The sequence below is a fragment of the Podarcis gaigeae genome, assembly GCF_964106915.1.
Source record: "Podarcis gaigeae genome assembly, chromosome: 15".
NCBI lineage: Eukaryota > Metazoa > Chordata > Lepidosauria > Squamata > Lacertidae > Podarcis > Podarcis gaigeae.
This window is the reverse complement of record NC_139692.1, coordinates 20664610-20807329: the sequence shown is the minus strand read 5'-3', so window position 1 is coordinate 20807329 and position 142720 is coordinate 20664610. Positions and strand designations below refer to the sequence as shown.

At 44.4% G+C, this 142720-nt stretch overlaps 5 protein-coding genes and 1 long non-coding RNA gene across 9 annotated transcripts in view; 5 read left to right on the top strand and 1 right to left on the bottom strand.

The window, feature by feature from the left end:
- The window catches only part of LOC310832328 (uncharacterized protein), a 22056-nt gene extending 1484 nt beyond the window's left edge, over nucleotides 1–20572 (top strand). For 2 of the 4 annotated variants that reach the window (XM_083714023.1, XM_083714020.1), the window contains 10 exons: nucleotides 2950–3203; nucleotides 5934–6055; nucleotides 7824–7869; nucleotides 8482–8519; nucleotides 8615–9261; nucleotides 12317–12422; nucleotides 13415–13561; nucleotides 14529–14589; nucleotides 15165–15331; nucleotides 18376–20572. In XM_083714023.1, the coding sequence (XP_083570149.1) occupies nucleotides 2950–3203; nucleotides 5934–6055; nucleotides 7824–7869; nucleotides 8482–8519; nucleotides 8615–9261; nucleotides 12317–12422; nucleotides 13415–13561; nucleotides 14529–14589; nucleotides 15165–15331; nucleotides 18376–18498 (1711 nt within the window). In that variant the 3' untranslated portion in view covers nucleotides 18499–20572. Of the gene's footprint in view, nucleotides 1–1983; nucleotides 2041–2627; nucleotides 2838–2949; nucleotides 3204–5933; nucleotides 6056–7823; nucleotides 7870–8481; nucleotides 8520–8614; nucleotides 9262–12316; nucleotides 12423–13414; nucleotides 13562–14528; nucleotides 14590–15164; nucleotides 15332–16976; nucleotides 17079–18375 lie in introns of those variants that run through there. The other 2 variants (XM_083714022.1, XM_083714021.1) reach the window with 2 other exon arrangements.
- Nucleotides 20573–33351: 12779 nt separating this feature from the next.
- On the top strand, nucleotides 33352–45108 carry LOC310833002 (uncharacterized protein; the record flags this gene model as incomplete). The annotated part of the gene is made up of 8 exons (XM_083715362.1): nucleotides 33352–33402; nucleotides 35702–35741; nucleotides 35816–36036; nucleotides 37531–37698; nucleotides 38994–39176; nucleotides 41010–41130; nucleotides 44367–44480; nucleotides 44667–45108. The coding sequence occupies 8 exons, from the start codon at nucleotides 33352–33354 to the stop codon at nucleotides 44837–44839; spliced, it is 1071 nt and encodes a 356-aa protein (XP_083571488.1). The 3' UTR covers nucleotides 44840–45108.
- Nucleotides 45109–48920: 3812 nt separating this feature from the next.
- LOC310832294 (uncharacterized protein) lies at nucleotides 48921–102628 on the top strand. Its single transcript, XM_083713922.1, has 34 exons — nucleotides 48921–49618; nucleotides 49933–50125; nucleotides 51642–51769; nucleotides 54170–54307; nucleotides 56200–56420; nucleotides 56780–56937; nucleotides 57490–57717; nucleotides 59270–59605; nucleotides 64976–65374; nucleotides 67260–67430; nucleotides 69161–69318; nucleotides 69434–69574; nucleotides 70501–70639; nucleotides 70996–71186; nucleotides 72605–72730; nucleotides 75021–75222; nucleotides 79279–79441; nucleotides 81071–81185; nucleotides 82258–82527; nucleotides 83268–83408; nucleotides 84137–84385; nucleotides 88476–88679; nucleotides 89226–89393; nucleotides 90066–90215; nucleotides 90351–90530; nucleotides 91343–91556; nucleotides 93253–93336; nucleotides 93530–93652; nucleotides 94241–94395; nucleotides 95386–95472; nucleotides 96718–96864; nucleotides 98729–98914; nucleotides 99789–99910; nucleotides 101979–102628. The coding sequence occupies exons 1-34, from the start codon at nucleotides 49442–49444 to the stop codon at nucleotides 102220–102222; spliced, it is 6108 nt and encodes a 2035-aa protein (XP_083570048.1). The 5' UTR covers nucleotides 48921–49441; the 3' UTR covers nucleotides 102223–102628.
- Nucleotides 102629–105228: 2600 nt separating this feature from the next.
- On the bottom strand, nucleotides 105229–119910 carry BTG4 (BTG anti-proliferation factor 4). The gene is made up of 5 exons (XM_083714157.1): nucleotides 119866–119910; nucleotides 111572–111775; nucleotides 109600–109737; nucleotides 109272–109473; nucleotides 105229–106269 (listed from the first exon to the last, which is right to left on the bottom strand). The coding sequence occupies exons 2-5, from the start codon at nucleotides 111742–111744 to the stop codon at nucleotides 106084–106086; spliced, it is 699 nt and encodes a 232-aa protein (XP_083570283.1). The 5' UTR covers nucleotides 111745–111775; nucleotides 119866–119910; the 3' UTR covers nucleotides 105229–106083.
- A 2358-nt stretch (nucleotides 119911–122268) lies between these two features.
- Nucleotides 122269–127037, top strand: LOC310832427. Its single transcript, XR_014558292.1, has 2 exons — nucleotides 122269–122554; nucleotides 124533–127037. It is a non-coding gene; the product is annotated as an uncharacterized lncRNA (long non-coding RNA).
- A 2233-nt stretch (nucleotides 127038–129270) lies between these two features.
- HOATZ (HOATZ cilia and flagella associated protein) lies at nucleotides 129271–141762 on the top strand. Its single transcript, XM_083714166.1, has 5 exons — nucleotides 129271–129644; nucleotides 131738–131811; nucleotides 136746–136805; nucleotides 136987–137036; nucleotides 141424–141762. Exons 1-5 carry the CDS (start codon nucleotides 129347–129349, stop codon nucleotides 141488–141490), a joined length of 549 nt encoding a protein of 182 aa, XP_083570292.1. The 5' UTR covers nucleotides 129271–129346; the 3' UTR covers nucleotides 141491–141762.
- Nucleotides 141763–142720: the final 958 nt, after the last annotated feature.

The following is a 142720-nucleotide window of genomic DNA, read 5'->3' as shown; positions in this document are numbered from 1 at the left end:
AACAATAAATTCTACTATTTACTAACTCTTAATTAGTGCTTTTGCAGCTTGATTGTATTCTGTAACATGTGGGGTCAGTGTAACCTTTTTGCTCCCAGCCTATAATTCCCTTTTACAACTTTGAGAATTTTGGCTCCTGTTATAAATCAGGGGGGCCCTTGTCCAGGAGGATAAATATCTGCCAAAGTCCTTAGCCAGCTGGTCTTCTGCCTGGCATAAAATCATTTGCAAATATATCTTTAAGCTCATTTTTAAATACAGGCCTTGATCAGATGCCTCAAAAGAACAAGGATTTATTATCACACCAGGATGAGGGAGGTTGCAGGAAGGAGGGAGAGAAGACCAAGACCTTATATGGTAATATAGGAACTTTTTATAAGTTTCGATTTCCCAGAAATCAGGTGACTTACAAGAGATCAGGTGGTATTCTATTTTGCAAATCTATCTATCTATATATATATTAAGAATAATTTTTTATTAACCGACCAATCACATCAAATCAAACCAAATTACATAAATTCCAAATTACACAGCTGAATTTTAAATTTTTGTTGGGGGTACCCATATTTCAAGTTCCGAAGGGGATCCAATCAACTTCTTGCTTCTTACTGCGGTTTTAATGTCCACAAATCTAACCTTATGATGTTCACAGTACTATCCAGTCCTTTCTTATTGTTTTTCCACATCTCTTGTTGTTATTTTCATACATTTTTCCTTTCTCTTTGTGACCTCGGATAATCTCCACAAGCTGGTTAGAACAGTTTGTAATCCTGCGTGGATGTTATTTTTTTATCCAGTAGCCATATCCAGACGTTCTCCATATAACATCACTTCCATACATCAAAACAGTCTCAGCGTCATTAATCTTCACCAATCTGCCTCCTTTCTCAAAACCTCTGAGGAGATTCACTAGGAATGCAGTCTGAAAACAAGTCCATTCTTCCTCCCGGCTATAAATCCTTTGGCAAGATGGTGACTCCGAATTAATTGCTGCGCCATTCCCAAAAGCTCTTATTGTTTCTCGATCTCCATAAAGCATACTTTTGGTTAAAGTTTATCTCCACACAGACCTTAATCATCCTGCTTGGGTCAGTTCAACCGACGATTCTAATGAGGAGGGGTTCTTGTAAATCACATAGAAGGAAAGTAAAAAAGGTCCCCCCCCCCCATTCAGTCCCGTTGTCAACATACCCAGCCTTTGGTGTATCTTCATCATAAAATATTCCTGTTTCTCCAATCCGTCGTCTTCTTTCGCAGAGGTCACTTAAATTAGCAGACTTCACTCCCCTTCTTCACTTGAAATATGTGCATTTGCTTCTTTTGTAATTAATTATTCCAAATTGCTGCAACTAGTGTGCGATCAGAGACAACGTCCAGGAGAGCCGAGGTCCACACGGGGGCATTCTGCCTAGGGCCCTCACCCCCTTCTTTCGAATTAGGGGGTGATTTATGGGCACAGCAGGCAAGGGCAGTGTTCCCCATTTCCTTGGGGCAACAAGGGAGGCTGCCTACTCCCATAACAGCCTCTTAATTACCCCGTGTGGATCGGAGAGATGGTATTGTCGGCCATCTTCCAATGCACCCCCTAGTGGCCCCCCTATTTTGCAAATCTATATAAAGGGATGCACCCTGACTACTGTGTACAGGTTGCGTACTGATCGCCCTGTGCCTTTGTTCTGCATATGCACTTCAAATAAAAATCCTGTTAATAACCTGCAAGAGCGTTTTGCCGCTTTGTGTGAATCTGTGCTTCAGGGACCCAAATAGTAGATATGTGTGGTCCTTCATCCCGATACAATGGGGGGAAAGTGTTCTGGGGTTCAGCCTGCACACTTGTTCCCTGCTGCTGGCCCTCAGCTGTGTCCTAAGTGCAAATGCAATACTGGCCTTTTTTTAAAAAAATAAAAAATCCAATGAATGTGGGGGAGGGGGCACATTAAAAGGGGGAAAGATTCAGGACCACATTGGGATGGAGAAGACCTTCACCTCCCATCATCCCTGCCCACTGACTGGCACAGGACCACTGGGTTACTACCACTGGTGCGGGCAATGACCAGTTGCCTGGTAGTTTAAGGCACCTTCCTATATTCACACAACTGGAATTGTAGGCAGAATGTTTTATTAAACAGAGGACAGGTTTGAGGCCTAGTTCCTTCCCTTGAGGCAGTAGTGACTGAATAGTTACCATGGTAACCATAGGGGACTCCTGATAGCTGTGAATCTCTCTGTGCTTTTGAATGGGAAGGTTGTTCCCCTCTAGTGGGAACAAGGTGTGTGGAGGGGAAGCAGTCAGAGCACGTAGTTTTTGAGGACCTTGAGCAAACCGTGAGGTGTGAGCAGTACCTTAGACTGCAAGGTTTCAGTCTGGGGTGAACGAGTTGTATAACAGAGTGCAAGATGTTTGCTTCCCCTTGCAATCTGCTAACAGGATCATTCTGTGCAGCTGTTTAATATTAGCTACCTGCCGCTGCCAATTATGTTTTTTGCATTGTTTTTCTGCCTTTCACCACCTACATTATCTGTCAGTCAGCTGCTTCTACAGCTTAATTGGGAAACAGGGTGTGGTTTCTTACTGACAACTGACGTCTATCCAGAGTTACCTGGGTATAAATTTTCTTTTTCTTTTTCTTTTTTTAAAAGTAGGCAGGGAACCAGCTTTGAAACACCCAGAAACGGCTTCCAGAACCTGACAGGTTACAACCCAGATTGATTTTATCCTGTAAACATTTTCCCTCTTGCTTTCATGAGCAAATAAAGTCAGAGGATGCTGCCTCCACCAGCTTCTACTATAGGGGAACAGACAACCTAAGCTTGGTCGCCTCCCAGAATTCCTCTCAGTAAGTGGGAGTCTAGTTTGCACAGTGATGGCGCTGACATGTGGAATCATGCACCCTTGGCAATGAGTAGGAAAGTGAGCCTCATCGAGGGAATGTAATCTTGTTTCTGCAGGATGGAAGCACTGGTGAAAGTATTTCAATCGGATACCCAGCCATTGACAGCCAGCCCAGATATCTGTGCCAAGGAAGGTTATAGCTATGCAGAGGGCCACGGGTCTCCTATGCCAGGGGAAACAGCCAGTCCCAAAAGCTATTTTCAACAGAGCCCGTCTTTACCAGCCTCTGGATTAACTGAACTCAGCAGTGTGGAATCCACTACCTGGAATACATCTCCAGCTAAGGTTCAGGAGCTGCCTGCCAGGAGAGGTAAGATGAAACCTTTCTGTGCATAATTGAATACTGTCATGCAACATGATTTGCGGTCATTTCATCAGGCAAGAAAACAGACTGATTTCTGACCTGCTTCTTGCGATATATGTTAGTGTGCAAGAGAAATTCCCTGAGGATAGTGACCTGAGTTCAGTCATACCTCTGGTTACAGACCCTTCAGGTTGCATTTTTTTTGGGGGGGTTACGGACCCACTTAAACCCAGAAGTACTGAAACGGGTTACTTCCAGGTTTTGGCGGTCGCGCATGCATAGAAATGCTAAATTGTGCTTTGCGCATGCGTAGACACACTGCTGTGGGTTGCAAACACTGTGGGTTGCGAGCGTGCATCCCACATGGATCACATTCACAACCTGAGCGTCCACTGTATATAGGAAGTGTCCCTGGTATATAAGGGAAGGGCCGTGGCTTAGGGGTAGGGCACCTGGTGTGCATGCAAAAGGTCCCTGGCGCAATCCCTGGCAAATCCAGGGAGGGCTTGGAGAGATTCTGTGCCAGAAATCCTTGAGAGCCACTGCAAGTCTGTGCAAACAGTACTGAGCTAGGCAGACCGATGGTTTTATGGAGTGTAAGGCAGCTTCCTATATAAATGTGTTGCAATCTCTGTTGGCCAGCACTGTGAAGGGGATTTCCTGCAGTGTTTTTGGAAGAACACAGAAGTGAACTGTGTACACCTGCATTCTGCATTAGACAGATGGGGCGAGCAAATTGACTGCGGCTTTGTTTTGCATTCTGCCCCATGTTAATGGTGTCCACATGCGTCACGAACGACAGGAAAGAGGCTCAAAGTGGATTTTGATTGTGAAAGCACCATTATCCTAATATGTTATGTAAGCCCAGTGTTCAAAGCACTTCAGATGCGCTGTATCAGTATTATTTCCAACCCTCTGGAAAGGTTTGGTCAGCCTTGGTAGCCCATATTTCCAGCAGAGGACATGAGAGTGGGAATGAGTAGCTTGCTTACAGACACCTAGGATGTTTCTACATTTTCAAACTTATATCTGTTTTATACCACTTTAACCATTGTGGATTCTCTCAAAGAATTCTGAGAACTGTAGTTTGACATGAGGGACTGAGAATGCTCTGTTAGATATTCCTAGCTCTCTGCAGCTAAAATTCCTAGCACTCTAATATGAGGATATAGAAGTTAAATCAGTTTAATTCTGTGGTGTGCATATGTCTTGTAGAGAGCTAGATAGCAGAGGTGAAGTGTGAAAGAACTCCCAGCCCAGGCTCCTGACCAATATGCTACCCCTCTTCATAAAACATTTTCACTTCAGATGTCACTGGATGACTTTTGGTGTCACTTCCAAATTTACTGATTTGCTGAGCCTTTCAAGGCTATAACAAGAATTGAATCCCATACAGACAAGTGCAGCTAATAACTGTGAAATGAGGACCCAAACATCCAAAGAAACCCTTAATATTGCAATTGAGACATCTTGAGAGGAAAGTTGCACCTGAACCTCATGCATCTTTGCTGAGAGAAACCTCAGAACCTCCACTCCAGGTCAACAGAGCTTGGTCCCAGATCCTAGGATAGGAATGAGGGAGAGAGATTCCATTTAGTTCACATTTCAAGGCTGACTTACCTAATTTACACTTTCCTAAGCAATACCTACACTGAAGCACAGGCATTCTTCAAAATCTTCACTTTCCCAATTTTTGCAGTGCGTTTCTCCAGCCAGGTAATATGTACGGAAATGGATATTCTAGGGTACTGGGGGCATAAAAATGCATCAGTTGGTGAGGATAAAATTCAGGAATGTGTTCTATTAGGAAACATTGATTTGCAAAAATGTGTATTTGGGGCAAGATTATGGCATAAATGTGTATTAAGAGATATGCACCTGAAAATAGTGATGAATTTTCATTAAAACTTTTTTTAAAATGCAAACTGATGTGAAAATGTGGAGAACTGAACTTAAGATTGGGAGAAAATGAGAAACCAACATTGACAGATTTGCCCATCCCCAAACTGGGATTGCAATGTGCTCTGTTTTCCAGGCAGGCTCTGGGCCCAAACATTGTTCTCCATGACCAGTTCCTAGAAGTGTTGATGGTAGTGATAGGAAGACTTGATTAATAAGATGCTTATCATTATTCATGGGAGGGCTTTTGAGTGCCAAGCATTTTGAAATTGGCAGGACTTCAAGGAATTTCCTGTTGTCAGTGAATATGCAAAGGTTGGCGGAATCCACTATGGTAGCAAAAGTATTTCAATCACCCACTCAGGTGAAAGAAATAAAAGCATATTGCAGGGCCAGTATGCTGAAATACACGGCTCCTAAACAAAACTTTCCTCCGAACATGCACACAAGAGTAGAAATGATTGCATTACCTGCCAAAGGGCATAGCTGGGCAACTCTGAGGTTTTCTCTATACTGAAAAACCTGAATTGCTTTCATGCCCCTTTTACCATCCAAAGCATCCTAGGAATTGTACTTTAGCAAGGAGGAAAAGAACTCTGCTAAAGATTCCCAGCTTCACAGAACATCAGGTGCCATTGTTTATGTTCTGGGTTGTTGCTGTGTTTTTTTTAAAAAAACCATTTTTAATTATTTAAATTTTGATTATTATTATTTTTTAAAAAAATATTGGTTTATCCAGTGGTGTTTATATACTGCTTTGGGAACACCAGCTGAGAAGCATGGAGCAGGCCCTCTGTAAATGCATGTCACCACCTTTTGATTTATTTATTTTTCCAGGTTCAGCATTGACTGTGGGTGTCCCTCAGAAGCAGTATGTGGGCGTGAGGGTAAAAATGCCGGTGTGTGAACTGCTGAGAAAAATCCGTCTCTCCAAAGGGACAGAGTCCAGTGACGTCAGGGTAAGATACTCGCCCCATTTCCTGAGCACGAGGATAATGAAGATCGGGCTGTTCCCACTGTGAGATGCCCCTTGCACCTTCCCTTGTTTTGCTAAGCTATGTGGCCAACCCAAATTATTATGATTCCCAAGATGGAGATTCACACTTCCTTCCATTAATTAACTCCATGTTCTTCCTGCCCCATTTCCTTTCATCATTGTCATTTATTTATTAAAAACAGCGGATACCTTTAAAATAAAACTAAAACAATCCTGTGCAGGTGGAGACCATTTTAGGTATGTGCAGTTGATGTATGACTACCGACGCGTGGGTCCTTTTGGGCCTGGAAGAGGCAGGTGTAGGGGCAGAACAGGCTTATGTGTGCTCTGCCAACGCACGTGGGGGCCAGGAATGGAACCCCCCATACAAATCGGTGCTGCCTGTACAAAATAGACACTCGTGGCAAAGACCCATTTATTTAGCCACTTAGAACAAAGAAAACGTTTTCAGTTGTTTCTGGAAAGTGCAGATAGTGGGGTCCCTCTTGCCATTCCATAGAACAGGGGTAAAGGTAAAGGGACCCCTGACCATTAGGTTCAGTCACGGATGACTCTGGGGTTGCGGCGCTCATGGCCGAGGGAGCCAGTGTACAGCTTCTGGGTCATGTGGCCAGCATGACTAAGCCACTTCTGGCAAACCAGAGCAGCGCACAGAAACGCCGTTTACCTTCCCGCTGGAGCGGTACCTATTTATCTACTTGCACTTTGATGTTCTTTTGAAGTGCTAGGTTGGCAGGAGCAGATGTTTGCAACTTGCAGGAGATGTTTTCCCACAGGCTACAGCAATCTTCTGGGTGTACACGTGCTAAGGCAGCATTTCCTTTATATGGCTTCCTCTGCTGTCACGTTATATATAAGCCCTTTGTCAAGCACTACATTGTCAAGAGTGCTTAATAAAGAGCATTAGTAGCTGCAGACACAGCGCAAAGGGGAGATCTCCTGCACAAGCATCATTGGAGGAAAGGCCTACAGCGCCTGCTCATTTCAGTGGTGTCTGCACAAGAGAATTTCCCGTTGGGTTCTGTTGCATCTCTAGGTCATTCCTGTCTGTCTCCCACTCTTCCATACTTGCAAATAATCAACCACATTCTCCACTAAAAGTGCCCCAAATGCTATACAGTAATAATTTTTCCTAAAAGGTGACTAATTCCTACCCTTTTATTCCTATTTCTTCCTGATGGTATCACCTCTGATAGGATTCCATGCCAGTAATATTTCCCTTACGCTCTTGCTCATTTTGCTAAATTATTGCTTGCTGCTGTTTTTGTAGTATTAACTTCAAATTAATTTATACACCACTTAATGTCAAAACTCATTTACCAATTATGACCCTGTCTGAAAACACCCTAGTTCACTTTTCTAGTACTGCTGGTATGGTGGTCAGGGAATCAAACTTTGTGTTCGGTATTGATATTTATCCTTCCACTAAGAGTCACACACTAAAAGTGTGAGTTTCTGGGCTACTTCTCTCGAACATAAAAGTTGGCTACAACTGAAGCTCGATTTGTAGAAGGGATCACCTTGAGATCACAGGGGTTCCCCTGCTTGTGACACTGCCATTTTTTTCAGCTTTTGCCCCAGCCAATGAGACATCCCAGGCTGTCTACAACTGTGCTGGCCGGGACTGATGGGAGTTATAGTCCAAAGCTTCTGGAGGGCACTAGGTTGAGTCTGATCTATTTAATTAAGGTTGATAATTTCCCACATACATTTTTTTTTTCTTTCCATAGGAAACACCTGCAAAAGCAAATACCAAAAGGTCTTCAGGAAGAGCAGGTAAAAAAAGGAAAAAAACTTGTGTGTGTATGTATGGGGCAACCCTACATGCAAAAACCCTTGCTTTAATTACAGATAGGTAGCCGTGTTGGTCTGCCATAGTCAAAACAAAAAATTCCTTCCAGTAGCACCTTAAAGACCAACTAAGTCAGTTCTTGGTATGAGCTTTCGTGTGCATGCACACTTCTTCAGATACACTGAAACAGAAGTCACCAGACCCTTCTATATAGTGAGAAGGTGGGGAGGGGTATTACTCGGAAGGGTGGTGGGAATGGGTGATTGGCAGATAGCTGTGATGAGCCTGTTGACGACTCTTAATGACTGCAATAGGTCTTACAGGAAAAAGCAAGGGGTGAGAAGGTAAAAAATGGCTTTGTCATGTATAATGAGATAAGAATCCAAGGTCTTTGTTCAGACCAGGTCTCTCCATGGTTTTAAGTTTGGTAATAAGTTGCAATTCAGCAGCTTCTCTTTCCAGTCTATTTCTGAAATTCCTTTGTAATAGAACAGCTACAAGATCCCAAAGTACAAGATCCCAAAGTAGCTGTTGCTTTAATTGTTTCGGTAAGTGAATACCTATAGATATTTATATATTTCTTTTTTCCTGTACAGGGAAAAAAAGAGCTCGCTCAGAAAGGCATGACAAGCAAGTATGTGGGACACTTTTGCTCTTCTGTAGCCAGCATTTCCCAAGCAAATCAGACCGGAGACCTCACACATTCATTTCTTTCTCTTCTTTTTAAAGAACTGCTGTCAGGCTCAGACAGCCTTAAAAAGCACGGAGGACTTGGACATCCTAGTCGAAGTACTTCAGGAAGACCTGAACAAGAGCCACTCCAGGCTAGAGCCTCAGTTGCCTATGCAGTTCCCACATGGTGCGACGCAGGGATTTCAGCCTCCCTGGTGGGAAACCAATGGCAACTCACAACCAGATGGCAACTGGCTGGGAAGCAGCTGGGAGCCTGTCGGATTTCAGCCGTTGTCTGCTTCAGGCGCATTGCCTCACCCACGTGCTGAGATTTCCTATGGATTTGATTGCAGAAAGACGCACCAACGTCTGGATCTTATCGACACGTTCCAGAATACCTGCGTGGAAGAAAGATGCTGGCTGGGGAATGGGTCTGTTGAACATCCTGGGGAGAGTTCCCAAGGCTTTGCCAAGGAGATTAGGCCTCACTGCCACGACCCCCTGGGGCAGGCTTTGCCAGAGACTTGGGAAGAGGACACTGCTGCCTTGCATGGCAGGGGATGTCTGAAGGCAAGTGCGTGGTCTTCCATGGGGCAGGAGGCTCCTGCCATTTCTTTCTTCCAATTCCAGCTCTGCTGCGAGGAGAGTCGGCTCAGGGGCATCTCGGTGGACAAATTGCTCATGCCGGATAGAAATGGAAACAGGTTGGTCAGTGGTTTGGTTTTGTACCTGACAATACTTTATTTTATTTTATTTCCCCCCAAAAAAATATTGGTTTTCACAGTATTATAAACAAACAAACACATAAGACAAACATAAATCATAGTCTTATTGAAAATTACACTTATTAACTTTGTTAAGTGACTTCCCCGCTCCCCCTTGGTTGAATTTCATTGCATATCCTTTTAATGGTTTCCAAATCATAATTCTTATAAAATTTAACTTAAACATTAACATCCTTAAATCTTAATTTTATGAAATTAAACATATTAATTCATCACTTAACATAAATAAAATCCTAAACCAATTAAATATCTGCAAGCTATTTTCAGTTAATTTAACTTAACATATTTAACTAAATAATCATTAAATTTACCGGTAATCCACTCTTCCTGATACTCCTCTTCCTTCTGGTGACAATACTTTAAAAAGTTAAAACATCTTTTAACAAAACCCTTTGTAACTTGGGTGATGGAATGATTTTACGCCCCATGATTCTTGCTACCTTTCCCCCGTGGCCTTTGTTTCATTTCATTGCGGTTCACAGATGTATCCTGAGAGCTGCTGTGAGTCTATGTTTACTTTCTGACCAGTGTCCATTGCAATGTTCAGAGTAACATATGCAAAACAAAAGTGAGGAGGGGGCAGTTCCCTGCCCCAACAAACTTGAAGCCAAATACCAATAACTAGGGAGGAAGGGAAGAATTTGGTAATGAATTTTAGTAAATGCTGTGGCTTAAAAACTCAAGTTTTAAACCATCCAAGGAAGGGATCCTGGATCTGGAGGACAATGGCTTTCTTATGTAAATATCATACTAAAGGTAAAGGTAAAGGGACCCCTGACCATTAAGTCCAGTTGTGGCCGACTCTGGGGTTGCGGCGCTCATCTCGCTTTAGTGGCTGAGGGAGCCAGCGTACAGCTTCTGGGTCATGTGGCCAGCATGACTAAGCCGCTTCTGGCGAACCAGAGCAGCGCACGGAAATGCCGTTTACCTTCCCACTGGAGCGGTACCTATTTATCTATTTTTTATTTGATGTGCTTTCAAACTGCTAGGTTGGCAGGAGCTGGGACGAGCAACGGGAGCTCACCCCGTTGCAGGGATTCAAACTGCCGACCTTCTGACCGACAAGTCCTAGGCTCTGTGGTTTAACCCACAGTGCCACCCATGTCCCAGGTATATCATAGGAAACTTCTAAGTCCATAGGTCCATCTGGCTCAGCGTTGTCTACACTGTTTGGCAGTGACTCTCTATTATTATCCCCATATTATAGATGTGTCGGGGATTAAGCCTTCCGCTTATCCTCACAGCCACTAGCTTTACTATTCCTCTCATTGCCAACTTACCAATATCTCATTATCATTGTTCTTAGAGTGGCAGAAACCGATGGTGCTTCTCTGTCATCGATTTTCTTTCCTTCCTTATTTTCAAACATGATGGCCATAAATCTGAATGGGGAGGTTATCCTGCAGCGTCAGGTCACTGATAAGGGAACAGGGAGGAGACTTCCAGAGAACTCAGAGGGCCTATTCACTGGAACCGGAACAAAACAAAGCAACGTTTTATGAGCCATTTCAGTAGAATTGTGTATGTTTCTATTTCAAATATTTGCTTCTAAATCTTAGATCTAAAATAAAGGAAAATCCCTTTCCCCTTTCAGAGCTGAGTCAAAGCGAGGCCGTGCCCTTTATTTTGAAACTGAATAACTTTGAACCAACATACCATAGAATCTATGATTCTATGTATCACAGAATCATAGAATTGTAGAGTTGGAAGGGACCCTGAGAGTCATCTAGCCCAACCCCCTGCAATGCAGGAATCTCAACTAAAGCATCCATGACAGATGACCAAACCAACCTCTGTCTTAAAAACCTCCAAGGAAGAAAGTATTGGGGCTTGGATAGATATCTGGGGATGGGGTGGGGTTTTTCCCCCCATTTTGGTTACATGTTTTGCTAGTCTTAAATCCAGTTCCCCACAACTTTAATCTCCATGCGGAGGAAGGAGTTTTCTCATCTGCAATCCTTGAGAGATGTTGCCAGTCAGTGTAGACAGTATTGAACTAGATTGACCAGTGGGCTGACTCGGCATAAAGCAGCTTCTTATGTTACTATTTGTTAAATTTGCAAATAGTAGGGGTGGGGATCGTATCTGGGGAAGAGCCATAGCTTAGTGGAAGAACATCTGCTTTGCATGTAGAAGGTTCTAGGTTCAATCTCCAGCATCTCAGTGGGAGGCAACTTCCTTTGAGCCTGTGAAAATATCCTTTTGACATTTGCCCAGCAGCAGAAGCTCTCATTTGATTTCAAGCCTCTCCGCCCTTGCTGTTTCTCTCTGTTTTGCAAAACCACATACTCCCCAACATTTATCTGATGAAAATAGGGCATCTTATTCAACAACAACAACAACAACTTTATTATTTATGCCCCACTTATATGACAGTGTTGCCTCAGCCACTTTCGGCAGCTTCCAACATACAGTGGTACCTCAGGTTAAGTACTTAATTCGTTCCGGAGGTCCGTTCTTAACCTGAAACTGTTCTGAACCTGAAGCACCACTTTAGCTAATGGGGCCTCCTGCTGCTGCCGCACCGCCGGAGCACGATTTCTGTTCTTATCCTGAAGCAAAGTTCTTAACCTGAGGTACTATTTCTGGGTTAGCGGAGTCTGTAACCTGAAGCGTATGTAACCTGAAGCGTATGTAACCCGAGGTACCACTGTATATAAAAACATAATAAAACATTAAACATTAAAAAAAATTCCTATACAGCCTCCTTCGGATGTCTTCCAAAGGTTGGATAGTTACTTGTCTCCTTGGCTCTGGGGTTGCATAACTCCATATCCTCCAACATTTCTTTGATGAAAATAGGGATGCCCTAAGGAAAAGAGGGACATTCCAGGATCAAATCAGAAACCCTGACAGCTTCTGTATATCCAGGACTGTCCTTGGAAAATAGGGACACTTGGAGGGCTAAAAGCCACCTGTGGCATTTCTGAAACCAAACCAAAACTCCTCTTGTTTTCTCTCTCCTTCTGCCCAGGCTTCTTCACAATGCTGTTTCTCAGGGGAAAAGGGCGCTGGCATATGCGCTGGCAAGGAGGTTTGCACATCTCAACAGACTTGATGGGAAGAACGCAGCAAAACAGGTACGAGCTGCTTTTTAGCAGAAGGCTGTTTGCAGGGCAGCTGTCGGTAATTTTATAGAAATGGACCACATGAAATAGAGCAAAAAGGGGGGGATTAGTGAAAAGTTGCAAGCTTCATTTTTAAAAAATGCAGAAACCATTTGTCCACTAATCCCCAAAAGGTCAACAGAATAAGAATGTTTTCGCTTGTCTGTGAATGATAAGTGTCTTAAGGTGCAAGGGGAGGGAGCCCATAAGGGGAAATGGAATGGCGGATCTTACTTTATTCTAGGTCATGCTTCCAAACGCTAATTCACGTTAACTGAAAGCCAGCTTTTGAAACTGCTCTTGCACTTGTTCCTCTACTAGTGGTAGGAAACCTCATACAGCCTCAAGCAGAGAGGAGGAATCTGTGGCTGTCAAAATATGCTAGGACTTCATCTCCAGTCAGCCCCAGTCAGCGTGGCCAGTGATCAGGAGATGGGATGGGAATTGTAGTCTAGCAGTGAAATATACTCAGTCGAGAGTGGATTTCATGCTCTTTATTCAGCTCATAGTGGGAGGAGGAATGAAAGCTCCCCCAAAGTATCTGCTTTATATACATTATTTACACAATGGGCTGCAGGTGATTGGCTAATTCTGGAATTCTCCTGTAAGCTAATCAGGTTGTGGATTCACTTCCATCTGGAGCTGGATTGGGTGGCTCCTGCAGACCAATCATACTGCTGCATTGTTCTAGGACCAATTAGACTGCTGCATTCTAAATCCTATTGTTCTAGGACCAATCAGACTGCTGCATTTTGGATCCTATTCAACTCAGTACATAACAAGCAGCATCCTAGAAGAGCAGGGGGGCACATGTTCTCTTCAATTTGAATGGATGTAAAGATTATTGCTTGCTAAATTGCAGCAGTTGCGATATTAACAACACAGTGACAAGGTGCCACTCTCATTTGTGGATAGCTCAAAATTTCTATCTCTCCTTCCCCATCTTTTTTGTTAATCCTTCAAAGACTGCGTTGCACATAGCAGCTCAAAAGAACCACCATCTTATTGCCAGCGACCTGCTGTCTCTGGGGGCTGATGTAAACGCGAGGGACAGCTCAGAGAAGACTCCCTTGCACCTCTGTGCTGAGAAGGGTTATCTGAGAGTCTTGGAAGTAAGTAGAGTTTGAAAGTGGGGCCTGGCTGGGTTAAAGGGTAAAGGGACCCCTGACCATTAGGTCCAGTCACGGCCGACTCTGGGGTTGCGCCGCTCATCTCGCTTTATTGGCCGAGGGAGCTGGTGTACAGCTTCCGGGTCATGTGGCCAGCATTATTAAGCCACTTGTGGCGAACCAGAGCAGCACACGGAAACCCCGTTTACCTTTCTGCCGGAGTGGTGCCTATTTATCTACTTGCACTTTGACGTGCTTTCGAACTTCTAGGTTGGCAGGAGCAGGGACTGAGCAACGGGAGCTCACCCCGTCACGGGGATTCGAACCACCGACCTTCTGATCAGCAAGGCTCTGTGGTTTAACCCGCAGCACCACCCGCATCCCCCTGGCTGGGTTATATGTCTATTAATTTGAGGTAGGGATGGGGGAGAAATTTAATCCAGGTCATCTTTAAACCCAAACCTACCTAAACTGTACTTGAAACAATATGCAGACTAAAGCATAGCCATGCTTCAAAATTACCACCACTCTGAATTTTGCAATGAAGTTCTCCAGCCAAGGACTGTGTACAAAATTGTTTGTGTGTGTGTGTGTGTGTGTGTGTGTGTGTGAAAGTAAAGTGTGCATAAATGCATATATTAATAAAAATATTGTTGGAAATGTATGGTATCTGGGGAAACTGCTTGCAGAAATATACATGTATATATGTCAAAACTGTATACAAAAATGTGTTTATTATGAGAGCTTTGCACTAAATACTGGTGAATTTGTACATTTTTTTATTATTATAAAAAATCGCAACTTTCTGCAGAAATGCAACCTAAATTTAAGATTAGAAAAATGAGAAATGGAGAGAAACCAACACTTGAGAGATGTGCCCATGCCTATCCTTTTGCAGCTGTTTGGCCCACTCTTACTGCAGCCTGACGTCAGGATATTTAAAGTAGCCTCGTCTCTTTTTCCATGGCAGGTCTTGAAATGCTGTCAGGAAGTTGGCATCCACGTTGATGTAGACGCAACTGACAATCAGGGTATGTGGAGAAGTTTGGAGAGGATAGGGAACTCTCTTCCTGCCTCTTAGGATACAATCTGTCAATCAAGGCATGCACCTAATACAGCGGTTCTCAACCTGTGGGTCCCCAGATGTTGTTGGACCACAACTCCCATCATCCTTCAGCTCTGGCCTTGCTAGCTAGGGGTGATGGGAGTTGTAGTTCAACAACATCTGGGGACCCACAGGTTGAGAAAGGCTGATAGAAATCAACCACATATCTTGCTTTTCCTTAATTAACTGCAGACATGGGGGAGCCCAATGTTTACATGGGAAGGCAGTGTGTGTGATGGGGGGGATATCTATTCCCTCCCTCCCAATGATATTCCCTCCCTCAGTCTCCCAGTAGCACACAGGGAAAGAGATGGGATCTCTGTTCCAACCACAGTGAGAAAGTGACGATACGAGCCTCCACTCTGTTGTTTTCCGCACTGTGAATTGGGTTTGCACATGCCTGTAATTATCGAATAAAGAGCAAAACACATGCTACATGCTAAGCACACGTCTGGTTTGGCCTGCAGTGTCTAATGCTCCTTTCTGCTCCTCTCTAAACAGGCTTAACGCCAATACAGTGCGCTGGTTTGGCTCACTGCACTCTCGCGATGGACTCGGACAGCCGCCATCTCTCGGCTGAGACCTGGAAGCTTCTGAACCTCCGTAAGGATCAGATCCTGAGTGGCATCAAGTGCTTGACACAAATGGGAGCCAACCCATGGGAGCAAGTAAGTGCTTTGGTCTCAAACGGAAATGTAGCTTGATTTTATGAAGGGTTTTGGAGTGGGTGTAGGGTCTTTTTCTTTCCAGGTCTTTCCCCTTCTGCTCACTCGTATCCTTTCTCCTATCAGAAAAGAGAGTTTTGCCAACTGTCAGAGGCTTTCCACACTTTTTTTTAAAAAAAGGATTTGTGGTACAGTCGTACCTTGGTTTTCGAACAGCTTAGTTCTCGAACGTTTTGGCTCCCGAATGCCGCAAACCCAGCCAATCAGAAGCTGCACTTTGGTTTCCAAACATTTTGGAAGTCGAACGGACTTCTGGAACGGATTCCGTTCGATTCCAAGGTATGATTGTACTACAAAAGAGAGTGCCAACTGGCATAAATTTGGTGTTGGTAAATCATGTGCATAGATACAAATTTGGAAATAGTGGATGGTAGCTAACTACCGTATTTTTCACCCCATATGGCGCACCGGCCCATAGGACGCACCTAGTTTTTTTGGGGGGGAAACCAAAGAAAAATTTTTGATTCCCCCCCCAGACGTGGGCTTCGGGATCAGCAAAAGGGACCTTCAGGGACAGCCTCTCTAGCCTCCGTGGGGCAGTGCACTCCGCTGCCCTGCAGAGGCTTTGCACAGCCATCCCCAAGCTAGAAGAGGGAGACGGAGCGCTCCGTCTCCCTCTTCTGCCTTCAGGGACAGCCTCCCTAGCCTCCGTGGGGCAGCGGCTTGCCCCGCTGTCCCCCGAGCTTGTGGGGCTGGCAGTGGGGCAGCTTGCTTCTCCTCACTGCCAGCCTCCAAACCAGGTCGGGGAATAGCGGGAGTGCGAAGCGCCTCCCCGCTGTCCCCCGAGCTTGTGGGGCTGCCCGATATCTGCCCAAAGCCCGGGGTGCGCTCCAGAGCGCGCCCCGAGCTTCAAGCTGCAGGCTGCTGCCCGCAAGCCTTGCGAGCCCGGCAGGCACTCCCGCAGGCTCCCAAGGCTTGCAGATAGCTTTCTGAAGCCTGGAGAGCGAGAGGGGTCGGCACGCACTGACGCCTCTCGCTCTTCAGGCTTCAGCGAAAGCCTGCATTCGCCCCATAGGACGCACACACATTTCCCCTTCATTTTTGGTGGGGAAAAAGTGCATCCTATAGGGCAAAAAATACGGTAACTTCTACTCAGATCAAACCCATTAAAATTAGTGGACCTATTTTGTTTTTATTATTATTCCTTTCATTTCTATATTGCTTTATATTTTTAAGAAATCTGAAAGCAGTTTACAACACATTAAAGCATCAAATGAACCCCTCTGGAATAAAACACTGCTGAAGGAAGTCAAACATAAAATATACATTCAAAATCAAGTACAGAACGAACATTTAACACAGCAAAGTTGACAAAGCAAATTATATTAAATCTTTCAAAAGAAAGCATTACTAGAGGAAGTCAGATGTAAAATGCGCATTTAAACCAGCTATTCTCCTAAAATAGGATACACTGCGACTCTGCTAGGAACCCATGTATTAAATTGCTCTTAGTTCCGGAGATAGTCTTCTTGATACACGTATGTTATTTCGTTGACATGTTTTGCTGGGATCTCTTCTAAGCATAATGTCTACGCAAAAGCTGTATCCAAAGCAGGGGACTATGACTATCCTCTTATTCTTTTCCCAGGGAACAAACTCATCAAGTCGAGTTTCAAATTATTTTGCAAAAGTCCAGCAAAATAGTGAACTGATGTGTTTTTTCCAAACTCACAGGCCCCAAAGGCAGCAGGTAATTCTATTGGGTTGGTGAAAAGGGTGGCAGGTAGACTGCAAGAGGATTGGTTGCTTTGCGAGTTTTTGTGTGTGTGGTCCTTAAGTATTATGGATGACAGGCAGAAAGGAAAGAGAATGAAGCTTTCAGTCATAAAACCAGCCAGATGGGTGGGGCATAAATAATCAGTTGTTGTTGCTACTTGAGAGTAGGAATGTGGGAGAAACTCAGTTCCAGTTTGCATCATTTAAAGGAAAACGTAATTCTTTATTACAGTGGACGCTCGGGTTGCGAACGTGATCTGTGCGGGAGGCACGTTTGCAACCCGCAGCACCATGTCTGTGCATGCGCGGGTTGCGCTTCTGCGCTTCTGTGCATGTGCAAAGTGTGATTTAGTGCTTCTGCGCATGCTCCCGTTCCGGTACTTCCGGGTTTCGGCACGTCCGTAACCCAAAAAAACACAACCTGAAGCGTCTGTAACCCGAGGTATGACTGTATTATTACTATTACTACTACTACTACAATGGTACCTCGGGTTACAGACGCTTCAGGTTACGTATGCTTCAGGTTACAGACTCCACTAACTCAGAAATAGTACCTCAGGTTAAGAACTTTGCTTCAGGGTGAGAACAGAAATCGTGCCCTGGCAGCGCAGCGGCAGCAGCGGGAGGCCCCATTAGCTAAAGTGGTACCTCAGGTAAAGAACAGTTTCATTGTTAAGAACAGACCTCCGGAACGAATTAAGTTCTTAACCCAAGGTACCGCTGTATCTAAATTCCCATGCTTGGTTGCAACAGTTTAAAAAACAACTTTAGACAGAGCTTAAAAACTTACAGTTACAAAAAAAAAATGCAAAAATTTGTATCCTTTAATTAAATGAAACATACACACATTGCCTCACTGTTATTTTTTTCTAAGCCCAGATCACACTAATGAAGTTGCAAAATAACTCTAGGGATTGAGGGCAGGAGAGAAGGTGAATACATGGCGTCACAAAGCACCAGGCAATCTGTATTTGGCACAGCCAGCTACTGTTGCAAACCTTGGCAGTAGGCTGTAGGGGACACTGAAGTCCCACCTTTGCCCCTGAGAGTCTTCTTCAACAGCCCCTGGGGCTTTGGGGGTTTCATTAGTCAGTACCCGCCCCCTGCCTCGTATATCATTGCAACCTTCAAAAGTAGAAATGCCCTTTGTTTTTGTTTTGTTTTTAAATTAAAGCTGAGATCCTTAGGAAATGCAGATTCTTCCGTCAATACAGCTTTGCTAAGATTCATGTTAGGAAATGAGACTGATTTGATACTTTTGCTTTGTCCAGGATTACAGCTTGTTCTCTGGACCCGATGAAATCGCCCTTCTGTATTTGCAAGGAGAAGATGTGGAGCCACCAATGGTTTCTTTTCCAAGTTTCCTCAACCATTCCCATGAGAGTGCAATGTAAACAGCACACCAGGAAGCAATGGGCTTCCTAGAACACTGGCTGCTGATACATCAGATGTGTTTCAGGCTTTGTATACTTGATGATCTGAAGCCCGCGGAATGCCTCGATGGACTTCAAGAAATCTGGAGTGCCATTTCTGCCAGGCTGTTGGCGGAAGAACAGCTTGAAAATAGACAGTAAAAGTCTTTGAACCTGTGAAGGCTTGGGCTTTGCTGGATTCATGTCCTCAGAAAAATTGTAGTGGAAGAGCACTGAAGATTATAGATGGCAAAGGCTATTTCCCCAAGCCATATGTATCAAGATAGAGAAGCTCTGAGGTCTTCTCCCCTGCCTTAAATAACCTTGCTCTCAAAATATCAAGTGTAGGAGACAATGCTCCTTAATGGATGGTGGTCCATGGAGCAGGCACAGATTATTGCCATGCAAAAATTCAAACTGGTCCCCTACAGAGGGAGGGCTTCTGTATCTCATTGGCAGAGCACCTGCGTTTTATCTCTGGCGTGAACTGGGGAAAACAAAGCCACCCTTGATCTGAGGATGTATTTTCAGCAAAGCCACAATGCTTTGCTTATCAATGCAATCAAAGTTTATGGAGGTTGTTTTGAGTATGTATAAGAAATGCACAGACGAATCTGGAACCGGACAAATGGAGCTGGGCATTTCACCAAGGCTGAGTGAAAACTGCTCCCCCATAATTCTGCACACTGAATTTTTGGTGAAAGCTCTCGATACAGTATTATGTAAACAAACAAACATGCATACAAACTCTTGTACCATCTCCAAGATGAAGACATTTAATACGGCACAAGCTTTTGTAGACTGCAGTTCAATTCAACAGGTGCAATTTCCTTTGCACCATGAATCTTTCCTTCCTTCCTTCCTTCCTTCCTTCCTTCCTTCCTTCCTTCCTCTCTCTTTAATCAGTGAAATCTAAAATCTACCTAGCATCTGCCACAATCCAGTCCAAAGTTCATTGTGCTGAAATCCTTTGAGGTTGGAGCTGAATTGCAGCCATTGTTCTGACATCCTATATTTATGGATCTTTTTGATTGGACCCAGCACAGGGATGGGAAACCTCCAGCCTATGGGCCAATCTTGGTCTGCCTGTCAATCAGCTGGTATCACTTTTTCCTGCTGTGTGTGAGAGAAGAGAGAGGGAGGGAGGGAGAGAGAAGTTTCAAGAAGACTCCTGTTGGGCAATAATTTTTTAAGAGAGCTCATTTCCCATGTAGTGGAAACAGCTTTCTTTTGTTTTCTGCAAGTCAAACAGGTTTTTTGGGGGGCAAGGGAATACAAACACCTGCCAGATCTGTTTAATGATAGCCAAAAGTTAGCTGGAAGATACTGTGTACAGTGATTCCACTTTGAGATTTCCCCTTCTCTCCCTCTCTGCACACCAAGACCTGCACTGTACCTCTTTGTTCAACAACTTGCTCATAGCTCTACGTCCGGTTCCAAATGTTGCCCTTTCTTTTAGTAAGCTTTGGTTCTTAAGTTAGTGGTTTCTGTGAAACTTCATTAGTTGCTACACATGGAGCAATACGATACTAATAATGTTTTGTAATTAAAAAAAAAAAAAGCAAATTGAATATATCCCGCAATTGGTAAACATGGAGTATTCCCACTGATTTCAATGGGAAATGTATTTTTTCAAACAAAAGATTGTGTATAATAAGATGAACCTCATAAATGATAAATATTTGTAAATGCACTTCGATTATAGTGCTGAGAAAGTTTGGGGTTTTTTCCATGTAGTTTATTTTTCTTTGAACTGTTTTGTTGACTGAAATTGAAGATTGCTGCTGTTTTAATGACTCCAGATGATTTTTGACTTAAAAGTACACGCTCTACCATAAAATGTACAACCTACTATAAGAGAAAACATGCAAATCAATCCACTAAGTTTATGGAAAGATGGGCATTTTTTGGTAATTTCTGGAATAATAAGCTTAATGTACTACCCTGTGCTGTCTTTAATTTGCTGCAATGTTAATAGTTACTTTTTATGTCAGTAGTTGGAATTTTGGTTGTCAATGCTTTAATGATCTAATAAAGGATATATCTATTTTTAAAAGGTCACATTCTTCCAAATGCAGTGAAATAATCATCTTGCGCATATGGCTGTGTAGTTCCTCCAGAATCAGCAACTAAAAATGGTCCATCAGGATTCCAAGACTGCAGTCCTTTGTATACAAAATACAAAGCTCCTGGATTTGGAAGGATTTGATAACAGATTTGGATGGCACGCGTACCTCTGGAAAGAAAAGAAAAAGGGCTATAAATCATTTGAAAATCATATCTTCCGGAGATCGTTATTGGAAGTTTGGGACAGATATAAAAATATATTAGAAATGGGGGTCCCACATTGGTTATCCCCATCAGAGGTTATAGGTGTCGAAAAAATTAATATGAGAAGTGATTGGATTACCTATGGAGATTTGGTGGTGAAGGAAGGGGGGAAGTGGAGATTAAAACCATACGAACGAGTAAAAGAACATGTTTATGATTGGTTGCATTACTATCAAATAAGTGAAATGTTTAAAAAGAATGTGAAAGAAAAAGGGTACAAAGAAAAAGACTCAAAATTTCAAACAGAAATTGTTAATAATGATTGTAAGATAATTTCCAAAATGTATAAAATTCTGTTGGAATGGCATACAATGGATGAGGAAGTAAAAGTGGTTATGATTCAATGGGCCAAAGATTTAGGATATAACATAGAAATGGATGATTGGCAAAAAATATGGAATGAAAACCTGAAATTTACAGCATGTATTACATTGAAAGAAAATGTTATGAAGATGGTATATAGGTGGTATATGACACCAGTAAAATTAGCAAAAATGTATTTTTGTAACAAATGTTGGAGATGTAAGGAGAAAGAAGGTACATTCATGCATATGTGGTGGGATTGTAAGAAAGTAAGGGGATTCTGGGAGATGATATATAATGAACTAAAGAAAATGCTAAAATATAGCTTTGTTAAGAAACCAGAAACCTTTCTGCTGGGAATAACAAGAATGGACATAAATAGGAGAGACTGTAAACTCTTTCAGTATGCAATCACCGCAGCAAGAACATTGTTGGCCCAAAAATGGAAACAAGAAGAAGTACCGACTTTGGAAGAATGGAGGACAAAATTAACAGACTATGCAGAACTGGATAAACTAACTGGGAAAATCAGATTCCAAAAGGATCACAGGTTTTTTGAGGACTGGGGAAAATTTACGGAGTATTTGAAAACTGTATGTGAGGAGTGTACAACGCTAGTGTGCTTTAAAGAAGCTTTGTGAAAATACAAGGAATATTGTTAGAAAACAAATAAGGATAGAAATATAGTATTTAATGGCAATATAAAAATTAAGGAATGTGAAGATAGGATTTGAACTACGAATGATTGTCAGAGAAGTTGAGGGAGGTCTAATAAGCTAAAATAGGTGATGTGTAAATTGATATAATTGGAGTTTTTTATGGAAAAATTTAATAAAAATTTATTTTTTTAAAAAAAAAGACTGCAGTCCTAGGGTGCACTTGTACATAAAACTGTACATAAAACTGCTAGTACATTTGCAAAGCTAAGCATTGGATGGGGGACCACATGTTGAGATTCCTGCGTTGCAGGGGGTTGGACTAAATGATCCTCGGGATCCCTTCCAACTCTTCAATTTTATGATTCTATGTGTGCACAGTGAGGTTGTATTAGTGATTTTGAATTTGTAGGCTGGCTGTGGATGATATGTATAAAAGTCAAAAATCATCTTGGCAATGAATTCACAAAAGAAACTTGTAGAAAATAGGCCTAGTGATACACAGTGAGAAACATTTTTTTGCTCTAGTGGATTATGAAAGTTAGACTTTGAATCATTGTGTGTGTGTGTTTGTGTGCATTATTTAATCATTGTGAAATCTATAACAAACAGACTTTTTTCTGAGAATATCTGGGAGCTTAATCCATTTCCTCCATCCCTCACCTTCAATAAATATTTATAATTTCCAGCACTTGGCAGGCCTGTTGTTTAACTGCAAAGAATGTGAAAGATGGCTGTTAGGCATTGCCAAATGGCTCTACTCACAACTCACTGGTGTGTGTGTGTGTGTGTGTGTGTGTGTGTAACATCACTTCTGTAAAGTCAGGTTTACAGCCTAGATGAAAAATCAGCTGTTATGGGTGCCGTTAGGTTGGTTCTGCACTGGACCTCTTTAGCACAGCAAAGGCATTTCCTTTCCTGCTAGATGTGGAATTAACTAGAAGAGGAAGTGTGGTGGAGTGGTTAGAGTGTTGGACTAGGAACTGGGCAGTCCCGGGTTCAAATTTGGATCAATCCTTGCCTCTTAGCCTAAGCTACGTCACAGTGTTGTCGTGAGGATAACATGGGGAGAAGACTTGTGTTTCCATGCCACTTGGAGCTGCTTGAAGGCAAGGCGGGATATAAACGCAACAATAATCTTAACTAAGAATACTGTTCCTCATAGACAAGTTCTTATTATAATACCTAGTCAAAAGTAAGTTCCTTTCAATAACGGTGCCTTATAATGCTAATCGAAAGCCACCTGTTTGCAAGTTGTGCTGTTGTGGTTTGTTTGCTTTTTAGCTTCCTGAGTCTGTACAGCTAAGGGATCAATTGCTCCTTATTTAATTTCGCTTTACTAATTTTTTTTCATCTCTCTCTCTCTCTCTCTCTCTCTCTCTCTCTTTCTTTCGCTCTGTCTCCCTTTCCTTTCCATTGGAGGTAAATAGTGTAATTTTGCTATCATGAAAAAAAGGGATAACAGAATGAAACAAGCATTATTACTTTTTTAAAAAGAACCCCATAATTTTATTAATCTAGATTTCCAAGATAGCCTACAAAAGAGATCCATAAAACAAATATAAAAACAGATCAGAAACATCAGAAAAAAGTGTGCATACACATGAAAGCTCATACAAATAACAAACTTACTTGGTCTCTAAGGAGCTACTGGAAGGGGAAATTTTTTTTTATCAGAAACAAAAGCAGTTATCGTAGCAACAGTAAAAATACAAAAAGCAGTAGATATAAAATCAGTTAAAATCCTGGGCAACCCCCCCCGAAAATGTCTAAATTTGTGGGTCTCCGGGCAGCCCAATCAGGTGGTGGCATATAAATAATAATAATAATTATTATTATTAAGAAAGTCTACAGAGTGGCAGGGATATTTAGAGAATTACCGGTACCTCTAGTGCTAGGGTTAACAAACAGATAGGTTCCTTTTTTAAAAAAAGAAAAGAAAAGCTAACATTTTCAATGAATATATTCCCCCCCCCACAGACACCTCTGTGATGATGATATTAAAATATCTTGTTCTTCAATAAAAGAGAAAAGGGGATACCAGATTGTATCAAAGGTATCTTTTTTTTAGATGCCCTTGATTAGTCACCGATGGTATGTGAGACATTCTCCAGATATTGTTAACCCAAGCCTCTTTTGGTATATTAGATGTTTCCTTCCATCGTTGGGCAATAACTACCGGTAGTCTAGCTGCTGTGAACAGGAAGGATGGAGTTTGGGGCCAAATCTTGTGATAATAAAGCAAGTGCTGAATTAGGAGGGATATATTGTAAAACAAGCAATTTGACAACTCACTTGCAAGAGACAAAAGCTCAATAAATAAGGAGCAATTCAGGGGCAATTCACATATTTTTAGTACCATTTTGAGGCTTGCCTCTGTTATGTGTTTTCCCAGAGGAGGGATCAGGCTGGTTTTGTGTCAACAGGATGTTGGACTAGCTGGGCCACTGGGCTGATCTAGCAGCCAGGCTCCTCTTCTTATTGAATACAAGAAACAGAACACAACACAAAGAAAGGCCTATCTTCCTGTTGATTAGAATCTGGGCACAAAAACATCAGCCAGGATTGATGGGAGAGGCAGTTTCAAATTACACTTGAAAGGCTGTGGCTCAAACACCTTGCTGGGATTAGCATTGCTTCTCCCAAGAACAAAAGAAGATGTCATGGGACTGGGGGAGACTGGCCTATGTGGGAAGTAATCTCAGGAGTACAGACTCACCTTTATACTGGGAGCAGTTTCACTGAAAATAATGAGAGGGCACGTTCACAAGAAAGCCACAAGGACCATAGGCTAAGGTTACCAGATTTTTTTTCAAAGAATCGGGGGACTTTTTTTTTTTTTTGAATACTGAAAAAGAGAAACCTGCTGGTTTGTGGCCTTCCAGCAATAGATGTGTGTGTGCTTTTAAAAACTTTTTATTGATATTTTGCAAAACTGGGTAATTATGGGAACATTAAGAAACACACCAAGACAGAACGCCTTTCCGCTGGAGTGGTACCTATTTATCTACTTGCACTTTGACTTGCTTTCGAACTGCTAGGTTGGCAGGAGCAGGGACCGAGCAACGGGAGCTCACCCCGTTGCGGGGATTCGAACCACCAACCTTCTGATCGGCAAGTCCTTAGGCTCTGTGGTTTAACCCACAGCGCCACCCGCATCCTAGTTGAGTACTAGACAGTGGCATAACTGAAGTATTAAATTGGGGATGTGCTGTTTCAGATACATCAGATTTGACTTGACCCTTAGCCCTGCGTAGATCATGAGTTAACCTTTCCATAAGATTTTGCCCCCCCCCCAATATCTAAATTGTGCTTTATTTTATGTACATTCCTTTTTAAAACCCTTTTGAGAATTTAAGAAGATAGGAAGAGGCATGAAAAAATTATTACAATTCTGTGAGTATATCACACACATACACAAAACGTGTCCCAGCAATACAAAGTGCAAACAGTAGTAGCTCGGATTGCCTTGATAACCTCAAATGACTGAATACCACATTCATTAGTTTCCATGCTTGGTAAGCTTCTTTTGCAATAGAGTGCCCAATTTTAGTACAGTGGTACCTCTGGTTAACTACTTAATTCATTCCGGAGGTCTGTTCTTAACCTGAAACTGTTCTTTAGCTAATGGGGCCTCCCACTGCCACCGCGCCACCGGAGCTCAATTTCTGTTCTCATCCTGAAGCAAAGTTCTTAACCTGAAGCACTATTTCTGGGTTAGTGGAGTCTATAACCTGAAGTGTATGTAACCTGAAGTGTATGTAACCTGAGGTACCACTGTATTTTTAAGGACACTGCTGCCCATACAGGTTTAGCACATTTCCTTTCTCTGTTCCTGCTCAGTATGGTAGGCTTGGTTTTATGTGTGATGTTTCATCTACAGAGATTCCTGAGCTCTTCTTTTATATGATAGGACTGGCTCTACATCTCCATTTCTCCTAGACAAAAATGGACAGCGATGGTAGGGTTGACATATGAATTGAATTTCTTTTCTTTTTTAATACACTCTTTTTTCGTCACATTGTTGCCTACGAGGTCCATTCATTTCTGAACACAGGATTATAGTGGAATTTTCTGGGTGGCGTTCAAGTTGTAAAACTCAGGTGCAAAACGGTGAGGGAAACCAAGCATAGAAGGATCTTTGACTTCATTAAAAACAAAACTGCTAGAGACAGGGTGCTTTGAATTTATATGTAAGATTCATCCTGCGTTTTGCACACAAAAATATCTGCCCTACTGTGTATTTAGCCAGAACTTCTCTGTTACAATTGCTGCCTGTGACAATGGAGAAGAACCTGTGGCCCTCTATATATTGGGCTCCAACTTACAGCTGGGGTGGTCAGGAACTATAGGAGCTGTAATCCAACATCAGGTTCTTGACTACTGGCTTATAACATACTAGATAACTGTTGCAGAGCTGAACTTCTTCACACCTCTGTCCTTTGATTTCCATAAGATCTAAGTGCCAAACATCCCCATGCCAATTGGTACATGAGCAGTCAGATTACATTTTCCAGCCTCCTGCTAAGGTGGACCAAGTGTTTGTGTGCCAGGTAAGGCACCAGGTGATAGACTAACCTTTGCATTAGGATGACTCACCTGTAAAGGCACTCATGACTCTGATGTAAGTTCAGATAAAGGGATTTCTCTGGAACCCAGCAATTCCTAGTAAAGTGGCTTAAGGCATGTTGCATTCTGAGCTCTTGGACAACACCCACACAGGTAGAAGGTTCATGAGGCATAGTCAGTGCCCACTGTTTAACGGCATGCTTCTTTTCCCCCCATTTCATGAGCATGCAATGTTTACTGACCTGAAAGAGAAGGAGAAGAATTCCTAGTCTCTTCTTTGGCAGGCATATTTTTGCAAAAAAAACACACACACCAAAACACTTCTTGTCAGGGAAAGCCTACAGAATCAGTGATGCAGCAGACACTTTGCATTGTAACAACAACTCTAGGCAACACACAATGTGAATAGGTGTTACACGCATCTGAATCATTTACAACCCCTTCTGGAATTTGGCAATATGCCCAAGATGATGGGTTTCTGACATGTTTAAACCAGGATGCAAGCCTCAGTACCAGAGCTGCATTACCCAAAGTCTTTGCTCATTCTTTGTGTGTGTGTGTGTGTGTGTGTGTGTGTGTGTGTCACTCAGCACAAAACAGCTTTCAAGCACACACACAGTTATCTTTAAAAAAGTATTATTGGTTTTTCACAATTTTATACATTTTAACTTTAACCATTTCAAACATTGAAATAAAAGGTTCTTTTGTACCTTTGGACCTCCGTCCCTCCTCCCATGGGTTCCATAATTAAGATAAAGTTTTCTGCATCTTTGACCATTGTCCATCTGTTGTACGTCCATAGTTACTATAGTTAATCCCATATTACAAGTGTCATTACATCCCTGCCAATGATTTTAACCTTTTACAGTGGTCTTTTAAATAAATTAGAAATTTATTCCAGTCTTGCAGGTGGCGCTGTGGGTTAAAGCCTCAGCGCCTAGGACTTGCCGATCGAAAGGTCGGCGGTTCGAATCCCTGCGGCGGGGTGCGCTCCCGCTGCTCGGTCCCAGCGCCTGCCAACCTCGCAGTTCGAAAGCACCTCCAGGTGCAAGTAGATAAATAGGGACCGCTTACCAGCGGGAAGGTAAACGGCGTTTCCGTGTGTGGCTCTGGCTCGCCAGAGCAGCAATGTCACGCTGGCCACGTGACCTGGAAGTGTCTCCGGACAGCGCTGGCCCCTGGCCTCTTAAGTGAGATGGGCGCACAACCCCAGAGTCTGTCAAGACTGGCCCGTACGGGCAGGGGTACCTTTACCTTTACCTTTTTAAAATACTTGATCTTCCTGTTTTCAGATCTTTCCCGTCAGTTTCGCCATCTCTGCATACTCCATCAGTTTCGTCTGCCATTTTTCTTTTCTTGGCTCAAGCACGCACACAGTTATCAGAACAATTCCTAAAAATCTTCAAACAGTTCCCAACACCACAAACATGCAAAATACAGAAATCAACAGCATTCCAAAAAGCAATGATGAAACATTCAAGAAGAATCTGTACAGTAAATCAGTAAACAGTCCCCAAAAGCACAAACCTCTATTCCACACCTTGAGGGTGGTTTCCTGCATGACTCTTTGTTTAACAAAGTTCTCAGTCCAAGTTGGTTAAAAGCTGCTTTGGGGCTCAAATCACACACACACAAAAATTGCTTACAAAAATGTGCATATTGGGAGAAATTTGCACTACTTTTTTTAAAAAAAACAACAACAATCACAAACTGATGTGGAAATATGAAGAACTGAACTTAAGATTGCGGAAATGAGGAAAAATAGAAAAATAGAAATTGACATATTAACTCATCACTACTGCACACCAAACTGAGTGGGAAGAGGGTCGGTTTGGATACCTGTTTCTCAGCCTGCAGAATCCACAGTTCATCTCCCACAGCCAATGTTTTTAAAAGGGAGCTAGATTTAAAGCAATTTTGCACTATGGCATGTGAGGCAGGGAGTCCAAAACCTACTGGAAGTTTTAAAAAGTAAAGGGACCCCTGACCATTAGGTCCAGTTGTGGCCGACTCTGAGGTTGCGGCGCTCATCTCGCTTTACTGGCCGAGGGAGCCGGCGTACAGCTTCCGGGTCATGTGGCCAGCATGCCTAAGCCACTTCTGGCGAACCAGAGCAGCGCATAGAAACGCTGTTTGCCTTTCCGCTGGAGTGGTACCTATTTATCTACTTGCACTTTGACGTGCTTTCAAACTGCTAGGTTGGCAGGAGCAGGGACCGAGCAACGAGAGCTCACCCCGTCACGGGGATTCGAACCGCCGACCTTCTGATCGGCAAGTCCTAGGCTCTGTGGTTTAACCCACAGCGCCACTCGCGTCCCTACATCAGTCTTTAATTGAGAAGCATGAGGACTAGAATTGTGTTTCATTTTTAGGGGAAGAATTGTAGAGTACAGTGGCCGAGCACAGCCCTTGCATGCAGAAAGTCCCAGTTTTAAACCTTGGCATTTCCCAGTAGGGCTGGGAGACACCTCTGACTGAAATCCTGCAGATTCGCTACCAGTCAGAGCAGATACTACTGAGCTGGATGGACCGTTGTACTGACTCGGTATAACAGCGCAGTCTACCACGATAAGCTTTGATTTGATAGTGTTTGGGATCAATCTAAAATCATGCAAATTCAAGAGAATCTGTTTTCATTCCACTGGATCTAACTTTTATCTACACCCCGAAATGGCAAAGAGTGCGTATGTGAGCGTGTTTTCACTTTCTCGCTTTTTGCCTGTCTCAGGGTCATGGTGGAGGTGCTCCAGGAGAGGATGGCGAGAAGCAGCCAGAAAGGGTGAGAAGGAGCCAGTGTGGTGTAGTGGTTAAGAGCGGTGGACTCGTAATCTGGGGAACCGGGTTCGCGTCTCCACTCCTCCACATGCAGCTGCTGGATGACCTTGGGCCAGTCACACTTCTCTGAAGTCTCTCAGCCTCACTCACTTCACAGAGTGTTTGTTGTGGGGGAGGAAGGAAAAGGAGAATGTTAGCCGTTTTGAGACTCCTTAGGGTAGTGATAAAGCGGGATATCAAATCCAAACTCTTCTTCTTTTCTTCTTCCTCTCAAAATTCCAAATATGGGCCCCCAAAAGCTTGGCAACTCCCAGCATTCCCGCTTCCCAGTTAGACCACAAACAGAGTATGAAGATAACTAGGGTTGCCATATTTCAAAAAATGAAAGTCCAGACAGAAAAAAATTGTTGAGCTGTCGTCACCAAAAACAACACTGCTGACATGTGTTGCCATATGTCCGGATTTTCCAAGACTTTTTTTATGTGTGATTTCTGCCCAGTATTCCAGTTGCATGGCAACCCTAAAGCTAAGAGCCCTATGCTACCACTGCCCCCCCCCAACACTGCCTCTGAACATGGAATGCCAGTTATGTGCTGTTGTTAATACCCAGTGATGGATCCCTGTGCATTTATCAATTCCCCTTTCAAAGCCATCTGAACTACTGGTCACCACCAGCAGAGAGGGCATGTACACTGCTTATTTGCCCTCCTGGGGCTGAGTTTCTGCTGCATGCTGGCATGGAGAAGAGAAGCAGAGAGATTGGCATGGTGGAAGCATGCTGGTAAAAGCACTGGATCGGCTCCAGTGGAACATTTTCTCCCTGCCTCCTGTCCATACGCCACACCTGAATGCAGCAGCAACTCAGCTGGAGGGAGGTCAGGTCAGGTGCAGACTTGTGGCGCCATCCGGCACTCATCCTCACTGTGTGTGACAGCCGATTCCTCATGCACTGCCTAGAGATCTATTTTTGCCTGCTGTGGTCTGCAGTGCGCTGCCTATCTAATTAAACTCCTTGGCAATTATATTCCCTGCAGGTGTTTGTTTTGCATACTGTGATCTGTTGACAAATGGCATTTGGCCATAAAGATAAGATATAATTGTTATAAAATGGATTTGACTGTTAGTAGCAGACAGTGGTAACTAACCTAATATACCAAGGCCCTTTTCTTCAGAACTACCACACCCGCTGTAGATCAATGATTCATTCAACAGACTGAGGGACAAGCATTACAGTGGTACCTCAGGTTACATACGCTTCAGGTTACAGACTCCACTAACCCAGAAATAGTACCTTGGGTTAAGAACTTTGCTTCAGGACGAGAACAGAAATCGTGCAGTGGCGGCGTGGTGGCAGCGGGAGGCCCCATTAGCTAAAATGGTGCTTCAGGTTAAGAACAGTTTCAGGTTAAGAACGGACCTCCGGAATGAATTAAGTTCTTAACCCGAGGTACCACTGTACTGTGAAGTCCCCCCCCCCAAAAAAAACCGGGTGTTTTGAGAAGCTTTTCTCCTCCTCCTCCTCTTTTTTTTTTTTTTGAAATCAAATTTCTAGTCCTTTGGTTACAAAGAGAAGCTTGGGACACTGGGCAATTTCTTTGAATGGCTCAATGCACATTCATAGCGCAGAGGTTCATACTGCGAATTAGGTGTTGCAGCAATGAACCAAAGGCAATGCAAAGGTTTGAATTAGTGGGGAGAGAAAAACTCCTTCTCAGATGTTCCCATAGTCAGGGACAAGTTGCTCAGGTTTTCCCCTGACAGAGACACTGAGCTTTCAACAGAGGCAGGAATGAGGAGGGGGGAAATCAACTGGTGAACCTTTGCTCCTTGCTACTAAACCATGCCAGAATTTTTGTTACTTGCAGTATTTTGTATTGGGTCCTTATTCTATAAAGTTAGGAGGAAGGCTTGCTTGCTGACTTTATCTGTTGCGCAGCTGCTAAAGGTCTAGCAATGGGAGTGGGGCAAAACAAAGAGCCCATAGACGTAGGGGTGGGACTAATCCAGCACATGCTCACACCTGCCTTTGACCTGCTTTCTTCGTAATTGCTTTTCCAAAGAAATGTTGCTGTTATCCAGGCAATCTATATAGAGGAGTGGCTCATAAAGAAGTTTATTGTCCCTAAAATCCCACTGTGTTGTTGAAGGTTCCTCCCACCTGCTTCTTCCAGAGAAATGGCTCTTGGCTATTTTTAGACATTGTGGCTTTAAGGTGTTGGCAAGGACTTTGCTTTTCAGGGCTGAGGCCGAGGTGAAGCAAAACTGTCCTGGCAACCATAGAAGTAAACAGCATGATAAGAATGTGCACTTCTCTACCTCTGATTTCTGTGATGTTTCATAGAGTGAGTAATCTGTAGCCTCCCTCTCTCTTTCTATGCACACTGAATGCAATCCAAAAAGTGATATTTAGGCACACCTAAACAGGAAGTTTAAGGGATGCGGGTTTAAGTTTAAGGGACACAAGTGGCGCTGTGGGTTAAACCACAGAGCCTAGGACTTGCCGATCAGAAGGTTAGCGGTTCGAATCCCCGCGACGGGGTGAGCTCTCGTTGCTCGGTCTCTGCTCCTGCCAACCTATGCAACCCCAGAATCGGCCACGCCTGGACCTAATGGTCAAGGGTCCCTTTACCTTTTTAATGCAGCTATGAGAAATTGCCTTATACCAAGTCAGACCGTGGCTGAATGTAGCTGAGTATTTTCCATGCTTCCTGGCAGCAGCTTTTCATGATTTAGGACAGGGGATGTCCCCAACTCTACCCAGACATGCCAACCTGCGTGCGAAATAGAGGCTCCATCACTGAGCTACATCTCTTCCCATGCACATCTTAGCTACACAGTTGGAATAGGTAAAGGTAAAGGGATCCCTGACCATTAGGTCCAGTCACGGACGACTCTGGGGTTCTGGCACTCATCTCGCTTTATTGGCCGAGAGAGCTGGAGTACAGCTTTTGGGTCATGTGGACAGCATGACTAAGCCGCTTCTGGCAAACAAGAGCAGTGCACCTTCCCACCGGAGTGGTGCCTATTTATCTACTTGCACTTTGACATGCTTTCGAACTGCTAGGTTGGCAGGAGCAGAGACTGAGCAACGGGAGCTCACCCCATTGCGGGGATCCGAACCACCGACCTTCCGATCGGCAAGCCCTAGGCTCTCTGGTTTAGACTACAGCGCCACCCATGACAGTTGGAATAGAAAGCATTAAAAACAAAAGGCAAGCATATGATCCCAGGATGCTATGCTTATGTATATTCAAACACTTGTAGGAATTTAATTAGGAAGACTCAGCCTTAAACTGTAGCCCCGGCTCAGAAACTGTGACCTTTTTGCACCGCACAAGAAGCATTGCTGCCACCTATTGGGAGTAGAGTGCAGTTTCCAAATTGAATTGACAATGCAGCAAGGGTGAATTCCCTTACCACCACAGAGCTGAGCTTTCCTGCTTTTACAGTGGGCTAATGAATCAGTTTCCCAGCCAGGCAATGTTCAGTTGTAGCTGCACATAAGGGAGAATTCCAGTTTGCAACACTTCTCCTAGCATAGCATAGGTCCAGTGACTCAGCAGCTCTTCAGCAGCAAATACAATGTTTTAAGTGCCTTATACAAATGTGGCACTAGATGGCAATGGTGAGCTTATGGCAAATTCAATATATTTTTCAAAACGTTTTTTAAAAAAGCGTCTTCACAGCGTTTTTTAATATATGTCTAGATTCCACCCAGGAATCAGAACAGGAAAGCATGGGAGCTTAAGAGACAATGTTATAGACAGTTCTCATCCTACTCAGAGTAGACCCATTGGAGCCTAAGTTACTCTGCACTGGAAACCTGCATATGTGAATTTCACAAACTGATTGGAAGTCAATTAGTGAGATCGCTACACCTGTCCTTTCCCAATCTGACGCTCTCCAGAAATTTTGGACTTCAATTGGGTTTTGAAACATAGCTGCCTGGAGCTAATGGCCAGGTCTGTGAAAGCTGTTCTAGTGCATCTCAGCTGTGTCATCTGATCCTGAGGGATCAATTTCCACCTTGTTTAATTTACACACTCTTACTATACTGAAATATTTAAAAGTGGAAGCCCATCAATGCTGAAACAACTGAAGGTTTTGAATCCACGAAATATGCTTGACCTTATCTTTATTTTGTTTGCTTTCATTTCTTGCCACACTGGAAATTTGCAACTACAAGGAGAAGATTGTGAGAATGAGTTTAATTGCACAAGAAGACAAAGAAACCCTTCGACATGCCCAGCAGGTATAAAGTAGCCGAATAATGATTTGTCTGTTTGCTTTTTAAGCTGCACTTGTTTGTTGTGTTTGCTAGATTTTTCTTCAGCGATGCCCAACATGGTGATAACAGAATGAAAGATGTAAGGAGGGGGCTGCAGCCCAAGATAGGAAAAGCGGTAGTAAGGGAACACCTAGCTCCTTTAAATGAATTCAAATCTCCAGGGCCTGATGAGCTGCATCCAAGGGTAATAAAGGAACTTGCAGGTGTAATTCAGAGCCTTTGTCTATTATCTTTGAGAATTATGGGAGAACAGGTGAGGTCCCTACAGACTGGAGGAAGGCAAATGTTGTCCCCATCTTCAAAAAGGAGAGAAAGAAAAACCCAGGTAACTACCAACCAGTGAGCTTATCGATACTAGGGAAGGTTCTAGAACAGATAATTCAACAATTGATCTGTGAGCGTTTAGAAAAGAATGCTGTGATTACTAAGACCCAACATGGGTTTCTCAAAAATAAGTCATGCCAGACCAATCTGATTCCTCTTCTTGATAGAATTACTGCGTCTTGATTTCAGTAAGGCTTTTGACAAAGTCCCCCACTATATTCTTGAAAGGAAGCTGGTAAAATGTGGGTTGAACGAGGTAACTGTTAGGTGGATTTGTAGCTGGTTGACTGACTGAACCTAAAAAAGTACTCATTAATGGTTCCTCGTCATGCTGGGGAAAAGTGACAAGTGGGGTGCCACAGGGTTCTGTCCTGGGCCCGTTGTTGTTCAATGTCTTTATAAATGACTTGGATGAAGGAACTGAGGGGGTACTCATCAAATTTGCAGATAACACCAAACTGGGAGGGGTAGCTAATACCACAGAAGAAAGAATCAGAATTCAAAATGACCTTAACAGATTGGAGAACTGGGGGCAAGCTAACAAAATGAATTTCAGTAGGGACAAACGAAAGATTCTGCACTTAGGCAGGAACAACCAGATGAACAAATATAGGATGGGGGAAACCTGGCTTACTAGCAGTACATGTGAAAAGGATCTAGGGGTCTTGGTGGACCACAAGCTTAACATGAATCAACAGTGTGATGCAGCAGCAAAAAAAAGCTAATGCTATTCTAGGCCGCATCAACAGAAGTATAGTGTCCAGATCAAGGGGGTAATAGTACCACTCTATTATGCCTTGGTCAGACCACACCTGGAATACTGTGCCCAATTCTGGGTGCCACAATTTAAGATGGATGTTGACAAGCTGGAACGTGTGCTGAGGAGGGCAACCAAGATGATCAAAGGTGTGGAAACTAAGCCTTATGAGGAGCGCTTGAAGGACCTGGTATGTTTAGCCTGGAAAAGAGGAGATTGAGAGGAGATAGGATAGGTAAAGGGACCCCTGACCATTAGGTCCAGTCGTGACCGACACTGGTGTTGCAGCGCTCATCTTGTTTTACTGGCCGAGGGAGCCGGTGTACAGCTTCCAGGTCATGTGACCAGCATGACTAAGCCGCTTCTGGCGAACCAGAGCAGCACATGGAAACGCTGTTTACCTTTCCGCCAGAGCGGTACCTATTTATCTACTTGCACTTTGACATGCTTTCGAACTGCTAGGTTGGCAGGAGCAGGGACCGAGCAACGAGAGCTCACCCCATTGCAGGGATTTGAACCGCCGACCTTCTGATCGGCAAGTCCTAGACTCTGTGGTTTAACCCACAGCACCACCCACATCCCATGGAGGTAGGATAGTCATCTTCAAATATCTTAAGAGCTGTCACATGGAGGAGGGAGTATGCTTGTTTTCTCCTGCTCTGGAGGGTAGGACTCGAACCAACGGCTTCAAGCTGCAAGAAAGGAGATTCCGACTAAACATTCGGAAAAACCTTCTAGCAGTAAGAGCTGTTCAGCAGTGCAATAGTCTCTCACAAGAGGTGGGGGACTTTCCTTCCTTGGAGGTTTTTAAATAGAGGTTGGGTGGCCATCTGTCAGAGATGCTTTAGCTGAGATTCCTGCATTGCAGGGGGATGGACTTCCAGCTCTAAGATTCTATAACTCTGTGAAATATTTGAATGATTGCTTGACTGAACTGCATAATTTGAAAACCAATAAAACAAAAAACCTCACTATGCCTTTAACATCCTAGTAACAACACAGATTTCTCATTACCCATGTAGGTTAAGAGCCAAACTGTGATAGCAGAAAATTGTTGATAAATTACATATTGCATTTATGGCGTGAGGAGTTGAAGGGTCTTTGTTTTGCTGCTGAGTGATTGATGTGCTGTTAACCTTATAAAGCAAGGGTGATATCCAATGCATCACAGGCAACTGAAAGTGTCCAACTGCAATCCTCATCCAGAGTCCATCCTTTGAAGGTAACTGCTCCATAACATTACCTGTCAACATCCCTGTATTCATCCCGATTTCATGTCATGCATTTTGCTTTCAGGTTTTTTCTGCCTGGGTAGCGATTCAACGCCTTTCCCGTGCCCAGAAGGCACCTTTCGCTCAACAGGAAGGTCTCCCTCCCATTCGTGTGTGGCCTGCCCTGTGAACTTCTTCAATGCTAAGCTGGGCCAAGCAGCTTGCTTCCCATGTGGTTCGGAGGCTGTGCAGCCCAAGGAAGGTCAAAGAACTTGTGTCTGTCTTCGGGAAGGCCGAGTGTTCCAGGTAACTGCAGGCTGAATAGGTGGGTCAGCTGGAAGCACCCCCATCCTCTATGCATTTGTCCAATCACCTTCCAAAGTCAGGTAAAAGAGTAGCCATGACTGCATCTAAAGGTAAAGGGGCCCCTGACCATTAGGTCCTGTCGTGGCCGACTCTGGGGTTGCGGCACTCATCTCGCTTTATTGGCCGAGGGATCCGGAGTACAGGTCATGTGGCCAGCATGACTAGGCCACTTCTGGCGAACCAGAGCAGCGCACGGAAATGCTGTTTATCTTCCCGCCGGAGTGGTACCTATTTATCTACTTGCACTTTGACGTGCTTTTGAACTGCTAGGTTGGCAGGAGCAGGGACTGAGCAATGGGAGCTCACCCGTTGCGGGGATTTGAACCGCCGACCTTCTGATCAGCAAGTCCTAGGCTCTGTGGTTTAACCCACAGCGCCACCCGCGTCCCCTATATGACTGCATCTAGTGGCATTAAATTTCATAAACCATTTAAAAGGATGTCCTGCCTTTTGCCCATCCTTGAACCTCCCACCAAATGCTTCCTGGTGGAAAAAGTTCCTTTTCAAGCCAGAATGCTGCTCCATAGATCATAGAATCATAGAGCTGGAACGGAACACAAGGATCATCTAGTCCAACCCCCTGCAATGCAGGAATCTTTCACCCAATCTGAGGCTTGAACCCACGGCCCTGAGATAGGGAGTGGATCTACACACAGGGGTGGGGGGATGCTATAAATAAATCAGAAATTAGATTGTTATAACAAAAGGGGGGAAATCTATGGAAAATCATGTATCAAAATTTCTTGCTCTTTGATGCCATCTGGTGTTGCATGTTTATAGTGCATTCAAATCGTTGCTTATCTGCCTATGTAGCTGAGTCCTAAAAGTCTTATGCTCTACCAACTGTGCTCCATCTAACTCACTATTGTCTACACTGACAGCAGCTCTATGGGGTTTCAGGCAGAGGATATTCCTAGCCCTCCCTGGAGGTGCTGGGGATTGAACCTGGGACACCTTCTACATGCAAAACAGATGCCCTGCCCCTGAGCTATAGTCCTTCTCTTAAGCTATAGGAACATAGGAAGCTTCTTTATACCAACTCAGAGCATTGGTCCATCCAGCTCAATATTGATGATGCTGACTAGCAGGCAATTCCCAGCACTTCCCGGAGATGCCATAGATTGCACTTTCCTCTAAAATAAAATGCCGCAAACCTTGTAGCCTTTCCCCAAAGGGAAAGATGCCCTGTGGTTTGGGTCATTTTGGTTACCTTTTTTTAATTCTAGAGGAACACCCCTTCCTTCCTTCCTTCCTTCCTTCCTTCCTTCCTTCCTTCCTTCCTTCCTCTCTCTCTCTCTCTCTCTCTCTCTCTCTCTCTCTCTTTGTCTCTCTCTCTTTCTTTCTTATTAAGAATAAATCAAGAAAAGTGGTGTGAATCACTGAGCTAACAAAAACAAATAAATGCAAAACACAGGCATCGTATTCTCATTGCAGCCTAGTGATGCCCAATGCCCATGTGCCCCTGGGTATAAAAGCCCTATAGAAGACCGGAGATGGGACTGTGTCAGACAGGTGTATGACATCTGCAGGGATGGTGCTGTCCGGAACGAAGAGGGGCAATGCTTAACTCAGGAAGGATGGCGCCACTACTGCTCAGACAAGGTACTGCAAGTTATGTCTTAACACAAGTCAGCCAGTTCCCACTGAATGGCTGTGAGTAATGCTTGGGTGTGTGTGTTTTTTTTTAAAAAAAGTCTAAATTCTCTTGCTTCATTTTGGGTAACTGATCTTTCCAGCTTTGGCCATTTCCAGTCAGTTCCCCTTCACCTGAAGTTTCTTAAGCAACCGTGCCCTCAGTTTCGGTAGATTTCCCAAGCGCCAAGCTTGCCAACTGCCAAAGGACATAGCCATTGCTCATGGTAAATTCTGCTGGTGCTGCAGCTTCTCAGTCACAACAATATTACAAAACCTGAAGCGCCAAACAGTTCGGATCTAAGGTCTGGCAAGGCTTTAGATTTGAGCTAGGTCGCTGCTCAGGTTTTTCAGGATTTCCTTAGCTCCTAATTAGCACCTTTGACAGCAAGCGGAGCTGGACCGGAATGAACAAAAGAGGAGAGTGTTTCAACTTCCCACCTAAAGATGAATTCAAAGCCGAAGCAGCTACTCCCACACTCATTGTCCTCTGCTCTGAGCACATCTGTCAAGCAGCAGCTCATTTTTCAGAATCCTGATTTGTGGGTGACATTTTCGCTCATGTTTGCGGTGATGTTTACAGTCATTTTTCAGAGGACTGACCAGCAGATCATCGTTCCAAGTCCTAACCTGTGGGTCATGTTTTCAGTCCTTTTTAGGTTTCCTGACCCACAGCTCACATTTTCAGTCCTTTTTTGGAGTCATGGGTCACCTTTTTGGCCAGTTTCCAAAGTCCTGCCAACCATATGCCCATTACTGAAACTCTACAAGTAGGACTTCAACACAACAGCCATCTCCCAGCTTGTGATTCTGAGCAGCACATACAGTGGTACCTCTGGTTACGTAATTAATTCGTTCCGGAAGTCCGTTCTTAACCTGAAACTGTTCTTAACCTGAAGCACCACTTTAGCTAATAGGGCCTCCTGCTGCTGCTGTGCTGCTGCCGTGCTATTTCTGATCTCATCCTGAAGCAAAGTTCTTAACCTGAGGTATTATTTCTGGGTTAGCGGAGTCTGTAACCTGCAGCGTATGTAACCCGAGGTACCACTGTATTCTTCTCAGTGAAGGTAGAATGTAGCCTTCCAAAGTCATCCAAGTTGGTGGCCACCATGACTGCCTCCTGTGGAAGTGAATTCTGTTGTTTAATTTTGCACTGTGTAAAGATGCCCTTTCTTTTGTCTCCCCCCAAATCTTCCAGCATTCAGCTTCATTGAATCAGCCCCACTGAGTGCCAGCCCTCATGTTCATCTCACTTTCTCTGCTAGGTTTGTGCTCTCCCCAAAGATTATCAGGGATATGACAAAGTTCTTGGCCTCTGCCTTTGCCAAGCGGACAACCTGGACAGTCTGTGCAACCGCCTGTGCCGAAGACGACAAAGGAGAATTTTCCAATTTGTCAGTGAAAAAGAATCAGCCCGATTTTCTTTGGCCTTCAGAAACGGGAGCCAGGTAAAAAACAAAAACAACCAGAACTCATCAGCAGAAGTGTAACAGGCTGGGCTCACGCGGGGTTAAAGACCCTTGGCTATTTCTGTTAGGAGGTTGCTAGCAGGGTCTCTGTCTCTGGTGAAATAGAGCTGCCCAATCAGCATGAAAGGGGAGAGTTATTAGCCACTGAGAATACTAATAATAATCAATAATACATTTTTATTTATACCCCGCCCTTCCCGGTTCAGAAAACTGGGCTCAGGGCGGCTAACAACAAATTTAAAACACTTAATTGCTGCAACAAAAAAACAGCATAAAATAAAGTAAAAAATGTGAATAACAATAAATTCAGAGTTCAATTTAGGGGGGAAATCCATCCAATAAACATTAGATGATCACCAGGGCTAGCTGACTAAATTAGTCCTATTTGGGCCAGCGAGGAGACCAGGGGAGAATTAGTTGTGGGCAATCTTCATAAAAAGTGGAAGGAGGGGAAAAGAAGGGGAATAAAAGATCAGGCTAAGTTCAAATTGAAAGCCAGGCAGAATAGCTTTGTCTTACAGGCCCTGCGGAAGGAAGTTACATCCTGCAGGGCCCTGGTCTCATGGGACAGAGCATTCCACCAGCTCGGAGCCATCACTGAGAAGGCCCTGGTGGAGGATAATCTGACTTCCTTAGGGCCTGGGAAGAGGGCATCCCTCCCTTTGTGCTTATTGAAGCCAATCAGAGCGAAAGGCAGTGAGTCAGCCACTGAGGATTGGCTCCTAGGGTCACTCTGGAGAAGGCACTCAGGAAGAACAACGAGGAGGAATTGTTCTTTATGCTCCAAAGCTCAGCATTTGGGAACAGGGAAAACACAAGATGCTACAGTTTCAAGAAAATGGTGTGCAAGTTCTGTTTCATACAATAGAACTTGGAGGAAAACACAATTTAAGTCACTCCCAAAGAAAGGATACTGGAGCATTCTGAATCATGTGCACAGAAAATAATAGAAGTAGCTGAAAGGCAACACGTGGAGATCTGTATAGATTGTTGCAATGCATCCCTCATTATTATTATTGCATAATCTTAGATTTATAATCTTAGAAGGGGGTGTGGATGCTAGGAAGCATAGCCATGATTATTATGGAGTGATCCTGCACCTCTGAATTTGTCAGTACACTGCTGATCATAAGCAACTTGTTTTGTGGTGAAGCTGCATTGACAAGGCAGGTGTGGGGTGGGCTAGTAGGCCAACATCCTCCCACCTGCCTTCCCAATGGTCTTGTTGCTAAGGCTGTGTGCAGACTCTTGTTTGCACTGCACCCAATGCGCTCCCATCGTGGAACTGGGAAGAGATGCACAAACAACACTAGCCACAGTCCATATCTATTCTGTCATTTCTTAGGAAACACTGTGTTCTGATGCTCTTTCTCTCAAACCAAAGTCAACATGAACTGAGAAAAAGAGTGACCTAGTTGTGGTTTTATGGCAGTAATGTGCAAACAGCCTTTGTCTCTCTGCCACTGATGCTGCTTGGTTGCAACCCTGCTTTTCATTGGGCTGAAGCATCAACGACACCCATGCCAGGTCAAGACTTTCCACTGCCTGAAGCCAACAACAAGATACAGTAGCATCACCATCCCACATCCAGGTGGACCAGCAAAGTCCAATAGCAACCAGAGGACCACAATTTATGCAGCCCTAATGTAGAGGTTCCTTTTGGCACCCCTGCATATCTTTGCAAAATGTACGGAGAGCTGCGGTGCTTTAGCCAGTTCTGTTGTGTACATCCAAACTGATGGCCCATCAGTGCAAATACTGCCAGGATGTGAAGCCTGGACTCTCAAGACTTCCGCTTTCAATTCTTTATAGCTTGACGTTTTATTGGAAGAGATAAGAGCGTCGCTGCAGCTGTTAGATTTCCACACACTAAATGGGTGCACCTCAGAGGAGAACAAGAAATCGTGTCCTGTATATGTGGTAAAAACAAGTGGTAAGGAACAAGTTCTGTCATTTTGATTTATGGATTGCATTTATAACGCCTTTTCCCTCCAAATAGTTCATGGTAGCGTACCTGGCGATGTGGGTGGCGCTGTGGGTTAAACCACAGAGCCTAGGACTTGCTGATCAGAAGGTCGGCGGTTTGAATCTCCATGACTGGGTGAGCTCCCATTTCTTGGTCCCTGCTCCTGCCGACCTAGCAGTTCGAAAGCATGTCAAAGTGCAAGTAGATAAATAGGTACTGCTCCGGCGGGAAGGTAAACAGCGTTTCCGTGTGCTGCTCTGGTTCACCAGAAGCGGCTTAGTCATGCTGGCCACATGACCTGGAAGCTGTACGCCGGCTCCCTCAGCCAATAAAGCGAGATGAGTGCCGCAACCCCAGAGTCGGTCACGACTGGACCTAATGGTCAGGGGTCCCTTTACCTTTACCTTTAGCGTACCTGGCTCCATCCACCCTCACCATTTTATCTTTAGAACAACCCTGTGAGTTAGGCTGCACTGAGAGACAGTGACCAGCTTAAGGTCATCTACTGATCTTTATGACAGGGGAAGTTTGAACTCAGGGCTCCCTAATTCTAGTTGGATGCTGAAATGACAACATCACACCCAATCTCTCTTTTTCTTACAGTTTTCCGCTCTTAATCCTGTTTGATTAATATTCTCCCTTCCCTATGATTACTCTCTCTGTGTGTGTTGTGCATTTTCCTGTTTCTTCTGTTTCCTGACAGCATAGTAGAAGACTGATTTAAGTGCACAATTTAGATATATCTGTCATTACCTAAAGAAACTCCACTGCTGTTTTTGGCTTGTACAAATAACCGTATTTGGCTTGGTGTTTGATTTCTACAGACAAATGTGGTAAATCAAAAGCAATCCATTTGCCAGTTGGCCTCGAAGCTGCAGAGATAAAGTGATTGTGTTTTATTTATTTAAAAACATTTTTAGACTGCTCGTCTTGCAAAGCAGATCTAGAGAGTGGGTTAGAAGTAAAGTGTAGTAAGAACAAACATAGACAACAACAAAAAAAGAAAAGAAAAAGATGAACTACAATTACTTAGGGGAGAAACTTGATTCAGTTCTCATTGAAAGCCGAAACTACTTCATACTTTCCAAAACAACACAAGAACCAAAACACAGCCCATCCTTCAAAATTCACACTTTTATAAATATTGCAGTGCAGTTCGCCAGCCAAGCACTGTGTACAAATATACATACATGGTGGCAAAATGTCCATGAAAATGCATATATTGGTGAAAATAATATGCGAAAATGCATTGTTTTAATGGAAATTGTTCTGCAAAAACATATTACAAAAAATTGCATACAAATGTTTATATTAGGAGGAAATTATATTAAAATGCAAACTGGTGTGGAAATGCGAAGCGCTGAGATGCCAGGGGTTGAACCTTCTACATGCCAAGCAGCACTCCTCCGTTGCATCAAGTGCCTTGTAATGAAATAACATTTTGCCAGGCTTACCCTGGCCCTTCAGATCAGACCCTGTTGTTGTTTTATTATTATTTGTTTGAATTATCTGAATTGTTTTTATACTGCCGCTTTTACTGGCTTCATGTTGTATTTTTGTTTTGATTATATTTTAAATTGATTTTAAGTTGCACACTGCTCAGAGATTATTATTCTTTAAAATTAAGCAGTTGATTAATACTATAAGAACAAACTAACTAACAAGACCACTCACCTCACTTGGTGTGGCAGCATTGTTGGACGGAAGAGGTTTCACTGGGGTCCCGACGGTGGAATTCAAACGGCAGTGTCCTTCCTGATAGGCGGTGAGGGCATAACTCCTACCACCTATTAGGAGCCAGATCTAGCCTGCACCCTGTATTGGCCAATGGGGATGCAGGCTGGGATGTGGGCGGAGCCAGGGCGGAGCCAATGGAGCCGATGGTGGGCTTCCCTCGAGGTTGTAGTCCCCGCCTGCCCCTCCAAATGCTGGGGTATCCTGTTAAAGCAGCCTTTCTCAACCTGTGGGTCCCCAGATGTTGAACTACAACTCCCATCACCCCTAGTTAGCAAGGCCAGAGCTCAGGGTTGATGGGAGTTGTAGTCCAACAACATCTGGGGACCCACAGGTTGAGAAACACTGTGTTAAAGGGATCTAGGGGGAGTGGCCATGTCTGCGTGCCCAGGGGGGCCAGGGCTGAAGGCTCTCCCCCAGATGGCAGTCACTGCGGGGGTCACCCTACTGGATGTAAGTCTTAGGAACCCCCGCCTGGATTGACCATGCGTCACTTCCAGCTGGTGGGCCGAAAGTATTTAGATTGCCCCATGCCCAAACCAAACCTCTTTCATCTGTTCAGTGGTACCTTGGTTCTCAAACTTAATCCGTTCCAGAAGTCTGTTCCAAAACCAAAGTCTTCCAAAACCAAGACGCGCTTACCCATAAAAAGTGGTGCAAAATGGATTAATCCGTTCCAGACTTTTAAAAACAACCCCTAAAACAGCAATTTAACATGGATATTACTATCTGATGAGACCATTGACCCATAAAATTAAAACAATAATCAATGTACTGTACTATAAAATAAATAAGACAGTATTGTAGATGATGAAAATTAAAATTATTATTTTTTCTTACCTGCACTGATGATAGTCATTGTTTGGCTTTTATCCATTTCCACAGTAGCACAATCAATCAATCAGTAGCTGAACTGGGTTCCACACAGTCACAAAAACAAATTAACCGAAAAAGCCTCAAAAACAAAAACGCAAAATAAATCGCAAAAACAGAAGTGCCAAACTTAATCTATTCTGCAATTCCGTTTGACTTCCAAAATGTTCAAAAACCAAGGCACAGCTTCTGATTGGTGCAGGCACCCCGGAAACAATAGCTGACAGCCACATCAGATGTTCGGCTTCTGAAAAACATTCGAAAACCGGAACACTTACTTCTGGGTTTTTCAGCATTTGAGAACCAAGGCGTTTGAGTACCAGGGCATTTGAGAAGCAAGGTACCACTATATTCAATGAAGTTGTGGCCTGTTTTTACCCCAAACCCAGTCTTATTGGTCTCTTATTTATATGGGTTTGAGTACGGGAAGTCCGATGCCTGGTCATGCAAGTAAATGTGCAAAGAAGTTTGTTGCTGCATTGGAAAGTGTGGATACAAACAAACCTGGATGACTGCAGATCACCCAGAAGAAATCTAGGCAGAGAGAGCAGGCCTATGACCTTTGGTTTATTTGGTTTTTTTCAATGTCATTACAGGAAGAGGATTCCTGGGGGTGTACGATCCTGAACCAGAGCTCCTACACTACTTCCTTACCTCAAATGCTGTTCTATTAGACTCCCAGAATAGATTGCGCTCCATGACATCTACAGGTATTATATACTGTGCTTTTTTTCTGGTAGTACTCAACAGTATGCTTGTACACCCCCCAGTTGGAATTGCCTGTTGACACAAGCATGAGCCCACACCAGCCCTGAGCAGATTCCTAAAGCTCTTTTCGTGTGCAAATCTTCAGTTGTATGCAGATTGTGCTTCACTTGGTTTTTATGTTCACACAGGGACATCTAGAGAAGAAGATCTTGCATTTTACAAGTCCTGGCCCCAGCAACCTTCCGATTCTACACTGAAAATGACGTTCAGTGGCATCCTCAACCCCACGACATGCCTCAAGATTCACGATATTGTCATGTTCATTGTTTCTAAAGATCATTATCCAGTTTATGATGTGTAAGTAAGCATTGTGGTGGGGAGGCCTCGTTCGTGCATTCTGAACAACGTGCAAACCGAAACACAGCCATTCTTTGAAATTCACACTGAATTTTGCAATGCAATTCTCCAGTCAAATAATGTGTACAGTGGTACCTCGGGTTACATACGCTTCAGGTTACATGCGCTTCAGGTTACAGAATCCACTAACCCAGAAATAGTACCTCAGGTTAAGAACTTTGCTTCAGGATGAGAACAGAAATCGTGCTCTGGCAGCGCGGCACAGCAGCAGCAGGAGGCCCCATTAACTAAAGTGGTGCTTCAGGTTAAGAACAGTTTCAGGTTAAGAATGGACCTCCGGAACAAATTAAGTACTTAACCTGAGGTACCACTGTACAAAAATGGGTCTGCTAGCATAAAGGGTGCATACAAATACATTTTACTAATGAAAGGAATGTACAAAAATTGCCTCAAAATGTATTTATTTCATAAAATTCATACAGCTGGATTGTAAAAAAAAAACTCAAAGCAGAACAAACAATGCAATTATCAGTTAAAAACAACTATATAAAACATTCAAAAAACAATTAAAATCCATGATAAGCTAAAAACCAGATCAGAGTGCGATGCTGATAATGCCAAGGTTGCAGGTTTGATCCCCGTGTGAGAAAACTGCATATTCCTGTATTGCAGGGGGTTGGACTAGATCAGGGGTGTCAAACTCAAATTCATCGGGGGCCGCATCAGCAGTTTGGTCACCCTCAAAGGGCCGGTTGTATTTGTAGGACTTACAGTACAGGAGAGAAGGGTTCAGGCAGCCATTGGATCTGTCACATCACAGAATGGCATGCACTCAATATAAAAACAAGTGGAGGTTTCCTGAATGCATGTAAAGTGAAGGTTTCCTGTGTAGAACGGCCGGCGCCGCTAGAGGGCAGACGTTCTCTGGCTTGTAGGCTGCCGCGCATGCGCTGAGGAGGCGGCTTTCTTGTGTAAAAAAAAAAAGCGAGAATAAAAGGTGAAGGCTGGCGGCGGCTACACGGGCCACATGACGAGGTCTGGCGGGCCGGATTCGGCCCGCGGGCCTTGTGTTTGACACCCGTGGACTAGATGATCCTAAGGTTCCCTTCCAACTCTACGATTCTATGATCAACATTCTACATGTCAGGACAGGCTTGACTAAACAAATATCTTTTTATTGGGTGCCTGCCTCATGTCAATAAGGGAGTTCCAAAGTATGGGTGCTCCCACATTCTTAAGAGTTAGCCATAGGGAAACTTACTTGCACAGTTCAATATACTCCCATGGAGAAGTTGAAGCAAATGTTTTGCTGAGATGGCGCTTGGGTGGTAAATGTACATTTTCCATCAGAAGATCCCTGCTGGATTACATCAAAGGCTTATCTAGCTCAGTATCCTGTTTCACAATCTCTCACCAATCAGCTTCATCGTATGACCCCTAGTTCCACGATTATGCGTGACAAATAAAAATGGCTACCCGCTATCTCAACTCCATGCATCATTTTTAATGGCACCCTCACCCCTAAACTAGAAAGTCCCAGAAATTTTAACTATTACTCCTATGGAAGTTGTTCCACACACCTGATCATTTTGGTTGCCATTTTCTGAGCAGGTAATTATAAACACAAATATTGTCAACACAGAATGTCCTTCTGTTTCCTGTGATCAGTAAAACTGCTATAAATGTATAGCAGCTTCCCTAATATGTAAATTCTGTTTAATCTTGCATTGCTGTCCTGTCTGTTGTGCTGAGGACGGAATCAGAGTTAAAATTGCAAGTACCGTTTTTGGAATCGAGATAATTTGGGCAGCCAACATGTTTGTCTTGTGTCTTTCCTTAGCAACAGCCTGTACAATACAAACCATGAGTTTGACTGGGGAGGTTTCCGCAGCCTAGCAGAAGAAGCTAAGTTGGCCTCAGGCTCCGACAACTTCCTGCTCTTCTTTTACCAGTTCCATGATCCCGGAACTTATGTCTTGAGGCTAAGTAGCAACCAGCACAAAAGAATGGTTTGTTTCAGGTCCTGGCATGTTTGCTTACAAAAGAGAGTTTCCAGTGAGGTGCATTCATTAGTCTGATAAACATTTGCAATGGGAGGTGTGTCTCATCTGTGGGAGGGATGGGTCATTGGTTCAGCAGCTTAATCCTTGGTTTACATAACTTTTGGGCCACCTTTCAATATAAAACTCGTGGCACAGATCATAAAAGAAAACAGCAGAACTACAAAAGCAAATATGAGAGCACAGAAACAGCGGCCCATCAAACTAACAAAGTCTAGCCCAACTTTGCCATAAAACTAAAAAGGAGCTCTAGAACAGGCTGAAACACATGGGTAAATTTTTAGAAGGATCTGCTTGGCACCAAAACAATAGGATGAGCACTAGGAAAACTTCATGAGGGGCTACAACCAAAAAGGTCCTTTCTGCCATCATCACCCTCCCAACGGCCTCAGTTCAGTATACCTGAAGGAGCATCTCCACCCCCATTGTTCTGCCCGGACACTGAGGTCCAGTGCTGAGGGCCTTCTGGCGGTTCCCTTGCTGCGAGAAGCCAAGTTACAGGGAACCAGGCAGAGGGCCTTCTCGGTAGTGGTGCTCACCCTGTGGAACACCCTCCCACCAGATGTCAAAGAGAAAAACAACTACCAGACTTTTAGAAGACATCTGAAGGCAGCCCTGTTTAGGGAAGCTTTTAATGTTTAACAGACTATTGTATTTTAATATTCTGTTGAAAGCCGCCCGAAATATTATTATTATTATTATTATTATTATTATTATTATTATTATTATTATTATTATTATTATTTATTATTTACATCAGATGAAGGGGAGGGACCCAGAAGACTATCCTCATGTGAGGATCCAGGCTGCTTTGCAAAGAAGGAGGCAACCCTCCAAGTAGCCAGGTCTGTATTTTAGTGATCCCATTCTCCACCTTCCCTGGATCTGGGGAAATCATTTTTCAGGCCAAGGGTAAGATTCCAGAGGTGGGGCAACATGCCAGTAGTAGGAAAGGCTAGAGGCAAAATAGGTGTGGCTAGAAGCAAAATGTGGGCAAGGCCTGCGACTCTTGCTTTTGCACAGCTGGCCACATTCCAGCAACCCTTGTGCTGCGTTTTGATCAATGGCCTCAGCAGTAGATGAGAGGTCAGTAGTACCATGGACAGCTCCGTGAATGACTCAGGCTGGAGACTCCCAACAGAGCAGAGCTCAAATGTTGCTTCAGCACCAGCCAACCTACCAGACAAGTAGGAGCTGCAGCTCTTGTCAGTTGTTATGTCTGTCTTTGGTGAGAGACGCCTACTCATTTAAAGGGGTACAGCCTGGCTCCGAATGAGTGGCACTTGAGCAGGCATGAGGAACCTTTTTCATACTGAGGGTCATCTACCCTTCTGTGCAACCTCCCAGGGGCCACATGCAAATACAATGTGTGGATTTGTGAACATGTATTAAGAAGTAGGAACGCAGGTGGCGCTGTGGGTTAAACCACAAAGCCTAGGACTTGCCGATCGGAAGGTTGGCGGTTCGAATTCCAGCAACGAGGTGAGCTCCTGTTGCTCAGTCCCTGCTCCTGCCAACCTAGCAGTTCGAAAGCATGTCAAAGTGCAAGTAGATAAATAGGCACCGCTCTGGCGGGAAGGTAAATGGCATTTCCGTGTGCTGCTCTGGTTTGCCAGAAGTGGCTTAATCATGCTGGCCACATGACCCTGAAGCTGTATGCCGGCTCCCTCAGCCAATAAAGCAAGATGAGCGCCGCAACCCCACACGACTGGACCTAATGGTCAGGGGTCCCTTTACCTTTATGTAAGAAGTATGTTGAAGTGGGGGTCCAGCTATGGAACTGGTCATCTCATCTTAGGACCAAACAAGATGTGCTGTTAAATACATCTTTGCATTTATTGTGTAGCGCTCTTGGCCGTTTTTGTTTTGTTTTGTTTTGTTTTTCATTTTAAGAGGAAATTATATCATGCCCAATAATTACTGGAATCCCAGCAGGTGTGAAAGGGGAAAATTAACCTCTTCTCTCCCCTGCTGAGGTCATGAAGAAAATAATTCCTTTAAAACCGGTAACTGAATTGGGAAGAAATCCCCCAGTTTGTGCTGCCTCTCCCCTCCATACAAAATAAATTCCAGCTTGGGGGAAGAAAAAAAAGTATTTTCCTCAGCATCCTAGCAGGGAGGAAAGGTTAAGTTTTCACTCCAGACTTGGTGGGATCTGAAATAATTATCGCACAGACCCAGTTTATTAAGTTTCCATTTAATAATAATATTTTTTTCTAAAACTCTGCCTCGTAAATGCAAGTATGTGGCGAGAGGGGAGAACAGGATTTATATGATGTTTAAAAATCAAAACCTCTAAGAGGTTTGCATTAAAATTACCCATGATAAATCAGATATTAAAGCAAGCAAGCTGGAAAAAAATCACAATGAAATCAGCAATATTGAAGCTAATTGTTACAAAACATAGTTACATGATGTATACATCTCATCTGGTCCTTACAGACTCCCCTTTCTGTGTTTGTGGCTATGTGTGAATCTTCCTCCTTTGTGCCTCTGACCTGGGTTTCCTGTGTCTGTCTGTTCCTTTCCTGAAGTATGTCAGAGTCATGCCATACGGTGGGCAGTGTTACGATGAGGGTCCCTTCTTCCCAACGACTCCCAGACACATGGTGCAAGTGGGGGTTGCCAGGATCCCAGACCTCATTCTGAAACCTGACTGGCGAGCAATTATTGGGATTATATTCGGAGTCGTCTTTCTCCTCATTGTTTGCCTGCTACTGATTGTGAGTAAATGAAAGACAAGGGGAGGCAACTACCCCCTAAATTTGTGCATTTGTAGGCCTTATTCACACATTACACTGACCAGAGGTGCAAGCTGTCTCTACACATGTACAAGTCTTTGTGAGAAAGAGTGAACACTTGCTGATTTGTACAGCACAGTTATTGTATACACAGGTACACAGATTGTACACTTGTTGAATGTAGTGTGTGAGCAGTGTGTGTGTGTGTGTGTGTGTGTGTGTGTGTGTGTGTGTGTGTGTGTGTTTTCCTGGGAATGTCCCTGCTCCTATAAGTTCTTTTCTCATGAATTTTTCAGACTTTTTGCCAAACCTTTGGCTTGTCCAGGAAAGGAAGCCCTTCCCCACGGTTCCGAAAGTTACAGCTGAAATATAATATAGACAAATATTCCTCCAGAGAATCCACAATCCTTACCCTCAGAAAATATCACCCTGGAATGCAGCAAGCAGGCAGTTTGGAAAAGAACTTCAGCCACATGGAGAAAAGAGAAGGTATGAATAATCTTTTACAGTATATGATACAGACATTGCAAATAAATAAAAAACCAAATCGCATTTGATGGGTGCATCCATGGAGGACTCCTTCTTCATGAGAGGTAGCATAAAATCCTTTCCTTACTGCCAACTAACCTTTGAATTAATTTAGATTTGGGGTGTGTGGGGCTCTGGCCCTCCAGATGCACTACAGAGCCCATCATCCCTTACTATTGACCATGGTGGTTGGAGCCGATGGGAGTTGGAGTCCTCCAACAACAACTGGAGGGTCACATGTTACTTACCCTGCCTTGATAAATATTGGTTTGCACTCGGAGGGGAGGGATATTGTGTTAAGGCATGGAGTTGCAAATGCTATCCCAGAATCCCTGTGATTTTCTTCTTTGCATAATACAGAATGAACTTGTGGAAGCCTTCAACCTGGTGCCTTCCAGATGTTGCTGGACTACAACCCCCATCATGCTGGCTCATTGAATGATGAGTTGTCACCCAACATCTGGAGGGTCAGGGTATCTGCTGAGCTCAGATCAGAGAGCTAGTGTGATCAAATGACTAGTTTGTTGTTGCTGTTAAGAAACAAGGGATACCTGCATTCAAATCCCACTACAGTCAAGAATAGCTTCAGTGTTTTGTTTTTAATACAAGTCACTATGCTTTGGCCTCAGTTTTCTGTCTGTAGAATGAGTATTCGGCAATAATCAACCTTACAGCCCAGTCTAACTATGCTTACCAGCTGATGGAACTTGTCCAAGGAAACATGTTCGCAAAAAATTGTATATATTATTTTTTTAAAAAAAAAAATTTTAAATGATTTTCCAATTTTAAAACAAAATACAAAATAACATACAAACATCGACAAACAAGAACATACAAACAAGTATAATTTCATGTCCTCATTTTCATAAACCTTCTTTCTCGGACTTCCCCATACCTCACCCTCACTGCATCCTTGTTTTACAGTTTTTCAGCAATCCTTTACTCCAATTAAATTATAACTTAATCTTTCTCAATTTCATCTTACTTCATCAAACAGTTTCAGCTGTAATTCTACATCTTCCTTTCCCTTGACATTTTAGTACTCATCAATTTTATAACAGTTCTTAAGATAAGCTTTAAATTTCTTCCAATCTTCCTCCACCGTCTCTTTCTCTTGGTCACGAATTCTGCCAGTCATTTCTGCCAATCCCATAAAGTCAATCACTTTCGTCTGCCATTCTTCCAGTGTAGGTAATTCTTGTGTCTTCCAATACTTTGCTAGAAGAATCCTTGCTGCTGTGGTAGCATACATAAAAAAAGTCTTGTCCTTTATACCTCAGATCGTATAAATCTTTCGCCTTTTACTAAAATTGTATATATTATTGAATGTATTGAGCAGGATATTGTTGCTGTGATCCTCTACCCTCCTTAACACACACTCCACCTTCACATTCCTCTGTTATTATTACTGTAGCCATTATTATTACTATTGCTGTTTGTGCTAATATTGCAGCACTCATTTTACCTCTCTTCCTAGGCAAGTGTGAAATATGGGACACGGAAGAACAAATAGATCTGGACTCATTCAATACCAACGCCTTCTTTGAAATTCTGGTCGCCCAGTCTCTGGCAGTTACAGCCAAACTGAGCCAGTTTAAGGAAGAGGTGCCTAGTGGTTGTTTCCTCTGTTTGGATTTTCACCAGCTGAGCTGGTTTTAGAAGTCATTGTCGGGGGCTGGCATCGTGGAAGCAGGAGGGTGGCTCTGCAAGGGAAGCAAGAACAGGCAGTGTGTGAAGAGCTCAGCCTTCACCTGAGGGACTGAGAAGAGCAAGCAGCTTTATAAAGCCAAGTGGAATGTGATTGGCTCCTTTAGTCACCTGACCTGGGCAGGGAGTTGTGGCAGTAGACCATTGGGCATCTGCAGTGCTGGGACCACTGGTTGCCCCCTGTGAGAATAGGGTGTTGGACTAGAAGGGTCTTTGGCCTGATCCAGCAGGTCTCTTCTGATATTCTTATGTTCCTAACAACAGTACGATTGTACCAAGACTAGAGTCGCATCTTGATGTCTTCAGTATGCTATAGTATTCGGGTGGTGCTGTGGTCTAAACCACCGAGCCTCTTGAGCTTGCCGATCAGAAGGTCAGCAGTTCGAATCCCCATGACAGAGTGAGTTCCCGCTGTTTTGTCCCAGCTCCTGCCAACCTAGCAGTTTGAAAGCACACCAGTGCAAGTAGATAAATAGGTACCACAGCGACAGGAAGGTAAATGCCGTTTCCATGCTCTCTGGCTTCTGTCATGGTGTTCCGTTGCACCAGAAGCAGTTTAGTCATGCTGGCCACATGACCCTCAGCCTGAAAGCGAGATGACTGGACTTAAGTGAGATAATCGTCCAAGGTTCTTTTACCTTTTACCTTTTTACCTAGTACTCAGAGAGAAAAGGCTGACCTTTACTCACTGACATTGTTGTTCTGTAGCAAAGTCTGTCACCAGATTAGTGACAAGCCTATGCCCGAATTCCAGTGAACTTTTGGAAAACTGGGGGAGGCCAAGTGCTGGTTAAAGTTACTAAGACAGTTTCAAGGAAAGAGATTTGTAAGTAAAAATGAGCCACACAGCAACATTGCATTGTTTTCTCCTTTGCAAAATAAAATAAAATAAAATCCAAAACAAAAACAGCACAATTGCGATCAGGTCAGCAGTACAGTGGTACCTCAGGTTAAGTACTTAATTCGTTCCAGAGGTCCGTTCTTAACCTGAAACTGTTCTTAACCTGAAGCACCACTTTAGCTAATGGGGCCTCCCACTGCTGTCGCGCCGCCGGAGCACGATTTCTGTTCTCATCCTGAAGCAAAGTTCTTAACCTGAAGCACTATTTCTGCGTTAGCGGAGTCTGTAACCTGAAGCGTATGTAACCTGAAGCTTATGTAACCCGAGGTACCACTATATTTGCCACTTGCAAGCTGCCACAGAAAAGGGCCATAGCTCAGCATCTGCTTTGCTTGCAGTTGGTGCCCAGTTTAATCCCCAGCACCACCAGGTTTGAGAGATCCCTGTCTGAAATCATGTAGAGCTGCTGACAGTCAGTGTAAATAGTACTGTGCAAGATAGATCGGACTGGATCTACACATGGAGAAAAAACACTATAAATAAGTCAGAAATTAAATCGTTATAACAAAAGGAAAAAGTGCATAGAATTTTGTTGTTGTTGTTGCTATCTAGCGACATCTGGTGTTGCATCTTTATAACGCATTCAAAATGCTAGGTTTTTTTTTACTAATGTAGCTGAGTTCCACGAGTATTAAAGTACTATCACCCTTTAGAAATCCCTTCTTTGGTGTCTAAGGAGCCAAAGGTAAAGGTAAAGGGACCCCTGAACATTAGGTCCAGTCATGGCTGACTCTGGGGTTGTGGTGCTCATCTCGCTTTATTGGTCGAGGGAGCCGGCGTTTGTCTGCAGACAGCTTGTCTAGTCATGTGTGCAGCATGACTAACCTGCTTCTGGTGAACCAGAGCAGCGCACGGAAATGCCGTTTACCTTCCCGCTGGAGCGGTACCTATTTATCTACTTGCACTTTGATGTGCTTTCAAACTGCTAGGTTGGCAGGAGCAGGGACCGAGCAACGGGAGCTCACCCCGTCATGGGGATTCGAACCGCCGACCTTCTGATTGGCAAGTCCTAGGCTCTGTGGTTTAATCCACAGCGCCCCCGCGTCCCTCAAGGGTCCTCAAGGGTCCTTCCCTTATTTTAGCACAGGAATAAGGTAACAACATATCCAGATTTTGATGGACTCCAACTCCCATTAGCCCCACACTGCATATTCTATGGGCATTGTAGTCCCTCTACATCTGCAGGGGCCCTGGTTTAGCATAGCACCTGAGCCATTTTCAAGGGTGCTGTTCTCTCTTCCTCAGTTCTTCCTGCTTTAGACTATATTCTAATAGATTGCTATAACAACTGCATATGTCTTATAGTTGCATGCACAGAGAATATGGGAGCATAAAATGGGAGCCAAGCCCTGCACAACTGCAACCTGCTCATTTGCGTGCTTTCTTTCCCTTTGCAGCTGAAAATCTTGTACCATAAACTTCTGGATGAAGCAGCCATGCTCAGAGATCTTTGGCTAGCCAAGCTGTGCATCCCTGACAGAGCTGATCCTTGTGATGATGTACTGATGGGGAACTATGTCAAAGCAAAACAGCAGGTAGAAGACTGGATAAATCGAATACCTCTCCAGAGGATCAGTTAGTTCTGATTAATGCAGGGGTGGCTGATCTTTCTGGGATCAAGGGCTGCATTGACTCATGGTCAGGAAACATTTTGTGGGGTTTCTGGGGGGTTGCAAAAAAAAATTGTCATCACCCACAGAAGTTATTAGCAATTAATTTGTTTTTTTTAAGCATTCTCTTTGGGCCCCTCCAGACTGGTGATTTTCAACATGCCATTGATGCAACTGTTGTGAATTACTGATGGATTTATAATGTTAGGTACAAAGGTAAAGGACCCCTGGATGGTTAAGTCCGGTCAAAGGCAACTATGGGGTTGCGGCGCTCATCTCACTTTCAGGCCGAGGGAGCTGGTGTTTGTCCACAGACAGCTTTCCAAGTCATGTGGCCAGTATGACTTGAATCGCTTCTGGCGCAATGGAAGACTGTGACAGAAGCCAGAGTGCACGGAAACGCCATTTACGTTCCCACCACAGCGGTACATATTTATGTACTTGCACTGGTGTGATTTTGAACTGCTAGGTTGGCAGGAGCTGGGACTGAGCAACAGGAGCTCACTCTGTCACGGGGATTTGAACTGCCAACCTTCTGATCGGCAAGCCCAAGAGGCTCAGTGGTTTAGACCACAGCGCCACCTCTTTATAATGGACCATCCATATATCACTCCACTTTATTCATTACTTTGTGATACTTCCCCAGTGTTACCACATTATTGCTGTCTGGAGGCCTGTTCTTGTGCAATAATCCACCAGTAATACACTACAGTTGCATCAGCTTAAGTGGGACAGCAATAATAGAGCAAAGAACCTCATCAGGACCTAGGGAGGATGGCAGCAGCTACTGGGAAAGGCTGAGCTTGAATCAGAAGGGAAGGTTACAGGTGAGGTGAGATGGGACATCTTCATCTGGTCCCGAACTTCTTGACCAGCTCCTGAAGTTTTGATTCCTACAGCCATGTTTGCTACTGAACCTATACTGAATAAAGCTGTCTGTCTTGCAAGTAAGAGCCTCTGCCATCATGCTATGCCAGGACAGTGTGAAACAAAAGGAACCGATTTTGTGGATGATGGAATCCACGCCATGAGGGAGAAATTATCTGGTTTCATTTTAATGGGAACCTACGAAATTTGTTCTTCCCAACCTACTTGCAAACTGAAATGCAGGCATACTTCAAAACACTTTGTCCTCTAGAGTTTGTGATGCAGTTCCCCCACCCCAAAAAAAAGTTTACAAAAAAGCACATACATTATAGTAGGGAAATTTGCTTGCTGAAATGCGTGAATCAGGAGAAATGCATACAAAATGCAGCCCTGCTTTCATCTAAAATTTTTTTGAAAAAAAGAAAAACACACAAACACATGAGATGGAAGGAAGAGATAACCCCAACCAGAGAAGAATGGCAAATCAAGTTGATGGGCTATGCCGAAATGGCAAAACTAAGTGGGAAGCTCAGGAATCAAGAAGACAAGAACTTTAAAAAAGAATGGGAAATGTTTATAATGTATATGCAAAATCATTGTAAACAGGTCAAAACACCAGCAGGATATTGAATACACTTGTAATGTAACAGAACGTATAGACAATTTAGGAAGATGAAAAACTAGAGAAGTGCTGATATGCAGTTGAAAATAGAATCAATAGGACCCATGGAAGGGATGGGGGTGGAGTCAGGAGATTCAGAGTAATCTCGATAATTAGATTGGGAATTGTTTTAGTTGTATGTTTATATTTTGGAAAATCAAATAAAAATCTGTTTCAAAAAAAGAAAAGAAAAAATGGGGTAAACTGAAGCCTGGAGAAACTGGGAGAAACTGAAATTGCCTGGTTTGGCCATCCCAATTGTGAATATGTGGATTTAATGTTTCATTAGGCGGAGGAGGAGATTCTGCTCCGAAAGCACCTGGCCACAGAATATGAAGAAAGCGTGAGCAGGCAGCTCCACTTACTGAGCCAGGACATGAAACGACGTGAGGAGCACTGGGTGGCATTTAATTCTGCTCTGCGAGAAGCCATAAGGTTGACAGAGGCCCTGGCAGAGGCTCTGTCCTCTGAGGAAGGTCAAGTCTCAGGTTCTAAATCAGCCCATCACAGGTAAGGGCCATTCTTTGCGACATGTAAAAGCTTCAGTGACATTATGACCTGGCTGTGCATTAAGACTTTATTTCAGTGTGTACTTAATGGGATCTGAGGCAGGGATGTTGAATCCTCAGGCCTGCCCCTCCCAGGACCCCCCCCCCACTCCTGGCCTCACATCTCATGGGCCCTGCTTCACACCCTCCTTGAGTGTTTTTGACTGGCTGGGATGCACCCTTGAACCCTAATAATACCTCTTGCCAGCTTTTCTTATTTATGGGGAACTGTTTATATGCAGACCTGACTTTCCTACCTCAGAGTGGATACCCTGAGACCATTTTATTTCTGCTTTTTGCTTCTTATCATGGTGGCTTCAGGTTATTAAGCCTCATCGATGCTGCAAGCAACCAGGTGTCCAGCACTGTCATACAGGAGACTCGTAGGCTCATGGCATGGGGCATCCTGGGAGAAGGAACCGGAGCTCACCTTGTTAACAGAGAGAGAACCAGGCTACTCACCAAGGCGGAGCTTGTAGGTAAATGTAAACTCTTAGCTTCCCAGAGGGGTTTTTCTTCATTGGGCACATCTGCACAATATGTGTGCGTGATTGAAATTTGTTTAGTTGTGATGGCTCCCTCCCCTCCACACAGACACACACAAAAAGACTCATGGGGAGAGTTGTTCTGTGCAGGTAGAGAATTTGTTGTCAGATATCCCAGCCCAAGGATGGGGAACTTGTGGCTATCCATCTGTGGACTCCAACTCAACCAGCCCAAGCCAGCATGGCCAATGGTCAGGAATGGTGGGAGTTGGAGTCGAACAAAATCCAGAGGGTTCCCCATCCCTTGGATCAGGCATCCCGAAACTCAGCCCTCCAGCTGTTATGGGACTACAACTCCCATCATCCCTAGCTAACAGGACCAGTGGTCAGGGATGATGGGAATTGTAGTCCAGAAAACAGTTGGAGGGCTGGGTTTGGGATGCCTGCCTTGGATGAACTACAGTTCCCAGGAATGCCTGAGGGGCAGCCCAAAGTTACTCAGCTGCACCATTGAGTCTGTGTGTATCTTTCCATTGCTCTTCCCAGGATCAGATGGCTCTGTGAAGGCACACGATGTCCTGTACCAGGATGCTACCACTGGACTGATAATGCCCAGCCATGGTGCTGTCATGCTGCTGGCCAATCAGTCCATGGAGCCTGTATCTGCCCACCACTTCCTGCACCCCGACACAGGAAGATTGCTCCCGATAGCTGGGAATGTTGGCTTCGACCCAGTGAACTCTAAGCTGATCCCTGTGGTTGATTTAGCACCTGGTAAGTGCCATGGTTTTTCCATAACTCCATTAATCAGCCCTATATGGAAGTGCTAGCTTGCGTACTGTTGTTGAACCATCATCACATTGTAACCTGTAACCAATCATGAACTGGTGGTTGCCCAACCCATGCACCTACAGCTGCCATATGTAGAGGAAGACCACTGGACCATCTGCTCTGACTGACACCATTTCCCCAAAGATTTAGACGGGGATCTTTCCACCCAAGGTCCTGTCCTGTCTCCAGCTGGGGGCACAGAGTCCAGGGACACCAAGCCACATACTGCCAGCATCAGCCTGAGATCTAGGAAGCAAAGTCAGCTCAAACAAAGGGCATGTTGCAGCAATGGCAGGTCAGGCAAAGCAGAGATTAAGTTCAGATCAGCAATGGCAGGCAAAGCAGAGGTCAGCATCCACATGTAGCTGCTTGGGAAGGTTCTGCCTACTTTTGCCTCTGACTCCACCCACCAGCGGCACGTGGCCCCCTAAAAGGTTGCCCAGAGGGAAATGAGAAATGTTACTCCCCGTCCCCCAGTCTAGACCAGTGTTTCCCAACCTTGTGCCTCCAGCTGTTTTTGAACTACAACTCCCATCATCCCTGACTAGCAAGACCAGTGGCAAGGGATGATGGGAATTGTAGTCCAAAAACAGCTGGAGGCACAAGGTTGGGAAACACTGGTCTAGACTGTGGAAATGTTAAGGATTGTAGGAAAGGATACATTGAATAAATATTATCCTTCCTTGTCTCGCATTAGTGAGTGATGTAGCAGAGCAAATTCCCCTTTATATAGCTGGAAGCTAATTTTCAGATTCGTTTCAATCTCTTAGTTAAGATTATTTCTTGGTGTCCCCTTTTATCCCTCCTGAAACAATAAAGACACGAAAGTCTTTCTGAGTAAAGTAACAAAAAGTTTACTCACATTTCAGTTCACGTTATGATCCCTGAAAGGCAGGCCTCAGGTTACATACGCTTCAGGTTACATACGCTTCAGGTTACAGACTCCGCTAACCCAAAAATAGTGCTTCAGGTTAAGAACTTTGCTTCGGGATGAGAACAGAAATCGTGCTCCAGCAGTGCAGCAGCAACAGGAGGTCCCATTAGCTGAAGTGGTGCTTCAGGTTAAGAACAGTTTCAGGTTAAGAACGGATCTCCAGAATGAATTAAGTACTTAACCCGAGGTACCACTGTAGTTACATAAGAGACAGTGAGTTCATCTCAAATGGAGACTCAAATGGAAAATTACATTAAGAGAACAAAATGGCTGCAGGAAAGCAGCATGGCAGCAAAAGGTAGAACAAGACAACTTCAAGACTAGACTGCAACTGAGAAAATGGCTGTGTGACTCAGCTCTTTTATGGAGTCAGCCAGGGCCATGCCCATCTCCCAGGTCACATGCAGGGGGAGGACGCTCCAGACCAGTGGAACAGAAAGCTACACTGACTCGATGTCCCCTGCCTATGCCCAGTCTAGAGAAATAAGGAATGTTGCATTTGACTGCATCAATGGATTATATCCCACATAGACTGTAATCACCTTTGATTTCTCTGCTAAGGGGAGATTCGTCACTCAGAAGTTCCCATCTTGCCCTATGTCCCGTATCCCGTGTGTCTCCACTCTGGTCTACCAGTGAAGACTCGCCTGCCAGTCCTACAGCCTGAGAAAGTGTTTAAACTGGGAGGCCTCATGCAAGACCCAGCGACGGGGATCGAGGTGCCAATACTTGCCGTTACCATTCACCCCCAAACTGGTCAGAAGCTGTCTTTGGGTGGGACATACCTGAATCCTCTAACAGGAACGGTGATGCCTCTTGAATTGGGGGGGCCTATGAGGTTCCCGGAAGGAGGAAGAATTGTTCCAATCCTTGGAGTCAGTTTGGATAATAACACAGGTAAGTGTTGTGTTCTCTTAACTGGGTTTTGTTCTCTTGGTTTCATCTACCTGGCTTGCTTCTGGAATAAAGAGAAACAGCGGGGAGGATAGGTCAATGGCAGGACACCTGCTTGGCATGCAGAAGGTCACCGGTTACATTCCCAGCATCTCCAGGTAGGGCTGGGAGAGACCCCTGCCTGAAACCCTGGGGAGCCGCTGCCAGGCAGTGTAGACCATACTGAGTCAGATGGATCAATGGTCTTGAGGCAGTTTGAGGAAACATCCTATGCCTGAAAGGATGGATCTTAGGTCAGTGGGAGAGCATCTGCTTTCCATATAGAAGGTCACAGATCCCCAGCATTTCCTTCTAGGGGTGGGAATGTCCCGCCGGGAAATTAGGAGACCCACTGCCAGTCAGAGTAGGCAGCATTAGGCTAGATGGACAAACAGTCTGACTCAGTATAAGGCAGGTTCATCTGTAAGATCCGGATGTCTCTTCAGTGCAGGCAGAAGGTCACTATGCTGGGCTATGTCTCAACCACAGATGGTCATCTGTCAACCAGCGGGCAAGACCCAGCTCCCCAAAATCCCCATCCAGCCCCTAGTAGTTTTGCCTGCATTGTCCTTGTACCAACCTTCAGGTTTATCCTACTAGCAGGTTACGTTCACTGGAACATAGGAAGCTGCCTGATACCAAGTCAAGTCCATCTAGCACCCTACTGTCTTCACTGCCTGGCAGTAGTTCTCCTGAGTTTCAGGTACCAAGTCCTTCTCAGCCCTACCTAGAGAGGTCATTTGGGCTTGAACTCAGGATCTTCTGCAGGCAAGGTAGATGCTTTGCTTCTGAGCTACAGCACCATAAAACACCAATCCTGAAAAACCTACATTGGCTCCCAGTACATTTCCGAGCACAATTCAAAGTGTTGGTGCTGACATTTAAAGCCCGAAATGGCCTCAGCCCAGTATACCTGAAGGAGCGTCTCCGCCCCCATCATTCAGCCAGGACACTGAGGTCCTCCCTTGAGGGTCTTCTGCTGGTCCCTTCACCACGAGGTTACAGGGAACCAGGCAGAGGGCCTTCTCGATAGTGGCGCCCTCCCTGTCGAACACCCTCCCTTCAGATGTCAAGGAAATAAACAGCTATCTGACTTTTAGAAGACATCTGAAGGCAGCCCTGTATCGGGAATTTTTAAATGTTTGATGTTTTAGTATGTTCTGATATATGCTGTGAGCTGCCCAGAGTGGCTGGGGAAACCCAGCCAGATGGGTGGGGTATAAATTATTATTATTATTATTATTATTATTATTATTATTATTATTATTATTATTATTATTTCCCCTTCTGCTTCCTCTTCTTTTTTTTAAAATAATATTTATTAAATTTTCAACAATTACAGAAAGAAAAAATAAACATACCACATTAAACAAAAACAAAACAACACACCACAATATAAAAAAGAGGGGGGAAACAACAGAGAAAACAAAAAAAAATTCCTTCCAGTAGCACCTTAAAGACCAACTAAGTCAGTTCTTGGTATGAGCTTTCGTGTGCATGCACACTTCTTCAGATACACTGAAACAGAAGTTTCCAGACCCTTCTATATAGTGAGAAGGTGGGGAGGGGTATTACTCAGAAGGCTGGTGGGAATGGGTGATTGGCAGATAGCTGTGATGAGCCTGTTGATCTTAACGACTGCAATAGGTCTTACAGGAAGAAGCAAGGGGTGAAAAGGTGAAAAATGGCTTTGTCATGTATAATGAGATAAGAATCCAAGGTCTTTGTTCAGGCCAGGTTTCTCCATGGTTTTAAGTTTGGTGATAAGTTGTAATTCAGCAGCTTCTCTTTCCAGTCTATTTCTGAAATTCCTTTGTAGTAAAACAGCTACTTTGAGATCTTGTATAGAATGTCCTGGGAGATTGAAGTGTTCTCCTACTGGTTTCTCTGTCTTGTGATTCCTGATGTCCGATTTATGTCCGTTTATTCTTTGGCGTAAGGTCTGGCCTGTTTGTCCAATATAGAGAGCTGAAGGACACTGTTGGCATTTGATGGCATACACAATGTTAGACGATGAGCAATTAAATAGTCCCGAGATGGTATGTGTGATGTTGTTGGGGCCAGTAATGGTGTTGTCCGGGTGTATGTGGCAGCAAAGTTGGCATCTGGGTTTATTGCAGGCTCTGGTGCCAGTGTCCGTGTTAGGTCAGGTTGTAGTATTATTGTGGGTTAGGAGTTGTTTAAGACTGGGTGGCTGTCTGTAGGCAATGAAAGGTCTTCCTCCCAGAGCTTGAGAAAGAGAACTGTCATTGTCCAGGAGAGGTTGTAGATCTCTGATGATGCGTTGTACTGTTTTAACTTGTGAGCTGTATGTGATGACTAGAGGTGTTCTGTTATTTTCTTTTTTGGGTCTGTCTTGCAGCAAGTTCTCTCTGGGTATCAGTCTGGCTCTGTTGATCTGTTGTCTAACTTCATCTGTTGGGTATTTTAGTTCTAAAAAGGTTTGCAGTAGATCTCTTAGGTGAAACCTGGCCTGAACAAAGACCTTGGATTCTTATCTCATTATACATGACAAAGCCATTTTTCACCTTTTCACCCCTTGCTTCTTCCTGTAAGACCTATTGCAGTCGTTAAGAGTCATCAACAGGCTCATCACAGCTATCTGCCAATCACCCATTCCCACCAGCCTTCTGAGTAATACCCCTCCTCACCTTCTCACTATATAGAAGGGTCTGGAAACTTCTGTTTCAGTGTATCTGAAGAAGTGTGCATGCACACGAAAGCTCATACCAAGAACTGACTTAGTTGGTCTTTAAGGTGCTACTGGAAGGAATTTTTTTTTGTTTTGACTATGGCACACCAACACGGCTACCTATCTGTAACAACAACAGAGAAATAAAGCCTATTAAACAAAAACAAAAACGCAAAAAAGAAAATGCATCAGATCTCCTCATTACCATTCTTTCATTAGCTTATTTCCTTGACCTCCTCACACCTCCCTTTTTTGTATTCTAGGTCTATTATCTATTTCAGCAAATCCTTTCCCTCTTTTAAAATTTTTGTCCTGTAAATTGTCTTAATATAATGTAGCTTTACTTTTCCTCCTTTCACCAATTAACAGTCAGTTATTCCCAAATCCTTTATATCCTTCCTGCTAAAATCATATAATATTGTTCCAACATCCTTCTAACAGATATTAATTTTACAGTGTTTCTGTAAATAGTCTTTAAATTTCCTCCAATCTTCCTCCACTGACTCTTCTCCCTGCTTCCTCTTCTGTCTATGGTCAGGCCAAGACATTTTGCTGCCTGAGGCAAAGGTCAAGATAGCACCTTCCCCAATGTAGAGAAACCAAGTAGAGAGGCAGCAGTGGTTGAAGGTCACATGACAGCATCCTCCACAACACTTGAAAGCATTGTGGTACCTTAGTGGGCACGTAGCAAGCCATGAGGCACACATAACTCTGCCCTCCTACATTTTGATGCTACCCCCAGCATCTGCCACCTGAGGCAGTTGGTTGTTTTATGGTAGGGCAAGCCCTGCCAGTGGGTGGGCCGTTAGCCCTTCAACGTGCTGGATGTTGATGACACCTTGGTTTCTACCACCACCATCTTGCTTTTTAATGGAAAGCCACAGGTGATGGGCATGAATTTAATATGTGACACAGCCCAAATCAAAAGGTCTCCGAGAGAAACGGTTGATTTAGAAGCATTATTTCAGAAGCTAAAAAATAAAATCAATAACCACCCCAGCCTTTTCATGAAGATATTCTAGAAAGAGTGAGAGAGATGAAATTAAAGCTATGATTGATTACTCTTAAGAGGAGCTGCGTTCATTAATTGAACAGCTGAGTCAAATTTGACTTTCTTGGAAGTAGTTCAGTTGATCGATTAATGTACGTAATAAACAGCGCATTAAAATGGGTCTGCTAGATTCTTCCAGCTCAGCTTAGTAAGCATTTTTCACTCTGTTCAGTTTTGTATCAGTGATGTTAGAAAATGAGATGGACAGATTCCTCATTTTCCTCCGGTCTCTGTCAACTCCATGGTAATGACAGGATGAAGACACCCAGAAATTGGGGAGAGGGCAGATTGAGGGCCTCCTAAGCTCCAGCTCCAACTCAGTTTATCCTAACTTCTTTGTCTAACTAGGCTCCAGGCTCAAAGAGTTTTTTCCTCCCAGTTAGTATATGATCCACTTTGTGTCTCCCGTTTGTATTAGTAAATAGAGCTGGTCTTTCTCTTTGACCAACTGATGTGAGGTGTTAAAATTAGGTCATGATTCTTCATTCCCTCAACTTTGGGTAACTTTTTCTGGTTCAGACAAAAAAGGCAGAAAGAAACTGTGGGTGTTAGAAATGAGATTTATTCCAGGCCTGACATGTTTGAAACAAATGCTTCCTTGGGGCACTATAAATATACAAACCGCATACAAAGCAAATGGGATATCGAGTGCATAAGATAATAACTCAGTTCTGTGGTTGGTTGATCCTGGCTCAGAAACAAGAGTGAAGCATCACTCCAAGGCCTACCCATTTCCTGATTTGTCTCAGTTCTGCTCCATGGGCATCCAAATATTCTTTTCTGTGACTGAGGGGAAGCCTCACCAACCTGAACCTGCCTAATCTGTATTTTCTCAAACAATATCTGATTCAAAACACGGCCATCCTTTGAAATACTCACTTCTCATAATTTGGCATTGCAATTCTTCAGCCAAGTAATTTCTACAAAAACATATATACTAGTATACAAAAACGCATAAGGTTAGGGGAAATGGCTTTGCAAAAATGTGTATATTAGAATCAAGATTGTAAGGCAGAGCATCTTTCATCAGGAATTTTCTGGAAAGAAAAAAATCACAAACTGATGTGGAAATGTTGAACTTCCACATCACATTTAACTATAAATTCCTGTTCCACTCTCCTTCCTTCCTTCCTTCCTTCCTTCCTTCCTTCCTTCCTTCCTTCCTTCCTTTCTCTCTTTCTTTCTTTCTTTCTTTCTTTCCAACTGTTTAAACCAATTCAAGAACCAAGAACCTATACATTGACCACTAATAATGAAACTTATGTTGCAGATATTTTTCCATGTTTACTATGCTATTTTTGTGATATACAAATGACATGAGAAAACTTGGTATACTTGTTTGTATAACATTATTCTTGTTCATAAAACCCAATAAAAAATAAAATAAAATCTGTAACTTCCTGTGACAAATCTTGTTTACTGTGTAAGGGAGTTGAATTGAAAACTAGTTGTGTGGTTAAATACCAGGCCTTTGAGTGAAAGGCCCTATTCAAATAAAGCATTGAAATGGAACCTGAACCTCAACCTTATGTGGGAAGGTGAATATCCAGATTAACTCTTTTTTCTTTCTTTGCTTGTCTTTTAAATGCAGGAGACCTCATTCCAGTGGGAGGCCTCCATGGGCCCTCAGAGAACCTCCTCTTTATAGGGGATTCCTTTAAGGAGCCACTGAGCGGGAAGGTTGCCTGTGTCCAAGGCATTTGCCTTCAGCAAGACAAGATGGCCGCTCATGCAGGGGGCTATCAGGCGGTATTGGATGCCAACCTCCTTGTAGCTCAGATCCACGTGGCTCAATCACTAAGAGAGTATAAGGACGCCATTTGTGAGGATCTGTGCTCTGCTGGAGATAGGCAGAAAGCCCTCAAAGCCGCAGAAGAGGACATGAAAAGAGTACTGTCCGAGGTGCTGGATTATTTGTTGTACCAGCTAAGAACCCTAGAGAAGCAACGGGGCCACGCGTCAGTTCTCAAGAGCACCGGCGGCAAGCTGGGTAGATGCTTTGAATTACAACTGTGTTGTTCTACATCCTTCTGTAGAAATGAATCCCTGCCAGTTACTGTTCCGTACAAATCAGTCTGTATTTGAAATTCCACAGGTGTTAAGTTGTGGGTGAACATATCAGACGACACAGCGATTCTTCAAACAGCTCTTGTTTATTCAGAGGCCAGAACAGAACTGAGCTGAAGTGCTCAGTCAGCCTGCTTATATAGAGCGCCAGTACAACGTTACTGTAGCAACTTTCTAAAACTATCCAATCACTGAAGGTCACTTTCGATCCTTCATTTGTATAACTATCTACAGTATCCCCCTGCTGGCCCAGGGTGAGAACTTCAGTACATAACAACAGGTGCAGCCTTTGCTCAAAGCAATCCTGTGGGGCAGTGGTTTTCAACCCTGGGGTGCCTTGAATGATGGTCAGGGGATGCTGCAGGCAACACTGGCCTCTGTCCTTCTTTCTTCCCCTCCCTTGTTTGACACCCTTTCTTGTCTCTGCCTCCCAAAAGCTGGCACAGTTGTTTGTTGCAGCAGCCCTGGCTACAAACTTCCCAGATGGCTGGTGCCACTGGGAGGCACCTCTCTTTGGGGTGGTGGTGGGGGCAGCTCAGATAATGGGACAGTAGCAGTGGCTGCCCAGAGGACTCCCAAGGAGAGGGGAGAAGAGAGGAGGCTGAAGGAACTCTCCACAAGGGAGGGTGTTTGAAAAACAACTGGGCTCCTGAGCCCCACAGGGCAGCTGCAGAAAGAATGTAGTTGGTCAAGGGAGCTGTGGACCCCAAAAGTTTGATAACCTCTGCTGTGGGGGATGTGGTGCAATGTGAGTTGTATCTACACACTACACAACATGCTGAGAGTGGGCCCAATGAAATTAGCAGACATAGCTAACTTCCACTGGGTCTACTGTACGTAAGTACAAGCCTGTGTCTATATATGGAACACAATAAAATGCAACATGGTACAGTGATTAGAGTGTTGGGTTAAGGATGGAAAAATCTGTCCATTTTGAGTTTCTTATTTTTCCAATCTTAAAGTCAGTTCTCCAGATCTGCATCCATTTGTGGTGTTTTTTCTAAACAATTTTATTAAAATTCATCATAATTTTAGGATGTGTGTCCCCTAACATACAGATTTTTACAAGCAATTTTCCATAAGAACATGCATTTGTGTGTGCTCTTTCCCTGACTATACACAGTACAATAACACATTCTTGGGTCAGGGAGCTGCATTGCAAAATGTGGAGGTGGGCAAATTTGGAAGAAAAGTTTCAATTTGCACATTGTTTTGGGAAGGGTAGATTAGGTAAGTTTGCAAGAAAATATGTACCGAAAGAAATTTCACTCCCCAGGCTCAAATCCCTGCTCAGTTGAGAACCTCACTGGATGATCATGTACAAATAACTCTCTCTGAGCCTTGCCAACCTCACATGAGAGCCAGTGTGGTGTCGTGGTTAAGAGCGGTGGAGTCGTAATCTGGTGAACCAGGTTCGATTCCCCGCTCCTCCACATGCAGCTGCTGGGTGACCTTGGGCTAGTCACTCTTCTCTGAAGTCTCTCAGCCCCACTAACCTCACAGCTTGTTGTGGAGGAGGAAGGGAAAGGAGAATGTTAGCCACTTTGAGACTCCTTAGGGTAGTGATAAAGTGGGATATCAAATCCAAACTCTTCTTTTCTAAAAGGATGAGGAGGAAGAAAAGAAAACGCACACTGCCCCTTTAAGGAGTTGTAAAATAAACGGGTAACAGAGAAATAAGCAACATACAAGTTATCCTTCTTTCCATATACACACACCCAAATCCACCTGTTGTCATGATGATGGGCGTTCGCTAGTAGAGTATTCATATTGACTTGGCTATCCTTTCCCTGTCTCAACCAAATTAGGGATGATCAAATATCCCAGCACAGAACTCTGGATCCCTGCCGTCTTTGGGATGAAAATCCCGGATCCAGGAGGTTCTGATTTGATGGTGCCCATCCTTGGAGTGGAATGTGACTGGAAGACAGGGCAGCCAATGCCGTTAGCTGGGACCATGGAAGATGCAGATGGGAAAGGTGAGGGCTAACACTTTGGACTGGAAGCTCCCCGCAGCAGGAAGGAAAGTGAGCAGGTGACGCACAGTCAGCTACAGGGAGGTGGTGTCATGCTTAGCAGTGGTACAAGAAGACGATCTCTGATTTGTTGCTCCAAATGCTGTATTATTTTATTGTGTTCTTGGATGGCTGCAAGTTGGGGGCAGTGCTTGATTTTTCAAAGGATGGGTGCCATGGTGTTACTGTTAGCATAGGTAAAGGTAAAGGGACCCCTGACCATTAGGTCCTGTCGTGACCGACTCTGGGGTTGCAGTGCTCATCTTGCTTTATTGGCCAAGCGAGCCGGCGTGCAACCTTTGGGTCATGTGGCCTTCCCGCCGGAGCGGTACTTATTTATCTACTTGCACTTTGATGTGCTTTCAAACTGCTAGGTTGGCAGGAGCTGGGACCAAGCAACGGGAGCCTACCCCATTGCGGGGATTCAAACCGCCGACCTTCTGATCGGCAAGTCCTAGGCTCTGTGGTTTAACCCACAGCGCCAGCCACGTCCCTTATTGTTAGCATACAAAGCCATTTTAACAGATTGGGACCAGTTTACTTAAGGGATTTCCTTACCCCACTTTATTCTGTGGAACTGGCACTATTACAGGTGCCACATAAAATTTGTTCCACTCTTGCAAGAAATCGATCTTTTAGTGTGGCGACATCTACACTTTGGGCCTCTTCCTCTCTCATAATACAGTGGTGCCTCGCAAGACGAAATTAATCCGTTCCATGAGGCTCTTCGTATAGCGGGTTTTTTGTCTTGCGAAACAAGCCTATTGACAGCTTAGTGGATTAGCGCTATTAGCGGTTTAGCGGCTTTTAGCGATCAGCTGTTAAGCTGCTTATCAGCGGATCAGCTGATAAGCGGCTTAGCGGCTTAGGAAAAGGGGGGAAGGGGGAAAAACCCGCAGGAACTCGCAATACATTTTCGTCTTGCGAAGCAAGCCCATAAAGAAATTTGTTTTGCGAAGCGCCTCCAAAACGGAAAACCCTTTCGTCTAGCGGGTTTTCCGTCTTGCGAGGCGTTCGTCTTGCGGGGCACCACTGTACTACAACTCAGGGCCAATCAATGAAGGTGAATATGGGAAGATTCGGGACAGACAAAAGGAAATGCTTTTTCTCATGCACTGTAGAGGTAGACTATGGAATCCCACAAGATGTACCCATGACCACTAAACTGGAAGGCTTTAAAAGAGGATTCGACAAATGCATGGCAGATATGGGTGTCAGTGGGTACTAGGCCCAATGGCTATGTTCATCCTCCACTGTTTGAGGCAGAATACTGGGAATCCCAAGTTTGGACACCGCTGTTGAATCTGGGTCCTAGTTGTAGGCTTTCCAGAAGCTTCCGGGAAGGATAGGATGTTGGATTTAAATGGGTCTTTGGCCTGATGAAGCAGGACTCTTTTGTTCTTCTGTTAAGTAGGAAATATATATGCTGTTGTCAAGTGGGGAAAGTGGAATGAGTGGAGACAGTGGTCCCATAATGAAGCCCTTTGTGGTTCAAATCACAGTCTAGAATGAATGGGGTAGAATCCAGAAACATTAAGGATGTAGCAGCCCGCTGCAAAAAGCAACAACACAAAAAATACGCTTCTCACAATGGTATGGGTTTAATCATGCTTCAGAGATTTCTGACTTCATGCTCATAAAAACTCACATTAATACCCACTTAGGCTTGGTGGTTTGGCTCTGACTCCTTGCAGGTCTTGTTCCACTCACTGTTGGCTTCAGAACAGTGGATCCCATAACAGGCGAGACCGGTCCAGTCATTGGGGCTCAAATTAACCCTTGGACAAATGCTGTCATTCCTGTGGTCCAGTCCCTGGGAAACCTACCAAGAGGAAATCCAGACCCGGAACTGGTAACTCCCATTCCAAGTTATTATTATTATTAAGGAGAGGGGGAAGGGGGTTTGTTATTTGTCAAACTCCTTTCTGATTCTTGCTGCCTGTTATGGGAAGTCTTTGTTTTTACAGCTGGCTGCTTTGGAGAAGGAAATAAATGCCAAGCAAGCATACTGGCACTGCCAGAGGGCAAAAGAAGAGGAGCTCTTTAAAGAGCTGGATTTTATATGTCTGGATGTCTTGGATGCAGCCAAGGAGGGGAAAATGAAAAAGGTGCACGTTGGCTTTACCTGCAACACCTGCTGTGAAATTGGAAGAGTGCCCTGGCCCTCTGCCCTGTATGCATGCTGGGCTTATTCCCCTGGGCTGGGGTAGCAGCACTTCAACAGACTGTCATGTCCTTGTTAAAGACAGATTCTCCCCACCTATAGATAGGAAGCTGCCTTATAGAACTCAGGCCACTAATCCATTAAGCTCAGCATTATTGTCATGGGCTGGTTGGACACAGAGGAATGTAGGAGTGAACGAGCTGGGAAATCCCCAAGGGAGGAAGGCTCAGGGCCCAGGGAGTAGTGGTGGGACAATGATGAGTGGTCAGAGGGAGAGGTCTGGGAAACGGAAGTGTCGGAAACCGAAGGCGTAACAGGGTTTAGTGAGCAGGGAGAGTCAGTGATAGAGCGAAGTCCAGAATCAGAGGCAGAAGCTGAAGCAGGAGAGTAGAGAGGCCAAGAGCAGAGATGAGTCAGGCTGCTGAAGAGTCACAGATATCTCCCCTTCCTGCTGTGACAAGCTCCCCTCCCCCCCTTGTCTCCCAGAACTAGAAGAGGCATGAAAAGGGCACAGGAGAGATTAGTGACTCACAGTCACAGTCTCTGATTGCTTGGGGAAAACCCTGGACATGAAGGAACGTAGGCATTTGTGGGTGTTAGAACAACCAAGAGGACCTCGTCAACTAAAAATAAAATAAGATCCCAGTCCTTATGATTCTGCATAAAGGGCTGAATGAAACACAAATATAGGAAACCACCTTATACTGAGTCCAATAACAGTTACATCCAGTCCAGTATTTCCTGCACTGACTGGCAGTGGCTCTGGAGGAGGCGGTCTTTCCCAGCCCTACCTGGAGATGAATTGGGATGACTTTCTGCATGCAAAGCATATATTAGCTTAATTCTCTTTATCTCCCCTCCCCCTTGCAGTTAAGGTATAGGATCAAATTAAGACCTGCTGATGAAATCTATCACCTACTGGAAGAATTCTCTGCCCAGGAAACTCAAAGGAGAGCTAGCAGAGATCAGAACATGCTGTGGGACACAGAACAGTCTCTGAGGATGAGAGGTATGGAGGCACAGCTTCTGGCTGTTGCATTTGTGTGACTGTCTTGAACTACAGCTGAGCTGAAGTTTCTCACAAGACAGTTTCCTTGGAAAATATCTGAGATGTTTCCTTTCCTCGCCCCCTTAGAAAAAGACACATTTGCATAATTTTCTCCACTGTTTGTTGTTGGTTGGTTGGTTGGTTGCAGTGGGCCCCCTCCGACCCCACTCAACCCCCCCACCCCACAATCCCCTGGGCCTCAATTTCCCCAGCTGTGCCCTAGAGCAGCGCTGTTGCATCAAGCTCTTCTGTAAAATGTCCTTGCTGAGCTTCCAATGGTGTTACTCGTTGAGATGATTGTGTTTTGGTGACTCCAGTTGACAAGGACGAGAGAGACCAGGAAGCCAGAGTTCGGCTTTTGCTCAGGAAGATGCTGGAGAAACTGGTCCAGTTCATCCGGAGGATGCAGCTAGAAGAAGGACGGATCCAGATGCAGTTGAAGGAGGCAGAACGGCAGTGGAGCAGAGGCTTGCGCATGGAAGATGCCATTAGAGAGAAATCCAGAAAGGTGAGATCACCAGCTGTTCCCCAACATAATCTGCCATGATCTGGCTTTGATGTACTGTACATTAAAAACCCTGGTTTATGTGTCTCCGGTGGTATAGTGCGGGGAAGAATGCAAGTGGGTACAACTCCAGTACTTTTCTTACAGAAGAGGTGATCACAGCATCTGTTAGAGTGCCAGGGCAATTTACGGAGCCTTCTTGCTCTCGCAAGTGAGTGAGCAGATAGTGTGGCTTTCAAGTTGGCTTGTGGTGATGAGAGATTAGCATAAAGCAGGTCAGAAAATGAAGCAAATCATCAAGCAGAGGCTGGGTACTTCTTTCCTTTTCTTTGATGGGGTCCCTTCTTCACACACTCTCAAAGATTTCTGGGAACTATGGTTGGCTAAGGGCTAAGGGTGCTGGACTCCAATTCCCAGGGTGCTAAACTCCAATTCCCAGGATTCTTTGGGGGAAGCAATGTATTTGAATGTGCTTTAAATGTATGACATATATGGGTAACACTTCTTCGCCTGTCTTTTGCATTTCTGTTTGAAACTCTGAATTATCATAATAGTGTTATAGGTTTTGCGTGCCACAGTGTGTGGGCGCTAGCTAGGGATAAGCCATTAAGAACCAAAGGCTGGATTGACCAGTCATTAACCCATCAATGCAAGTCACTGATAAAACAGAAGACTCTGCTGGACACAGAGAGGGAGGTTGCCAGGGTTACAGTGGGAGATAATGGAGACAGAAGGGGAAGTTGCATTTTGGCAAGGTTTTTGGGGGGAAGAAGCAGCAGGATGTAGGCAGAACAGGGTTGTACCCAGAGACCAGGGAGCATAGCTATCCTCTGCTCAGGACCCAAGCTTGATGAAGTTATGGAGAAGAAACTGGAGGCACTCTTGAGGTGTGATATTCTGCACTCCCTCCATCAGTGTCTATACGTGTAAATAAAACCATATATCTCAAAGACACTGCAGTCTCCACTGTGCCTAATTTTCAAGAAGGAAACACAAGTCTGGGTAAGTGCCTGGAACCTCCTGGAATCCTGCTAACACTCAGCAGAGATTGGGGGTGGCACATAAGAATAATGTCTAAAGTAGCACATGATAGGAAAGCAGGTAATGAACAACCAAGCATGGGATTGTTTCCAACTAAGTTCTACTCAGAGCAGACACAGCAAAAGCAATGGACTGGAGTTAGCCATGTTCAAGCTCAAAGACAATAAAACAAAAACAAATGGTTGTGCATCATATCTGTGGCCACCAAAAGATGGGTCCCAAATTTTCTGGGAACATTTTGCCGCATGCTTCATGTTAACATTTTGCAACACAAATATCTCGGCAGTCACATTTCTTGATGCTTAATGCTGCTCTTAAGCAAGATGGTGGGAATGGGAAGAAGGGGTTGAGATCATCCCCGCTTCTCCGCCTTCTTCCAGATCACACTGCATCTTGTGGCTGGATTCCAGGAACACATTGCAAAGCAGCAGACCAGCGTGGAGAGTGCCCACTGCAGGCTGGAATATTTCCGAATATTATCAGATACTCTGGCCCTACAGACAAAGGTATGCCGTTCTTGTGAACATAGGTAGCAAATTGAAAACCAACTTAGTACCAGGTCTGTATATGGGCTCTTCTGGACTGTCACCATTTTGGGGTGGGATTCAATCATAGGTTGCACAGCTTAGGTCCAAGCTATCTGAAAGACCTTATTCCCTCATATGCACCTGCCAGGGTTATGAGATCTTCAGGGGAAGCCCTTCTCCTGAGTCTCTCACAGGCACACTTGAGCCTTTTCAGTGGCTGCTCTGACTTTGGAATCCCTCCCTATAGACGCTAGACTGGCTCCTTCCTTGTTGTCGTTCCACTGGCAAGTGAATACTTTTTTGTTCTGGTAGGCTTTTGGGAACTGACTGCTTTTAATGAAAGGGCTGGTGTCATGCTGTTTTTATTGTAATTATTGGTATGGTTTTAATAGATTTCGTATGTGTGTTTGTGTAATTCAATCAATGTTTAATGATTTTTAATGGTTGATTTTCTATGTTTTAAGCAATACTTATTTTTATTTGTAAGCTGCATTGAGTTTTGACCAGTGAAAAGGTGGGATATAAATAAATATAGTAGTAGTAGTAGTAACAAGGGACGCGGGTGCTGCTGTGGGTTAAACCACAGAGCCTAGGACTTGCTGATCAGAAGGTTGGCAGCTCGAATCCCCGCGACGGGGTGAGCTCCCGTTATTCTGTCCCTGCTCCTGCCAACCTAGCAGTTCGAAAGCACGTCAAAGTGCAAGTAGATAAATAGGTACCGCTCTGGCAGGAAGGTAAACGGCGTTTCCATGCGCTGCTCTGGTTTGCCAGAAGCGGCTTAGTCATGCTGGCCACATGACCCGGAAGCTGTACGCCGACTCCCTCGGCCAATAAAGCGACCCCAGAGTCGGCCACGACTGGACCTAATGGTCAGGGGTCCCTTTACCTTTACCTAGTAGTAGTAGTAAAAAGAACAACAACAACAACAACAACAACAACAACGTGCATCGGGAGTTCTTGCGCAACAAACCTGCTTCCCCAAAAGATCAAACTTTTTTGCAATAAGAAAGGTGATGGGGAAATAAACTGGAAAGTGTGGGATAAACTTTGCTTGATGAAACATCTTCTAATCTGTGGTGCAACCACACCTGAATACTGCACAAGGTTCAGGTTGCCTCACCCTGAAAAAAGGATACTGTAAAGCTATTTTCTTTAAAAAGCTTCAGGGAGGGGCAACCAAGAAGATCAAGGGATGGAGCAACTCCCGTATCAGGAAAGATTACATCACTGGGGGCTTTTTCGTTCAGAGAAAAGGCAAGTAAGAGGCGATATGATAGGAATGTATACAGTTACATACCCTCTAACATTTCCCTGGTGAAAATAGGGACATTCTATTTAAGTTGTTGTTGTTGCTGCTGTTGCTGTTGCTGTTGTTGTTGTTGTTGTACCCCGTCCATCTTCCTGGGTTGCCCCAGCCACTCTGGGCAGCTTCCAACATATATAATAAAACATTAAACATTTTAGAAAAACTTCCCTATACAGGGCTGCCTTCAGATGGCTTTGGGGTCACATAACTCCATACTCTCCAAAAGATTTCTGATGAGAAATTTCTCTGATGGAAATAGGGACATCCTAAGGAAAAGTGGGACATTCCGGGATCAAACTGGGACACATTCTGTAAATCCAGGACTGTCCCTGGAAAATAGGGACACTTGAAGGATCTGCAGTTATGCACAGTGTGGATGAAGTGGAATGCTGGAAGATTCAGTACAGAGAAAAGGAAATACTTCTTTACACAGTGCATACTGTAGATAATGATGGAATCTGCTCCCACAGGAGGAAGTGATGGCCACCAACTTGGATGACTTTAAAAGAGGATTAGCTGAAATTATGGAGCCTGAGAGTATGTGTCCAAATACCAGTTGCTGCATTTGGGTCTGGCTTGTGGGTTTCTCACAGGCATCTGGTTGGCTGCAGTGAGAACAGGATGCTAAATTAGATGCCCTGATGGCCCTGCCAGCACCTTTCTTCATATGTTCTTAGCCTCCTTGCAAACAAATCAGAATGAATGCTCATTAAACAGCTAATATTGTCTGATCTTCCTGCAAACAAATTAGGATGAATGCTCAGTCATCTGGAAGCTTCCTAAAAGCTTAACCCAAGGGTGATCACATGCTGCAAAAATAAAGGTTTTCTCTGGATTGGGCTTATTCATATTATTTAACACTCAAAGAGTTGCTTCTTTACTGGTTCCTATAGCTGGGTTTAACCCTGTGAAAAATTCAAGTGGCAAATGTTTGCTGAGAGTTAATCTTCTTCTCTGTCTCAGGACCTTCTCTCCGGTTCATCTCAGTGTTTTCTGAACTACCCAGGCTTAAAATTCTACAGCACAGCCGGCACTGCCCATGGAAGTTGGGAAGTCATCAATCGGAAACTGATCCCGCTCCTCAAGTCTGTGGTTCAGACTCTGGAGGAGAACAAAAGGGGTCCCTTGTCTCCTGAGATGCTTCTGGGTCTGGGATCAGGAGAAGGTGTGGTCTGCTGTTTCCATGGTCTTTGCAATGCTTGCCTTTCAACTGAGCAAGAGATGAAACCGTATTCTGAGCCGTGAAATAAGTGCAGTTGAGTTGCAAGGCCAGCCCTACCATTAGGTATAATGAGGCAGATGCCTCAGGTGGCAGATACTAGGAGGAACTTGTGGCAGCCACCCAAACTTTTTGTGCTGGTCCAGTGAGTTACCCGAGAGGCGTGGTCAGAGGTGCAACGTGGAGGCAATCCATAGTAGCTGAAGCTGGGTGCAGGGCAGGGAGTCGGGTGAAGTATGTAACCCGAGGTACCACTGTATATAATACTCATGCCTGCTTATAAAGTCTTTGCCTATTAAGCATTCAACAGTGCAATCATAAACCCATTTCATGAAGATTTAGTATCTTTATTTGTTTACTGTTCCCATTTCTAGCCTCATTTTCCCCTCCAAAATGAAAATACCTGACAATTCTCAATGAAAAACAACCACCTGATGGTGAAACATCAAATCAGGAGAGAATCAGGAGCATCTCTAAGAGCTCAAAGAAAAGCACTAGCCGGCAGAGAAGCAGACTAATCTAAGCAGCAAGGAGATCAAAGTCTTATCCGAAAAATTAAACTTTTCAAACCGCTTGCAACACAGTAATTCAGCTGCAAGACACATTAGGATGAATGTGCCAAGCACCCTGCTGTTGGGGGTGGGCATTAATGCTGTGGGGATGCTGTCGTTCCTTTGAGGAACCTGTGAGTACCTCCAGATGTGGCTGGACTACAACTTCCATCATCCCCCTGACCATCAGCTACATTAGCGGGAGTTGAAGTCTGACCAACAATGCTTAGAGGCTTGCAGGTTCCCCACCTGCTGGACCTACAGAGCAGAATGAAATGAAGTGGCAGCACCACCCACTGGCAGCTAAAGGAATGACTGAGCAGTGCATGTTGGAGTCATCAAAGGGGTTTCTGCAGTCGCTTCACATAACATTGTGCCTTTGGGGCCTGCTAGAAAACAACAAGTTTGGGCTGAGGAGGAATGCTGTTGCACACAGGGTCTGTTTTGGGGCTTCCCATAATGGGAATCCGGTTGGCCACTGTGACAAGGTAAAGGTAAAGGACCCCTGGATTGTTAAGTCCAGTCAAAAGCGACTAAGGGGTTGTGGTGCTCATCTCGCTTTCAGGTCAAGGGAGCCAGTGTTTGTTTGCAGACAGCTTTCTGGGTCATGCATCTAGCAGGACTAAACTGCTTCTGGTGCAACGGAACATCGCAACAGAAGCCAGAGCGCATGGAAATGCCATTTAACTTCCTGCCGCTGTGGTGCCTAGTTATCTACTTGCACTGGCGTGCTTTCGAACTGCTAGGTTGGCAGGAGCTGGGACAGAACAACGGGAGCTCACTCCATTGCAGGGATTCAAACCACCGACCTTCTGATCGGCAAGCCCAAGAGGCTCAGTGGTTTAGACCACAGCGCCACCTGTGTCTACTGTGACAACAGGATGCTAGACAAGATGGACCACTGGCCTGTCTCCTTCTGGTGTGCTTATGTCTCTGTGCTGCACAGACTCCCAATTATTTATTTTGTCTAGGAGAACTATTTTTATACACCACTTTTCAGGGGGAACCTCGCAAAGCGGTTTCCATAAAATTATCAAAACAATGAGCATCAATAATTAAAAAAGAGACAATTGCTCGGAAAAGAGCAAAAACTCTCTGCATTGAAGATGCCATTTCTGATTTTATTCCCTTTTAATTTCCAGGTTTGGGCGGGCTCAGAATCTGTCTGTGCGGATGTGCCCTTGCATTATTCAAACCCTGACCACAAGATTTTAATGTGGAGGCATTATAAACACTCTGCGTCTAAACTGCTTCCCTCTGCAGTTTAATTCCCCCCTCAATTAATTCAGCAGCATACCCGGAGTCTGTTAGCATAGGATTCCTTCGGTCCTCAACTTGGCAGCAAGTGGATGAAGTACAGAAAATCGATGGCATCCCTTTTACTGCCCACCCTCCACCCCACTCTCCTGGGAATTCAGATCTATCAATTGTGATGCAACCAGACTCTTAGTTACACAATAGATCTAAATGGGGGGTTTGTTGGCAGACCGTGCTAGGCTAGAGCTGGGAATATGGAGAACAGGGTGGGGAAGATGCGCAGGCAGGCAGGCAGGCAGGCAGGCATTAGGGTTCTGCTGACAGGGCCAAAACAGGAGCTGAGCTGCACTCAGAAAATGCTAAAGATTTTTATTTTCATCCAGTCCTTCCTCAAGCAACTGTTGATTGTGCACAGGCCTTTTACCATATCTTATATAGATGAATTTGATTCACTTTGCATGCATTTGCTTGTTGTTTAAGCTACTTAGAGGGGGAGCCTACCCGATTTGCACTTCTGAAGCCAGCACACAGCCATCCTTTGAAATTCACACAACTCCAAATTTTGCAAGGCAGTTCTCCAGCCAAGTAAAGTTTGCAAATGCCCATGCTAGGCTGAAGTGTTTCCCACATAAAATGTGACATGTTAAAAATCCATTTTGAACACATTGATTAGCTCAGTCAGCAGAGCATTAAACTATTAATCTCAGGGTCGTAGGTTTGAGCCGTACATTGGGCAAAAGATTCCTGCATTGTAGGAAGTTAGACTTGATTATCCTAGCGGTCCTTTCCAACTCTATAACTCTATGATGCTAAGATCCCGTTCGCAATACCAAGCTCCCATCTAGAAGCAACTCCAGAAGTGTCTGGGATGCAATTTCAGTTTGGGCAGGAAGGTAGCCACACCGTGGTACAGGGCAGGTCCACAAGTTGCTTCAGACACTGTAGGTGCCCCTTGAATTCTGCCAGCTAAGTGACTACCTAGTATAAACAGAGAAATCCGTCAATTTCAGTTCCTTCTATTTCTCACTTAGGGACTTGGGTTAAACCACAGAGCCTAGGACTTGCCGATCAGAAGGTTGGCGGTTCAAATCCCCACGACAGGGTGAGCTCCCGTTGCTCGGTCCATTTTCCTGCCAACCTAGCAGTTTGAAAAGCACGTCAAAGTGCAAGTAGTGTAAATGGAAACCAGCCTACTGGTCCAAGGTCAAATTCACCCTTATTGGTCTGCTCGCTTTTACCTCTGGCCCCAACCACCAGTGGCCCTCAGAAGGAAATGTGGCCCTCAGGCTGGAAAAGGTCCTCACTGGTGTTTTAGAATATCAGCATTTTGGACCTGAGAGCCCTCACTTCTTTGGCTTAGGGCAGCTGTCTCACTTAACGCCACTGCCAAGCTGCTCCACGTTTGTTTGCAGACACCCTGCTCTACGCAGTGCTTCCCCTCCCAGAGAAATGGTGAATTTGATAAGCCTTTAAAAGAAGCATCCCTTTGACACCTCTCTTTTTTCCTTCTTTTTTGGGGGGGAATTCCCCCCCCCATTTCTATTTTTTATTGTTAAAATAATTCAGCATTAATACATATATATTGCAAATATATAAGCATACAAACATACATTTCATTCAATCCTTTAAAATGTTCAAACATACCTACACTCAATCCCACAGATAACTCCTTTTCCCATCACCATCCACCACCCCACCTTTGTGTTAGACTTCCAATCTACTCAATTGCAATTTCTTTCCACTTCTATTACTTTCCTTCACATCCCTTTAACCTAATTTCATACTTCTTTTTCTATTACACATTGTTATCCATCTTATTTAGTATTTCAGTATTTGAAACGGAACTTGTTTATTCTAATAGGAGTTCTGATTTTTCGATATGGTTTTGCAAGTATCCTTTAAAAACACCTTCCAGTCCCTGTCTATCTTCTCTTTTGAGATCCTTCCAATTTCTCCCATTATTTTGGATTATATTGGAGTATTGTAGTACTCCAATAATTTGGCAAGCCACTCTATTTTTGTCGGTATAATACCACTTTTCCAAATTTTTCGCAATCAATAGCCTTGCGGCTACTGTTGCGTATAAATATAATGTATTGTCTTCTTCCTTTAGGCTTCCTGTTACTATTCCCAATAGAAAACCTTCTGGTGTTTTCCTAAATGAACCCTTTGACACCTCTCATTCCTCCTATAGGCTACTCATCCAGAAGCACTCTGAAGGTGTCTGAAGCTGCCGGCGAAGCGTTCCGGACCGAAACGAGGCAGGAAATGGCTCTTGCTGCGGCAACCCTCTCACCTGCGCCACCTTCTTGGTCCACACCAAACAGATCCCAGTTGTTGCAAGAAATCCAGACCAGGTGAGATGCATGGGTTTTCCTCAAGCTCCAGGGCCCAGCACAAAACACCCAGGGGCTGGGGGCCTTGGGATACCCTCTAATGACACCCTTGCCATTGTCATAACCCTAAGATTCCCCCTCTTCTGCACAAACACAATGCAGAACAGCTGTGCAAAACAGGGAGAGCTCATCCCTGAAGGGCCACAGGATAGGCAGTTTCTTTTAGGGAGGAGCCAACACACTGCTCAAGCCAATGGGAAGGCTGGGAAGGAGCTTGCTGGTTACTACATCTCTGTGCTGTCTTAATTCTTCATGGGATTGTGGTTATGATGCTTTTTCTTCTTGGCATTCATAGTGTTTAGAATCATGGGGCTCTTAAGCTCTGGGACAGCTCAGTTGGTAGAGCATGAGACTTAATATCAGGGATGTGGGTTCAAGCCCTGCATTGGGCAAAAGATTCCTGCATTGCAGGGGGTAGATGATCCTTGTGGTCACTTCCAACTCTGCGATTCTATGATCAGAGGAGGTTCTGCCCCCCCCCCCCGGCAGTTCCAAGTCCTCCCCAGCCTCCACTAAGGCTCTTTGCTCTGCAGAATATCAGGGGGGAGAACCAGCACCCATGCCTCCTCTTCCAAAGCGGCTGAAGTCAGGAGAGACAGGGAAGATTCATTCCTTCTTCAGTCCACATTCCCACCATTCAGCCTCCTCCTTTTGTTCCTTCCTCCTCCTGCATCAGTGCCTTTCTTCTTCTTTTTTTTCCTTTTCTTTTTAAATTTTTATTCATTTTTCTTTTTCATTCATTACATACATCTCAAATTCTTAACATTTACTATATATTGCTCCCTCCCTACCCTCCAAGACTTCCCCCAACTTGCACTTCTGTTTTGTTTCTATTTTCACCCACTTTGCTATCTCTCAACAGAAAAAGTTATTAATAACATAACATCAAACCTAAAAACATGAAAATAAAATTAAATACAATATCCTATTTCACTATCTTCTAAACATTTTCTGATGCTGATAATGTGGATGTTTATTTAAATCCTGCCATCAAGTCTATTGACTTTCTTTGTTTCTGCAAATATAATATGAATGGTTCCCACTCTTTTTTCAAAGTCTCTGTTGTCTTTTTCTCTTAGTCTTTCTGTCATTTTTGCCAGTTCTGCATAGTTCATCAATTTCTCTTGCCATTGTTCTTTAGTTGGTATTTCTCCAGTCTTCCAATTTTGTGCAATCAACATTCTTGCTGCTGTACTGGCATACATAAATAAAGTCCTCATTTCTTTTGGAATGTCTTGACCTAAAATACTGAATAAAAAGGCTTCTGGTTTTTTTACAAAAGTTATTTTTAACATTTTCTTCAATTCGTTATATATCATTTCCCAGTAGGATTTTACCTTCTTACAATCCCACCACATATGATAGAATGTACCTTCTGTTTCACATCTCCAACACACTGATGCCAAAATGAAAAGAAAGACTGCCTTTCAACCAACATCTGATCCCAGCAGCCCCTTGGGGCTCATGACAGCTCCCGCCTCTTCCTGCCATTCTTTCAGCAACTGGACAATCAATTCATCTCTTTCTCACACGGCAGCTTATAAATCTGCCAGCACCTCCTTGACATTACCTGTGCTGTTGTTTGGGCAGGATTTTCTTGGAGAAGCACGCCAGCGAGATGGTGCACCTTGAGCTGTCCTTGATGGCTGAGGAAATCAACATGATCTCTTGCTTTTGCGAATCCTCCAAGCTGAGAAAGGACCTGGTGAGAGAGCTGTCTGTTACAGAGAGGGGCGATGGGCAAGAGACAGAATTTGCTTTATGGAGTTTCCTCCAGTAAATGAGGTCTTTAAAGGTGGATGATTGGTCTTGATACTCAGCATCCAATTATCTGAAATGGTTGCATGAATCAAAAATGGTGCTATGGTTCCATCCCTGATATCTCTAGGTAGATTTGGAAAAGAACCCTGGAGAACAACTGTCAATCAGTGTAAAGACTGGAAAAGGGATTGGGAGTCTGTGGCCCTCTAAATGTTGTAGGTCTTCACCTTCTATTATCCTTGACCAAGGGCCATGCTGATGGGAGTTGAAGTCCAACAAGATCTGGAGAGACAAAGCTTCACTTCCAAGCACAATTCAAAGTGTTGGTGCTGACCTTTAAAGCCCTAAACAGCCTCAGTCCAGTATACCTGAAGGAGCATCTCCACCCTCATTGTTCAGCCCAGACAATGAGGTCCAAATCCGAGGGCCTTCTGGCAGTTCCCTTCCTGCAAGAAGTGAGGTTACAGGGAACCAAGCAGAGGCCCTTCTTGGTAGTGGCACCCTCCCATCAGATGTCAAGGAAATAAACAACTACCTGACTTTTAGAAGACATCTGAAGGCAGCCCTGTTTAGGGAAGTTTTTAATGTTTGATGTTTTATTGTATTTCTAATATTCTGTTAGGACCCACTCAGAGTGGCTGGAGAAACCCATCCAGATGGGTGGGGTATAAATAAATTATTATCATTATCATCATCATTATCATTATTCCCCACTCCTGGTGGTTCCCCCACCCCAATAGCCTGACCCTGAATAAGACAGCTCCCTACAACCTAATGTCTTTGCTGAAACCTAAAAGCATGGAATCCAATTTCCTGATAAAGTCTAATTTACCAGTTCACCCTGGAGTCTTGTTGAGCGACAGTAACTTCTCCAGGCTAGCAGCAAAGGCTGAAGAAGGTTCTTCCACTGCCACCTGAACGTTGACATTTTTAATATCTGTTTTGTGCTCATTGATCCCTTTGCATCAAGAAATTGACCTTATTGCCCTGTGCTTCCCATATCCCTATATTTCCAGGGAACGACACGAAGGCATAACTTGGGAGCGGCCAACGACTGGGACAGCCTCCTGAAGGAGCTGGCTGAGTATCACCAGCATGCTGAAGAAGAGCTTAGACAGCAGCATTGGGAAGAAATTAAATGTGCCGGGCTCAGCCCCGAGGAAAGAACCCTCAAAGACGGGGCTTTATTCTCTCTGGAAGAAATCCTGCAGAATCTTGCGTCGCTGGGTGCCGACCTGCAAAAAGCAGGGGGACCCTCTAGATTAGGCCTTGCAAAAGCAATCAGTGTGAGTTGCAACTCCCGGAGTCCTGTGCTTTGCAGACTCCTGTCTTCCTTCCCTCTCTCTGTAACCTGTGTTATTCAATGACAGGCTGGTGTGGATGCATTTGGCAGAGAGGTGGGTTGGGTTTGATCTGTGCATGGATATTATGGGGAGAGGGAAAGGTACAGAGACTTTGGGGAAAGGGCCATAGCTTAGCTATAGAGCACATATATAAACAAATACTCATCCCTACTGGGTTTCCCATTGTCGTAGCTCTAGATCCAGCACAGAGAGCAAGACAAGCCTCAGTGCCTCTTCTTCTCAACTCAACGTTCTAGGCTGCTAGTTCTTTGTTCTCCTCCACTGGCCCACAGAGCTCGATAACACCACCTCCAGCCAACAGTAGGAGAAAGGTCCAATTTGGACCACACTTCACAAAACAAGGCAGATCCCTTACAGACTTGGCTGGAATCATCAACTTAGCAAAGAGATTGGTTTGACCACTTTAGCAGTCCTTTATTCTTTGCAGAAACCCCATTCCAGGGGGACAAAAGCAGAGGCTTGGTGGGGACCCCAAGGATGATGTCTAAACTAAAAAATATGTTTTTATATATACTGGAAGCCACCCAGAGTGGCTGCCGAAGGCCAGCCAGATGGGCAGGGTATAAATAATAAAAATTATCATCATTATCATCATCATCATCATCATCATCCCCCCTGGAAAAAACAATGCCCTTGCAGCAATGTTATCTTTTGCTCTACAGGAAATTCAAACTTTGGAGAGCAAGCTGGGCAGAGGCTCAGTGGCTCAGAAACTGCGAGCCACGGCAAGCAAGATAGTGAAGCAAGAAGCTATGAAGCAAATGTGGATACACAGAGTTCTGGATTGTTACAACCATCTCCAGGTACAGCCCAGCCTCTTGTTTCAGAGGAAGGACCATAGCTCAGTGACAGAACACCTGCCTTACATGCAGAAGGTCCCAGGTTCAATTGTCGACAGCTCCAAGTAGGGCTGGGAGGGAACCTTCTCTGAAAATCTGGCTGCCTGCCAGTGTAGAGAATACTGAGCTAGATGGACCAAGTGTCTGACTCAGGCCAAGACAGCTTCCTATGTTCCTCCGCATCAGTTCTCCTACTTTTATTGGGTAACTATATCCTGTATAGGGACGTGAGTGGCGCGGTGGGTTAAACCACAGAGCCTAGGGCTTGCCGATCAGAAGGTTGGTGGTTCGAATCCCCAGGACAGGGTGAGCTCCCATTGCTCGGTCCCTGCTCCTGCCAACCTAGCAGTTTGAAAGCACGTCAAAGTGCAAGTAGATAAATAGGTACCGCTCCGGCGGGAAGGTAAACATCGTTTCCATGCGCTGCTGTGGTTCGCCAGAAGCGGCTTAGTCATGCTGGCCACATGACCCGGAAGCTGTACGCCGTCTCCCTCGGCCAATAGAGCGAGATGAGCACCGCAACCCCAGAGTCGGTCACGACTGGACCTAATGGTCAGGGGTCCCTTTACCTTTACCTTTATATCCTGCATGCACTATCTTCATGAGTTGTTCTAACTTTGCTCGGTTGCAGCTCCTCCCATGGTGACGCCACTGCTAACATTGGTGTGAATTTCTCTACCTTCTGCCCTAAGAGATGGAGCTGTCCGGAAGACGTATTACAGGTTCTGGATAACTTATGCTACACAGCTGCAGGGGAAACGGTAGCCTGTGAGGTGTCCCAGTCAGCTGAGCAACATCAGGTGGAGAGAGTGATGACCTTTCTCCAAAAGTCCTCTAAGGAAGGGGAAATACTTGTCTCTTTCAAAGAAATGGATGAAGCTGAGCTGAGGAAGCTACAGGCACTGATCCAAATGGAATTGCAAGCACAGATAGAGGAAAAGGTACAGAAACTGCACTACATTGGCCTGGCTGCATCCAGATGTGGCTGTCAGGCTTTGGGGAAACAGCTCCCTCCCTCCCTTTGGCTGTGGATTAGCAGAACAAAGCAGAATATAGTCCCTTGCCGTTTAAAGAGATTTTAATGATCACAGCAAAAGAACAAAGTCCATTCTTGGAGTGAAGGTGCTCCCAATTAAGGTTTCCACACACTCCACCCCAAGTCACCCGAGTCACTTCCTCGTCTTGCAATCTGATCTCACAACCACTGTGCCTTCTGTGCAGCTACCTTATATAATCTCTTTGACCTTGGACTGATCGGCTGGACACTTTCCAGCGAACCAGACTCTGTTCTCTCTCTCTCTCTCTCTCTCTCTCTCTCTCTCTCTCTCTCTCCCCCCCCCCCAGTTCTTTTTCTCTCAGCTATTCACTACCCAGTTCTTCCTAACTTTTGTCTTCCGAACTCTGTCCCTTTGCAAACCACTGTGTGCTGGTCCCGGGGGGAAGGTACCGTGATCGTAGTCAGAGTTCACAAGATGAGAGGCGAGGTCCGAAACTGGGAGCCGGGCGGGAACAGGAACGCTGGAAGGTCAGAAGCAGGAGGCCGGGCAGGGAACAGGAACGCTGGAAGGTCAGAAGCAGGAGGCCGGGCAGGGAACAGGAACACTGGAAGATCTGAAGCAGGAGGCCGGGCAGGGAACAGGAAGATCTGAAGCCAACAACGACGTTGCTCCCGCAACCTGGGACAGGGCTGACTGACATTTATCTTCTTCTAAGGCCAGGGGCGGTCCCGGCCCCCAGGAGCCCCGCCTCCTCTGGCCTTAAGGCGAGCACTCCTCCTGGGAGCAACCAGTTCCCTTCACCTCTCTGCCCTAAGCCTCTGCAGTTCAGGAGAGGCCGAAAGGTTACTGGGCCCCGGAGGAGGCTCACCTGTAGACACTGAGTCCTCAAGCACCTCTGGGGCCAGAATGGTTTCACCTGGTGCCTGCTCCTGAAGATCTGACACAGGTGCAGGCTCCTCAGAATCTAGGCCTTGCCCCAGTTCAGCCGGCCCTGGAGGCGGGGACTCCTGTGCAGGCTGGGATTCCTCTGGTTCAGCCTCTGAATCGGAATCGCAGGCCATCACACACTGCTCCAAATCTATACTGTCCCACTGCTCCTGAGAAGATTCAGGATCCTGATCTGTAGCGGGGGGAGGGGGGAGGCTCCATCCATTCCTCCTCTGTGCAGCCCTCCTCAGCCTGGTCCCTGACAGTGCCCCAAACTCAGGATTCATCTGTAACGTATCAGCAAAAGGCAACAGCTAGAGGTAGAACACCTGAGGCATCTAATCATAGCCTGCATTTTTATCAAGGCTTATATTTTGATCAGGGCCTGTATTTTAAAATGAGCTTAAAGATTTTCAAATGTTTTATGCCAGGCAGAAGACCAGCTGCCTAAGTACTTTGGCAAGATGTTTATCCTCCTGGACAAGGGGGCCCCCTGATTTATAGCAAAAAACAATTCTCAAAGTCGTAAAAAGGGAATTACAGGCTGAGAGCAAAGGTCACACTGACCCTACATATTACAGAATATAAAAAAGGCTGAGAAAACATAATTAAGAGTTGGTAAATAGTAAAATAAAACCATGTGCCTCCATTAAACTTGAGCCAGCTGGCTGGGCTGGAGAAGGGGAGTGTAAACAGAAGAAGAGGTTTCTTCCTATTTTATTTTGAGGCTGTAAACTGTTCCTTTTTACTTTGAGAAGGTTTATTCTTCTAAAAAGCTATCTATGATAATGTATGAAATATATTGGCTTAAATGTAATTATGCAAAGGATTTAAGAAATGTTGGACTCTTATTTCATATAGTTGTAAGAGTTATAACTATCCTGAAATTAAGTCAGCCATCAGCCCAGCCCCCCTGCCAAGCAGGAAACATCATTAGAGCACACATATGGTTGTCAGGCCTTTGTTTAAAGACCTCCAAAAGAAGGAGATCTTTCAATGATGATGTGAACTCAAGATCCTTGACATCTGTTTAAGATAAAAATTTAAAACTATTAACCATCTGTTTTGGAGGGCAATAGGGAAAGGAGGGCAAGAGGTGAGCTGGTAATTAAGGTTCCTTGTTGAGACAAATGTAAGATAAATGACTACTTATTTGTCATTTATAGATAGAAGAATATATAGCTTTTATTTCCCATAAAAGGCAAAAGGAAATGGGTGTATCTTTTGTGATTGGTTCTAGCAAACAGCCAATAGGAATTTCAACCAGGCTGATTGGACAGAGGCAGCCACAGGAGGAGCAAGGGGGCTGGGTTAAGGAAATATATCAAATTCAAATTTATTTATTTACGGCTATTAGCCCATAAAATATGTACAAACATAAAAGCACAGAAACATAAAAACCAATACATCTAACAACAGAAGGGGAACACCACGATGCAAGGGTGGGTCATTGAGCAGTGACAAATAACAGCTTGGGGCCCGGAAAGATCCAAGGGACGGTTCACAGAAAAAGGAGAACTGCAGAAGAGATCCGTCATGCACTCTCATCATAACTGTCCGATTAGTTTTTGTTGTTGATGTTGTTTTTTGGTGGTTTTTGTGTGTGAGATAACCGCATTCAGGAATCTCGCCACCTGCAGAGTTACAGAAGGATCTGTATCCTGCAAAAGCAGTGCGGCATGTGACTCAACAGGCCTGCCAACCAAGCGCAGTAAAGCAGGACCCAGGAATTTAGTCCTGGCTATGCTATGTAAGGGACAGTTGAACATTATATGTGGAAGAGATTCAACTGTTTTCCCGTCACACTCGCATAGCGGAGAAACCAAACCCTTGGAAAATCTGTGGCTCAGCAGGTTCGATGGAAAAACATTGAACCTTGCACGAATAAATGCAAGTCGGTGTGGTACAGATGAAAGAGATGACATATATGATGGAAGGCCAAGTGGTGGGGTTATTCCATGATACCTGGGGGAGCAGACACCCCCACCCCTGGAGAGGTTGTGTTGATTTTCAATGTCTGCTAATCTTTGCTCAATAAGGCTTTTGGCTGAGCGTAGGTTCATCTTTAAGGAGTCTGCTGGGGAAATTCCGATGCTCAGAAGTTTGGCATGGATTTTTCCTACCCACGGATTAACAAAGTCATCCCGCCAGAGGCACTGAAAGAGGTAATGGTCGGGAAGCCTATGCCAGCTGGACAGCCAGTAGCCAAAGACTCGCTTCCAGATGACAGTCTCCAATGATGCAATCCTTAGCTCCAGATGTATGGCTGCATTGCTCACACACATGGGGAGTTTCAGGAGGCGACGGAGAAACTGATTCTGCAATGCCCCAGCGATGTTAAATTGGACCCTGGGGCCCAGAGTGGGGCAGCATAACAGAGGGTGGAAACCACTTTTGCGTGGTACACCTTCAATGCAGAAGGGATGTGGGAGGCTCCATCGACCGCAAAAAATTGGAGTAGAGTGTAAAGTATTGTTTTCCCTTTGTTCAGTAAATACTGTATCTGTGGCTTCCAGCTTAGGTTGTAGTGAAAAAAGACTCCCAGGTATTTAAATTTGAAAACCTGTTCTAATTGGACTCCATCTAACTTCCAGGTGTAAGTTTTCCGAGACCTGGTAAAGACCAGTACTTTAGATTTTCCATGATTAATTGTCAGATGGTTGAGTTTGCAATAAGCCGCAAAAATCTTTAGAGCTCTGCATAAACCGACTCTAGTGTAGGAAAGGATCGCTGCATCGTCAGCCTATAGGAGCAGAGGGCAGCGAAAATCAGCTAGGCGGGGGACATGAATGTTGGTTTGTAAGGAAATATAAGTGCTGGCCATAATGGCAGGAGGCAGGCCAGAGCTTGGTAACCATATACCACTGTGCCTCTCATTTATTTGTCTGACAAATAAATTATTATTTTAATTTCTCTATTGCTGCGTTGAATATTTCATTCCAGCTAAGCGTTAACCACAAGCAGGGTGCTACACACCGACTCTGCATGCATACGGTCTGCATGCAATGGTCTGACTCTGCGATTATCCACACTTGCCTTTCATCCACTCTTCCCTTCATCCTTTTAAAAATGGTTCTACAAGGTTCTTTCTCAATGTTTCCTCCAGCTGGAAGCCAAAGAAATGGAAGTGATTCAAGAGGTGGCCAAGCAGACCCCAGGCCCTGCTGCTGCTGAACAATTGGCGTATTTTCTCCTGACTCAGAGGCATCTACGGCAAACAGTCCTAGTATCAGAAGGTATCTCGAGGCTTCAAAAAGCAGGCCCCAGAACACCAGGCAATCAGAGCTCCACAGAAGACCTTGCTCAGGAGGTAGGGACATGTGTTCCTGCCAATGGACGTCTCTAAGATATTTTTGATAGTGAAGAAGAATGGCTGTCAAAATTGCAGCATTGTGCAGATACTACAGGTCACTGCTCTGAGTGCTGGAAGATTGACAGGATGTAAAGCTGTCTTATATTTAGCCTCAGCCTTTTGCTCTCCAATTGTTTTGGACTACAACATACATTTCAGCCAGGGGGCAGCCACTGGGAAGGCCCTGTCCCTCATTTGATTCAGCGGGGGGCACCCAGAGCAGGGCCTCCAAAGGGAATCTTAAGGTTCAGGTAGGTATGTACGGGAGAAGGTGATCTTTCAGGTAGCCTGGCACCAAGCAGGTACCTTTGAATGTCAGTTGCAGGGCAGCAGAAAGCAGGGGAGGTCTGTTTGCTTGTCAGCTTCCCAGAGGCTGAGCACAGCCGAAGGCAAGATTCTATGCTAGATCGAATGCACGCAGCAAAGCTCTTCTATTGCTCTCTTTAAACAAAACAAAAGAGGGTGGTCTTGATCGTATTGAATCTGGGCCTTTCTGTGTTTCAGGAGCTGATTGTGGATGAAGAGATGAAGGGCATTGCTCAGCTGCTGAAGGGGAAAAAGGAGTATGAGGACTCCGTGCTGGAGCTGCAACACACGGCACGGATGCTGCAGTTGAGGGAGAGGCAATTTCAAGAGATGGTCCAAATGCTGAAGGCTCACTCCTCAGACAAGGTGACAATGAACTGACATTATTATGATGCATTGAAATTACATCCTGCTCTTCCTCCCCAAGCAGCCCAGGGTAGCAAACAGACATTTTAGAAACAAAAAAGAAAGCAAAAACAGTAATATATATGTGTGTGTGTGTGTGTGTGTGTATATATATATATATATATATATATATATATATCCCATTATAGTGGTACCTCGGGTTAAGAACTTAATTCGTTCTGGAGGTCTGTTCTTAACCTGAAACTGTTCTTAACCTGAGGTACCACTTTAGCTAATGGGGCCTCCCACTGCTCCACGACTTCTGTTCTCATCCTGAAGCAAAGTTCTTAACCCGAGGTACTATTTCTGGGTTAGCGGAGTCTGTAACCTGAAGCATCTGTAACCCGAGGTACCACTATAGAAGGTTTGCTGTTGCAGCTCAGTTCCTGTTTGCACTGGCTTGTCCTCTGCTACCTCCCAAAGCAGCCAGTTTGTGTTATGCCTCCTGGTAGCCATTTTGAATGCTACACATCCTTTCCTCAAAATTCCAAGTGTGCCCACTGACCTGCAAAGACTCACAAGCCCTACATTAACAGTGACTATTTTTGCTGACTCCTCTGCTATTGTGCAACCTAACCACTGCCTGTATTTCCTATCTTTCTCTCTTGCTGTTTCAATGCGGCCTTCAAACAGCAGCGCCTGGAGGATGCTCACCAGATAGCTAGTGGACTGCAAGACTTCAGGAAGCAGAAAACCAGAGAGCTGGCAGAGCAGCTGAGAACTTACCTGCTGGGCAGCCAGAAGGCAAAAGAGGAAACCTCAAGCAATCCCAGTCCGCCCCAGGTAGGATTTGCCAATGGAAGCCATTGGTTTTCTGCAGAGAAGATTCAAATGAGGTTGCCAAATGAGAAGAAGTTAATCACTTCTTGTGTCTTAAAAATTTTTAATTAAAAGTCATGGTTTCTTTCTGCCCTGCAGAGTGAAAGTCCTCCTCTAGAAAAAAAAGGAAAAGGAGGAAAAGGAAAAGAGAAATGGGTGGATTCCCAAGAAGCTCGGTTGATGGAGCTGGAGGAATCTTACCGGGAGCAAATATTGGAAGAGAAAGCAAAACTGGAGGATCAGCTGGAAAGAGGGGAAATGAAGAAGTGGTCAAAGCAGGTGGGAGTGAAGAACATGCTTTATGACCTCCTTATCTGATGAGATCCTTGGAGCAATAGAGACGCTTGAAAGAGTCAAAATGACAGCAGGAAAAATCCCTTTATTTTGTCATGACAAAAATGCTACAGACACGCATTTGCCCGATGTCTGCCCCTGAATTCTGAGCGAGCCAGCTTTTTATACATTTGCAGAATACAATACCACCTGATTTCTTGTAAACCACCTGATTTCTGGGAAATCGAAAGTTATAGTAAGTTCCTATTACCATGTAAGGTCTTGGCCTCCCTCCTTCCTGCAATCTCCCTCCTCCCTGCCATCTCCCATATCACCATGGCCATGTGCATTCCTGAGTTTGCTTATCTCTTTACAACCTTCAATAATAAACATTTGAGCCTGTTCCATCAATGCTAGCCTTGTTCTCCTGACGGACTTCTCCTTTCTCAGACAGGTCTGGGGGGGGTTGCTATGGCCCTACAGGAGCAGGAGGGCTGGCTCTCCTCCAAATGTGGTGCTCGTGCCCCACATCATGTGATCAATTATGTGGGGCGGGGCTTACCTGGGCACTCCAGTATTTTTTTCAAGTTGGCACCCCTGCATGACTTCTACACACACAAAATGTAGCTCTGTGTCACTGAAGGAGAAACTGTAATTCCTGGCTTCTGCAGTTTCCAGTATTGTGAGGTCTATTAAAGAGGCTCAGAGCATTATGCAGAAATGCCCCAGCTGGACTCCAGGAGGTGGAGGGTCAGGACTTACAGAAATTTATAGGGAATGCAGACAGCAACTCAGTGCTTAACCCTTCTTCTTGTTAGAAACTGATCAGAGAACATGATGAGACGGTGACCTTCTTGGACAAAGCGTTTCGCCAAGATGTGCACAAGCTCAGAGGGAGGATGGAGAAAGATCAAAGGAGAAAATACTCAGGCCAAGAAGACGGAAATTCTCTGACTTCTGAAGCTACCTCTTTGCCAGGACAAAACCAACCCAGCCTGGCTGAAGACAGAGTTCTCTCCCTCTTGGCAGAAAGTAAGTTTCCTTGGCTGCTAACAGAAAGTTAAGCCAGCCTTGTCACTCATCCATGGCCCAGTGAGCACTTTCAAAATAAAGAGAGTGACACTCAGTGATGGAAGCTGAGGCTTCAATCACATAAATGGAGAGACCTTCATTGGTTGCAAGCAAAGCTGATGGTTTCGGAGTTGCTGTCTCAAACCAATAGCCCCATCTGAGGTTTGTTTACTTGAGCCATGTTAATGCCATATATTTTAAACACTATTATACCACTTTAACAGCCATTGCTGTTTAAAGAGAATTATGGGAGCTGTAGTTTGCTAAGGGTGCTGAGAGTTGCTAAGAGGTGTCTAGTTGTCGTCGTCCCCCCAGCTACAATTTCCAGAGAGGTTTAAAAAGAACCCCTCAGGGATCTCTGGAAATTGCAGCTCTGTGAAAAGACTAGGTTGTTGTTGTTGTTTAGTCGTTTAGTTGTGTCCAACTCTTCATGACCCCATAGACCAGAGCACGCCAGGCACTCCTGTCTTCCACTGCCTCCTGCAGTTTGGTCAAACTCATGCTGGTAGCTTCGACAACACTGTCCAACCATCTCGTCCTCTGTCGCCATCTTTCCCAACATCAGGGTCTTTTCCAGGGAGTCTTCTCTTCTCGTGAGGTGACCAAAGTATTGGAGTCTCAGCTTCAGGATCTGTCCTTCCAGTGAGCACTCAGGGCTGATTTCCTTAAGAATGGATAGATTTGATCTTCTTGCAGTCCATGGGACTCTCAAGAGTCTCCACCAGCACCATAATTCAAAAGCATCAATTCTTCGGTGATCAGCCTTCTTTATGGTCCAGCTCTCACTTCCATACATCACTACTGGGAAAACCATAGCTAGGCACCAAAGGCCTAGGTACCTCCTAGCAACTCTCGGCACCCTTAGCAAACTACAGCTCCCATAATTCTTTGGGGGAGTCATGTCTATTTGAATGTATGGTGTAAATGTGGCATTGGTCAACGAATCTCATGGGGTCATAGCCATTTCCAGAGCAGCATGCTGAGCCCTATCCAGAACTACTTTCTCTCACTCTCAATTTCTCAATTTCGGTTTCTCCCAGTTTTTCCTTAAGTTCAGTTCACCTCGTTTATGCATCAGTATGCAAATTATCCAGCAAAAAATCTACACAAAAATAGAAGTGCATTTTCAGGCACATGTTTTAGCAACATAAGAAGTTGTTTAGCTCAGTATTACCTACACTGACAGGCAGCAGCTATCCGGGATTTCAGGCAAGAAGCATTTCCAGCAATACATGGAGATGCTGGGATTGAATTTGGGATTTTCTGTATGCAAAACCAGTGCTCTACTACTAAGCTACAGTCCTTCCCCTGATAGTTTTTTCCTAATATATATGCACATGCTTCTCCCATGATATCAGCCTTACACAAGCTTTTTGGATGCTGTTTTTGATTGGGAAAAGGCATCATCAAGTTTGGAGGAGTGTGAATCTCGAGGATAGTTGCATTAAGAAGAGAAATGAACAATTTCCTCCCCCACCCCACAGGCAGGAGGGGTGGCAGGGATGTGAATGTGTCTACACCATTCTTTGTCTTAGATCACACTAACTAGATTAATAATAAATAATAATAATAAAATTTTATTTATATCCCGCCCTTCCCAGCTGAAGCCGGGCTCAGAGTGGCTAACAACGGTAAAATCAATGCTCCTCCCTTGCAGATATCAAGGTCTTGAAGCAAACTGAACTCCTAGTGAGTTTACGAACCACCCTGCTGAATCCTCGGTTCACAGCTCTTCTGTCTGGTAAGGCTTCCAAAGTGATTGTTGTCACATCATCTGGTGCTACATCTTACTTTTGCAAAGGATTGAAGGCTCCTGTGCACACTGGAACAAGCTATATTGCATGTTAGTTATGAAATCTGCCCTGTGAGTAGCCAAACTTGGCCAAAAAAACACCTGCCAACAAGCAATGTGAATTCTCTTCCTGTTTGTGTAGATAGCAATGGATCTGGTGGTGTGACATCTTCCAAGCTCCTTGCTCTTCTGAAGGATGTGAATTGCCAAATCCAAAAGTGTGCAGCGGCAGTTGGACTGCTGGACGTCCATCGTCCGGAATATGGTAATTCCTTTGCATTGCACTCTCTGTTCTGCTTTCAGTAGACAAAGGTTTCAGCACCATGGACAGGTTCTTTTCTGGAGGGAGGCTACTGGATCAACAGCTTGATTGGGGCCTTGGTTCATTGCCTTTGAAGATATAACAGCTGTCCTTGCTCTCTATCCCACCCCCACCCCTCTCTGTCTGTCTGTCTGTCTGTCTGTCTGTCTGTCTGTCTGTCTCTCTCTCTCTCTCTCTCTCTCTCTCTCTCTCTCTCTCACACACACACACACACACACAATATAGCTACGCCCCATTTACTCTTGTGTCTTATCTCTATGACCTTCTTCTTCTCCTCTCTGCTGCCCACTTCCTTCTCAAACCATCCCAAATTCTTTCAAGAATTGACACATCTGTACAAATCAAGTAATTCATGAACACTTGATATGCATCCTTTTATCCTTAAAAGCAGTATTTTATTTTTGTCTCTGTTGCTTTAATTGAGGGAGTTTGAAATGCATCAGCCTATATTGTACAAACAAGCAAAAGTAATTAAAATGAAATACCCAAGAGAACAAATGTATTTTGGTTCATGTTTATTTTTGCTTGCAGATAAAGTAAATTCTTTTCAGGATATAATGGACACTCAGATGGTCCCTAAATCCAGAGATCTTGTCCCTCTGCTCACATCAACCCTTTCTGCGAGGGAATTTGTCGTGTACCAATATGGAATGGTGATCCTGAAATTTCTCAGGCCTCATATTGGCGTAAGTGTTCACAAGGTTTTTCAGGGCAACAGTCCCATGGAGTGCACAATGGTACACTTTGCATGGAACCCAGCAATCTGAGCAGAATCTTGAAAAAAAGATTGACTTTTAATGGCTCTGGACTGAAACATATGCAGAGGAATACAGTGGTACCTCGGGTTAAAAACGTAATTTGTTCTGGAGGTCCATTCTTAACCTGAAACGGTTCTTAACCCGAGGTACCACTTTAGCTAATGGGGCCTCCTGCTGCTGCCGTGCAATTTCTATTCTCATCCTGAAACAAAGTTCTTAACCTGAGGTACTATTTCTGGGTTAGCAGAGTCTGTAACCTGAAGCGTCTGTAACCTGAAGCGTCTGTAACCTGAGGTACCACTGTAATGCCATCTTCTACTCATGCTACTTTTGTGCCACCCCACCCCAAGAATTTCAAAAGCAAGAAAAGAGCAACAATGGTGTTATTCATTTAAAGCACTGAGAGACAGTATTTCTTCTCTTAACACAGCCTTCACAAACATGGTGCCCTCCAGGTGTTGTTTGACTACACTGCCCTTCACCCCTGATCATTGGCCATGCTGGCTGCTGGTTCTGCTGAGCACTGTAGTCCAACAACATCTGTAGCACTGGGAAGACGAAGGCTGTCTTAGCTGTCCATTACTCCATGTGGCTCCCAGTTCACATCACTCTCCCCCTAAAGACTTTATCCTTTTTGTCTGCCAGTTCTTTGAGCTTCAGCCCCTCTGTGATGTATTGCAACCATGGAAAACCTCCCACAAAGAAATGGCCAAGTTAGCCCTCCAAAACATTGAGCAAAGTGGTTTGATTTCATGTCTGTAATTAAAGAACAGGCAGATTGAATGTGAAGGATCTTTTGTATTTGAGAAAGTGGCAGTCTTATTCTAAATTCTGATCAGATATGGCTTGTGCTTTGGGTGTACAGTGCACCAAAGAGGCAAAGCATATCCATAACAGATTGTTTCCTTTCAATGTTAGGCACCAGAGATTGATCTGTGTGTTGCTTCCAGCATTCCCTCCAGCAACACACCAGGAAACGCCTTCCGGAACTCTTTCTATTATCAGGTACGTCCTCTGGACAGAGGGAATCTTCCCCAAAACAAAACGAAGAACAAATGTCCCACATAAATGAATGTATGGACCTTCCTTACACCATGTCAGGCCATTGCTCCATTTAGCGGAGGTGTGGGGAACCTCAGACCCAAAGGATAAGTGTCCAAGACTCTCTGTCTGGCCATGGGACTCTAGCTGCCAGGCACTTGGAAGCATCCCACAATGAATTTTGACATGTGGGAAGGACAACTGGCCTGTCAGTCATGTGGTGTCACATTGTTGATATACTGTAGTTGACATGTCGGTTGTTCTGCCCACCTGTCAAAGGTGGCCCTTAGGATGGGACCAAATACAGGGTGCAGGTCCCAGCAAAAATTCACTCCCACAGCAACTTAGAAAGCTTTAAAGGGGTATTAGAAAATCGCTGGGTGATATCACTGGTTGCTAGTTGTAGTGGTAGTGTCCTCCCTGTCAGGCTTTGGGAAATCGGATCCTTCTTCTGGTGGTAGTAAATAAGCAGATCAAACGAACGGAGCGTTCTTACCAGGTAAGTTCTGTAATAATCACAGCGAGAGACAAAGGGATGCATCTCTCTCTAAAAAAGGGCATTGCTCCCAGTAAAGGTTCACCCTCTCCATCCCCATTAATCTACGTCACTCCTATGTTGTGTAATCTGAGCTTGTTGGCACTGTGCTTTCTGCTCTATCACTGTCATAGCCCATCTAGTTTTAGGCAAAGGGAGGTCAGGAATGCTTTCTAAAGATAGTGCATCTGCCAGCTGTCTCTCTCCTGGTGTTTCCTCTTCTAGCTGTTCTTCACCCAGTATTTCCCAGCTTTCCCTTCTGGACTATGCCTCTCTACAAACCACTGTTCAAAATCAATACCGTCCTCCTGCCATTGGGAAGGTTCAGAAAAGGGGAAGGGCGGCTCCCACCATTCCTCCTCAGTCCAGTCCCTGACACCTTCTCCGCTATTGGAGACAGTGTTCCTCTGAAAACCAGTCACACAGGTGAGACAGTGCAATTGTGGCCACCTCCTGATTGCAGGACAGAGCACTGAGGCAGATGGGTCTTTGAGTCAGGCTCTTCTTATGAATTCTGAGAAAGGAGAGAGGGAGGGGAGGGAGGATTGAAGAGCTTTATAAGTATCAAAAGCCTGAAGACGAAGGACCTGGAGCTAAAAGCATCAGTCCTCAGTCTCTCTCATGTGTTCAGTATTTATCTATTTATTTAAATGTTGCCTTTTCTCCTTCCTTAGACCTCTGGCAACAAACTGTTCGTTCTAAGGGAGTGTCTGAGTTGCGTAGGCAGTTTTATCCTGCTTCTCATTCACTGCCTGGCCCACATCGCTGCCGAAGACCTCAGTCAGGATTCCAGCCCAGCTTTTCGGAGGCTCTTTTACCAGGTACAAAGCAGTCATCCCTCGCTGTAAATCTGTGGACACTTAAAGGGCATGGTAGTTAAAGGTTGGTGGTGTTCCTGGTGAGACTCCAGGCGTGAGCAGACTGGGAAAGAGCAATGTGGTATCCATCTGTGAATTCCTGTCATCGAGAAGCTAGTAAGGGTGTTCCCTGGACCCACGCAAAGAAAACAGGGCCCAGAACCTCACATAACTGTACTGCTGAGCTGCTGTGCCCAGGGTCAGTGTGTCATTTCTGTTAATGGATAGAGTTTATATGCAGCAGCAGTTAATATTAGTTAAAATGAATCCTTTACTTGGAGCACACCGTCACTTGAACGGTATTCAGACTGACACTTTGTATAAAATAAGGAAGTTTGTGTTTATTAAAGGAAGTACATTCTGGATAGGAATGAATTCTATAGCCCTAGCTAACTGTCTGTTTGGAGAAGCAAAGCAGCCATGCTTGCCCCTTTGTTCTCAGAAGATAGATCCAAGATGACCTCTTGTCTTGAGGTCCAGAGAAAGAATGGGAGGAGGAGCAGGAAGCTATAAACAGGATGCAACCTAAGACATATCAGTCTAAACATCGGAGAGATAAAGAAAAGTCAGTGCGGGGATAGTCACAGGGATGGTTTGGGGTCTTCACCCATGCAAACCCCTCCCAGCAAGCTGAATTGCACCCAAAGTTCCAATAATTTCTATGTGCATCTGTATGAAAATCAGCAAGGATTTCGGTGTGCTGCTTCCTTCCTAGCCCCTCTCTGTGGTTCATTAAACAAGTAGAGATAGCAATTTAGAAAACCAAGCAGGGTTGCTGTTAATCTGGGCTCTGCCAAGCCTGTACAGGCACACCACATTTTATTGTGTTTCGCTTGATTGTAGTTTGCAGCTTACAAGGACGTGGGTGCAGCTGCAGGTTGCCTGCCCTGTCGTGTGTCCACCCACCTCCACTACTCCTCTTCTCCAGTGGATCTGGAGCCAGGTTTTTCCCTTTACACCCCTATAGACTACAGTATAGCGTAAACATAACTTTTATATGCATTGAGTAACACAAAAACGTGTGTGAGACTCACTCTGTTGCAATATTCAGTTCATTACGGCGGAACCGAACCCGCAATATCTCTGAGGTATAAGCATCACACCCAGGAGTTATGGTGTGCTTTGTGCACACAGTAGAACAGCCATGATGGGTGAAACTGGATTGTGTGTGTCTGTTCTGCAGAAGCTGCTTGGATCTTTATGCACCTATTATGCCCAGCAGTGGAAGTTGTAGCGGCTGCTTTTACATACTCTGTTGTGCACATTCCCTTTAGCCTGCACCACAATTCACAGTGCCTTTCAGCGCCAGCCACCTGAAATTTTTTTAACACTTTAAAATATCTGCACTTCCTCTGCCACTGTCCTCTGGTCCCTCTGGACCAGGTTCCAGCCCAGCTCAACCAAGGAGCAAAATGTTTGAAATCCACAAGCCCACTACTGAGATTGGTCACGTTGATGATATATCATTGATTCATCAGAATTTAAGGGCCCTAATCAACCTGGACGCAATGAGGTGTCTGGGTTAATTTTCCAGGCAACCAGAAGTACATCCAGGAATTTGCTTCCAGCTCTGCTATGCTCTGATGAGTGATTTGCCTGCACCATGAAAATAGCTCCAAGGGATTCTTTGACACCAACAGATTCAGCTTGCCATGAACTCATCTGAAAAGTTATTCTGATCATTTTTCTTTCTTTCTCCCTACCCTTCCTTCATATTTCTCTTAATTTTTGCTACCTTGAAATAATGTGCATTAAGCATACTTAAGGAGAAGGTGCAATATATATATATATTTATATATTAACTATATTATTTATCATTGCATCTAAGGCACTCAAGGCTTGCCTGGGTGAAATGTTCTCTCTCAGGCTTCAGACGTCAGCAGTTCTGGAGGACAGTAAATCCGCTGCAATGATGATTAACGAGGCTTTTCTGAAGGGAGAGGGGCTCGTGGATGAGAAAATCAATCTCCTCTCAGGGCTCTTGGTGAAGCCTTCTGAAGACTTAGAGGAGGAGGTAATTCTTCATACACACACACACACACACACACACACACCAGTCCACTCTCCACCCCTTCCCAGGGTCCCTTGTGCCACCCCAGAGAGAAAGACTGGTTGCTTCTCAGTCAAGATTGAAGAAGGCTGGGATAGCCCCAGACAGCTTCACTATACGTTTATGAATTTGCAAGGGGGGTTGCAAAAAAATATATACCGTATTTTTCCATGTATAAGGCTAGGTTCCCCCCCCCCTAAAAAATAATGTCAAAAATCAGGGAGTGTTTTATACACGGATACATCTCCCCCCATTTTCTTAAATCTGAGTCCCCAAAAATAGGGGGCATCTTATACATGGGGGTGTCTTATAGACGGAAAAATGTGGAATGTTGCAGCATGGAGCAATTCCTATTCAAGCTTCCAGCTGGTTGTGTCCTTTTCCAAGATATTCCATTCCCCCTTTTCCCCACCCCAGTTTTCTGTGCCATCCCCAAAGCAGCAGGTCAGCATACTACTTTTAAATGATCACAAAGTATTAAAAAGCAAAAGTCAACATACAAAGCCACTAATATCTATCAAAGCTACATAACAGAAGGTGGGAGACTTATTGCCCTGCAGTTGCTGTAGTTGAACTCCAACTCCCATCAGTATCCAACAGGTCAGTCAGGGATGATGGAAGTTGTGGTCCAACAATACCTGGCCATGGCTTCCTGTCCTTGACATGCAACCAGCACAGAAGTCCCCACCTGCCTGCATAACCCCTGCAGATGTACTCAATAGCACCTGCTGCTTTGTCGAATTCTAGGGTTGGAAGGTCCACCAAAGGTCACCTAACCCCCTGGATGCAACGCTAGAGAAGGAAATTCATTAATGGTCACCTTGCCTTTCTTTGCAAGCATGAGAGCCTCTTGCTCGACGTGGATTTTGACGACTCGCTCAGAAGCAAACTGCCCGGAAAGAAGAAGGAATGTTATTCCCACATCTTGCCCAGCGGCCAGGAGATTCTCCCATCGACAAGGTGAGAGTGGTCCAAGTCACAAGTGGTGGTTGATGACAATGTACTGAAAACAGGTGGGTAGTCAGCCTGGCGCCCTCCAGACATTGCTGGGTTGCAAATCCCATCATCCTTGACCACTGGGCATGCTGGCTAAAGCTGATGGGTGTTGGAATCCAACAGGAACATCAGGAAGGCACCATATTGGCTATAGTAAAAGAACCGAATTGTGTGCTGCTACTTGCTTCCATTGCAACCCTGTCCTGCTCGTTTTCAGCTCATACAAGGTCTTGCTCTGTGGCAGTGCAACGGATTTCCCACTTTGCCACTCTGAAACTATGCACTTTGTACCTTGCTCAGTCTAGAATCTCAGAACTAGCAGCACGAGGCTGGTGGAGCACTGTGGCATGCATCCTGTGGCGCTTTTCTCAAGTGCTTCAGATGTTGCATGCATTATTATTGTCATTATTTATTAAATTCATATACTGACCTTCATCCAAAGATCACAGGGTGACTGAAAACATGAAAACGAAACATAAAAACACAAAATATATAGCATAATAACACAAAACAATGCCCCCACCCCTCAAAAAAAGACATTTAAAAGGCCATAGATTGTTTAATCAACTAAAGGCCTGGTTGAAGAGTTCACCTGGTGCCCAGAGATATGTGCTGAAGTCTCCCTGGTCAGCCTCCCTGGAGAGAGCATTCCACAAACTGGGAGCCACTGTAGAAAAGGCCCTTTCTCATGTTGCCACCCTCCGGGCCTCTCGTGGAAGAGGCACGTGAAGAAGGGCCTCACAAGATGATTCCAGTGTCTGGGTTGGTTCATATGGAGAGAGGTGGTCCCTGAGGTATTTTAGTCCTGGGCCACTTAAGGCTTTATAGGTCAAAACCTGCACTTTGAATTAGATCCAGAAACTAATCGGAAGCCAGTGCAGTGTAGACACTTAAGGTCTAGTTTGTTCAGCAAAACTGGGTTTTGTGAAGATGTCCAAACCCAGCCCAGAGGATTGTGAAACGGTTGTTGTTGCCATTTTAGCTATAGTTTGGCATTATGTCTTACCACAACTTCCTTGCATAACCATTGTTTGTTTGTCCACTCTATCTCCAATGCTCACCAAGTTGCTTATCTGTGAGACAAGCCATAGTTAACTGAACAAAATGCTTAAAGCAAACCATGGCTTAGTGTTATGTGTCAGTGCATTCAGTGTCTCAGTCATTTGTACAACAACCTTTGAAAGTAGGCCAATGTTGCAGGTATTGAGGGCTGGAAGAGAGCAGCTGAGCAACGGCAACCAAAGGCTAATGGAAAGCGTGAAGTCGGGAAGATAAAGTCACATCCACAACATACATTTATATCTTGTGGCTTCCCATAGACTCCTGGGAACTGTAGTTTGTGAATGGTGTTGGAAACTATAGCTCGGCAAGAGGTGGACTACAATTCCCATGATTCTTTAGAGGGCAACCATGACTATAAAAGTATTGTAAATGTGCTTTAAATGTATGGGTGTGGATATGGGTTCAATTACTACACAGCATGCACCAAGGCCTATCAGGAACGTGCCCCCCCCCCCCGCACAGCGGGAGAGTCAGCCTCAGAAATTTAACTGAGCGAGGAAGAGGCTGACTCTGTTGATGAGAGTTGTTTGTCTGATTTTAGAGAGAACAGCCTGGGGCCCCTCCTCTCCAAGGAAGAAGTGGTTAGTTCCCAAGGGGAGGAGGAGTTGGACATTGGTCAAGGCATTGCCAGGCAACCAGCAGATAAGACAGTGTTGGAGGCTGAGTCTTCTGAGGAAGAGGTAGCTCAGCCCTGCGGTCCTAAAATGAAGAGATTAGAGAGGCTGTGAGAGCAACGGAAGGGAAGGAGACGAAAGGTGGGATTTTGGCATTCTTCCTGTTGGGGATGGAATGATGAGTCAGACTGAGCAACTAGATTAATGAGAGCAGGCAGATTGCCATGCTCTGAATGTGTTTTTCTTTCAAATAAACTTGTATAAAACTGATGGAGAGTCTTCGCTGCTTTATCAGGCTGCTCGCTTGGCCAGAGATCATTATAAGGCCTGACCTGACCCTTCCTCCCTTTCCTTAGCTCACAGGCCAGCAGTTACCCCCACACCACCCCCGAAGCAGCAGCAGACAAGCTGGATGTGCTCAACGAGAAGCTGGTGACACTCCTGCAAGAGGAGGAAGAGTGCATCTCCAGGAGCAGAGATGATGGAGCTTCACTGTTTGATGAGCTCAAGGCCATCGGCTTGGAGAAAGACTCTCTGCTGAAGGAAATAAAAACCCTGGAAAGGAAAGTGGCAGAAGCCAAAAAGGGGAGGCCGGAATGAATCTGTGGAGTCTTAGAAAAGCAATGGGGGCAGGAGTGAAAGAGGCAACAAGTTAGGATTGTGCCTCTCAGGTGGGCACCATTGCCATTTTAAGAAAATGAGGTTCATGGTGAGTTCCGGCATCTCTTTTTTTCTAGAAAATACAATTGGAAAATAGACGCCTAATCACCCCCAAATGCTTGACTTGACATAGCTGCCTGTTTTCTCTCCCTCTACTCCAATGTACATCTGTAACGAGTCGTGTAATGTCAGCTTGCAGCTTAAGCCAAGGATGGCAAGAGTCCGTCACCAGGACATGATAGCAAAGGATTCCAGTTCTCAGTACAATTGGTTAGTTATGGCGAGGCCCACACGAACACAGCAAGGCTGGTAAAGACCATTCCCAAGGCAATGCATACATGTTGTTGTTGTTGTTGTTGTTGTTGTTGTTGTTTAGTCGTTTAGTCGTGTCCGACTCTTCGTGACCCCATGGACCAGAGCACGCCAGGCACTCCTGTCTTCCACTGCCTCCCACAGTTTGGTCAAACTCATGCTGGTAGCCTCGAGAACACTGTCCAACCATCTCGTCCTCCGTCGTCCCCTTCTCCTTGTGCCCTCAGTCTTTCCCAACATCAGGGTCTTTTCCAGGGAGTCTTCTCTTCTCATGAGGTGGCCAAAGTATTGGAGCCTCAGCTTCAGGATCTGTCCTTCCAGTGAGCACTCAGGGCTGATTTCCTTAAGAATGGATACGTTTGATCTTCTTGCAGTCCATGGGACTCTCAAGAGTCTCCTCCAGCACTATAATTCAAAAGCATCAATTCTTCGGCAATCAGCCTTCTTTATGGTCCAGCTCTCACTTCCATACATCACTACTGGGAAAACCATGGCTTTAACTATACAGACCTTTGTTGGCAAGGTGATGTCTCTGCTTTTTAAGATGCTGTCTAGGTTTGCCATCGCCTTTCTCCCAAGGAGCAGTCGTCTTTTAATTTTGTGACTGCTTTCACCATCTGCAGTGATCAATGCGTACATACCCTACAATATTTCTCCAATGAAAATAGGGGCATCCTAAATAATAAATAAATAACAATAATAATACCCTGCACATTTCACTGCGTTGCCCCAGCCACTCTGGGTGGCTTCCAGCACATATAAAAATGTAACAAAAGATTGAACATTAAAAAAAAAACTTCCCTGTTTTAGAGGTCTTCTAAAAGTTGTATAGTTACTCCTTGGCTCACAAGGTTGCACAGCTCCATACCCTCCAACATTTCTCCAGTGAAAATAGGGACGTCCTAAGGAAAAGTGGGGCATTCCAGGATCAAATCACGAAACCAGGGTGGCTTCTGTAAATTCGGGACTGTCCTTGGAAAATAGGGCCACTTGGAGGATCTGTGCTTAGCGGGAATCTGAGATTAAAAGGGAGATCGGAGGGAGGCCCCATCCTTTGCCATTTGCAGGTAAAAACACTGAGCACGGGAAACTGCCTTATAGCTAGTGAGGCCATCGGTCCACCTAGCTCAGTATTGGTAAGACTGATCGCACCAGCCCAGCTCTTCCAGTATGGAGTATGGAGAATTCTCAGCCCTACCTGCAGATGCTGAGGGTTGAACCTGTGACCTTTCGCATGCAAGGAAGATGCTCTGCCATTGAGCAATTCCCCCTGCAATACAAGCTGAAGAGTCTCCGATTACATCATGCCAGATACTTCCTTCCCTAGCCCATCGTCCTGTCGCTTCCACTAGAAAATGCTATCAACATTAAGCTAGAAGGAAATACCAAATATATATTTAGTGGCTGACCTCATCTCTGAGGGTTTATTCACGTTGGCTTTGGGGGAAAGTAACATTTGCCACAGCTTGGCATTCGGATCGTTGCATTTTTAGAACAAGGGAGCGAGGAGGATGGGGGGGAACCTTGTTGATGGGGTAGGGGGGCAGAGATCATTTGTCCTCATGTCTGCCTATGGAGACAGGCAACCTATATAGATAAGTAGAGATAAACTGGGGAGTTGCAAATGAAATTAGTACAAGGCTTACCTTGGGCAAAGGGCCTCAAAGCCCACTGCAAAAACTTCGTTCTCCTAAACTTTGTGTTCCATTACTACTTTGCCACCACTTGTTCAGACATGTCCCTGCCACAGTAATGGTGGCAGGCATTTTGCTCCCCACCTGCCCCACACTTTCCTTTATCAGCAGGTTTTTTTGGGGGGGTTGTCCATTAGGCACTAATGGCCCACCCCCAAACCCTCACTTTAAACATCTATTGCAAATCAAGTAAACATATCTAGCATTGTGCCACAACAGCAGAATTCATACCGAGCCAACAAACAGATAAAGCTTTCCTTCTCTCTGAGAGTAAGCCGTGTTTATATTCGCTGCATGGGAGGAACGATTTACATCGGCCTTTTAACTTGGCAAGGGATGGGCACTTTCCAAGAAAGCATTTCTCATGTTAATAGCCTCAAGAGTACAGTTATAGGCAGTTGCGGTGCCAGGCCAAGAAATTTTGCTGCCGAGTCAAGAAGCAAGACTCTGTACGTGTTCCCCACGCAGCAGGAGTCACCAACCTTTTTAGACTTGTGGGCACATTTGGATTCTTGAGAGAGTGCTGTGGGCACCACCCCCTCTGGTCATTTCCCCCCTGTGCCCCCCTGCATCAGCTAGAGACAGGGGTCTACGCAGTGTTTTTCTGGTGGTGGTAATCACCAGTATGGTACACCATCACGTCTAAATTTTTTTGCTACCAATGGCAGCCATTTTGTCCCAGCCTCCACAGCACTTTTATGAAGATATGAGTACTAGCACCTCATTTTTTTTAACAAACAAAAAAGCACTGAGTATATATGAGTACACAAACTTCTGTTTCACAAGGGATATGTGTAAACATCAAGGGCCAACAGAAATAATCTCAGCTTTACAAAGCATATACACCTTAGGCCCAGGCTGTCTGCAGGACTGCCGTGCAATGCCATTCTCTGGTCAAGTTATGTGTACAAAAATGCACATACAGTTTTCAAATGTAATCCATTCCAGAAGACAGTTCGACTTCCAAAATGTTTGAAAACCAAAAACTGAAAGCAGAAGCCTCAGTACAATAGGGAAACTCAAAACTGAAGCCACATGGCATGTTTGGCTTCTGAAAATGGTTCGAAAACCAAAGCAGTTACTTCCGGGTTTTCGGCATTCGGAAGTTGAAATGTTCGACTTCCGAGACGTTCAAAAACCAAGGTTCCACTGTACTGTAAACTGTACATAAAATGCATTGTTGTAGGGGAAATTGCCTTGCAGAAGTATGTATCATAATCAACATTGCATAAAAACACATGCATATTAAGGAAATTTGCTTTAAAATGCTAATAAATTATCATGAGGCCTTTAAAAAGTAATAATAACTGCAAACCAGCTTGGAAACATGGAAAGCTGGAACTTAAAAAGAGAGGGGGGCGGGGAATGAGAAACCAAAATTGACAGATTCATCCACTCTTAGTCTTGAGCCAACCTAAGCAAAACAAAAACAAAAGCAGGTGTTTGGTGTGTTTTTAATAAAACAAGCACATTTTATTAGTAATTAATTTCCTTTTTAAGATTTCCACAAAGTTGTCATTAGGCAGTTCCATTTTCAGTCTTGCCATAAAAATACATTAAAAGCATTCAATTAAAAGTTATCTTTAGCCTTCAGGTGTATCAGTTTAAAAGGTTTTACAAACACAAACGAAATAAGAAAAGAAGTAGCTGGTGACAGCGACAGGCAAGAGTTGAAATAAATGCTTCGAAAGAAGACCTTTATTTGAACATCCTGGTATAGCTTCCAGCTTCCTCCCACATATTGTCCAAAGAGTTATTCTTCCCCAGTGCCTTAGTGGGGAGGTTCTGTCCATCATTATCGATTGGAGTTGACCCAGTGGTATCTGTCTACTCGTGGACCAGTGAAGGTGGATGACGGCCGACAGACTTTGTAGCCCTTGCACTGAAGGCAGCATGTACTGGTGGGATGCTGGTGGGATCCATCAGGTACATGAAGCTTTCGCCGAGGATACTGGGACCATAGCTGAAATGGCTCATGGCACTGAGATTAAATCAAGAGGGAGGGCCAGGAGTGGGGAGGGGTTTTGGAGAGAGAAGGTATATTTTGTGCTTGTGTATAGTCTGAAATAGCACAACAACTCAATCCAGCCTTACTGTGAAGTTCAACTGAATCAAGAAATTCAATCCTACTACAGCAAGCATCCCCAAACTCGGCCCTCCAGATGTTTTTTTGGACTACAACTCCCATCATCCCTAGCTAACAGGACCAGTGGTCAGGGATGATGGGAATTGTAGTCCCAAAACTTGGTGGGCGAGTTTGGGGGTGCCTGCTGTAGTAGGATTGAATTTCTTGACCTAGTGACATGGCAACTGGGCAAGTTCTTAAATACAAGACTATCCTTGTCTCATTTTATCCCATTCCTGCAGCAGTCTTAAGCTCTTTTGCCAGACATAATTTCTTTGCCATCAACAACCTCCTTCCCCAGGCTGCTAGATGGGAACCTGGTCATCAGCTCTGCAGAGACCAGCTCTTCCCAAACACTTTCCGTTCAAGCTGGTCATCCTAAGAACTTTGTAGCTTTAAGAACTGGTGCCCACACTTGTTTGTTTTCTTCCTCCATTCCCATCCCCCTTCCCTTATACAGTGGTACCTCAGGTTACAAACACCTCGGGTTACAAACACTTTGGGTTACAGGCTCCGCTAACCCAGAAGTAGTACCTCGGGTTGGGAACTTTACCTCAGGATGAGAACAGAAATTGTGCGTGGTTTTAGGTTAAGAACAGACCTCCAGTACGAATTAATTTTGTAACCAGAGGTACCACTGTATGTTAGTCCCCTGCAAGGACCATCTTGTTTAATCATCATCATCATTTGTGGGCCATAGCACACAACAGCTGGGATCATTCAATTTGAACCTTGAGGGTTAATTCTGTTAGGGTTAGATGAACTACCCAAGAGGGGGGAAGGGTGTTCCCAAGGGGGGGAGGGCTGTTCCTTAGCAACCAAGGTGGATGGCAAGATATTTAGTGACATAGCTCATGCTCCGATTGGCTGTGTAGTTCCAAGGTAGTTTCCTCTGTATGCTTTGTTTAGTGTCTCCCTGCTATGTACAAGGCCTGAACTAAGAAAGACAAAACGTATGTTTAATGGAGTTTTCCTCAGTAAATTGTTATCGGGATTTCTTTCATCTCTGGGTCTCGCCTGTGTTGTTTAAGTTACTTTGCTAACTTGGTTTGGATGCGAAAAGTCCTAGGTTTAATCCTTGCCATCTCTAGGTAGCCCTGTGACACACCTGCCTGAAACCCAGGAGAGCAGCTACCAGTCAGTGTAGGCATTACTGAGCTAGATGGGCCAAGGGCCTGATTCGGTATAAGACAGTTTCGTATGGAAACTATTCTAGGAGCCCATTGGTTCCAGGAACCATCTAGATTTTAAAATGGTCTCAGTCTGGCCGCTTCCCTGCTATTCCCCCTTTAATATGCGTTTAACAGGTTTGTTCCATTCCATATACAGTGGTACCTCAGGTTAAGAACTTAATTCGTTCCGGAGGTCCATTCTTAACCTGAAACTGTTCTTAACCTGAGGTACCACTTTAGCTAATGGGGGCCTCCCACTGCCGCCGCGCTGACAGAGCACGATTTCTGTTCTCATCCTGAAGCAAAGTTCTTAACCCAAGGTACTATTTCTGGGTTAGCGGAGTCTGTAACCTGAAGCATCTGAAACCCGAGGTACCACTGTATATGTTCTTTAAAACTGTAGGGCAGGGATGGGAAACATTTTTCAGCCCAAAGTCTGGATCAAGAACTGGCCTACAGGTGAGCAGAACAGCTTGTCTTGAAAGGGGCTCACTGTCCATGCTAATCAGCTGACAGCAAGTCCCGCCTTCTCTGTCTGCAGGTACCCTTTGAATTCAAATGGGTGTGTGCTTACAAGCTCTGCTCACCAAAATTAATGGGTGCAGCTGATTTAGGTGCATTACTTCCAGCAGGTCTACTCTGAGCAGAACTTGGCTGGAAAGAACCCAAACAGCACCTTAAAAGGCACATGTCTACCTCTGCACTCCCACAAAGGTGTCTGCCAAGAAACAGCACCCGCTTGCGGGTCAGGATTATTTCAAAGGGCATTCAGCGCTGGCGCATGCCGCGAGTGAAGCCCCTTGCCAAGGAACCACCGTAAGCACCCATTCAGCTCCCAGCTGTTCCTTTTCAGTTGCATCTCTAACCCTGATGTCGCATGTGGTGGTAAGTGGATATGGCTTGCAGGCAGGGAAACAGCCTCACAGGCCAAATGAGGCTGCCTCAGTGGAAGAGATGGGAAGCTGAGCTCACTCCATCAGTTCTGCTGTGACAGGTCCATCAGGCCTCCTCTCTCCCCTCCATCACCTGGGGGCAGCTAGTCCATCACACCGCCATATTGGGAGAGATGAGAAGCTCATTCCATCAGCTTTGCTGAAGGACCAGCTTCATCAGGAACACACACACACACACACACACACACCCCGAGCTAGTCCTTATGACAACAACTGCTTAAGAATTGGTGTCAGAGTTTGATTCCCCACCCCCACCCCGTCCTTGCATGCCATGTTTTATTTTAATTTTTTTAGAAAGTCAACCTGCAGGCAGGGATTGTATTGTTTCAATTGTACGTTGTCACTCTCAAGGTCTTTTTGGCATTAGAGCAGGGCACAAACACTCTAAATCAGTGTTCCAGCTGTTGTTGGACTACAGCTCCCATCATCCCTAGCTAGCAGGACCAGTGGTCAGGAATGATGGGAATCGTAGTCCAAAAACAACTAGCTTGGGAAATCCTGCTCTAAAAAAGAAATAAACAAGGAGGTCCGCTGAGACTAATTAAGCTTGCAGAATGGAGGTTCCCCCTAGACAGACACGCCAAGAAACCCAGCCAGATGGGTAAGGTATAAATAATAAAATTATTATTATCATTATTATCCACTGTGCCCCAGTCAGTCCTAGCAGCAAAAGCATTGAGAGAAAGCAGACGAAAGCTACTCACTACTCATCCATGGCGAGCTGCTCTCTCACCTGGTAGACGCTGTTTGGGTTGCTCACGGTGGGGATGTTTTGGGGCTCGACAGTGGCACCCTCCTCATCAGAGCAGATGCTGGAGGGGCAGTCCAGGGCCTCTGCCTTATCCACAGCCTGCCTGATGAGCTGAGGGACATCGTGGTCCTTTTTGTCCTCTTCAAAGTGAGCCACTGTAAAAGGCTGGTTATTCTCCCCATATCTAGACATAGAGAAGGACAGAGAGAAGGTCGAGGCTCACCAAGCAGTTCTAGGCAGAGAAGCCAAAACATCTTCCTTATGGGATTCATCCAGTCCAAGTTTGCATTCAAACACGCCAAGAGCTCACCTGCAGCATACATCAAATGGATCGACCCAAATGGTCATCTCCTTTGGTAATCCAAGGCTGCTGAAGTCGACGTTGCTCTCCAAACATGCCCGCTCTAGCAGAGGGTCTCTTGGGTTGAACTGGTTTATCCTTATACACCTGGACAAGCAGAAGAGAATAGAAGAGGTACCCTGGGTGGCCCATTGTACCGCCTCTTCTATAGTCCACACACTACAATAATATCAACTTAGCACTGAGGACACAAGTGCTGTGCAATCCACCCTCAGCCCAAATTAGCCCCACCTGAACTAGAGAAGGACGCTATTATAGAGAAGGACGCTATTATTATGCCATTATGCAACGGGAACAGGCTGCACATCCATCCCTTGGCACCTGCTGTGCATATTTTACATGGGGGAGAAGATGGCACAACTTTTTTGGTGCAAAAGAGCCATGACCCAAGGCTTATATGCTCCCAGCTCATACACCAGACAAAAGCAGGATGGCACCAATTCAGTACATAAAATGCTAATGATTATCTGCTTGTGATGGCATAGAGGTGATCTCTTTCATGGTGGCATTCGTGTTACAGGATGCACACCCTGCTGAAATACAAGGTGCCTCATCTGTATTGGCATGCCATGGGCTTTCAAAGACACACCTGTTTACACACACATCCCCTGAGTCTCTGAACCCAAGTCTTAATTACTATGATGTTTTCATGGGGTTATTTTACTGTGCATTTATGGATCTTTGTATTTTAATGCTTGTGTGATTGGTTTTTATACCTGTAAACAGCTTGGAAGACTATTTCAGCATTGAGCAGCACATAAATTATAAATAGCAATACTGCTAGCACTGTTGTCAAGCCAGAATAATATACACCTAGGCATTCTTTGTTGAGAGTTTCAATGCAAAAAAGTTGACACATCCCTGAATATTCAGTCACTTGACATCAGGTGCTTGGGTTTATGATTTGGCACCTGCTTTTGACTGCCAAACATTTCATATTTGACAGCTTGGAAGACTTCCTCTCTCTTGACACCTGGCAGGCATCAAATATCATCAAAGTCCAATACACAGGTTTAGAGGCAGAATTTCATATTTGAGGTGTTGCATGTCTAAGTGTGAAAATTTCAGGATGTTTTGACTACACACACACACACACACACACACACACACACACACACACCCTAAGCGTACAATTTTCAGGCAGTATTCAATCACATACTGGCAAATTCAGGTTGTGCAGTTATAGCTGATTTGGAGGTCTTGCACAAGAAACCCACCTCCCCTAAAAGATCAAGGGGTTTATTCCCCATAAAGAAATTGATGGGGGAAATGCAGTCAGAAGTGTGGGGTAGTATTTGCTTGGTGTGATGTCATCTAACTTCCCCTCAAACAAATTATTTATTCCTATTCTTATTTATTAAACTTGTATACTGCTCTACATCCATAGATCTCAGGACGGTTCACAAAATTGAATGAATGCTCAGCAGGTTGTCTGGAAGCACCCCTGGTATTGTGTCTCATTTGAACACCATCTCAGAGAGACCCCCTAAGCAAGACACACAGAGTGCAAAAGCCATTGAAGACACTGCTGGAGTTATTAAGCCCTAGAGAAATTACGTAGGCTGGTCCATTAGGGCAGACAGGACACTGCCCCACCAATCTCAGTTTCCCTCAGCCAGCCCCCATATACTTGCTTTTTCACTTACAGCTCATCCAGGGAATGGCACTGTTTGTCAGCTTCCTCCTCCCTGAGTTTCAGCATTGCCCTTGCAGGACTTAGCAGAGAGAGGAAGGATGGGGACAAAACCTGAAATTAGGGGCTCTGCTTGTCATGGGCTCTAGCGCCACCTACTGTTGGGCTCCCTGCTTTCTGCCCTATCAATCACAATGAGCACCAGCCACCATTGGAGACATGCAAGCCCCCTCATTTTGCACAAGAGCTAGGCAAGGGATGCTTGGAGGTCACATAGGGGCTACTCACCTAAAGGCTTGCCCTTTTGAAGGCTTGTCAGGGTACCAGTGGCTCTTGTACATCTCAAACATAGCTGCCATCAACTTGGACGCAAACTTCTCCATTTGCTGCTTAGTCAGCACGTTGTGCTTCTTCACTAAGCGTGTGATGAAGAAGACTGTGGCAGCTATTTCATCCTTCATGTCTAGATAAGCCTCTGGATTGAAAGTACAGCTGGAGAAAAAGGAAATGGGGGAGACGTGAGTTCTGATGACACATTTAAGGGTCCCCATGTCAACAGTCATTATTTCCTTGCCATCATACAAGGCTTCCACCTTTTTGAAGAAGCCCTTTCATCAACCAACCAGGTTGTGGCTTCTTCCACTGAAAAATGGGTGCTACAAGTTCATACAATATACAATGCAAGTGTTCATACAATGCAAGTGTTTCCCACTTTGCTTGCAATCTCTTTGTTTTCTCCCCCGCAGTGCCACACCCCATTAAATTTAGACACTTTCACAGCCATTTTGTACAGTGGGCCAATTCTCTTTTCTGGGAGTCGTGGGTAACGGTTTACTCCTCACTATAATGTGATCATTATACAGAGTAACAGTACTTCAACCCTGGGTGCATGGGAAAGAGTAACACACAAAATAAAACCTTCAGGAACAGATGTTGTCAGAGGAGAACCGCCAAACCTTGGTATTTGGTATTGATTCATCATTATTTATATAATAATAATAATAATAATAATAATAATAATAATAATAATAATTTTAATTTATACACCACCCTACCCAGCCTAGGCCAGGCTCAGGGCAGCTAACAAGCAATAATAAAAACAAGTTGAATGAATACAACTTAAAAACAAGATACAACATTAAAATATTGAAACATTAAAACATCATTAAAATGCAGCCTCATCACAGGAGGAGAAAGGAAAAAGAAAGAGGGGGAGGGAATCAAATTGGCTCCAAGCCAAAGGCCAGGCGGAACAACTCTGTCTGCTGCAGGGCCCTGGTCTCATGAGACAGAGTGTTCCACCAAGCCGGAGCCAGTGTTGAAAAGGTCCTGGCTCTGGTTGAAGCTAATCTAACTTCCTTAGGGCCCGGGACCACTAGGGTGTTGCTATTTATGGACCTTGAGGCTCTCCGTGGGGCATACCGGGAGAGGCGGTCCCGTAGGTACGAGGGTCCTAAGCCTTTATCCCACCTTTTCCCTCCAAGAAGCTCAAGACGGCATGCATAGGTGTCCCTGCCCTAGGGACCTTCACAGGTAAGCCGGGGTTTGAACCATGCTCTCACAGTTCCTAGTCTGACACTTTAAGCCAAACTTTTCGTATTGGGGATACACTTTTTCAACATGCATCATTTCGTGACACGGTAATTCAGATTTATTAGCAAACTGGAGGTTAAACTAACCCCTTTCCAGCCCCAGGAGGAGCGTGGGGAGCATTCACTCAACACACCTACCCCCTGCTGCCAACACACTAATGTGTCACAACACACAGTTTTCTTTAAGCACTGTTAAAGAAATGTAATTCTAGCCAAATGTAATTCTAATGCAAGCCTCAATACTCACCAACTTCACTCTCAAAGGAAAGAGACTCCAGTAAGAAAGAAGGGGAGAAGCTATTAAACTTTGAGGCCAGTTCAATAGCTGTAGTGCTTTTCCTTTTTGCTCTTACAGCTACCCCTCTTAACCACCTGCAGCTCTTTTGCTAGCTAAACAGCTACTGCTACCTTCCTTCTGGCTTATATAAGCAGGACTTAGAGTAGCTAAGGTTGGCTTTCAAAGGAAGTGTGTGTGCATAAAGCAAGGATAGGGCCTGTTTCTGAAGAAATCTCCATCTTAGGTCCTGATACCTCAAAACCCTCTCTCTTGAGAGGCTTGAAGGCAGTGAGGAAGCAGAATTATTTCCCCACATGCAACCCAATCATATTGTGTGCATTGACTCAGATGCAAGCCCAGCTGAATCCAGGAGGACTTGCTCTCAAGTAAGTGCACATTGGATTGCAGTTTTTAGGATTCTGCACACACACACCCCACACACTGATCATGTTCCTGTGACTTTAACAGCAGCCTGACATGCAGAAATTAAAGAGGCAATTCTCTTGCTGGTATGGATATATCAGCATTGGGAAAAGCTTCCAGCCTCAGCTTCTGTGTGTTCAGGGCCTCTCCAGAGATTTTATATTCTGCTTTCTGCTCATGATCTCACTGTTTGCACTTGGATGAGTTTCAGGGAAGACATACTACCTTTTAATTTTTGCTATTAGTGCATGTGCTGCAACTTCCTGCTGAAATCCTGTACCTTCTCATGAGGCAAATGTTCCAGATCCCCCTTCCACTCCCGCTTTTGTTGAGCTGCAGCTCAGGAGTGCCCCTCTGGATAGCAATAATTCAGTAACAACAGGGAAGCATCACAGAACAAGAAATAAAGCAGGGTGTGGTGGGATTGTAAGGTAATTTTAAAAAAATTGGGAAATGATATACAACGAATTGAAGAAAATGTTCCATTTAACATTTGTTTAAAAACCCGAAGCATTTTTGTTGGGGATTGTAGGGAAAGACCTGCCAGAAAAGTTGAAAAACATCTTCATGTATGCGACAACGGCCGTGAGAGTTTTGGTAGCACAAGGATGGAAGACTGAAGAAACTCCAACTAAAGAATCATGGCAAGAAAAATTGATGGACTATGCAGACCTGGGAAAACTGACATATAAGCTACAGGACAAGGATAACTGTGACTTTAAGGATAAATGGGAACCCTTTACAAAGTATTTGAAGATGCAACAAAGCGAACTGGACTCTTTGGCAGGTTTTGAATAAACATTCACAAACTTTTTATTGGTAATAATCAGCTAAATAGTTTGAGGATCTATACAACTTTGTAACATGCAGAAAACAGCATTTTTAGAGAAATCAAAGACTGTGTGGGAGGAGGGAGGAAAAATGGGAGGGGAAAACAACTATGATATGTTTTTGGATAATATGTCTTGTTATAATTTTGAATTTAAAAATTTTTTTAAAAAGAAATAAAGCAGGGTGATGTGTGCAGATGGTCCAGTATAAATCTACGGTACCAGCCATGCTCTATAACTGTGTCAATGGCATGTTGCAGATATATACCTGCAAAGAACCTCACCTATCCGGTGGGTCCCTCTGACAAGTCACCCCCACTGTGTTCAAGGGAACTTTTTTATTTTCCTTCTTTTTATTTAACCCATGAGATATATACACCATACCACTTGACTGTAATAAAACCTAAGCCCTAGGATCTCAGCCTTCTTCAGATGCTCCTTTCATTCAGTATACCTGAAGGAGCGTCTCCACCCCATCACTCTGCCTGGACACTGAGATCCAGCTCGAGGGCCTTCTGGCGGTTCCCTCACTGTGAGAAGCCAAGTTACAGGGAACCAGGCAGAGGGCCTTCTTGGTAGTGGTGCCTGCCCTGTGGAACGCCCTCCCATCAGATGTCAAAGAAATAAACAACTATCTAACTTTTAGATGACATCTGAAGGCAGCCCTGTTCAGGGACGTTTTTAATGACTGATGTTTTATTGTATTTTTAATCTTTGTTGGAAGCCGCCCAGAGTGGCTGGGAAAACCCAGCCAGATGGGCAGGGTATAAATAACAAATTTATTATTATTGTTATTGTTATTATTATTATTATTATTATTATTATTACTATTACTATTACAGTGGTACCTCTGGTTGAGTACTTAATTCGTTCCGGAGGTCCGTTCTTAACCTGAAACTGTTCTTAACCTGAAGCACTACATTAGCTAATGGGGCCTCCCGCTGCCACCGCGCCACCGGAGCACGATTTCTGTTCTCATCCTGAAGCAAAGTTCTTAACCTGAAGCACTATTTCTGGGTTAGCAGAGTCTGTAACCTGAAGCGTTAATGGAGTCTGTAACCTGAAGCGTATGTAACCCGAGGTACCACTGTATTATTATTATTATTATTCTTCATATTAGGCTTTTAAAAGCCATGGAAATCCTTCTACAGCAACGTTTCTGTAGAAAGATGCCCCGAGTTGGACATTTGCATGTGTTACAGTGCTCAAGAAGAGAGAAAGAGACAGGGCCCCTGTCCTTTTAATATTTGTGCAGGATAAGCCATTTTAGCAGGTGTAGCTCTGCTCATGAAATTCACAGCTGTTGAAATCTCCTTGTCTGCACACCTATTAAAGGGGCAGGAGGGCCTTGTCGTCTTCTGGGGGAGTCAAAGAGTTGTGGCCAGTGCGATATAGCTGCCCTCCCAGGACCGGATTGGTGCCACCGATCCGTGTGTCTATTAAGGCAAATGGAACACTGCCCCATCAGCCTGGCCAGCCTGCACTTAAAAGTGCACTGCCAGTTGGCTTCCCCCGCCATGGTCTCTGTGTTGCTGTTTGTAGAACCCAGCAGAGAAAAGGTTGGCCCCAGCACTAGGCTGAGTTGACTCTGCATGTCATTGGTTCTGGAACCACCTGGCATGGGTCTCCCTGGCATTGGCCCTGCCAGGGCCCATCTGCACCAGCAGCAACTGTTGTCAGCACATCCCTGGTCTCACCATTGCTTGGCCCTATTCTGGTAAGTTTCAGCAACATCAGTGTTGGGAAGCTGGTGATGAGTAGACCCACTGAAATTAATGTCATTCATATATATATATAGTTTTCATTTTTCTACATTTCAAAATACAGTGGTACCTCGGTTTACATACGCTTCAGGTTACAGACGTTTCAGGTTACAGACTCCGCTAACCCAGAAATAGTACCTCAGGTTAAGAACTCTGCTTCAGAAGGAGAACAGAAATCGTGCTCCAGTGGCGCAGCTGCAACAGGAGGCCCTATTAGCTAAAGTGGTGCTTCAGGTTAAGAACAGTTTCAGGTTAAGAACGGACCTCCGGAACGAATTAAGTACTTAACCCGAGGTACCACTGTAAACATTTTACAAACTTTAAAATATCCAGTGACTTCCCTTCTTCTCCTTCCATGGTTCAGGGTACTTATCATACTTCCCTGCATATTTTGCTATGACCATTCAAATCAATTTCCCACTTTTACATCAGTCGAATATTGTTTACTCTGTTGAATTTATCTGCAATTATCAAAATGGCATTGTGATCGGATAATGGTTGTATCTCAACCTTTTTGACCCTAGTTATTAGTTCTTTTGAGGCCCAAAGAAGATCTTTTCTACTTGAAGAATTATTATTCTACTTGAAGAATTATTATCAATTAAATCAAAATTGGACACAATGTCAAAAAAAAACCCAAAAAAAATTTGGTAATTTCCCTTCTTTTGAATCTGTTTTCCAAATAGTTCTGTCTAGATCGAGGGAAACAACCCCATTAAAGGGCCCTGAGCTAATTACGCCTCTTAGTTTCAATGAGTCTACTCTGCTGCTGTTTCTGAGATTCACTTTTTTCTTAGTGGTGATCCTAAGGGGTTTTAAAATTGGCAGGGGAGACAGAAGTTAAAAGGAAGAAATCTAATGGAGGGGCAACAGGAGGGACACTTCACCTGTTGCACGTCTGCCTGCCAATGCTGGCAAATCCTGTAAAATGGTGTCTCTTCCACACAGCTAAATTTTAGTACACAAAAGTCAGGGGCAGAGTGAACTAAGAAAGCTCCACCTCCTGAGGGTGGTATTTTCTCTGTATTTATTTCCTTCTTCAATCTCCGGGTGAGGAGACAGGAGAGGGAACAGCATATTGTTTGAGGACAGCACAGTTTCTTCAGCTGTCAGGAGCTTTTGCCCAAGCCTGACTGTCATTGCAAGAAGCTATAATAAAATGTATTTTGTATCCCACAGAAGGGGCATCAAGCTGCTTGCTGAAACAGGTTCACCTTTTCCTGCCCTACACTTTGGAGAACTACCCTGGGCTGCTGGCTAAAGGTAAAGGTACCCCTGCCCGTACGGGCCAGTCTTGACAGACTCTGGGGTTGTGCGCCCATCTCACTTAAGAGGCCAGGGGCCAGCGCTGTCCGGAGACACTTCCGGGTCACGTGGCCAGCGTGACATCGCTGCTCTGGCGAGCCAGAGCTGCACACGGAAACGCCGTTTACCTTCCCGCTAGTAAGCGGTCCCTATTTATCTACTTGCACCTGGGGGTGCTTTCGAACTGCTAGCGAAGCCGTAAATAAACCGTTCGGAGTCTCCCTGGTGACGAAGGACACACAGTGCTGCTGGAGACTCACGGGGCATTCCTTGAATCCAGAGAGGCGTGGAGGATAAGGCTTTCAATGGCTGCTACCCCCAATAGCTGCATGCTTCCTCCTGAATTGGAGGAGGCATGCTTCCGAATGCCCTCGTTGGTGGGGACCACAAGTGGGAGGGGTCATTATGCTCAGGTCCTCTTTGTCAGCTTCCCATTGTGAGACCAGGGCGCTGCTAGCAGAACAAGCCCTGCTCCGTTATGTCCAATCCAAAAGAGCATCAGACCGATTCATGGGAGATAAGGCTGTCAATAGCTATGCTTTGCTTCCACAGTCACAGACAGCAATGCTTCTGTGCTGGAAGCCCCAGGAAGGGAGAGGGGACTTGTGTCCAGGTCCTGCTTTGGGGTTTTCTATGGACATTTGGTTGACCACTGTGAGAACAGGATGCTGGACTCGATGGGCCATTGGCCTGATCCAGCGTGCACTTCTGGTGTCCTTAGGCTAACCATGTTCTTTGTAGCCCACAAGGCATACTACTTGCCCTGGGTGTCAAATGCTGTTTTTGTTTAATTTGCAAATTATTTGGGCACTTTTGTACAATGACGTGGTTCAGGTGGTTCCTCTCTCTACTGACCCCTTAAGCCTATTTTGCACCCGTCTTTCAATTTCTCTCATCTAGACACTGGTCTCTTTGCATAGTTGTTGGCTATGTGCTAAGTCTCTAAGGACTGACAGTAAGAGCTGTTCGACAGTGGAATTTGCTGCCAAGGAGTGTGGTGGAGTCTCCTTCTTTGGAGGTCTTTAGGCAGAGGCTTGACAACCATATGTCAGGAGTGCTCTGATGGTGTTTCCTGCTTGGCAGGGGGTTGGACTCGATGGCCCTTGTGGTCTCTTCCAACTCTATGATTCTATGATTCTATTACTTGTTTTCAAGTGACATGAGAGCTGATGGAGAGTTCTTTCACAACAACAAACCTGCTTTCCAGAAAAGGACAGACATTTGCTCCTAAGGAAAGTGACCAGAAAATGCCCTGGGAAGTGTGGGATAGTACTTGCTTTGCTGCAGCAGTTTCTAACCTTTCCACAAACAAATCAGAAAGAATGCTCAAGAAATAGCTGGTGTCAGGCACTTCCAGACTGGTGCTGCTTTCGGGTAGTGTTCAATCACAACCTGGCAAATTTGGGCTGTGTGATTAAATTTGGTGCTCTTGCAAATGCAAACCTGCTTCCCTTGAAGACTGGACCTTATGTGTTAAACATTTCAGGGTTTGATGCATCAATGTCTAACCTCCCCAAAACCAATCAGGCTGATTGATCAATAAACAGGCCTTCCAGGGTGAGAGAACTTGCATTGCAGTACAGTGGTACCTTGGTTCTCAAACATAATCCATTCCGGGAGTCTTTTCGACTCCCAAAACCATTCGAAAACCAAGGCGCGGCTTCCAATTGGCTGCAGGAGCTTCCTGCACTCAAGCGGAAGCCACACTGGACGTTTGGCTTCTAAGAAATGTTCGCAAACCAGAATGCTTACTTCCGGGTTTGCAGTGTTTGGGAACCGATTTGTTTGGCAACTAAGCCGTTCAGAAACCAAGGTTTTGACTGTGTTGAGTTGAACTGTGGAGTAGAGGTAAGCTGCAGACATTAATGTTTTTACACTGTGCATCCCTTTTCTCATGGCTTTGGAGGTTACTCAGTGAAGAACTCCAGGGAGTCACTTCCAGATCTTCTGGAAGTTTGTGGGTTTTTTGCAGTTTCCCATACAGGATTCTCATGACATTCCTATGTGTGCTCTTTCTAAACATCAGCCAACTTTATGTAAAATCTGAGTAAAGGTCTCCATCCTTATCCAAAGGTTTTGGATGGGGTCCCAACCTCAGCCCATGCATTCCTACTTGAATTAAATAATGGGTCTCCCTGCTCTCTGGGCAAGCCCAGGCATGCCAAAAGGGGGGGGGGGAGTCGTCCATCAGTTCTCTAGCAACTGCAGGCCTAATCTGGAGCAAACATTGCTCTCCTAAATGCATTCTGAAGATGGTGGTTGCAAATTCTGCAGGGACTTCTTGGAGTAAAAGCATCTGGAGCTCTCCTGCACACCCTATGGAAAAGACCCCTTGTCGAAATCTTATTTCTGTCTGGCCTTAGATGTTCCAGAAACCTGAAAGGTGCATCACTTTTGTATGGAAGAAAAATCCTCATGTGTGTGTAGATGAAGATGAGGCAGAGCGTGAGAGACTGATTCATTCCTGGAGGTAAGTTGGGGGTGTACGGGACAGGAAGGGCTTTTCAGAGAATTGCGTTCAGGGGAGTGAGGTGCCACAAGCACTAAGTTTTCATTCTGAACCCAAGTAGCACCCGCCTTCTGTGGAGTCATGGCTACCCAAATGAATGAACAACTCTTAATTTATTTACAACTGGCATGCATGACTCTCCTGCTCCCTATTTTATCCTCACAACAATCCTGCGAGGTAGGTTAGGCTGAAAGACAGTGAGTGGGTCGAGGTTGCCCAGTGAACCTCATGACTGACTATGTCTCCCACTTTGGGCATGGGCCACAACCTGTGCCAATGTCCCCATACCCCCTGCAAATATTGTACTGTTTATCAGATTTGATATGGGCGTGGGGCCTGGGGCAATTCCTGCCCCCCCCCTTCATGAAAGGGTCTGGTACTCAGCTCTGCAGAGCAAGGCCTATATTTTCATGGAAGAGTCCTTTGCTGAAGAGGCCCGCCAATCTTTCAGACAAGTCTAAACTTAATTCTCTCCTCTTAGGCAAAGATCACAAGACGACCTGGCTGGTAGCCAGATTCTGCACCCAGATTTGTAGACACAGATCATCCTCTAGAATAAAATAACTTACTAGGGAAATGCTGAAGTTGCCCTTTGGGGAGCCTCAGGGTCAATTTTTATGGTAGCCCAAATCTCAGTTGTACGGGTGTATGTATATATCTCAATTTTAACTCATGAGCTATTGCTGCAATCTGCTTTGATTATATATTTTATCTTTATGAACGTTGTTTTTATTGTGTTATGCGAGCTGGTCTTTGACAGTAATAAATTATCTTGATCTTGATCATCATGGAAGAGACAACCTGAGGCATTTTCCTGTCTATGGCAAAGGACAAGGTGGTGCTCACCTCCCCATTCCATGTATAAAAAACTGACCAGCCTTGCAGTTGAGTCTGTCTTCAACACTGTCTCCCACTGCACCTGAGAGCAACAGGCTAGTGCAAAGGATGCACACAGTGCGCTGTCTTCCAATATACCTCAATGATACTCCCTGCCCACCCCACTGTGCCTGCCACCAAAGGTGGCCACAAGTCTCTGCCTAATGATAGGGCCAGCTCTGTTTTAAAGGCATAGGTGCTGGTGCTGCTTCCTTGGATGAAGGAATTTGCAGATGACACCAAACTGGGAGGGGTAGCTAATTCCGCAGGGGACAGAATCAGAATTCAAAATGACCTTAACAGAACTGGGCCTAACGAAATGAATTTCAATAGGGACAAATGTAAGGTTCTGCACTTAGGCAGGAAGAACCAGATGCACAAATATAAGATGGGGGGGTCCTGGCTTACTAGCAGTACTTGTGAAAAGGATCTAGGGGTCTTGGTGGACCACAAGCTTAACACTGTGAGTCAACAGTGTGATGCAGCAGCAAAAATGATAATGCCATTCTAGGCTGCATCAACAGAAGTATGGTGTCCAGATCAAGGGAAGGAATAGTACCACTCTATTCTGCCTTGGTCAGATCACATCTAGAATACTGTGTCCAATTCTGGGTGCCACAATTTAAGAAGGATGTTGACAAGCTGGAATGTGTGCAGAGGAGGGCAACCAAGATGATCAAAGGTCTAGAAACCAAGCCTTACGAGGAGTGCTTGAAGGAGCTGAGTATGTTTAGCCTGGAAAAGAGGAGATTGAGAGGAGATAGGATAGCCATCTTCAAATATCTTAAGAGCTGTCACGTGGAAGAGGAAACAAACTTGTTTTCTCCTGTTCTGGAGAGTAGAACTCAAACCAATGGCTTCAAGTTACAAGAAATGAGATTCTGACTAAACATACAGAAAAACTTTCTGACAATAAGAGCTGTTCGACAGTGGAACAGACTCCCACGAGAGATGGGGGACTCTCCTTCCTTGGAGGTTTTTAAGCAGAGGTTGGATGGCCAGCTGTCAGGGATGCTGTAGCTGATATTCCTGCATTGTAGGGGGTGGACTAGATGCCGCTTGGGTTCCTTCCAACTCTTATGATTCCATGACCCATGGAAACGTTGCACAATGCAACCACCACAATAGCAAAGTCAATCCACTCCCTTCAAAGAGCTGATTTGTCATCACACCTGCGCCACACCTGAGCATCCATGACTACAGAGTATACACAAACGTTGGGCCTGGGACTGCCCCATGTCTTGTTTGAGGCCAGTCTGGTGCAAAGGCTGTTGAGAGAGCAGGGACGAAACAGGTGGGATCTATTTCTTATGGGGCATTTTATTTCGATCACAATCAAACTTTGCCCTCTTGTGCAAAAGATTCCTGAATTGCAGGGGGTTGGACTAGATGGCCCTCGCAGTCCCTTCCAACTCTTCAATTCTGTGATTCAGGTTTAGAAATTGATAGATTGAGGTGGGCAGGTTAGTTTTCAGGTTGATCTTTCCTTTCTTTCTTTTTTTCCCACCAAAAGAAGTCCCTCTTTCATCAACAGGATTTGCAGCTTTAAGAAACTAAAATGCAGGTTAAGGAGGAGATTATCCATTAGGGAAAAGAAATTCAAAGGCGTTGTTGATTTCCCCCGCTTCCTAGCTCAAGTTTTGAACCGATTCCAGGCTGTTGTAATTAATTATAAAGTTGGCGGGATTATTGCAAGGTAAGCTTCTTACAGGCAAATGCTACAGTTTCTTTTACGTAACTTGTACCAGAGGAGGTGTATTGGATATACTATGTTCAGAAGCAAATGAGACTTTTGAGATATATCAGGAATGTTTGATTTCCCACCCACCCGGCCTTATTCCTGATGCTGATGCAGCTAATTTGTCTCTGGTAGAGGTCTACAAGGGATTGGACTAAGGCTAATATGTGGTGGTACATAGGATCAGGTGCGGGATCATAGCTCAGTGGTACAGCAGCTGCCCTGTCTGCAGTGTGGTTCCAGGTTCAATTTCCTGGCATCTCCAAGTAGGGCTAGGGAAGATTCCTGCTTGAAACCCCAGAGAGCCACTGCCAGTCAGAGTAGACAATATTGAGCTACATGGACCAATGGTCTGATTTGGTATAAGGCAGCTCTCTATGTTCTCTGAGAGCCAGTGTGGTGTAGTGGTTAAGAGCGGTGGACTCGTAATGTGGTGAACCGGGTTCGCTTCCCCGCTCCTCCACATGCAGCTGCTGGGTGACCTTGGGCTAGTCACACTTCTCTGAAGTCTCTCAGCCCCGCTCACCTCACAGAGTGTTTGTTGTGGGGGAGGAAGGGAAAGGAGAATGTTAGCCGCTTTGAGACTCCTTAGGGTAGTGAAGACTCCCTGGAGAAGACCCTGATGTTGGGAAAGATGGAGGGCACAAGGAGAAGGGGACGGCAGAGGACGAGATGGTTGGATAGTGTTTTCGAGGTTACCAGCATGAGTTTGACCAAACTGCGGGAGGCAGTGGAGGACAGAGGTGCCTGGCGTTCTCTGGTCCATGGGGTCACGAAGAGTCGGACACGACTAAACGACTAAACAACAACAACAGGGTAGTGATAAAGCGGAATATCAACTCCAAACTACTCTTCTTCTTCTTCTTCTTCTTCTTCTTCTTCTTCTTCTTGTGTTCCTTGTTTGGGCAAGCAACACTCAGTATTGCTGAGCCCTCTGATACCTTGTATGCTCGGAGGGGAAGGGGTGTTTGTTTCCTGAGGCTGGAAAAGAGTGGAAGCTAGGCATTGCCCCACCCATTACAACACTGCAACCAAATGATGGATCCCTTTTACCCATCCCTATCAGGAGAAGTTTAAGGGCACCATTGGGCTGGGGCTAGATTTGCCCCATGAGAGTGAATGGGAGCCAAGGGAAAATTCTGTTTCTCTCCATAGACCCCCAACGCTTCTTCAGGTTTGTTTCTCAGCCACACTAAAGCATGAGGGAACTCTGGGGCCTGCTACAGTGAGGGGTCACAACCAGGTGCACTCCATGCTGAGGAAAAGACCCATGCCTATAGTGTGTGTGTGTGTGTGTGTGTGTGTGTGTGTGTGTGTGTGTGTGTGTGTTTGTGTGTGTGTGTATAGAGGTAGTCATGCAAAAAGACCAAAATAAAAATAAAAATTGTGAAGGGCACTGCACCGTTCTCTATGACCACCAGAACACTATCCAGTCACCTCTAGCTTTTGAGAGCTTACCAGGTATTGCTTTCAGACTTTCAAGGCTCTTTGTGGCCATCTTAGACTAGAAACTTGCTTTTAAAAAATATATATATGGAAAATGAGGATTCACAAATTCTGCTTTCATTACCTAACTTTTTGCCAGCAGCTGGAAAATGAGAATACATACAGCCCTGGCGCAGCATGCAAAATACAGTGCACTTTATTATTTCAAAGCAAAGGAACGAGCGAATGGGAGGTGTAATTGCTGGAAACCTTTTGTCTTTTTCAGGCTCGGATGCTGCAGAAGTAGCATTTGGTTTGTAGGCAGTGTAGTTAGCTGATTGTATCCGTTTTCCTAAGCAATCACTAGCTTCACTGTTATCAAAACAAGGCGCAGAATTCCCCCAATGGCAGACCTCGCCAGCGCTGCAGAAAACATCCGGAAAGCTGGTTCTCAGCTTGAACCCAAAGAATTGCTATCTGTCTCTGTTCATAATATCCTGTTTCTTCGTAGAAGCCACCAGCTCACCAGCAAGCAAGACAAAGGGGCTTTTAAGAGATGATGCTGACTCAAGGAAGTACGTTGGATGGTTGCCAAGAATCTGTGTTGCTTCGTGACCCGCAACATTAGGAACACACTGGCAGCCTTGTTATGATTTTAGCACTGGTTGGGCACGATCCTGTCACAGCAGAATTTGGCCAGGGTTGAATGGGATGGGGCGGAGGGATCAGAGCCCTGGGATCAGGAGAAATAAAGAACCAGGGGTGAAGTGGAGAGAGAAGCAGACAGAGGCCAAGTGCCAGTCTAAGGCAGGCAAAAAAAGGCAAGGTTCCCAAAGCAGCCGTGTGCCTAAGCGGAACCTGCCAAATAATTCTCCACAGGACGGAAGAGCATATGGGACATGCCATTTATAGAGCATGGTGGAGCTACATTGGTTTTCTGGGTCACCTGACTGGGTACTGACGTAGTCAGTGGGTGCTCAGGGGTCACCTCTGGATAACACAGTCAGACGCTCCTTCTGCCTAAATGATGTAGGAAGCAAGGCCCTTGCATCCTAGTCTGAGGGACCTAGCCTTTCACAGCCTTCACCAACCTGGACCCGGAAGCCCCAGCCAGCACACTGGCACCAGGTTGACAAAGACTGCCTTACAAATCCAGTGTTAGTGGTCACCTGGCCTGAATTTGCTGCTGGAGGACAGATAATCCTGCAACCAGGGCTCGTTTTCCTATTATGCTACATAAACCACAGAGTAGGGGAGCTCACTCTGCATACGCAACTCCTTTTAATATTCCCTCCTTCTTGTGTCTTTCCCCTTTATCACCAGAGGAGAGAGCAGTAATCACAGGACCTGGTTAGCATGGGATGCTCTTTGCAATCAAGAGTTGACAGAAGTGAAGCAAGTTGTACGTGGTTGCATCTATGTGATTCTAGCTTTTGTCCATATGCAATGCTCAAAGTCATTATGGATCACACATTTGGGAACACTGAAGGCTCCTCCATCCTTTCAGCCAGCCCTGATTTTTTCCCCCATCAAAACCAATGCATTGGTTTTGAAATGGAGCATGAATTACTATGCTTTGGGGGCAGAAAGAGTTGGCCAGAGTGGCCTTAGTGCTCGTTTTCTTCCTTACACCATGTAAGGGAATAGGAGACAGGTGACATTTCTTCTCCTCAACATACCTGGGGGGCAGAGCAAAAAGGAGCACCAGCAGTTTGATTCCTGCTGAAAGAACTATGTGCAAACAGTAGACAGAAGTGAAATACTGTACTGCTGAAATTTATGGGGGAGTAAATGGTGGCTGCCTGGAAAAGTATTGTTATTTTACGCACTCTTCACCCTAAGTGCAAACGTATCCAGAAGATAATGGAGGGGTAGGGAACCTGCCATCCTCCAAATGTTGTTGGACTCCAACTCCCTTCAGCCCCAGCCAGCACGGCCAATAGTCAGGAATGATGGGAATTGTAGTCCAATGAAGCCTGGAGGGCCACAGGTTGAAGAACACTTAACTTTATTTATATGGGTCCTTTCCAACTCTGTGATTCTATAATAGCAATTGCAAGACCACCATCACTTTCCCCCCACTTTTTTAATGTACTGTAAAGGGTATTGTGCCTTCGAAATGTCTTCAGTTAAAACACAGGTGTAACGTACATAATGCAAAGAAACATCCTGCCCCATTCTGTGCAAACGTACCTTTTAGTCTTCAGCACAGGGTTCAGACTGAGCCCTTTTTGAAAATTAACCGTTGAGTTGGATGTATTTTCTAACTGCTGTCACTTAAGATAATGTGGGAGGCTCGCAGAGTTAAGGAGGAAATTAGGCTGCTGGAAAGAGTCTAAACACCAGCCTTGTTACCAGGCAGTGTAGTTAGCTGACTGACGAAGGCAACAGTCACTAACAACACGGCCAGGTAAAATGGCCTGTCTCACCTCTGACTAGAAAACACGACTGTTTGCATGGAAGCTTTGGAAACTGAAGCCTGGAAGTAGCATTCTTTGCAGAAAAATCAATACAGAAGGTAAAGAGCTGAAGAGGTCCCCTCCAGAAGATGGCACCTATGTACCTCATACGTACCTGCTAGACCACATACGGTAGATCTGGGAACTGGCGCTTGTAAGCGCCAGTTTGTCCCACACTTGCAAGGAGTCAATTCTTCAGTCTGGCAGCCATGGAACACCCTGCCCCACTGAAACTGCCTTTGCTGCATTGTTATCAGTGCCTGCTAAAAATGTCTATCTTCCAGCACACCTAACGAGACATGTAATTTTAGCATATAATTGTGATATGGTTTTATGTGTAATGTGATTTTAGTAAACATATTTGTTTTTAAATTGCTGGTTTTATCACACACAGAGACACACACATATATAAGTAAACACTTTTAAAATGTTTTTATTGGTATCTTTAATTAATATTTCAGATTGTCTTTTGCAAATCGCTTAGAGGTCTTTTGAATCCGTGTTGCATACATTTTGTTAAATAAAAAGTTAAACCTGCCTGCCATTCTACTAAACAATCAAGATGGTTATTCCGACTCCATTATTATTTATTAGCTTATTGTTAATTTACAGGGCTCCATGTATGTGTTGCCCAGCCTATACTCATATTATGCGCGGGTCAGAGATGCACTGCCCCTATCCCTGCAGAACGGCTACTGTATCCAATGCATACTCAGCTCACATGGGAGGAAAAACACACCAGAAAATAGCAGGAATTTGACAGACATTTCCACGCACACCCACCCCCCCAGCATTCCTGAAAACGCTGCAAATACCCACCAATTTGGCATCCTGTCAACAGTGCCCCTCACAAGCTACCCACCTACAAATGCAGGAAATGAGTTTAATGATGGTGATACAGCCTCATTGAATCAGTGAGCCCTAGCTCAGTGGTAGATCATCTGCTTTGAATGCAAAAAGGTTTCTGGCTCAACCCCCAGCCTCTTCAGGTAGGGCAGGTTAGAACTTGATACCCTGCAGAGCTGCCACCAGGTTAGTGTCAAAAACACTGTGATTGACAGACAAAGACAGCCACTTCAATACAAAGCAGTCAGCATCCTATGTTCTCCTGAACACAGACAACATGCAAGATGATGCCACACTGTGGACTACAATTCCCACCAGCCCCTGACAGTATGGTCAATGGTGAGGGATTATGGCACTTGCAATCCAACATTTGGAGAGCATCATGTTGGTTCCCCTTTTTCTGGAGCAACCTTTGCCAACCTGGTGCCCTCAAGATGTTGTTGGACTACAACTCCCATCAGTCTCAGGTAGCATATTGTGCTGGCTGGGGCTGATGGGAGTTGTTTTCCTGCAACATCTTGATGATGCCCAGTGCTATTCTGCTATGAAACAAAGGTGTCAATACTCACCAGTTGTTACAGTAAGTACCACATTTTTAACCAGTACTTTTCTTCCAGAAAAAGGTCCCTGGTGTACCTGATGGTGTCCATTATAAGTGGGGGTCTTTTGGGGGGAAGGGGAGGTTGCAATCTTTTTGTTGTGAACCACCCTGAGATCTGCGGATTTTACGAGAAGCAGTCCCGGTTTCTGATTTGATCCCAGAATGTCCCGCTTTTCCTTAGGACACCCCTATTTTCATCAGAGAAATGCTGGGAGGGTGTGGAGTTATCCGACCCCCGAACCATCTGAAAGGCAGCCCTGTATAGGAAACATTTTAAATCATGTTTTTATATGTGTTGGAAGCCACCCAGAGTGGCTGGGGCAACGTGGTCCGATAGGCGAAGTACAAATGGTAAAGTTATCATCATGGAATTGGACGTCCCTATTTTCATCAGAGAAATGTTGGGAGGGTATGGAATTTAATAAATGGGAAACAATGAAATAATTACAGACTCTGAGCGTTTTTCCTTCCAGTGGAGGTGGTACAGAAATGAATGTTATGAAATATTATGTCTCCCTTTTCCCGGTTGTTGCTGTTATCTAAATATTTTACAAGGACAGGAAGAAACATCACGGACAGAATTGCCACACACAGGAAGAACAAGGATATATAGTTTGAGAAGCCAAGTTACAGGAAACCAGGCAGAGGGCCTTCTCGGTAGTGGCACCCGCCCTGTGGAACGCCCTCCCATCAGATGTCAAAGAGAAAAATAACTACCAGACATTTAGAAGACATCTGAAGGCAGCCCTGTTTAGGGAAGCTTTTAATATTTAATAGGTTATTGTATTTTAGTGTTTTGTTGGAAGCCGCCCAGAGTGGCTGGGGATACCCAGCCAGATGGGCGGGGTATAAATACATTATTATTATTATTATTATTATTATTATTATTATTATTATTATTAGTGCCTCACCTGTAGTTTTATCAATCATTTAATGTGTCAATACGAATGGAAGTTGTTAATATTGTAGTTGTTGTATAAGGGATTGTTATTTTGACTGAAGTGTAATTGAAATTAATAATATTTGGGAACGCAGAAATAAAGTAAATCATCAATTCTAGCATGCGGGGAGAGGGCACTTATATAATTTAGAATATGAATGATTGGTATTAGTAAATGTATTACAATTTGGCGTTGTTATAATGAGGCTATTATTGGATTGCAATGGAAAACAAATACAAATTATGATATATATAAAAGAAATGAAAATTATGAAACGAATAGGAGACACATAGTAATATCCCGAGGCCCAGGCCACGCCACCTTTCCCCGGCCACCCCGCTTTCTGCCTCTACTCCGAATCCCCCTTCATCCGGGGTAGAGGGAGGCCCAGAGCGACGGTTGCCAGCGGGAGGCAGGTGAGCCGCCGGAGCGCAAGGGCGGGAAGGAGAGCGCGAGGCCTCCTCCTCCTCCGGGCGCCATGGAGACGCCTAGGCCGGAGACGCCGAGGCCTGAGGCCCCTCCGACGACGGCAGCCGCGGCCGCCATGGCTTCTCCGACGCCGCTGCCTTCTCCCGCCTTCCTGGCCTTCGCGGGCTCCTGCGAGCAGGACGTGACGCTGGCCAAGTCCTTCTGGAACTCCGTCACCCTCCAGCCGCCACTCGAGTCCCGCCTGGGGCCGCGAAGGGACTCGGCCAGCTGCTCCAGCTCCAGGAAGGGCTCCCGGGCGGAGGCGCCGAGCGGCACCAGCCTGCAAATCCCCCGCACCCCCGACAACAGTGAGGAGGGAGAAGAAGCAGCGCCCCTTGGGCTTCCCTGCCTCCCTCCCCTCGCCCCCCTTCTTTTCCCCGGGCAGGGCTTCCTCCTCCCCTCTGGCTCCGAGCGAGGGGAAAGTCAGGGTGCCCCGGGGCACGTGCAGAGTGCATGTCCTTTCTCCCCTGGGAAAAAGGGGCGTGGCCTGCATGCGCATCCCCAGCCCTGGGCCTGTTTTGTTGGGTTGTGCAGTGGTAACTTGGTTCTCAAACTAAGTCCGTTCCGAAACCAGAGGAGGGCTTTCTCATAGAAAGTAATGCAAAATAGATTAATCCGTTCCAGACTCTTAAAGCTAACCCCTAAAACAGCAATTTAACATGAATTTTACTATCTAATGCAGGGGTAGGCAACCTAAGGCCGGAGGGTCAGATGCAGCCCAATCGCCTTCTCAATCCAGCCCGTGGACAGTCTGGGAATCAGCATGTTTTTACATGAGTCGAATGTGTCCTTTTATTTAAAATGCACCTCTGGGTTATTAGTGGGGCCTGTCTGGTGTTTTTACATGAGTAGAATGTGTGCTTTTATTTAAAATGCATCTCGGTTATTTATGGGGCATAGGAATTCATTCACATTTTTTTCCCAAAATATAGTCCGGCCCACCACATGGTCTGAGGGATGGTGGACCGGCCCACAGCTGAAAAAGGTTGCTGACCCCTGATCTAATGAAACCATTGATCCATAAAATGAAAGCGATAATGTACTGCAGTCACACAATCAATCAATCAGTAGCTGAAGTGGGTTCCACACAGTCACAAAAACGAAACAAAAAGAGCTGCAAAAACAAAAACTCAAAATAAATAGCAAAAACAGACAGACCTCCACGTAACACTCAAAACAGAAGTGCAACACTCGAATCAGAAACAAAACACTCAAAACAGAGCACATTTGACTTCCGAAAAATGTTAACAAACCGGAACACTTACTTCTGGGTTTGCAGTGTTTGGGTTCCAAGTTGTTTGAATACCAAGGCGTTTGAGAACCAAGGTACCACTGTATTGTTTTACTGCACTTTCCTCCAAGGAGCTCAATGTGGCCTACATGGTTCTCTCCATCTTACCCTCCCAGCAGCCCTGTGAGGTAAGAGGCTTGAGTGGGGATTCGAACCCTGGCCTCGCAGGTCCTAAGTCCAGCAAACTGCTACTAGGAGTGTATATTTAAGTGGTTCTCACAACAACCCTGCAGGGTAGGATAGTCTGAGAGAGGGACAGATACCTACAAGTTACCCAGGGAGCTTTGTGGCTATGTGGGCGTCTCAGGTCCTCATCCAACATTTTAACCACACTTGTTCAACAGTCTCCCCTTCTATTAGTCGAAGTTACTACCATGCACCGCCATCTCCCCATCTTCTGGGGTGTTACTGTTCTATTCATGGGGTCTGGGCATAGCTGTCAACCTTCCCGTTTTTTGCGGGAAATTCCCTTATTCCAGTGCCGTTTCCCACTGCTATCCCAGATTGTTAGCTATCCTGTAGACTGTCCCTAGGACAGGTGAGGCTGCTGATCCCTTATTTTCAAATCTGAAATAGCCTCCTTTGCCTGTAAGACCTGACACCAGCCCACATATTCTCCAGTCAACCCGCAGTTCACTTTGCAGGATTGATTCGAAATGAATGCAGGGTCTCTTTGCCCTAGGAAATGATTTTCCATTTCTTCTCCCGATCACCCCACTATTTAATGTACATCCTCTTGGCCACAGGAGTACCCAAATTTTTCATTTCTTTAAAAAAGAAAATCACTTTTCAGCAGATTTAGAAGTAGCTCCTTGTAGGTTTGCCTGCAGCAGGTAGGAATTGTCTGCAGGTGACTAGACTAGAGATCTTTGGCAAAATTGGCTCTTCTGACTAAAAAATGGACAGCTGTTCTTTTTTGGGAGAGTCTATCTTAACCATTCACCCTCCTCATCTTGCTGTATGCCTTCATTCTCTCTTACCATCGCTTGCTTAGGTATTAGTAGCTATTGTGCCATACAGTTTTGAATTATTCCGTAAATGGGGCTTATTTGCAGGTAAATGGAATTAGGACTGCAACCTCACTGTTTTACTTTCATTTGTTTTATTTAGAAAAAGAAGATGACAAAAGCACAGAAAATAGTGTTGCTGGGGAAAGTGATTTGAAGGAACAGTATATTAAGAAGGTAAGATTCCTTCATTCTCAGAATAATAATAATAGTAACATGTTTGTGTTTTATATTATTTTTCAGTGTCTTTCCTGAAAAATGATTAGAATTCAAGTAGATTATTATATATATCTAGATATTTCTATATTGTTTGTACAGGTTAGCCCCCCCCCCCCACTCCAGAAGCCTTTCTATCTGATTATCTCTTTCACTGAAGAAATTGAGATAATTAAATTGCATTGTAAATCAGAGAGAGGAAGATATGCAAGCACATTGGATTAGAAACATAAATTTGAAAAGACTGAAATGGCCTTTCTTCAAGATTTGCGCTGCACCAGTGATTGGGCAGAAAAATAAGCAAGCTTTTATTGCTGCATCAGAGAGAGAGAGAGAACTGTATTCTTGGGCACCCCCTGTTCTCCAGTCAATAGTTTGAGCCCAGAAATGCATTTTACCAGACAAACCCAATGCCACTTAGCAACAGGTACTTAATTATGGACAGGGCTGTATTAAAATAATCATAAATTCTGTATCCGCGTCTAGAGACTCAGTAAGAAAAGCTGGCTTTGGTAGCCTGTATAATTTATGTGCAGATCTTACTCAGCTGCTCCTCTGGCTTTGGAGATTTTAGCAGCCATAGCCAGTGCATGTTCGAGCATATCTTTGCAGCCGTGAGGGATACAAACTTGATTTCAAAAGAAATGAAAGCTAAGATTCTCAGCTGGATTCTTTGCTCACCTTGTTTTTGTGGCTGTTCAATTTAGTGTGCTCCTGGCCCTGTAGATGGAAAAGGTGTGTTTGTGTTTGGGTATGGGTACATGACAGGGGCATTGCATAGAAATCTCTTCTTTTTTTCCTTTTTTCACACAATTCTTGAAAGCATTTTGTATTCCTAGTGAGTGAAATGGAGGGCAAACCATTTCCAACCCTTGATTAAAGTTTGGGTGGCCTGCCTTGGGCCATACAAAATTGCTTTGTGAGACAGATTCTGCCCACCAGCTGTAAGCTTGCCATTCCTGCTGCACACTGGGTATATCCTGACTGCAACACAACCTTGGTGTGGGCCAGTGGATATTGATTTGGATTTAGGTGTAAGGAAAGGGCAGTGGTTCAGTGGCAAGAGGGACATCTGCTTTGTGTGCAGAAGCTCCCAGATTCAATCTCCAGCATCTCCAGGTAGGGCTGAGAAGGATTCCTGCCTGAAACTGTTATGTACTGAAGTTCTCACCCTGGGCCAGCAGGGGGATACTGTAGATAGTTATGCAAATAAGGGATCGAAAGTGACGTTCAGTGATTGGATAGTTTTAGAAAATTGTTACAGTTACGTTGTAGTGGAGCTCTATATAAGCAGGCTGACTGAACCCTTCAGTTCAGTTCTGTTCTGGCCTGTGAATAAACAAGAGCTGTTGAAGAATCGCTATGTCGTCTGATATGTTCACCCACAACTTAACAGAAACCCTGGAGAGCTGCTGCCAATCAGTGCAGACAATACTGAGCTAGATGGACCTGTAGTCCAATTCATAGGGATGCCAGGGAATTCTGACAGCAGCAGAAATTGCTGGTGTTCGCTTATTCATCTCATGTCTGAAATAGAAAACAGAGTTTACTGCTGTTGTTGCTTTCAGTCCACAATGATACACAACAGATTAAGTTTCTTCCCTATTTGCATTCAACTTCCTCTGCACTGAAATGGGTGGGGTGAAATAATGTTAAGACAGCGTAAATTACGTTACTAATTACAGCAGGACGAAAACAGGGCTGCATGCTGCAAATGCAGAATGGAATGGGAAAGTGATGCCTTCTTACATCAATACTGATTCAGTTTAAAGCAGATTCCTTGTGGGATACCCATCTTCGTCCCCAAATTACTGAAATTTACATAGACTTAACTTGAGATTAATGGTGATTTTCTCACAGAGCTTTGGAAGAGATAAAAAAATGGATTATAAAGCTTTCAAACACAGTAAGGTTTAACCCTAAGCACATTTGTTAGAAAGTCCCACTTACATCTAAGTAAATATGAAGGATTCTGGTGAACAAACGTTGCTTTCAAACCCAAAAAAGTTGTTTCTTTAGCCATGAATCCTTAGGTCAGGATCACTGTGTCCATTGTTCCTCTAAGAAGAAGGATGCTGTTGGTCTAATTCAAGTTTTGGTTCTGGAAATCAAGTTCAAACATAGAAACAAAGCCAGGCTGAACAGAGAAAAGCAACCAGAAGTTCTTAGTTACAATAGTGACTACTCTGTGGCTGTCAGGGGAGGCATTTATAGCCAGCATTGTAGAATATGGGGAACCAGTCTGGCAGTACAGTCCATTAGACTCCATCAATCAAGGAAAATTCCAGGTAAGTTGCTGTCACAGGATGTAGGAAGCGCGGGCTCCAGGAGCAACTGTTATGTCAGTTCTAGACTTGTTGGGACCACATCATTTATGATGCTGCAGCAGATGTAACGGGAAATTGACCACTGTTCTATATATCTTGATGGGGAAACACCATGTTGGCTCTTTGCTAATTAACTCCTGAAGCACACTGTGGAACTAAGCATCTTTTGTCTCCTGGCTCACAGCGCACATTTATCATTAAGCTAATTGAAAGTGTAAGTAACATTACTGTAATCCATCTAATGTTACAGTATTGTGCTATGGCTGCTAGTGCTAGCCTGTAATTTGAGGATATTTCCCTAATTTTAGTCAAATTTTAGAGGGCTTCCCTCCCCCTCTTTTTATATTAAATGAAAAGCTTTATATCTCAGGGCTGGGAAGGAAGCCAGATTCAAGCAGTCGTTAGGAGGAGCTGAAAAGTGCTGAGGTCTGCAGCTGTTTCTTGCAAGCCTGCATTCCTACTTATTGCAATTAATAACCATATAATGGATTTCATCTAGCAACATCCATTAAACCTACCTAGTAGAAATTGGATTAAGAGGAGAAGTGAGCCTGTTCAACGTGCCCCCCCCCCCCCGTTATTTTGTTAAATATGTTAGCCACAAAATATGTGAGCTCAAGATTGCTCAGTTTTTCATATCATAAGTCATCAGCAAGTCTGGTTGATTTTGGCTAGAAAATTATTCTGGAGAGCCATATGGTTTTATTTTTTCAGTTTATTAGTCACTTGCTACAGAAAGTCTCAAATTTACTTTTTAAAAATTTAAGAACATAATGCAAATCAGAAGGTAGGGGAAACAATATGTTGCAATTAAAAACCATACTAAATTCCATAAAAGAGACTCAGTAGAGCAACAGCAAGAACTGTATACTCCAGCAACATCTTCTTAACCAACCAACTTCTCAAGGTTGTTGCACTGGAAATGCATCATAAGCTACCCAGAAGCTCAGATAGGGTGGTTGTAATTCTTATATAATATGTATGTAGTATGTAACTTTTGATAGTTTGATGCATATATGCTTTTAAATGGTTTGTGAACTTTACCCATGTTTTATTTGTGTTTGTGCACTGCTAGAATAATTTTTTTGATGAAGCAGTTTATACATTTTTTAAATAAATCAATAATCTTTACAAGTCTTGGTTAAACCAGAGAAATTAAATATAGTAAAGGGCCAAACTAACTCCGATGTGTAACCATCTCATTTGGAAGTGGCTTTTTCAAAAGCAGAAGTTTCACAAGAGGTATGACTGATTGAAAACCTAAGAATCTAAATTTGTTGACAAAACATAAGAATGAATTCATTTCCCCTTTTCTTGCACTTGAGAATTTTCCAGGCTATTTTGTTTTATCCAAGCAACTCCCACAACAAAAGATGCAACATTCTGACTCACTATATCCCTCTTTTTCTGCTTTTGAAACACAACTGGGAGAACTATTAAGTCCACGTGCATCCTGCAAAATATAGATCATCAGGCCAGAATAGCACTCCAGGAGACGTCTAAATTCCATCTCATCAAGAGCAAAACTAATTTGTTGTCTTGCAGGAGGAATGGAGATTTTTCAGAGTAGCAAATCACATTCTGTTTTCCTTTGCTTGAACTTGAGGTTTGCTGTTTGGGGTGTGGTAGCTTACAGAGCAAGTGTTTGGCATCAGCCTCTCCTTCTGATGTGCTTAGCATTTCAACCCATTTGGGTTGGATCCAGAGTGAGTTAGTTGCCCTTCATTTCCAATTAAATCAGTGGGACTTAAGTCATGCCTAGGGATGCACAGAAGCAATGATTTCCATCATGTCCCGTGTACATCACAATCAGCACTGTTTCCATTCTGCTACAGTTTAGCTTCTTCTAGAAGCTATGTTATTCTTACTAGCTGCTATGGCTAATGCTGACGTAATTAATTACTGTACATGATTAATTTCAGTGGAAGGGAAACCTCAAGTAATGCAGAAAATAACATAATTATTTATGTAATGTTTGCAGACTAAAACACACACACAAGAAAGTGAATACCGCTCATAATTGCTTACATTCCTGATTAATTGCTGCTCCTCTTTCCATTTCCGATGGAATTCTCTGATATCTCTAGACATGGCTGACTTGTCCTGTTGAATTTAATGAGACTTCAGTTCAGCTAAGTTAGCCTGAAACTGATCGATTATCTTGTGAACTGCCAGATTGAGGGCAGTATATAAATTTAATAAATAAAATTTAAAAATAATCCTTAAGAGCAACTCTATAAGTGTACAAGCTGACGTGGAGAGAGTGTGTGACTTGTGAGTTCGTAGCAGAGGATAGGACTTGAACAAAGTAGTCGTGATTTATAGCTGATTGTGTAAGGCAGTAATGGTTGAAGTTCTCTATCAGCTGCGTGAGCTTGAGTCAGGTGGATCTCCAAAATTAATTTGGCTCCTCCGTTAGCATACGACGTGTAGAATTGCAAGGTTGGCTATACAAACATTTCTTCTCTACAGGGTCACTTTGCTGTTCACCCAGGTTGAACAAATTTGTGTGAAGAGTCCCAGATTCATTTCTCTGCACTTAATTATTGCAAGTATATTTTCTTTCAGAGCAAGAAGAGAGAAGAAATAATAGCATTACTGAAGAAACAAAGGGAAGAGAGGATTGCGGTAAAATGGAGTATTATTCTTTTCTTAATGCGGGTTGGATTTTTGTATTTAGTTTTTGCATGCCATAGTAACAAGAAATGGTACATATTTGATGTGCCAGTAGAGATAATGATACTTAGTTTCGTTGGTGCCTACAGTGTGACTATAAACCTTTTTAAAGTAAACTATATTTATTTCTCAGAAAGAAATGGTATCTGATCCATATAAGCCGAAAACCAGACCTCGTGAAAGGTAATATTGCTTTATTTCTTGTTTGTCTCCAATCATTTTTATAAGTTTTGAAATGTGAAACCTCCAGTTTTCTTTGCACTCTTGCAACTTATCCACATTTTTACAGGATGTTGTTGTTGTTTAGTCGTGTCCGACTCTTTGTGACCCCATGGACCAGAGCACGCCAGGCACTTCTGTCTTCCACTGCCTCGCGCAGTTTAGTCAAACTCATGCTGGTAGCTTCGAGAACACTATCCAACCATCTCGTCCTCTGTCGTCCCCTTCTCCTTGTGCCCTCCATCTTTCCCTACATCAGGGTCTTTTCCAGGGAGTCTTCTCTTCTCATGAGGTGGCCAAAGTACTGTAGCCTCAGCTTCAGGATCTGTCCTTCCAGTGAGCACTCAGGGCTGATTTCCTTAAGAATGGGTAGGTTTGATCTTCTTGCAGTCCATGGGACTCTCAAGAGTCTCCTCCAGCACCATAATTCAAAAGCATCAATTCTTCAACGATCAGCCTTCTTTATGGTCCAGCTCTCATTTCCATACATCACTACTGGATACTAATGATGAAAAAGCCAGAGTTTGGGTGATGTGCACTCATAATTGTCAGTAGTAATTTCTCTAGGCCAGGGGTGGGAAGTAAATACTCAAAAGAAATAAGCATAATTAGCACAAGAGAGCAGGCTTTTCATTTCTGGTAGGTCTGGCGACTAAATGATGGCAAGTTCTTGGTAGACCGGGCCTCTGAGAAACTTGTATTCCAGGTCTCTCCACTTAAACTCGTAATCCTCCATTTCTCCCCCCTGGCTCTTTTTACGCCCTCCAACCCTCAGGTTATTGCACTGCTTCTACAGCCAATTCCCCATACACTCTTCATTTCCTTGGGAAGAAACCAAACATGCCAGAAAAACAACTGTGGACTACACTTCAGCGTTGCCATATACTACTTTAATTCCCTGCTTCCTCCAGCAAAATGAATAAAAAAACACTGGCTTACTTTGCAGGGCTGGCTTAATCCGCACTTTCTCAGGCACATCCCTGCCAACGTGCGTATAAACAGTAATGGAGTAGATCTGCATTGGCAAAGTAATTTCATTTTACTATGAAGATCTTTACTATTTTTTTCTTTTAGTCTTAAAATGATGGGTTGGGGGAAGGATTATTTATGTGCCCAATGGGCAGACTGAATAGGACTGGGGAGATCATTGAGGCACACACTTTGTAGTAAAACGAAATTATTTTCTCCAACACTGACTAAAACATGTAAAACCTGGCAGCTTAAAGTAGCAGGTCTTATTAATTATTATTGGCAGGGTTTATATTCAGCAATGGGGGGGGGGGGGGCGTGGAGAATAAAGCCATAAGAAATTAAAAGGCACATCTTTTAAAAAACTACCCCTCTGGAAGAGCTGACTTGGCATCTCACACACTCCTTCACTCAGCAAATTCTTCCCTTTTAATGTGTTAATTGATAGAATTTTTCTCAGCCAGGGCAGCTTATGACCCACAAGAAAGTAGAATTCAAACCCCCAGCTTGTTACAGTTTTGTAATGAGCTTGGGGGTTAGACTAAATGGGTTTCTGGGGTCCCCTCCAATTCTAGGATTTCCTGTGGATTCTGAAAAGAAAGAAAGAAAGAGAAAAAAGAGGCCGCTAAAAGCCTCCTGCCACTACATGGGAGACAGACTGAAGAAAAGGAAATACAAATTGGCTCCACCCCATAGGGCTTTAAGCATTCCAGCCATGGTGTTTCATGCGTTTGAACGAGGGCCTTTCCAAGCTGCCCTGGCCATCCGCCTGAATCCAAGAGAATGAGGGAGGCTTGGGCACATTTATTTGACCTGCACCAAAACCAGGAGCGACCCTCAAACAAGCTAGAGGGGCAGCTTGCCATAGCTTTTAGCACCTCCTCGGGCAGTGAACACAGCTGTTGTCAAACAGGCTGCCCCGAGTTCAGGGCTGCCCTGAGTCACCCGGCGACTTACTGTAACAATTTCATAGTGTGTTCCAGCACACATTTTTCTTGGGGAGGTAGGGGGAGCATTTCATTAGATTGGCTGCAGGTCCACCTCCTGCTTTGTTGGGTTTCCTGGTACGTTTCCCCGAGAAATCCCATGGCAACTTCAATTTCTGAAAAGCCTCTTGATAAGTGCTTCTTCTCTTGATACTTCATCTTTCTGATATATTTTTTTATAATGTTTTTCAAATTCTTTTTTTAATTTCTGCAATGTCCCTTATTGTCCTCTCTTCTACTTTTATCTTATTTATTAATTTTTTATTTCTTTGTTTCTTTGATTGCCAGGCAAGGATCTTGCCTGGTTTATTTGCCCATTCAAAATTTTTATATTTCCAAAATTTGATTTGTTGTTCTACCTCCTGTTCTATAATTTTATTGTATTCTGCTCTCAGTAATTTAATTTCTTGATTTAATCTCTCTTTATTTTTGCTTGCATAGGCCAATTTTTCCTTCCTTTTAATTTCTTCTAAAAGCTCCCTTTTCTTTTTTTCTTTATTCTTATATGCTGTTGAGTTTGGTTGTATGAAACATCCCCTAACAACTGCCTTCCCAGCATCCCACACTGTTTTTACATCTGTCCCTTTCCTCCAATTGTTTTCAAAATATTCCTTCATCAACTTTCTGGCTCCTTGTATTACTTTTTGGTTTTTTAATAGGAAAACATTCATTCTCCACCTTTTTTTCCCCTTTCTCCTCTTTTCCTTTAAGAGTTGGTTGTTCTGGCTGCAGCGGTTCCTACTAGAAATGACAGCTAAGATTGATGGTGGAGAATGCCTTATTTGTTCCAGCTGACTTTTTTGGAGTTCACCGAGGCTTTACCGTGCTGTCTTTCTGCAAGACATTCTTCTGAGATCACTCTCCTCCTCCTCTTCCTGCCTGCACATGCTGCATCCATTTCAGTGGTGCTTTTCCTGGGAATCCCAAGCTGCTCCCATAAAATGATCTGAAACAATTCCTTCTACTTGCTTGTTCTTACTCCCGGGTCCTCTCAGCCCACCCCCAATCCAGTTTTTCATCCAGTGTGGTTTTCTTACTATGTGGAGAGAGATCTGCCTCTCACTGGATCAGTGAATTCCCAGGTAGAATTTCCAGGCCCATCAATGTGCCATAGGAGGTCCGCTAGCATGGTCAGCACAGTGGTTAAAGACACACAATCCCTGAACAAAGACACCATTATTTGGGCCCATCCTCTTACTAAAGTATTTGGGGGCGACTCTCATATAGCTCACTGAGAGAAAGTGAGAATGGGTGTTCTTGTTCAAAAACCTTGGCAGTTTTCAACGATTCATAGACTGATGACTCCCCTCTTTCTTCTTTCTGTCTCACTGATTAGTCTTCATACTCATTTAGCCATGTCCTCAAACTAAATATAGCAGCGAGGTTGAAAAATTCACTTCCTGTAAAGCCCTTTCCCTCCCTTTCACCACTCACAGAAACAGCTTCCACTTCTTCTCTTTATCGTTCCAACTCCATAGCAAGGCAAAATTTAATTGTGCTGCATGAGGTAGGAATGGGAGAATCTGTCAGTTTCAGCTTCCCTCGGTTTCTCATTTTTCTGGTCAACTTCAGTTCTTCACATTTCCATATCAGTTTGCAATTTTTTTAAGAATAAAAAGTTCTCATGAAATTGATCAGCACTTGCGTGCAGAATTCAACTACTATACACACATTTCTATACAATTTTGTCTAATATAATGCATTTTGTATGCTGTTTTCACTAATATATGCAGTTATTTTCACACTTTAATATACAGTGGTACCTTGGTACTCGAATGGCTTGGCTCCCGAATGAAACCCATAATAACTGTTCCAGTTTGCGAACATTTTTCGGAAGCTGAACATCTGCTGCAGCTTTCACTTGAGTGCAGGAAGCTCCTGCAGCCAATCGGAAGCCACACCTTGGTTTTCGAATGGTTTCGAGTGTCGAACGGACTCTGAGAGCCAGTGTGGTGTAGTGGTTAAGAGTGGTGGACTTGTAATCTGGTGAACCGGGTTTGCGTCTCCGCTCCTCCACATGCAGCTGCTGGGTGACCTTGGGTAGTCGCATTTCTCTGAAGTCTCTCAGCCTCACTCACCTCACTAAGTGCTTGTTGTGGGGGAGGAAGGGAAAGGAGATTGTTAGCTGCTTTGAGACTCCTTAGGGTAGTGATAAGGCGGGATATCAAATCCAAACTCCTCCTCCCCCTCCTCTTCTTCTTCTTCTTCTTCTTCAGAACAGATTAAGTTTGAGAACCAAGGTACCACGCAATACAGTACTTGACTGGAGAACTGAATTGCAAAATTTGTATGAGTGAGATTTTCAAAGAATACTTGTGTTTCAGTTCTTATAGCGTTTCAAAAAGTGTGGCAGCTACTAACTTGTATTCTTAGTGCATTTTCTTGATTGGTTTCAGCGAAATTAAAAAAAAGGTACCAGATTCTGACCTTGAGGATAAAGAAAGTGTAAGTGCTTTACCTTGAGCATTTTGGTCAACGTGAACAACTTGGAGAGCGATGTCTTTGTCGATTCAGAAATCCTGCCCTGTTCTTCATCGTATTCTGCCTTGGGCTGTTCAGATGCTGAGCCCTTGTGGGATTCCCTGGCAAACTTTCTTCCTGAAGAGTTTGAGAAGAGTGCCCTATGTCAGAAGCTAATACATTCTTCAATTTGGCTAGTAAATTTATTAGTTTGTCATGCCAAGCAACAAGGCATGGTTAGAAATGCTGAATACAATAAACTGGCTTTGAAACACTAGCTTGTATTATGCATGTTGAAAAGTTAACCTTTCAGTGGTCTTAGGAGTGATATTTCTATCATTTTCTGGTTTGGTAGAGGCCATTCCCCCAAGATTCAAACCCCTAGATATGATGTTTCTCTGTGACATGTAATGTACATTTTTAAGAAAATGTCTCTCCACAGAAACATGTCCACTGAAATAAAATACTCTAGTTTTCAGGGTTTCATTGATGTCCTATTGTATTACATCTCTAAGGCTGCAATCCTGTGCACACTTCTTGGGGAATAAGCTCCACTGCGACTTAACTTCAGAGTAAACCTACATAGGATTTCACTGCATAGTAACCACTTTTCTCTGGCAGAAAATTGTCTAGTGAATTTTGCCTAGAATCCCCAATTCAGTACTGTCTTTTCCCTGGTCTTTGGCGTTAATGCATGGCGATAAATTAGCAAGAACTAAATCTACCACCTTGTTTTCAGTGTGCACAAATTGACACGGTTGAGTTGTGGAGACAAGAATTTTTGTTCTATTATATGACTTTAACAATACTTTACAGTCTTAAAACCATGAAGAAAATAGTTGGGATGGGTACAGCTGTGTCAGTATTGAAGAAGAAACTTTTTTTGTCCATCCATATAGAGCTTTGCAAAATATAAATGTATTTTTTTTTAATAAATGTATGTATTTCAGATCTCTCAGAGGCTTGCCTTTATTCTTTCCAGTTCATAGATAAGCAACTGAGTCTGAGAGCATGCATTGCAGAGGATGCTTAGAAGATTACATTCTCTACATTCGATAAAAGGATGTAATGCAGAATGCTTTTTCCTCCCTACACTGATCTGCTAAGATCTATTACAAGGTCTGTGTTAATGTAATAAGTTTACATTTTTCTATATCTTTAAGCCTGATGGCTTTGCAACACACACTCTTTTTGCTTTGTCAAAATCAGCAGAAATTTAATTAACATTTCTTT

Excerpts from the sequence above, each read along its gene's own strand:
- LOC310832294 (XM_083713922.1), top strand. The coding sequence starts at position 49,442 with ATGCCATACGGTGGGCAGTGTTACGATGAGGGTCCCTTCTTCCCAACG. Across the intron at positions 83,409-84,136 it reads ATTGTTACAACCATCTCCAG|AGATGGAGCTGTCCGGAAGA; the intron begins GTACAGCCCAGC and ends TTCTGCCCTAAG. Across the intron at positions 93,337-93,529 it reads GTTCACAGCTCTTCTGTCTG|ATAGCAATGGATCTGGTGGT; the intron begins GTAAGGCTTCCA and ends CTGTTTGTGTAG.
- HOATZ (XM_083714166.1), top strand. The coding sequence starts at position 129,347 with ATGGAGACGCCTAGGCCGGAGACGCCGAGGCCTGAGGCCCCTCCGACG. Across the intron at positions 129,645-131,737 it reads CCCCCGCACCCCCGACAACA|AAAAAGAAGATGACAAAAGC; the intron begins GTGAGGAGGGAG and ends TGTTTTATTTAG. Across the intron at positions 137,037-141,423 it reads AAAACCAGACCTCGTGAAAG|CGAAATTAAAAAAAAGGTAC; the intron begins GTAATATTGCTT and ends GATTGGTTTCAG.
- BTG4 (XM_083714157.1), bottom strand. The coding sequence starts at position 111,744 with ATGAAGGATGAAATAGCTGCCACAGTCTTCTTCATCACACGCTTAGTG. Across the intron at positions 109,474-109,599 it reads CCATTTGATGTATGCTGCAG|ATATGGGGAGAATAACCAGC; the intron begins GTGAGCTCTTGG and ends CTCTATGTCTAG. Across the intron at positions 106,270-109,271 it reads ACCCAAACAGCGTCTACCAG|TGCCATGAGCCATTTCAGCT; the intron begins GTGAGAGAGCAG and ends ATTTAATCTCAG.